We start from the raw sequence: 124,534 nt of genomic DNA, 5'->3' as shown, positions 1-124,534 counted from the left end.
ATAGTCAGAGTGGTGCACAAAACAAAAAACATCCTATGTGCAGAGGGGCCTTGCAGGCTGAAACACCTTGTTGATTAGAGAGATCAGAGGAGAATGACCAGACTGGTTTGAACTAACAGGAAGTCTATAGCAACTCATATAAGCACTCTTTACAACCATGGTGAGAAGAAAAGCATCTCAGCATGCACAACATATCAAACCTGGAGGTGGATGAGCTACAACAGCAGAAAACCACATCAGGTTCCACTCCTGTCAGCCAAGAACACGAATCTGAGGTTACCATGGGCAGACTCACTCAAACTGCAGTTGAAAACTGGAAAAAGACCAGATGATTTATTTTACCTTGTGCTATTTTTGCTGTTCTGTGCCTTATGCACACACTTTGGGGCAGCTGTGGCTCAGGTGGTAGAGTGGGTTGTCCACTAATCGTAGGGTTGGTGGTTCGATTCCTGGCCCACATGACTCCAAATACCGAAGTGTCCTTGGGCAAGACGCTGAACCCCATGTTTCTCCCGATGGCAAGATAACGCCTTGCATGGCAGCTCTGGTACCATTGGTGTGAGAGTGTGAGTGTGTGTGTGAATGGGTGAATGAGCACCAGTGTAAAGCACTTTGGAACCACTAAGGTTAAAAAAGTGCTATATAAGTGCAGATCAGACCATTACTTATGCATCTGACACCATGGTTTGCTTTAATGAGACAGTTTAAGTGATGGAAATACAAATTACCTTTAGGCTTACAGTACACCTGAAAGTCAGTGAACAGGAAACAGCCAAAAAAAAAAATTAACAGGATTCTAGAAATAACTGTACTTTTGAAATAATGAAAGTGGTAAAACAGTTCATCAATGCTAATCTTTAACACACATAAATAGAAAGTAAATGTGTACATATGAGCATCTATGTATATCCACATGCATATTTAAAGGCAAATTCCTACACAGTTACAGTGATGCTTAAAAGAATTTTCTATATTTCTGCATAAATATGACCTAAAACATCATCAGATTTTCACACAAGTCCTACAAGTAGATATAGAGAACATAATTAACCCTCCTATTATGTTATGGGTCAATCTTACCCATTTCCACATTTGACCCATAACATAATGGATGTAACTTTTTCCCCCAACATAATAGGAGGATTAAACAAATGAGACAAAAAATATTATACTTGGTCATTTGTTTATTGAGGAAAATGACCCAATATTACATACCATTGAGTTGCAAAAGTACAGTGCCCTCCACTAATATTGGCACCCTTGGTAAATATGAGCAAATAAAGCTGTGAAAATGTGTCTTGATCTTTTGTTCAAAACATTTACAGAAATACTCTGCTCTCATGGATATCAAACAACTGCAAACACATCCAAAAATATCTTTGTTAAACATGTGTGCAACAATTACTGGCACCCCTATGAATTCATATGAGAAAAATATATTTGAAGTATATTCTCCACCAATCCACAGTCAGACAGATTGTGTACATATGGAGGAAATTCAAGAGATTACACTAAGAGCAAGACATGTAATAGTCTGCAAGGTCAAAGGAGCCAGGGTAACTTCTAAGCAACTAAAGGCCTCTCACACACTGGCTTATGTTAATGTTCATGAGTCTACAATCAGGAGAACACTGAACAACAATGGTGTGCATGGCAGAATTGCCATGGTTTGGGCCTGTTTTGCTGAATCTGTGCCAGGACAGCTCACCATATTTGATGGAACAATGAATTCTGAATTATACCAGTGAATTCTAAAGGAAAATGTCAGGACATCTGTCCGTGAACTGAATCCCAAGAAAAAATGAATCATGCAGCAAGACAACGACCTTAAGCGCACAAGTCAAAGAATGGTTAAAGAAGAATCAAGTTAATGTTTTGGAATGGCCAAGTCAAAGTCCTGACCTTAAGCCAATAGAAATGTTATGGAAGGACCTGAAGCAAATAGTTCATATGAGAAACCCACCAAGATCCCAGAGTTGAAGCTGTTCTGTATGGAAGAATGGGCTAAAACTCCTCCAAGCCAACGTGTAGGACTGATCAACAATTACCAGAAACATTTAGTTGAAGTTATTGCTGCACAAGTGTCACTCCAGATACTGAAAGCCTTCTTTTGCCACTCACAGATACGGAATATTGGATCATTTTTCTCAAAAAATAAATGACCAATTATAATATTTGTCCCATTTGTTTAATTGGGTTCTCTTTACCTACTTTGCAGAAAATCTGATGTTATTTTAGGTCATATTTATGCATAAATATAGAAAATTCTAAAGGTTTCACAAACTTTCAAGCACCACTGTATGTAACTGATGCATAACTGCATGACTGTAGCACAGGAAAAACCTTGAGAACTGACCCAGCCTTGACAAACAGAAAGGATGGAATCCACATCACTCACTTTCACAGTGAGCGATTAAAAATGCTCATCCTGCATAAAAGAAATAAGACAAAGAAACATTTAACTTCATTTTTATTACACATATGAAAAGTTCTTTATATAAAAAAAGGCAGTTAACAACAATGACCAATATAAAGTTAACCCAAACAGCAAAAAACCAGGCAATCTTTACTATCGTGCAAGCTTGCCCTGTTAAAAGCTTTAGCACAAAATTTCTTTTAACATTAAACATAATGAAAATTATTGCTAAAAATACCATTATAAAGCAACATATTAAAGGCTTATTACATATTTTGTTTTTATTCAGGCATTGTAACAAAACAAAACAAAACCAAAAAAAAACATTAAAGTGAAATACAAAGCATGTGTTTGTCCACACTTGCATAGAAGATAGGGACAGTCTTAACAGGCTGTTTTTTTTTTGTTTGTTTGTTTTGTTTTGTTTTTTAGCGTGAAGGGCAGGTGAACAGCACATCCACGATCATGCATGCATTTAAGGCACTTAACTACAGTATGTACAGACACTTAGCCCTTGGAGTACACGGTCGCATGTGGTGAGCATAGGTCAGCTCTCTCTCACTATTCTTTGGCGCGATTCTTCTTTTTTAGGACTTCAAGAAGGGACTCTGGCATTAGGTAAGGCCTCTCTGCACTGCCGTCATTCCTCTCCAGGTCTTCCACTGGTTGAGATACAAAACACAAGCAAGGATATGAGACGGCGAGCGAAAAAAAAGCACAGTCTCTCTCTAGCCTTTCATTAAAAATAAATCGTACAAGGAAATCAACAGCATGTTTAAACACTTACATCTAATTACTAGATTTAATTCATAAGCAAATATAAAAACGCTTCATCCTAATAAATGCTTAAGAACCATTTTCTTTTGAAAGAAAAAAAAATCAGGTTAAAAAGACAACAAGAAAACAATTAACACATACATTTTAATGGACAGATTACAAGGTACCACTCTCAACTGACATTTAAGAAAGGAAAGAAGAACAAAGTTGAACAAGAAATCCTTCTTGAGAAACAGGGCATATTCTTTATGGTTACAGTTCAAGGCAAAGTGGTGCTTTCTTTGGCGAGATAAGACTTAGTGTCTGGAAAAAGTGCAGCTATTGCAATTCTACACAGGGTACATCAAACTAAAATCAGCCCAAAAGTACTAGCATTTAGTCAAAATCAATAGAAAATAACAGTGAAAACACATCTAAATGCAAATGGCATTCAAAATCAAACATACGAACAGCTCTTAGTGTTAGCATTTGCATTAAAATACAGACATTACAAATTACAAATCCAGCAAAATCTAGCCTGAGTATCAACTTATTGGCATATTTCATTAATAGACAAATACTTACAGCTACAAAGTGAATGCATAGCAGAATATTAACAGTGTATTATTCATATCACAAGTGGCACCTCTTGAAGGTTGAAAGACACACTTTCCTTAAATATGGAAACAACCTGCCGCTACATGTTTAAGTTTCATCTCCGTGCAACTTTTCTACAAGATAGAAAGTAAACCTGGATACACTACGGGAATACTGAGCTTCTGTAGTTAAAGAGAAAGGTTCAGTGCCCCCCCCCCCCCAAGGTGTCATGTCTATGGATCTATTTTATATTAGATAATAGGAAAATTTTCAGATTTAAAAAAAAAATTATATATATATATATATATATATATATATATATATATATATATATATATATATATATATATATATATATATATATATATATATATTTATTATATTATATAATATATATTATATAAACATATAAATAAATAAAAACCATTGAATGGGTCTGATAGCTGCAGAAAATAGAGCAAGTGAGACAGAAAAAGTCCAGAAAAGATCCACGGCTAGTTCTCCAAGATGCTTGACATAACCTACAAACTATCCATCCATTTTCTCTACTGCTTATCCTACACATGGTCACATGTAGCCTGTTGACTATCCCAGTGCACTCTGGGCAAAAGGCAGGGGACACCCTGGACAGGGTGCCAACCCATTGTAGGGCACTCTCACACACACCCATTCACACACTACAGACAATTTGGAAATGCTAAGTAGCCTATAACACGTCTTTAGGCTGGGAGAAGAAACCGGAGCACCCGGAGGAAACCCTGAAGCACAGGGAGAATGTGTGTAAAATCATACAGGTACAGGTCAAGAGCATCAGTTAATGTTCACATCAAACATAGAATTGGAATTTTTTTTTTTTACCATCTCTGTGATTTTGAGTTTGATGTTGGTGCCAGAGATGATCTGCATTGCACTGCTGCCACATGATTGTCTAAATAATTCCATGAATGAACAGGGGTATATCTGTTCCTATTAAAGTGGCTGGAGAGTGTATATAGTTTGTAAAGATACTACATTTAGCTGCATATAAACACAGTTTCCAAAGAAACGGTACGCTCTTCAGTTGTGTAAAGTTCTTCTGAGAAACACAAAGTGTTTCTATGGAATTTTTGTATAACATGCTGCAACTTATACTACCTCTCTCTCTCTCTCTCTCTCTCTCTCTATCCATCTATCCATCTATCTATTATTATATATATATATATATATATATATATATATATATATTATACTGAAGTACACTACAGTTACTCCCTGGATTCTTTATATACAGGTCAGGCTACAAATTAAAGGAAAAACCAACAAAGTGTCTTAGCACTGTGTCACGAGCCACCAGAACAGCTTCAATGTACAATGGGCTGCACTCAAACAGATGCACCAAAATGATCCAGTGAATGATGTAGGTATAAACTAAGGGTGTCTAATAAACTGGCAATATCAATGCCAATTCAATATCAGCTATAGTTTAAGCTATATATTACATACATACAACATGCATTCTCCTCAGCCTATAATAGGGTTGTTGGGTCTTTTTTTTTTTTGAGAATGGGGGAATCTCAGAAATGTACATTGGTACGTACGACTTGCCATTCCCTGCTCAAGATGCATACCACCACTGTGGGGTCCATGTGAGGCTCTTACCCCTTGACTGCTCAGTTGTATTCTGTCTCACTTGCAACCATTTAAAAAAAAAAAAAAAAAAAAAAAAAAAAAATTTTCAATCAACACCCCAATTTCCAGATTTTAAGTTCACTATGCAACCACTATGCCAATGAATTAATCACACAATCATAATAACAGTAACAGACCGACAGGTACTAATAATCCAGATCATGATTGTGAGCGCTCTTTTTGCAAAATGTGAGGAGATCTAAACATCTGTTCACTCAAAAAAAGAAATGGACAGAATGACTAATCTTTGGAGCCTAGTCTCATTCCATGGCGGCCTTTTGTGTTCTCAGCGGGACCTCTTCCTCCTGAGGTGAAGATGGAGAATTGACAGCGGGCTCCTCGGTGTTCTTCGACAGGATCTCGTGCAGCGTAGACGACATGTAATATGGTCGAGCCGCAGAACCGTCGTTGCGCTCCAGGTCCTCGCCTTTTGCGCGTGTGTGAATATGAAGGTAGGACAGAGCATGTGTGCATGGGCGGAATTTTCATGTACGTATGTTGGGGTGTGTACAATGAGGAGTTAAAAAAAGAAAAGGAGAGTAGTAAGGTCATGTTAGACGTGTGGCCAGAGAAAACAGGAAGGGGATGGCACGTGAAGGGAAGAGACAGGCAGACAAACAAGAAAGAGAAAAATAAGGAAAACAGGAAAAAGTCAGAATCATGCTAAAAGACAGCAGAGTAGCATGTTAGATGGCACAGCTCAATAGTGTAGACAGTTAGTGAAAAGGGTTAAGAAACTACTTTGTAGAATTCATGCATACACTGGTATGACAGGATAATAGTAACGCACCAACATGTTTAACAATTACAGTATACGATAAATGCATACTGAAGCATTTCATACAGTAGATAAGGTTTTACATAATGCCATAATACACATAAAACTAGATCAGTGTATGCCTAGTAATGTAGTACAGTATTGTTTGAAATGCAGTACTAAACTGTATCCAGTACTCACAGAAGCAAAGGAAGAGTGTGTCGACACACATGGCGTACACACTGAAGAAGCCATGGGCAATAAGGTAGGAGCCCACCACGATCGTCTGTGTAACGACACACACAAAATCCTGAACACTGCCGTTGTTTGTGTTTTTGTTTCTAAAAATAGCATTTTCAACTTTCGGATCCTGGGAAATGCTCAAGAAAGCCTTAAAGCTGTTCTCATGTAGATTCACCATTGGACCAATATATTCATAAATAAACCAGGTCCATGTAGGCAATGCCATTTATACTCTAAAAAAACTATTTTCACTACACTGTTAACATAATTAGGAATTGTTCCCTCTGAAAGTAATCATCTCTTAAAACTTAATCTGCAAATTCCTTTTGACTAAGGAATTCATAAGCACATTATAAACTTTTTATCTAAACATTTACTGTGAGCTAAAAAACAGATTTTCTACTAATTACTGATGGAGATTTTGTTTCTTTATTGTATTACAATGGCTAAAGAGAACTGACTCCGCATATTACAAGTGCTATTCCCTCACCAGAATGGGCACCCAGTAATAGTGCAAATTGGGTACAACATCCACTCCTTTAGCTCTCCCAGAGAAGAAGAAGAAGGAGATGATACCTTAATGAAACAGAGAAAAAACAATATAAGGATATTTGAAACAATCAAAAGAACATTTCTGTAGCTAGCTGGTAGCATGGGTCAAAGTGACCGATGATCCTAAGATTCCATACTGATAGGAAGACACGTCAATAATAATAATAATAAATTATTATTAAAAAAGGAAACACCATCCACTTACCTACAATGCCCACAATAAGGAGCTTTCCCAAAAACAACAAGAAGTCTGTGACCTTGTCCAAGATAGCCACCCTGAAAGAGTAAAACAGTAAGAATAGAGGTTAAAATGAAGAAAATAGCCATGAAGTTCTCTTTTGTTTGTTTATTTTGCTGGCATTACCCACCTGATCACATTTCTCATCAATAGGAAGAAGGCATCTCGGGCTGAAGTGCAGAAATTTTTCCCATAAATGGCCACCTGAGGGAGCAGAGAACACTGTTCATATGTTGTTCTGGGATAATACATCCATCCATTTTCTATTCCGCTTATCCTTTTCAGGGTCACAGGGAAACCTGGAGCCTATCCCAGGGAGCATGGGGCACAATGCGGGGTACACCCTGGACAGGGTGACAATCCATCGCAGGGCATAATCACATACACATTCACACACCCATTCGTACACTACGGACAATTTGGACATGTCAATCAGCCTACCATGCATGTCTTTGGACTAGGGGAGGAAACCGGAGCACCCGGAGGAAACCCCCGCAGCACGGGTAGAACATACAAACTCCGCACACACAGAGCAGCGGCGGGAATCGCACCCCCAACCCTGGAGGTGTGAGGCGAACGTGCTAACAGGGATAATACAGATCGCACTAATCTAAATCTAGTCATCTGAATTTGTCTTTTAGATAAACACATTAATCAGTGGTTTAAACCAAATAATCTATGGAGAATAATTAATTGTCCAAAAAGATCTCTAATGTTTAACTATTAAAACTAAGAATAGACTAAGAATCGCTCATCTTTACACCTTACCCCAAAACTGTGATTATACAATTGGTAAATTCTCAGATGTCTGACCTTTCATATAACCCAATATCACCAACATTATCAAAGTAATCTAGTGGGCTAGTTTTTCACAGGCAGACTATTTGAATTTCAGTTTGTATTTCCATATTCTCACTGATCTATTAATCTGTAGCCAAATGTGTCAAAATATACCACAGACAACACGAGTTTTTTGGTATAGGTTCCATGTTTTTATCACAACTTTAGGTAAAAGCTTGCAGCTTATGCATTTCTATTAGTTTGCATCTGTAAATTTACTCAATCAAAGAGTCAAATGTAAAAGATGAAACTAGAGGCAGCTAGGGGAAGTTATGTTGCTTAGTCTAGATGTAATTCAGTTGAGATACAATAAAACACTGGCATGGAAAACGAAAAGGGTCAGGAACACGCACCATGATGTAAGCATTCCTGTTGATGAACTTGATGAATTTCTCCAGGCACCAGAAGCAGCATTTGAGGCAGCAGAGTAGGAACTTGGCAAATTTATTCTGTGCCACTGTCAAGACAAACCAGAAACTCTCAACAAACACACACAACTCATTAAATGGTATAAGACACTCTACCTTGTTTGCCTGTTAAATGAAAATGAATTAAACTGTTGGAAACTGGTCATACGTCAAATGTGTTTTGTTTTTTTTTTTTTAAATAAAAATAAATGGCTAACACAATGAATTTGCTGATGACGAGGAGATCATTACTGATTTGAAGGTTATGTAGGTGCTTTCGGTTTACCTTGTAGTTTGTGGTCCAGGTACTCCAGCAGAACCCTGATGACCTGGACGATTGACAAGATGAGAGAACCGAATGCAAGAGAGCCTGTGTGATACCTATAAACAACGGCACACACACAAAATATAAATACATACAAAGACAGGACTATAGCTGGTTTGACGTCCTGACCTATTAAACAACATTGCTTCCTGGTTACCCATGATCTACTAGCCCTGCCCACTCCCAAAAACTGCTATGGGTTCTAATGTCGTATTGGATTTAGTTGGGGCAAAAGGGCAATATAATTAGTCCCTGTCTCAGATTCTACAAGCATCAGGAACTGGGTAAATGGTATCTCCTCAAAAGCTGTTTATTGGTTGTGGTAGACAGTGATGCTTAACACGTCAGTCCAAAATCTCCCATAGGTGTTTAACTGGGTTGAGGTCTGATGACGGTGAAGACAATAACAATTTAAAATCATTTTCATACCATTATCAAATGACTCAGTCAGACCTCTTGCCCTATTGATGAAAATATTTTTATCCCATTAAGATAGAAATACTTCCTCAAAGGATGAAGGTGATCAGTCAGAATAACTTTGTATTGATTTCTAGTGAAGCTTCACTCTAAAGGGACAAGCGGACCAATAACATGCCAGGAAAATACCTCCCATAGCATATTAGAGCCAATGATATTACATTTAATTTGCCTGTTATCTGTATAAACCAGGGTAAGCATGTGCAAGAACAACAAAATAAACTACAGTCTTAAGACCAGCTGGGCTACAAGATAAACCAAACATCCTATAATTGTTTCATTTTATTTCTTTTCATAGACATAGGGAAGGACATTCTCACGCTCTGTCACATACCTGAGAGCTCTACCCAGTGAGGCAAACACTGGGCAGGCAGGCATATCGCGAGACTTGTTGAACACCCAGTAGTAGGAGGCAAAGGCACCCGCCAGAGTCATCTGACCCAAGGCTGTCACGAAGTTGGCACACCAGAAAAAGAGGAAGACGTTGTAGAACTGCAGGAAGATGAGGTACTTGTGGTAGGCAGATTCGCCGCCGTAGAATGCAAAAAGGCACTGAGACTCTGGGCACTGTTTCTTCATTTCAGAGCTGGTGTAGTTCTGAAACCATCAAAACACAAAACACTCAACTGGTTTTATTTCCCTATGTTTGTATTACATTGGTCCTCAACCAAATTCAACAGTACCTTCCTGTCAGAGGTATAAAATCAAGAAAAACAAAAACACTAGTAATTTGTTTGTGCTGTGTTTGTGCTGATTTGTGCTTTAACAGTTTGAGCAGGTATAATTTTTGATATGACAATACATCAATGCAAGTCTATGGCTGAGAGTGAGGCCATGTTGCATTAAACTGCTGCTGAATAAAAAAAATAAATGAATAATAAAAAAAAAAAAAAAAAATCAACTGTAAATAGAACCTTTTTTTTGGACATACAATCCAGTGTGTGGCGACAGATATATCCATATATAACTATACAAACAAATGACCTGTTTTATTCAATTTCTTTTTATACAGAAAACCAACTCAATGGAAGTCGATTTCTACCTTTATTTTCACCATATTTTCCACTAACATTAGAAAACAGAAGATATTCTGAGGACAGAAAACAGTAAATGCAACAACTATTGATTTCTGTTTCCTTAGAAACAGTTATTCTAACAAAAGAATTGTCCATCCAACTCCGTCTGTGTACTGAAACACTCACCTCAGGGCTGCAGGTGTTGCTTGCATAAATGCACTCAGTCTGATTAAACACTTTGTACACTGCCTCATTGGATGTGGAGAGGAAGCTGAGCAAAGTGGTCAAGGTCTTTTTTGTAGCAATTGGAGAGTTACAATGACCGTTAAAGCCTGTCACTAAAAACAAAATTCTGTTTTTCTTAAGAACCTTTGCAATGTTAAATTAGGTGTCAAAATTGGATTCAAGTAAAGAATAAAACACAACTGGGCATGCTCAACATTATCATTACATTATAGCGGTCATATGTTATAGAAACTATAAATGACCGTTTCCTCACCAGGCGCTCATTTCAGCTATTAAGGTTAAAAAAAAAAAAAAATTAAAAATCATCATGGTATCGAGAAGCCACAAAGGCTCCCATGCTGAACACTTTCCCAAGGTGAAAAAACACTATATCTGCTATATAACAAGCATTGATCAACACCTGAAACATGTTTCACAAGCAATCACACGTACATCATGTGTCACGATCGTCACCATTTTGAGCCGATAGGTCATTTCTAGTATTCTAAGCATGCAAAACATTCTTTTTGCTTTTTCTTGTGCCTGTGAGTAAACAGCATTAGATTTAAACCCAACACCATATAAACCCATCTGCTATTGCCCCATTAATGACAAAATTGCACTGACCAAAAAACAGTCCTCACTTATTGTCAACCTGCTCAGGGCTCATGAGACAAAACCCAAATGGGGACTGGAATAACAAGACCCAGAAGGCATAGAATAATGTATGCAATTAAAGCAGAGCTGAAGGATACATAGCTGTGATAGCCCAGTATGCAATGACTATGGCTACTAGAAAGAAGGTTAACAGAGGGTAAAACAGAGATGACATCACGTGACCGATGGCCCTGTAAAATATAAGTGCTAAAATTTTAGTTGTACAGCCTCAATATTATTCTACACACTAATTAAGATTTAATTTGAACACAGTTTCAATATCTAAATACTGTTCGTCATTGCTTTCTGGTTCACAAAAGATAATGGCTGAAAGACAACTCTATCCAAAAACAGAGGTATATCTCTAGAAAAAGAAGGGTTAATGGAAAGTGAACGGTCATATTTGCAAGAGGAATACTGCATTAATAATCAGAACACCACCAGTTCAATATTCCACAGCTGTTTTTCCCCGCTCTTACAAAATACAGACAACAAAGAAAAATAGTACAACGGGGGTAGCAAAATAGTAGTTATGGAAATAGTAGCTATAAAACAGGAATAATAGAAGAACAGTAATTTATAGTAGAAAATAGTTAAGGAGTCTTCTTTGCTTTATGATGCTAATCATTTTCATTTGAGATCAGGCTTTAACATTGAATGTTACGATAGAACCCATGCACTTTACACACCTGCTGGCCTCTTTGATGAGAGCAATGGCGATTAATATTCTCTTTCTGAGGAAGATGAGGAGCAGGATGATGATGAGCTCCACTATTGCCAGAATGATTGCTGCAGAGATGAACAGAGCAGAATACTGAGTGTATGCCATATGCATGCAACACATCCTATAATTTTATTTTCACTCTGTTCTAGCACATCACATATGAGGTAGTTAATCCTCGTTCTAAAACCCTCTGGCCTCTCAATGCTGATCCAACTGAAGTTGTGCTCAATTATTATCAACCAGCGTTCATGATTGGGGGGGGGGGGGGGGCTTTGGTGACTTTGGGTGACTCACTAAAGGCTAGCCAGGTCTGTCTGATATGCAGGTACACATTCAAGTCCATCTGAAAGCCCAGCTCCTTCAGGGTGATGTTGGCCCCAGGGGTATTCTTTAGATGAACATACTCCATACTGCAGTGGACGATACCTACACAGAACAGAAAGAAAGAAAACAAGTGAGCAAAGACTAATGCCTGCACACACTGCACTTGATCAAACCAGCAGCTAGACACAAAATATAATCTATATTTTCATACATATTTAAATTAGAAAGATAGATTAGAAATTAGAAAAACACCTACATAGTCATTGATGTACAGGAGCTGTCCAGCCACATTTTATATACTGTGCACTCACCAGCCACTTTCATAAGAACACCTGTGCACTTGCCCATTCACACAATAATTCCAATCAGCCAATCAAGCTGACTGAGCAGTAGCACAATGCAAAAAATTATGCAGATACAGGTCAAAGTTAATGTACAGGCTCACTGGTACTGGACAGCTGAAAATTGGGGGAAAACAATGGGACCAGGCAACATCTTCCCAAACTTCAACTGTTCAGGTTCATGCCCAACGAGTCTGTGCCCACTGTAGCCTCAGATTCTTATTCTTGGCCGACAAGAGGGGAACACTGATGTGGCCTTCAGCTGTTTTGGCTCTGTGCCTCAAGGTTCGATGTGTTTTGTGTTCTGAGATGCTTTTCTGCTCAAAAGAGTGGTTATTTGTGTTACCATAGTAATGCTGTTAAGTCATACCCATCTCTAAACTCTCTCTCATCAACAAGGCATTTTTCACCTGCAGAACTGCTGCTCACTTTTTGTACCATTCTGGGTAAAATCTAGAGACTGTCGTGTGTGAAAATCCCAGGAGATTAGTTTCTGAGAATCAACGCATCTGGCACCAACACTATGCCACAGTCAAAATCACAGAGATCCTATTTTTCTCAATTCAGATGTTTAATATGAACATTAACTAATACATGTGAAACTGTATGATTTTATGTATTGTACTGTTGCCACATGACTGGCTGATTGGATGATTGCATGCATGTGCAGGGAGGGGTACAGGTGTTCCTATTAAAGTAACCGGTGAGTGTATACTCTATATAATATGGCTAGAATTCTCAACTGCATTCACTATTCACATCTGAACATTAAACTGGTGAATAGTGACAGATTTTACACACAAGTATCTTAGCCCCCAAAATGTATCCTTAGTTGTTCTGACAGAGACACTACCGTATCCAATGACAAGGATGACCATGACGATCATAACCCAGACCATGATGCCAGCCAAGAACCTCAGTAGTATGATGAAGATCAGACTCAAAATTGTTGCGATCACCAGACCACTAATGAAACACAACCGAGACACAGAATATAAGCTTCACATAACATCAGCGATCAATGTAGAGGAACAACTGTATAATATTAGCCATCAAATTTAAGTACATGCATAATCAAATTCCAGATAAGACTGGGTTTCAGATAATTAACAAAATTAACTTAAGAATGAGGTGTATATTCTTCTAAGACAGATTATTATTTACTTACAGGATTATCCAATACCATGACACTGTGAAATCCTCAAAGATCTTCATTACCACCATTCGAGTTTCAGCAACTATTGTGGCATTCCTGCAAGCAGCAAAAACAATAAAATTAAATATAAGAAAAGGATGAATTGTCTTTAAGTGGAATGGCAATTAATGGAAAATCACACCACATTTAGATCAGTCATAAGTATCAAGCTCTTGTAGGACAGTAGTTCTCAAAATGAGGCCAGCTAAAAGGTCACCAGATGGTCTATAATTTAAAAAAAAAAAAAATGAATTTTTACTACAGTTATTCTGTGTATTACCAAGTTCTTATTGCAGTTAGCCTATTTGACAGGTCACTTGAACTAAATGGGTTTAATGCAAATGCTATGCATGTATGCATGCATGTACGTATGTACAGTGCCCTCCAATATTATTGGCACCCTTGATAAATATGAGCAAACAAGGCTGTGAAAAATTGTCTTTATTGTTTAACATTTTGATCTTTTGTTAAAAAAAAAAAATCAGAAAAATACAAGTGGAGGGCACTGTATGCATACACCAATCAGCCATAACATTAAAGCCAGTAACAGGTGAAGTGAAAAAGATTGATTATCGTGTTTCAATGGCACCAGTCAAGGGGCAGGATATATTAGGTAGCAAGTGAACAGTCAGTTCTCAAAGTTGGTGTGCTGCAAGCAGGAAAAATGGGCAAGCGTAAGGATCCACTGACAAGGGCCAAATTGTGTACAGACAACTGGGTCAGAGAATCACCAAAATGGCAGGTCTTGTGGGATGTTCCTGGTATGCAGGGGTTAGTACCTACCAAAAGTGGTCCAAGGAAGGACAACCTGTAACCTGCCGACAGGGTCATGGGCGCCCTAGACTCACCGATGCACATGGGGAGTGAAGGCTAGTCCATTTAGTCTGATCCCACAGAAGAGCTACTGTAGCACAAACTGCTGAAAAAGTTAATGATGGGTATGACAGAAAGAGGTCAGAACACACTGTGCATCGCAGCTTGCTGCGTAACCACAGACCAGTCAGAGTGCCCTTGCTGACCCCTGTCCACCACCAAAAGCACCTACTATGGGCACATGAGCATCAGAACTGGACCATGGAGCAATTGAAGGTGGTCTGGTCTGATGGATCACGTTTGCTTTTACATCATGTGGAAGGCTGGGTGCGTCACTTACCTGGGGAAGAGATGACACCAAGATGTACTATGGGGAAAAAGGCAAACCAGCAGAAGCAGTATGATGCTCTGGGCAATGTACTGCTGGAAAACCTTCATATGGATGTTACGTTGACACGTACCACCTACCTAAACATTGTTGCAGACCAAGACACCCCTTCATGGCAAGAGTATTCTCTAACGACAGTGGCCTCTTTCAGCAGGATAATGCACCTTGCCACACAGCAGAGATTGTTCAGGAGTGTTGAGGAACAAATTTTTTGATGACAAAGAGTTCGATGTGTTGACTTGTCCTTCAAATTCCCCATATGTTAAACTGATCAAGCATCTGTGGGATGTGCTGGACAAACAAGTCTAATCCATGGAAGTGGATTAGAAAAAATCCCCACAACAGTTTCCATGGGGTGTACCTATTTTTTCCACATGACTACGCATGTATGAATGCATGCATGCATAGTCATGTGAAAAAATATGTACATGCTGCCATATTCTTTGCTGAGAGAAGGGGTTTTGTCCTAGCCACCCTTCCTCAATCTATTTCTGACTGTGCTGTCACGAACATAAACATTTAGGTTACATGATGTAGCTCTTGCAGTTTTCTTTATACCTCTGAGCATTAAATGGTCCGACCTTGGACTGAATATGCTGGCAAGATTGGAAACTGTCTTGAAGGCTCTCCATTTGTAAACAATTCTTCTCACTGTAGAATGGTGAATTTCAAATGGTTGGAGATGGCCTTATAACTACAGATGCACCTATACTAAATTTCCCAGCCAATACAGATAACCAATTATTCTGTGATATCAGCAGATACCTATAGTTTGGTGGTTCTGCCTTTTATACCTTCTCTTAAAATAATAATAATAATAATAATAATAATAATAATAATAATAATAATTTCACAGAAACTGGTCTCAAACTGAAAACACATTACTCTAACATTAACACTAAATAAATTCTGAAGATTAAAGTAAGATTTCAAAACTTATTGAAATGTTATTAATTCATATTAACAGAATTAATTCTAAAAAAAACTCCTGTTAGTCTCACATTCACTCACCACAAACAAAAGCATTTCTACTTCATCATTGAACATCAAACTGGTAATATATATAAAAAAAGTTTACATATTAACATTAACTGGATATGAAATGTACTACTCTACAAATATTTTTCTGTGCTTTTTATATTATATATATATATATATATACACACACACACACACACACACACACACACACACATATATATATATATACACACACACACACAGAGTCAACTCATCTTCATTTAAATTTTTCAACAGTGTACTTTATTTCAGAACGAGCAGTGCGGCAAAAAAAAAATTCGACTCGACACGAAACTCGCACTTCACTGCTGCAGCGTCCGGTGTAAAATTTTAGCGGTTTAGAGATTACAAACTGCAGTTATGTTGTCATTCCACACAAGAGACATCTTTACACACAGCACAAATTTTCCCGCCCTCTTTTGATTGACAGGATATAATCAGCCCTGAGCATCGGATGTTTTTAAACTAGCGTCAGAAGGCGTAAAAAATTGCCTTTATCTGCAGATACATCGGTGAATCTCTACTTATAACCCTTCCCAGATTGAAGAGTAGCAAAAAAGTTGTTTCTTTGAGGTCATGGCTGATGTTCTTGGCATTATATAGACACACCCGGGTGTCCAAACACCAAACTGCCAAAAGGTTCTGCTAGCACATGGCTGCTAATTATTCTTTTAATGATTGTGGAAGTAGAAAGGGTGTACTTATTTCTTCACCACCTAGTATCTGAATGTTGGTTTACTTTTTGGGAAAAATGACTACATATTGAAATCTGCAGTGTTCTTTTTGGCCCAGAAAGACCTGTTCTTTAGGCCCTGATAAATAGAAACATAGAATTGAAGGATGGTGTACTTGTATTTTCCAATGAACATATCTTAATAACAATAATCGATATAACTTCATAATAATGTTTACAAAAGGTTGAAGAACATAGATGTGAACTGTTATTCAATAGCAAAACACAAGTTTGGAATATGTTGCTTTAACACACATTAAACATGTTGTGCATGTAACATATTCCAAATTCCATGCAAAATATTCCAAACTTCTGTTAGATGTGACTGAATGTATTCACACCTGTATTTGTGTGTGTATACTCACTTTACAGCAGGCAGTAGGTCACTGGCTTTTACAATCTTGCCCTGTCCATCCGGAAAACTGGTACTGTTTCCTACAGTAATCTCATTCTCCTTTATGCCAAGAGCGGGGAAACACCTCCGTGTGACTGAGCAAGGAAAAATGAAATGGCAAAAAAAAGAAGCAGCAAAACCCTTGTCCATTTAAAACTGATGTTCTCATGATAACATGTACTCACTGCTCATAAACACATCTTGTAATTAAAAAAATATATATATATACAATTTTTGTTTAAAATAAAACTGATATATAAGAAAATGAGGCCTTACATGGTTTGCTAGGGATGAGCACTGCAGGACAAAACTTTTGTTTCAAGATGTCAGGAGGGGCCTGAAGCAAAAGACATTAAAATCCTTAAATCAACTGTGGCAAAATGGCGGCAGACAAAGAGACAGGCAGGCAGGCATATAAGTAGGCAGAAAAAGGTAAATAAAAATTTAGCTTTGATACTTTTTTTTTAACCTTCATGTTCCACTTACCATGTTGCCTGGGTCTCCTATACAGAAGGTTTTGTAGTAAGCCCAATCTTTGGAATTAACATTGGCATTTAACAGAGTAAGGGATCGATCAGGACATTTCTCCACACAAATCTAGAAATGAAGAGATAAATGCACAGTTAGGCCTGGTTTTCTGGTTACTGACTGCGCTTACTCCAAGCTAGGGTTGTCACACCACCCTAACATGATACCAACTGCATTTTCAAAGTACCAAAATGATACTATGGCAAAAATTAAACACACTAATAATCTGACATTCATCACACTGTGATGAATAAAAGAGTTGCAACAATCATTGCTTATTCTATTTTGCATATGTTTAAAGAAGCATAAACTCACACTTGGCACTAAAAGTAAAACAAGATTAAAAATAGATGACATAATTCAATAGCTTATTTGCTAAATAGTCATTACAAAGAGGCATATACGAATTTCTTGTATTGCTTTTTCCATCCAAGTCATAACCTGCACAAGGCGACTCTTCTATAGGTATAATAGATCAATAAAAGGTTAGAAGATCCAAAGATTTAAAAAGTATTAGAATTGAATTGTTTGCTTCACCAGATTTTTTTTTTTTTTTTTTTTTTACAAATCTACCCCTTACAATGAAGCTTCAGCAGCAATAGTTTACTTGTACTTAACATTTTCAATTTTTATGCATTGACTCATTTACCAATACATTATTTAATCAAGCATATTTATATCAAGCAATCAGTCAGTAAGAGCAAAGGTGGACAGAATGAACAAGGACATGTACCTGAGTGGTGGGACACTGGAACTCTAGAAGGACTACAGGACTGGCACACTTCAGGATGTTAAAGTAGAACAGGTAGGGCTTTTTCCTGTTTCACAAACACCACAAAATACAATGCATAAATTATTCATATACACATACAATGGGCTGCCAGAAACAAGTGCCATGCAGATGAATAAATAAAAAGCTTTTTGCGTATCTATAATCGTTTACATCATATTCACTCTCCATGCGTTTAAAAATTTAAAGATTAGCATTAAACACGAAGACATTCTGATATCTTGCAATTCAACTCACTCCAAATCAGTTCCAGCTTGACCACAGAATTCCCCTCTGCTGTTTGTGGGGTAGATCACCTTCCTAGGGTCACCCTGGGACCATGCTGGAGAGGAGAAGAGGAAACGATGAGTACTGACTGCACAAACACAACATGATGTTCTTATACAATCCAGGTCATAAGAGTGTTGTAAGAAAATGAACCATGAACGGGGATAAATATGAGGTGCCTAAAGTATTCAAGCTTGGAGCAAGACATGACATGGTCTGTACAGGTTTGAATATACAATACTACAGACAGTTTCCTGTGGCAGGCTTGTTGTGGCTGGCACAGGAATCTCTTACTGTATTCTTGTATCTGTAGACTGGAGAACGGAAGCGAATGAGACTTAACTTGCACTACAGTGACTAATTTAGTTTGCACTAAGGCCATCAAGCCTCCGTCCACCCAAACCTATACACAGGATTGTTTCCACAACAAGCAGACTGAGCCTTGCAGCACCCTTAACATGAAATAATGGAAGCCCAGGAACTGATCTGCCTTCATTAACATTTTCACTGAACCTAAAAAATTGCCAGTGACAACTGGCAAGATTAAGTTCTTTAAACAGAAGTGTGAATCATATGAAAATTAAATTCAGTGACTGTAATTGTGCCTAGTAAACGAATTACTCCTCAATAGCCATGAGTACTTCTATTAATCCTTCCAATTCTGCTAACCTTACACTAGCTAACAAGGCAACATAGGCCACAAATGATTAATTAATAGTGATATCTGCTCTTTATTATTTTCCTGATACAATTACAACTGGCTTAAAAAAAAAATTGGTAGCCATGATCACTTAAAGATAGTGATGCACTGAAAAGAAAATTCTGGGCCGAAACCGAAAATGATTTTTTAAAAACACATTTTAATGTAGTTTGTATAATTGTGTTGATATTAGACTTTTTAATTAATTTCATGAATTTAATGAATCTGAATTGAAAAACCATAAACCAATAAAACGATCACACTTTTATTGAAATTAACACACCAAAACAAAAAAACAATATTAAATATATTATTCTTCATTCAGTTCTGTAACGATCAATTTTTTTTTAAATCCAATTATCCAAATAACAACGTTCTAGAAAATTATTGATATGCAAAACAGCAGTCAACTAATGAACTAGGACTCTATTCTGTTTGTGTAAATGTACTTCCACATTAATTAAAGACTATTGTGCAAAAGAACAGTGCGAAACAGCAACAACAGAACTAAAACCAACCTCAAACTGTAAACAACAGATCAAATCAAGAGCAAAGTTTTGCAGGGCTACGGGAATTTTAACGTAATTGCTATATACATAGCAAATTGGACTGTTTTCTATTTAAGCAAAAGTGGCAGGTTTCTCTTCAAGGACAAAAATTGCTCAGCTTTCTGACAGGAGATACGGTTCTCTCCTCTCTTCTCAAGAACATGAGGTATTGCACTGAATACTCTCATGCTCTGCGCTGATGCTTGGAGAAGATAAATACCTGCGTGCAATCCGTGCAAGCAATGGAACACGTAGCTTTATTTAGTTTAATGAAGGATCTCATTAAGCACGTCAGAAACTAAAGGAGTTTAGTTTGCGCCTCACCGCTAGTACGTACCCATTTCTCTGGCACACTCTGCTCTGTGTAGCGCATCGATCCTTCAGCTGATGCACTCATTCCCTCCAGCGCCACCTGTATCATTTCCCGTGCACATATTTTCAGCTCATAACGACGGCTTTTTCCCCCCTCTTTTGGCCAAAAAACGAAAATGCCATTTTCGGTGGCCAAAATTTCGGTGCATCCCTACTTGAAGATGGCCCACAAAGAGGTCTGCAGCTTTCTAATTACAGTGGTTTTCCTTGTGCATGAAGGCATGTGATTTCAGTTTACACAGTTTTCCCCTAGTAGCTAATTATATAGGTCTATATTCACTTAGATAATGGGCCCATGTTTGCACAATGAACTGTTTAAAACCATAATTACATAAACCTACTTACACTTTGTCTCCCCCTCCCTTTATCTACACACAGGTAAAGACACGAATATGAAAGACCATGAATACAGACGTTTTTCTTGCCTTTAAAAACAAGATGCTTTAAACAAGGCAATGACTCACCTAGTATTCCCACAGCGACATATCCAATTATGGCCAGGATGAAAATAATACAGCAAAAAATGTCTGTGCAGCCTCTGTAAAGGAGAGCACACAATTCTATACAGTTCAGTTCAAAGTGGAAAGGGAACAAAACAACATGTGCCTTAGACAAGCATTATATTTGGCACAGAACTATGCTTATGTGTATGCACTAGGGATACACATATGAATACATTATTCGCTTGTTAAATTTTTTTTAAAGCTTGCCAGAAAGGATCACAGGACATCTGGGTGAGATTAGAGATGTGTATCAGAACAGTATCTAAACACTACATGAGCAGGGAGTTTCTCCCTTTCACGTGGTCATAAGCAACCATTTGGATATTTGTTCAACATGAATTACTTGCCCTTAGAAACTTCCTGGTCTGGGTCATTTTGGTATCAATTATGCTGCTACTTTGTTGACATTGGGAAATGGAACCAACAAAATTTGTTAGCACGATTAAAACCACTGCTGGTATTTCTACTTTCCGGGTTAAGCCACGCCCTCTTTAGGTTTCAATACACAATCTGGAACACTATACAAATACAGATAAAGGCATTGTGTTACACTCCTAGTAAACATTTCAGATGCTACACAAGCAGCATTGTTCACATAATTCAAAGCTATATCCACTAGCATGCAAGTAACCCAGGGAAGGTTACCATGCCTGTAAAATGTTAGCAATTTCACACCCCTAATCTGGGATGTCGGAGATGTTGTACAAATATGGACAAACTGTTGAAAAGTTTCAATACAACTGACAACAGCACGGACACGATTAGCACTGCCTGTTAATAACACAGCTTTTAAACCAAGCTTGTTTCTTACCTGTTTTGGATTGGTCCTTTGAAGGTGGGGTCATATTTTCTGGGTTCACCTGTGAAAACAAAACAAAACAGATGATTCAATCGATTACATTATTGAACAATTCTGTAACCAGGAATGGCAGGGCATTTTGCTTATAATGGAAAACATGTTAACATATGAGATATTACAGAAATAAAGCAACAAAAAAAATCTAATTAACAGATTTTAGAGACATGACCTTAGAAAAGTCTGTCAATCACAATTTGCTTCTCCGATTGTTACTGATGATCTAACTCATTTGCTCTACACAGCTTGTGAACACATCGGTTATAGCCTCAGGCCTGCTAGCTGTATAATTTAGTTTCTGGAGACATCACAGCACAAAATCATCTAAAGTGGTGAAGTGGTCCACAGCCACTAGGCAGCAAAATAGAAAAAATTCAATACTAAAAATAGATTGCAACAAATTTCATTAATAATTAGTCTGTCCAAGTTATAAAGTATGTAGTGGCACACACTACATCACTTCCCCCCTCTCATCAACTGACTTCATTGGTCTACTGGTCACACTGAGATTACACTTATTAGTTTGGGTGTCTGATTTAAAAAATAATAATAATAATAAACAAATAAATAAATAAAAGTGGTTGACAAACACTTAATATCCTTATGCCATACTACATTGTTAAAATTCTTAAAAGTACAATCCAAAAAAAAAAAAAGTCAATTTTTTTCTCCACATTTTGCCCAGTGTTGTCCTTCAATCATTAAGCAAATTGAAGGCTATGAAAAAGGTATTAAATGTATCTATGTTGATTACGCTATACACAGTGCAAAGGTTTTTTGGGGGTTTTTTAAACAAAAAAAAAAACCAACAACTGATTGTCCACAAGCTTTAAAGCAGAAGTTAAATCACTATATTAAAAATGCTTAAAAAAAAAAAAAAAAAAAAAAAGAAAATCTCAAACTAAGTGTTAACTGGTAAGAGTTTGAATGTTCTGCAGAAACACACATTCATTCATCTGAACACAGTCACATTGTACTGAACACAGTTACTTTATTCTGTAAATGTAAACACTTCTTACATTTATATACAATTATATGTTCTAACCCTGTTACAGTTACTCCAATCTTAAAAAACACAATTACTTTTGTTTCTAAATAGAGCATCAAACAACATTTATTCAAAATTAATATTTTGGTCACAGTTATTGCGTGCAGTTTGACATACATCCATGGACTAAGGATGGGTATCGTTAAGGTTTTAACGGTATTACCACTCTTACCGATTCTGCTTATCGATCCGGTACTTTAACGGTATTCTTAGCGGTACTTTGTGTTGGTTTGTTTATGAAAAACCGAAGCAAATTGAGAACAGAATTAATTTTGCTTTATTTTTTGAAGTGTAAAATAAGTTTAAAAACCAATTTGAAAATATGTTGAAAGCATAATGTTTCACTGAAATGAAATCAACGTCATTTCAACGTAAGGGAAACAAACCAATTAGTTGTTATTTTGGTTACATGTCGGGTGAGCTCAGCTGGACGAGACCGGAACGTTGTGTGTGACATAACGTGAGATGGTAAGTTTGAATTCCTAGATTTGAAATCTATGCAGTATTTAATTGTCCATGATTGATGTATCATGTGTAGTGTACATTTTCAGGTGTTCCGGTCTTTTTTGATGCCAAGTTACATGCTAACTAAGCAGGTAATGGTATAAAATATACACCTTTTTTCATGCATGCTTGTGTTATTTTTTACAAAGAGACAGACAAACAAAGCACAACAGACAAACCTTTATTATCCAAATAATACTTATACTACCTATACCTATACTTTCACTCAAGTTAAAAAAGGTAAAACAACCTTCATCAGCCTTTAAGAAGCACATATCGGTCTACAGTCAGTCCCAACGCAACTGACAGCAGACATTCCAGCTCGATGACTAGACAGGCGGCTGCTAAAATGCCATCTGTAAAGGGATTATATTGCAGCTTTGAGTCATATCCCACCCACAGCCATCTACATGTTTATACCATAGTCTCAACACCCACCAGTCTTGAACACAATGCATCAGATGTGATAAAGGTCAAGCAAAAGCCTTAACATTTCCAGAGTTTCGAGCCATTTAACAAGCAATGTGCACTATTAGGGTGGGAAACGTTTCAAAAACCAATGTCAATTCATATAGACATTGTCACAATACATGATATGCCTCATGATAGAGGTTTGCCAGCAAATGCAGTAGTGCTCCATTTTAAAGTCCTATTAACCAAAGTTTCAAATATATAAAGTTGTTGTTATTATAATAATTACAGAAACCTGCACAAAGCTTGTCCAGCTATGTAACCATTCAGAAACATTAAACAGGGCTGTCACAAGTGGTGGGCTAGGCCTGGAGTGATATTTTTGTTGCAGCCAGGCTGAGAGAATGTTGTTTGTGTGTGGTGTGTGCATCTGTAAAACTCCTGCAGAGAACCACAAAGTAAGGCGAGGGCGTCCCGATTTAGCCTTTTGACCGGTAAAAATTCTAAATGTCCGATAAAATCAAAACTTTTCAGACACGTCTTCCGGTAAAGGTATTAACATGAAACAGACATTAGACAAAGCACGTTCACAACTGCACATATAAATAAGGTCTGTCGGAACAAAATTTGATTTCTACCGTTATTGTGAACCTTCCCATATTCCTGGTCTATAATTTTTTTTTAATTTGTTTCGAAAATCAATTAGTGAGAGTTCTCAGTGGCTATTAAACATTTGATGCTGATTGTGTCATTTTATCTTAAAACCCATTTTACGACAGATTACTGTGCAATTATATCCCAATATCCGTTTTGCAAGGAATCTCTGTAGATATCATTTGAGATTATGCATTTAATTACTGGATTTTAGTTAGTTAATGTGAGGAATCAAGCAACTGTTTATTTTATTTTTTAAATTAATTAATTGTTTTATGGTAAATGGTCATTTTAAAAAACCATTTATGTGGTCTAATCTTATCTTCTACCCATGGCACTGCCATTCTTGCTTAGCGGTTTTTAACGTCACCAAATGACACTTAAGTGTACGCCACCTATACCCTGCGGAAAAATAACTATAGAAACCATCTAATTCTAATGGTTTCCACTACAAATACCACTACAAACCATCTGCTAACCATTACCATTATTTGTATCCACTAGACATAACATGCCACCAATAGAAGGCAACAAATTACCAGTATGACCAAGGACCCATAGGGACCATTACAGTTTCCACTCAAACCAATACAACTCCCGTTATAACTACTAAAAACTAGAGATGCACAGATACTAAATTTCACACCCAATACCGATAACCGATTATTCAGAGTGATATCGGCCGATACCGATAACCGATAGTTCTGCCTTTTATGCTTTCCTTTAAATGAATAATAATTAATTCCACAATTCTGAAAAAAAAATGCAAATAAAAACTTTATTCTCTCCATTTCAACAAGTTGTTTCACAGTAACCGGTCTCAAACAGAAAACACATTACACTAACATTATCTAAATTCTGAGGATTAAATTAAGATTTCTTAACTTAATGAATGGTATTAATTCATATTAACAGAATTAATCGACTGAATCCTTTTTAAAAAAAAAAAAAAAAAAAAAAAAACCCTGTTAGTCTCACATTCACTCACAACAAACAAAAGCATTTCTACTTTATCACTGAACATCAAACTGGTAATATAATATATAAAAAAGTTATTATATTAACATTAACTGGATATGAAATACTACTCTACAAATACATTTTTCTGTGCAATATATACTTTGTCAACTCATCTTCATTTAAATCTTTCAACAGTGTACTGGCGTTTTAATTCAGCGCGAGCAGCTCGGCAAAAAAACTATAGACTCTAAGATGAAACTCCCGCTTCACTGCTGCAGCGTTCTGTGTAAAATTTCAGCGGTGCAGAGATTACAAAGTTTACAAACTGCAGTTTTGTTGTCATTCCACATGAGACATATTTACACACAGCACGAATTTTCCCGCCCTCTTTTGATTGACAGGATATAATTGACCCTGATCATCAGATGTTTTTAAACTGTCCGCAGACAGCGGGAAAAATTGCCTTTATCGGCCAATACATCGGTGCAGCTCTACTAAAAAACAGTTACAAAGTCTATGAGGGTTAGTATCATATTTTTCAGCAGGTTAGAATATTCTAGCATATGGTCCTCCATGCTACTTATATATGCATTCCTATGTGCACTGTCAGAACACGTCAAGTAATTTAGATATTAACATGTCCGTACTTTTTTTTTAACTCAGGACATATCTAAACAAGAAGCATGAGCTCTTTGAACTTTTTAATGGCGTCTTATGAGTAACTCCTTCCCAAGACTAGCTTTGTGTACTGTGAGTAAGCATGCAGGGAAATGAAAGGGTGGAGCCTTGATGTACACCAGGGAAGAAACTGCATTAGCAAGCACAACAACTCCTACGGTTTGCATAAAGGTCATAAACACACGTTACCAGCACACTGGTTCAAATAGTACTAACTCGAGCACTTAACATTTCTCTTATAGCATTTCGACTTGATAATTATCTAGGGTAATGCCATCTTCTGCCAAAACAAGACGCAGCCATGTAGTGCAGAACAGACCCAAACACTAACTCCTGTAAAAACAGCACTATAAAACTATAGATATCGTCAATAACCCACAAAAGCTAACTAAACTATACTCTAGCCAAAATCATTAAGGAGGAGAAATGAAACTTGAACAAAAATAGATTCAGCTATAATAACAGCATTGTTTTGTTTACAGTAAAGTAGAGAAAAGCGCCACAACAACAACAGTACTACTCTGACTTTTGCTTTAAAAAAACAAAAATGAAAACAGACACCAAACCAACACTACATCTGCTGAAGTAAAGTCAGGACAGGGTTTTCTGACTGGACATTACCATGCTTTCCGTAATGATCCTCCTCCGGCATTTTGTGGCTTTTGTTTTTCCAGAGTCGACTCCAACTCTCGGCGCTCCGTTCAGGATTTTGGCTTCTCGTTTCAACTTGTTGGAGCTATGAGCGCCTCTGACGTCCGAAACGGCTTGCTACTGTATTAAACAGTGTGATAAAGTCAGAAAACTACTGTGGACAAATCTGCAAGAAGCTCACTCCCTCTTCAGTGGTGTAATGCGCGATATTGAACCCAGCCTCTCCCCTCAATGTGGGGAACCGGTTTAACCGGAAATAAGCGCGCTCACAGCCAAATTCCGTTTGTTAGTTTCTCTTGGGTTGCACTTTTAAAAAAAATAAAAGAAATAAACCCAGAGTTTAACATAGGTTTTCCGTCTCCCTAATGAAAGCGAGAGTGTGTAAGGGTGCAAATATTATTAGAAACTGGCCGACCCCCAACGTATAGGTACCCAGAGAGAAAACGTTTTAAAATAGTTTCGTAGTGTCCCAGAGTTTTACCCAACAGTTAGTTCCACTAATTAAATCCATGAGTTTGATTGGTCGAGCGGAGTTCCAAGCACGCCTATATTCCTGGGCGTTTCACTACATGTATCACTCCGCTCGTCCGTGTTTTCCAAGTAAAATTCCATTTGCTAGTTCGACATAGTGATGGCAAGTCCGGATCATTTTACTGATTCGGCTCTTTGAATCTAGTTCAGAAAAATGAACGAATCTTTTTCGAGTCATTTTGTTCATTTCAGCAGAATATAATTAAAATGTTACATGTAAAATTCACGAACACATCTAGGACTCACGCTAATGTTGATCGCATTTGGAAGAAAAAATAAACTATAGGCTAGTGCAACCAAGGCCGAATTGTGAGAAACAAATGATTAAATAAAAGCTTAGCATTAGGTCTTCAGGCGGTGCGGTTTGTTATTTGCAGTTTGTTGTTCAGTGGTTTTCAAAGTGGGGGCCGCCAGGGGGCGCCCGGGGGCCTCAACAATTTGGTGCGAAAAATAAATTCTCACGCTCAGACAAACACACACACAATCAATTCCTAATGTAATGTAAAGATGTAAGATGTAATTATTAATAATAAAAAAAGGATATATTCAGAAGTATATTTTTAATGGGTTTTAAAGACATCTTGCAAAAGGGGGGCCTTGGTCAAATGTTAATGCCATTTGGGGGGCCTTGCCCTGGAAAAGTTTGGGAACCCGTGTTAGTTCACGTCACCTGCCGATCCAAGTCGTTATTTTGTCACATCACATTTGTCACATCTGTTCCCCGGAAACAGAACTGATTAGTTCACCTCTCGAGTCTTCAGGTTCGAGTCATTCATTCAACCCGTGACTGCCTCATAGGCTGAATGCAGTGGATCGAAAATGAACAAACTGTTCATGAACGACACATCACTAGTTTGAAACTGTTCCTACAGTAGTGTTCAGATAAATAAGAGATGCTATTCAGGAATATAATGTTTGGCTTAAAATATGATGTCAAAAAGTAGTGCCAATTTCACAAGAAACACCTTTAACAGTAATGTACAAAAATGAGCTAGCTAGCCGACAGGCTATAAAGTGATTGTAGCTTCTTCGGGATCTATTTCTGCTGGCAGAGCGAAAATAAACCGAGCATTTAGCCATATTATGTCTGAAATGTTAGTTACTCAATATTCATTTCTTGTTTATAGAACTGTTGCATAAAAGCAATGTCGCACTTACAATCGTGTGGTTATACCGAACCTGGTGCCACTATGAAGTTGATCATTTTCCAGCACATCCTGAAGTGTTTATTATCCTTATACCACAGCAATTTCTCAACACTTACACTTTTTAAATAATTAACGAATGGCAAGTCAATTAGTTTCTATCACTTACGTTATAACAGCTATAAACAGTAATTCCCTTATCATTCTCTTTGTTTCTCTCTTGAAAACAAAAAAAAAAATGAGCTTGATGTGTTACAGATAAACTGCAGAATGCAAACAGCCCTCACCACAAAGTGGTGACAGTGCGGATCTGGATATCCGACTAAATGCGTTCCTTTTATTGGCTCGCCATCACAACACCTGCATAAGGGTGTTTCATGTAAATTAGAGATGTGCGGTATACATCACAAGTGGACAGCACTACATGCAGGTATGAAGGGCGTCAAATGCATCCTGAGATCTGATCACTCGGATTCGAATCACTCAGATGCGACGGACATGTTACATTTGTCCTGCGAGCTGCAAGGTGTCCTGATGCACCCCAGACAACCTCTAGGATTCTTTTGTCACCATGTGTTGCCAGGTTTACAGTTTTCCCATGAAATCAAGCTACTTTTGAACTGTCCAGCCACACTGTTGCTACACATCTGTCTGTGGTTTGAGAGTTTTTAATACATTATTTTTAATTAAACTATGCATACTGGCCACATGTTCTCTCTACTCATATACACACTTCTCACTTCTTCACTATTTCTGTCAGTGACTTGGTCTAAATATCCTCACAGCTATAATTTCACAATGACGATATATGTAATAATCTGAGAAGTTTAACACCTTGGTGAAATAATTATTTAATGAAATGACAAGGGGTGGCACAGTGAGTCATGGTGCTGCCTCACAGCTCCAGGGTCCCTGGTTTGATTCTGAGCTCGGGTTACTGTCTGAGTGAATGGTTTCTCTGTATCCTCTTGTGGTTCATCTGGGTAATCTGGCTAATAAGGTTTCCTCCCACAAGTAGATTGCAGATGGGCTATGCTAAATTTCCCCTAAGTGTGAATGAGTATGTGAATGTGTGTGTGTGTGTCCTATCGGGGCGAATTCTCCTACCTTGTACCAACTGAAGATGAATAAATGAATCAAAGAATATATGGCATGACTAAATATTACTAACAAATTTTGAAATGATGGTTTGGTTGTTGGTCTTTAAAATAACAGATAGGCTTGGAAGGGCATTAAACATTATCTCGTTGGCCAGAATAGCATGTTGAAACCACAAGAAACGTAATTAGATGAACACATCCTGCACAAAAAAGCAACAAAAACATTCTGAGTGCCTGACCATTTAATCAGGATATTCCATCTGACAGCTAAATATAGACAATTGTTTTTTGTTTGGTATTAATTTATGTTTAATTAATGTTTGGGGATTTTGTTTTAAAGTGACCGAGTTGCTTTTGTGAGATTTTGTCCACCTTCCTATTGATGAAATGTGATCACAAGCAGTAAGTTGAGATGCATTCGAGACCCACGAAGAAAGAGAGGAGGGGGAAGAAAAAAAAAACAACAGGTATGAACAGGGCCCCAAGTTAATCAGGAGTTAAATGGGATTTAGGAGACTGGGGAGGCCTAATACTTTCATCTGTGCCACAATGTGTCCTGTATTGTTTAATTTTCATTATGTTGCATTTCTACACTGATGATATGGAAACATGATCGAAGCAAGATCAGCAATTACTTACACATGCAAGGCTTGCTTCCTCCTTAGCTAGAATGTGGTTTTTGAACTGTTTGCATATAGAGTACTTTTGTTCTCATTTACTTTTAATGACTAGTTCAGGTTAATATTACATGGCACGCACAGCGAGTTACAAAACCAAGAGATGTTTTTCTTGAAAAAGTTTTTCTTGAAAACTTCTTCTTACTTTTGATATACCGCCTTTATTTTCCCCCATGCTTCACTTTCTGTGCTAATTATTCTCTTATTTAGGGCCTCCTTTTGTTACCTCCTTGCTATTTGTGCCATAGTATTGTTCACTTTGTTTTGGGCAGCAGGGAAGGAGGAGTGCGGTATAACCAGAGAAAAAGACCAGTTATGTCATGTCTTCAGCTCAAGCCAACAGAAAGAAAAAAAAAGAAAAAACTAACTGTGGCCTGAGCAATTGTACAGAAAACAGGAAACAGGTTTCCAGCTGTCACCTCAAAGTCAAACCCAAAAATACTAGCCAATGGCAAACTTAAACTCAGTGTTTATATTTAACCATAGGTTGCATTTCCTAATTCTTTAAAAGAAAGAATCTCCTTTTTTCCCCCTCTTGTATAAATCTTGTATACATACTGCCAAGCAAATTACACCACCTAGATGTCGATATAGCATAACATTAACAGTACGATCATTTTAGATTTCTATTACTAATAAAATCACCACAACAACATATCACCACACTCCAAAAAGCATAATAAAATGTATAAAAATATAATAATTAAGGGTATAAAATATCAATACATTCTGAACGTTGAATTCCATCAGGGCCAAAGAAAAGCCACAATCTAGACCAAAGACACAGCCGTACCAGAGTTCAAGGTTTCATATGGTTCTACATTCATTCCAAATAAATGAAAATCAAATGATTTGCTTTTTCCACTGCTGCTCAGATGTCTGATTTAGATACATCTTGTGGCCAAATAAACTGTGTACATGAATTATACTAATTATTACTCTCAAAATGATTTTTTTAAATGCTCTAAAATACATTGCCTGGCCATAAACAAAGTTGCACAGTCGAATATTTCATTGCACCACCTTTAGCTATGATTACAGCGCACATTCTTCATGGCATTGTTTCAACAACCTTATGCAACATTGTTTCCATCCAGAGTTACATTTATTTTTGGCCTGAGATTTCGTATTGAGGACAGGAGAGTCGAATCACTCCATAAAGTCTTCTCCAGTACATCCCAAAGACTTTCAATAGAGTTAAGGTCAGGACCCTGTGGTGGCCAATTCTGGTGTGAAAATGATTTCTCGTGCTCCCTGAACCACTCTTTCACAATTTGAGCCTGATGAATCTTGGTATTGTTATCCTGGAATATGCCTGTGCTGTCAAGGAAGAAAAAATCCATTGATTGGATAAACTGCTCATTCAGTAGATTCAGGTACTCGGCTGACTTCGTTTTAATGCCGCATAATGTTGCTGAGCCTAGACCTAACCAACTGAAGAAACCTCAGAGGCTTTTACAGTGGGCACTATGCATGATGGGTGCATCGCTTCATGCACTTCCCTTCTTACCCTGACACGCCCATCACTTTGGAATAGAGTAAATCTGGACTCATCAGACCACATGAGCTTTATCCATTGCTCCACAGTCCAATCTTTATGCTCCTTAGCAAATTGATGTCCTTTTTTTTCCCCGATTAGCCTCACTAACGAGTGGCTTAATTGTGGCCACACAGCTGTTTAGTCCCAGTCCTGTAATTTCACGTCACATTGTGCATGGAAATGTTCTTACATTCACTATTAAACATAGCAGTGAGTTCTACTGTTGATTTTTTTATGATGTGACTTCACCAACATTCAAGATTTTTTTTTTGCGACCACAATTTGGTTGGAAAAAAAAACTTTGACAGTTCCAGGTTTTAATAATGCTTTAAACCAACTAAAGTGATTTCAACAATTTCCTTAATTGTTTTCCCTGCATGATGCAGGCCAATAATTTGCTCCTTCTGAAACACAGTACATCTTCCGACATGGTTGTTTAAAAAATGAGAAAATACACACTGCATCAGTCAGGGTTCAAAGAATTGTTGTCAACTGAAACATTAATCACTGCAATAATGATCCAGTCATTGGCTCTGAAGTATTTGCTTATTTGAATCCAAACAGCGACCTTTTTTTTTTTTACCCAGGCAGTGTATATCCACTAGGGTTATTCTAAAACACCGACAGCTCCATGTCAGAAAATAGAACCAAACTACAGTTTTTAAAAAAAGATCCTGGATCAGATTACCACAAAAAAATTTTTTTTTAAAGACTCAGTGCTACCCTTTAATTACAGACAGCAATTCAGATCCCTAGGATTTTGATGGTTGTATATAGACCAGACCCTCCACTGACATTCAATGTCCAATGTCGTGTGCAACTTTAGAGACGGTCCCTTTAATTTGCGAATATCGAACCTCAAACATCAAGCCGACTTTATACCAGACCTTTACTCACTGCGAGGGCGTGGGGAGTAAATACAACTGCTCAACTCAACCAAGTTCACTAAAATAGCTAACGTTACTGGTTCAAGCCTTACTGGTTCAAGTCAGAATCAAATTAAAAGCGATTCACAAAACTTAAATAACAGGCTTCTTAAATAACACTTCAGCGGATGACGAGGCATTATTAACTGGTGTAATCTGAAACTGAAACCAGTACTTATCCTGTCTGATTTACAGTACACGCCGTTATTTTATTATTTAAATTTTAACTCACCGTATTTCCGCTCTTCGCCCTCTATATCCATCTTTTAAAAATGTGGAAATCCCCTGCCGTGAATATACAGCAGAGTGAAACAGCAGGATGCCTTAACGACATAAACACTTATTCAACATATTATAAAGGGAAGTCTGTGTGTCCAATAGAAGAAGAAGCGTTTTTATTGACAGCCACATCAGCCAATCGCTGGCACTCTCTCATTCCGCTATTTACAGCAACACAGAGGTAAACACAGAGATTACACTTGGAATATATATATATATGTATGCTGGTATTTATTTATATTAAATTTTATTTTTTGAAGAGAAAAAAAAATTAATACAGAAGAAAAAGTATCATTAGTATTACACGTGTTTTAATCTAAGCACACTGGCAGACTGACCACACCCTATAGTGGGGCTTGAAAGTTTGTGAACCCTGTAGAATTTTCTATATATATCTGAAGAAATATGACCTAAAACATGATCAGATTTTTCATACAAGTCCTAAAAGTAGATAAGGAGAACCCAATTAAACAAATGAGACGAAAAAATTATACTTGGTCATTTATTTATTGAGGAAAATGATCCAATATCCAATTAGAGTCAGGTGTTTTCAATCAATGGGATGATGATCAGGTGTGAGTGAGTGTCTTGTTTTATTTAAACAACAGGGATCTAGCAAAGGGAGTTTGCATGTTCTCCCCGTGCTGCAGGGGTTTCCTCCGGGTACTCTGGTTTCCTCCCCCAGTCCAAAAACATGCAAGGTAGGCTGATTGGCGTGTCTGAAAGTGTCTGTAGTGTGTGAATGTGTGTGAATGTGTGCCCTGCGTGCCCTGCGATGGACTGGCACCCTGTCCAGGGTGTATCCCGCCTTGTGCCCGATGCTCCCTAGGATAGGCTCCAGGTTCCCCCGTGACGCTGAAAAGGGGCAAGCGGTTGAAGATGGATGGATGGATCTAGCAAAGTCTGATCTGCACAACACATGTTTGTGGAAGTGTATCGTGGTACAAGCAAATGAGATTTCTGAGAACTTCAGAAAAAGAGAGAAAAATGGACTATCTTGCGTCACAAACACTATATTGTGCATTCTGATTGTATTCATTCACTTTTTATTATGTCATCTTAAGGTAAAATTTATTTTTCATTCCACAATGTACACTCAGACCACTATGACAACACATTTTTTTGCACACTTATTAAAAATAAAAACTGACATACCACATCGATGTAAGTATTTAAGGCAGGCCCTTTGCGGTGACACTTTAACTCAAGAACATCCCATTTGTCCTTCAGATGTTCAAAACTATTATCACTTCATCATGAACAGGGCACTGAGCATAGATTGGTGAGGGTAAACCAGAAAAGCTTTATTGATGTGGTGACGACTGATTCCCTGGATACTGATTTCGATGCACTATCATGGGAAAGACACTACACGTAGTGTAGCCGTCCCAATGACAGGATCAATATATAGTGGTATATTCGACCTCATAGAAAAGCAGATCAAGTTATGAACTCAAGGCTACACTGTTACAGCTAGCAAAATCATGCCTCGTGCATTCACACCAATCCAGTCTAATTATATAAACAGCCAATAACCTTAAATAATGCCTAAATATCTACGCTGACTAAACCCAGCTAAGAGGAGACGTGTTAACGGACTAAATGATGGCCTACTCGGACAACACATTTATTTCATACACTTGGCAGAGAATACTCATAAGAAGTGTATGTCACCCACTAACTATATATTTAAGTTAAAATGTTGTAATTGTCCGGGATTTGCTGCCTGACTGTTATCCACCTTTCTTCACTCCACAACAGCCATGAGTCGCAGTGGAGTGACGTCAACTCCCCTCTTCAATTGATTGGCTAAAGGAGGAGCTGTAGTGGACCAATGGTGACGCTTAAGCCCGCCCTCATTTACATGAAACTCGAACTGCAGATTTTGGCTAAGCAAGCGGAGAATGTGGAAACAAACATGAGTTTTGTGTGCGATTCGGAAAACTTGAATTCAATGTTTCAGTTTTGTGCAAAATAATTTTGCATGTGTTTTTTAAATGTTGGATTCACGCTAATTATTTTTCGATCCGTGACCGCAATACTTCTGACTGAAAACGGAAAATTAATCCCATAGTATGGAGGCCTACCTCAGAGATCTGTATGTCTGTTGGTTCCAGTGTTGGTGCTTTTTGGTCAGCAGTAAAAATGAATGCGTTTCCTTTGGAACTAGTGATGGGTTAACTTGGGTTTTTGAGAGATTGGATTAAATGAACCGATTAATTGAGTCACATGTTCGAATCATCGCTCCACAGAGACATCTGGTGGCCAATGTACAGACTACAGAAAGAATCATGTTTTCATGGTATTGTTAGGAAACATTCCCACATCAGACATTCAGGCTGCTTGTCAGATAATCGGAAAAAAGCACTGATTTTCCTGTTTAACAAAATATATCCATAACACACGGGCACCATTGTGCAGACAGCAGGATAATGGGTTTGTATTTTTAAATAAACAATTTTGTTTGTTACAAATGACATGTCCTTTATCAGTTTGTCAGTCTGTTAATGTTTGTGCTTTTTATTTACTATACAATTATAAGTTCTGCAAAAATTGCTTGTGCAACTGGGCTCGGGTATTAATATATATTTTTATTAAACAGTACAATTAATCAGTTTTTTTCTTAAGAAACATGATCTGTTTCACTGTACATGGTTGAGACGTTTTCTTGCTCAAAATTGCTTCTGCTTTGGAGAATACTTTTTCACAAGGCTCTTTCACACTGTTTAATTCAGATGTATTTTTGCTTGCCCCCACTCATTCACACACTATGGACGATTTAGAGATGCCAGTCAGCCTAAAATGCATGACTTTGGACTGGAGGAGGAAACCCCCAAAACATGGGGATTAGTGATGTCGTTCATGAACGATATATGAATCTCATATGAATCTTTAATATGACTCAGGAACAACGAGTTGTCTCAGAGAGTGATACGTTAATTTTTGAAAGCGCATGCGCTGCAACATCCCCATAGCTTCTGTACGGGAAACAAAAATGATAAGTTCACCCCTGGAGTCTTTGGGTTTGATTTGTTTGTTCATCATGTCACAGCCCCACTGCATTCAGCCTATGGGGCAGTCACGTGATGAACAAATGATTCAAACCCGAAGACTCGAGACAATAATCAGTGCGTTTACATGGAAGACAATCCACTATTAACCCGATTAGGACAATACTCTGATTAAGAAATTGCCATGTAAACAGCAATTTTTAATTACCTTAATCTGATTAAAGTCATACTCGAAGTAAACACAAATCGAATTAAGACATGTGGAGTACTCCTGTTTTAGTTGTATTATCGACGTGCATTATAGACATGTACATACCTTAATCACATCGTTAACGTTGTGTGAGTTTTCACCGCATTTTGTGACAGGATACGTACACACATGGCAGTGCTCAACCATTTTACGGCAAACAAGAGAGCACGGCTGCGTTCCAAACTACGTACTTGCTTACTGTAGGACTGTAGTAGGAGAAATACAGTACATGTATCTCGGCTGCTATATAGAAGGTAAGTACACGGTTTGAGACGCAGCCCACGGCTTCAAGCAGTTGTCTATTAGCACGTATAGCATGACAAATAATTAACCACACTTGAAACGTTCGTAAAAAAATTAAATAAAAACACCCAAAATTGTATACGGTACCATAACGAAGACGAACTGTATGTTGATACGTGAAATTCTGGAGAGATGTTGGACGGCGTGGCGTGGTGACGTAATGAGGCAGGCTGTTAATCTAATTATGTTCTATAACATGTAAAACGGGTACATGAGAGGAATATTCTAAAAGCGATTCATGTAAACACCTTAATCACAATATTGTCGTCCATGTAAACACACTGAATAATTTCTGTTTCCGGGGAACAGACGTGACAAATGTGACGTGACAAAAGAACGACTTGGATCGGGAGGTGAGGTGAACTAACACAGTGATTCCCAAACTTTTCCAGGGCAAGGCCCCCCAAATGGCATTAACGTTTGACCGAGGGCCCCCCTTTTGCAAGATGTCTTTAAAACACATTAAAAATACAGACTTCTGAATATATCCCCCCCCTTTTTTTATTAATAATTACATCTTACATCTTTACATTACATTAGATTAGGAATTGATTGTGTGTGTGGTTGTCTGAGAGTGAGAAAGAGAAAATCATGTATTTATTTATTTTTCACACCAAATTTTTGAGGCCCCGGGCACCCCCACTTTGAAAACCACTGAACTAACAGACTGCATAGCTTAAAGACCTAATGCTAAACTATTAATTAATCATTTTTGTTTCTCTTTATTTGGAATTGGCTGCATTAGCCTATAGTTTATTTTATAGTTTATTAAGTACTAGATGTGTTGGGGAATTTAACATGTAACATTTTAATTATATTCTGATGAAATTAACGAAATGACTCGAAAAATGATTCGTTCAGTCAGTACGCCATTACTCACAGCGTTTACTTGATTGGCTGTCTGGTCACACACCCACCTCTACACAGCCAATAGGAACTATAAAGAAATAAAAATAAACCTAACCAGTGAAATGAGGACTATACTATACTAAATACTAAATACTATAGCAGTATTTCCAACCGAAAGTGTGAAATGATACAATTTTGTTTCTGTTTGGTCAAACTCACGATCTAAACCCCCACCAAATAACGCAATCAGCTTGTCGAGTGCTAGTGCTGGGTTTCAACTTAACGTTCTGACACTTTGACCCTTTCAAGATGGCGGACTCACCGAGCCGCCTGTCCCAATTTGACCCAACTGACGCAAATAACCCCGGCTGACGTCTGGACGTCGAACTATTCCTGGGTGAAGGTGTCAGCGCTGTGCTTTTCTTTCCGCTTGCTTAAGGTTCGTTTCCTTATTTAACATTATGACTGGATTGTATTGTTTTTGTAAATCGCGGGCCTGACGTCGTGTGTTCAATTTAATATACGCTACATCTAGCTCGGCTTTACGTCATGAACTAGCTGTTCTGCTAAAGGCGCTTGTCCTAGACACTATGAGCAGAATGCGCACTTCACACTAGTTTACGTTTAACATTATTATTATTATTATTATTATAAGTAGTAGTAGTAGTTGTTGTATTTTCGGACAAATTATGTTTTTAAATAATATGTACACTGTTTGTGCTAGTATTTATATAATTAGTATAATTAGCCTAACCTGGATGTAGCTGTCTAGCTGGCTTGATAGTGCATCTTAACCAGAATATTTCAAACCCAGTGTAATATTAACTCAACTGTAATGTTAACTAAACTAATGTTACCTCAGTATGAAGAGAAAGCGTAATTATCCCGAGTGAGTGCACACAGCAGTGTTATAGCTCTTAATAAGGTCTCTAATCAGTCCTTATTCAGTCTGAGCGCTGTTGTGTCCTCACTGTAGTCTAGTAAGAATGATTTGCTCATATGACCTACCACTATGTTATTCTATACTCCTATGATTTTAAACTGTAACCACACATACATGTTTGTTTGGGGTTGTTGTTGTTTTCCAGAGAGCTGTCCACTATGGCATTAAGAAGAGTGTGTTGCCTACTTGGCAGGCCACAGAGATGTGTGTTCACTTCAGGGTTAAGAGCTCAGGGCACTGTAGCACAGGCTCAGAGAGGTGAGAGCTTATATAAGAGTGAGCACACTTATGCAACCAAGTTATTCTGACTATTGTATTTTTCCCTAAAATATTTGTGATTGGTTTTGTGAAAAGTTCTGAAGTGATTTGACTTGGTTTCATTTTGTTACATCACAAAAACCCACCGTTTTAACAGGGGTGTGTAGACTTTTTACATGCACTGTACAGTATAAAAGCTCATGAGTTGCGTTGTAGGATTTTCAAATGGGCCTTTGGTTGTAATGTTTATTATAGTGAGTCAACATTGGGTGCTACACGAATAATGCTTTTCATGAATACATATTATCGGAATAGTGTCCAGACTTCCTTGTATTTAATAAGGAATGCTTTTCAGATGCAGAGAAGCATGGCGAGAAGAAGCAAGTCAAAGCACGTAAGTTGGTTTCTATTATTTATCGTTTATGCAGAGTTAATAGGATGATTACTGAATGATTAGTTTCATTTGTTTTAATGTATGGGTTTGTGTTAGCTTGCTTTTCTTTGTTTTTTTTATATTCTTTAATTAATGTCGGTAATGTAAAATGACTCTAGTGTTTACAAAATGTTCTTGATGGTTCCTGACCTAGTGAACTAGCATGAGGATGTGTTTTTGGTAGAGACTTCAAATACTTTGGCGAGTTGTTCGGGAAGCGGCCGTCTGATAAATGCTGTAAATGTAATTTAAAAAAATAAGCGATTTAAACTCAACAGATATAAAAGTGCAGTAATGCATGCAAATATATATTTGAAGTCGATCAAGTCAAGGTTTACATTAGTTAGTCTTCTTATGCATTTATATACCGTACACTCAGGAGCATGATTAAAATACGAACGAAAATAAGATTTTTTTTTTTTTATCGTATTTACGGGATTTTCATGAATACCAAATTTTTTGCACATAAATCTGTTTGCATACAGCTTGATTGAGGCTCTTTGTATGCAAATTGTTAAATAAGTAACAGAGCTGAGTGGTTTTTTTAGCTTAGAATTAAGAAATACACAAAATGTTGTTACCTAGCAACTACCAAGATGATGCCTTGAGGACATCAATCATCTAATGATTTACTTCAAATGATTTTTTTTTTTGTTCGTTAATAATTTACTTTCAAAGTTCAGTTTGCGTAACAGTGTTATAATTTCAAAATGAAAGAAAATAAAGGGGGGGGGGAGCGAATGAGAGAACAAACTTTTCTTCTTCAGTCAGTTGAATTGATTAGTTTATGAGATCCTATTAGCTCTTCGCTTGTGGTCCTGACATTCCGATGCTCCTCTCTTTCCTCCCTCAGCAAAAGTACAGTTTAACTGGCGTGATTCCCTCGACCTGGAGAGTCTGCTGACGGAGGAGGAGATCATGATCCGGGACACCTTCCACACCTACTGTCAAGAGAAACTCATGCCACGCATCCTGTTGGCCAACAGAAATGAAGGTGCCCACAGCAGCCTGCATTTTCAGCTCATTCTCTCATGTAGCTGTGTTTGGCCTGTTTTGTGTTCATCATAATAAATGTCATTTTTAATCTAGTTTTCCATCGGGAGATTTTGAATGAGATGGGTGAGCTTGGAGTTCTAGGCCCAACCATTAAAGGTAGGGAAAATTCTGTTATAATAAAAACACACATAATACTCATATAAAATCATGACTCAGCAGGTCGATAGAGATAAACTTTGTCCTCTTCACCTCTCGACTCAACATCTGCCTGAAGTCTGTGTACTTCACATAAAATGTTAAATTGCAGATTGGGTTTGCATTGTGTGCACTTTGCTTCACTTTATCTCTCTTTTTCTCTGCCTCTTTCTGCTCCAGGCTACGGCTGTGCTGGAACGAGTTACGTGGCATATGGACTAATTGCACGCGAGGTGGAGAGAGTGGACAGCGGGTACCGCTCAGTGATGAGTGTGCAGTCCTCTCTGGTCATGCACCCAATCAACGCTTATGGCACAGAGGAGCAGAAGGAGAAATATCTCCCCAGACTGGGTAACACTGCAACTCCAAACACTGACTAGATGTACAGAGTACAGATGCCCCAATCAAATACTGAGTGTGGATACTGACTTAAAGCTTTGGACTGGTATCGAATAGGATTTGACAGCACAGATCTCGCACTGAACGCAGGATGCTAATTATCACAAAGCAGGCTGCCTCTGATATTCCGCGTCACTTGACAACAGAAGCTTGCAAAAAGTCGCTGCGCTTACTAAGCAGATGTCAGGTGTGTATTGGACGTTACAGAAAGCCCTGGATCTTATCGATAATGATAAAAGTGAGATCAGTGCATTTATCGAGGGAGATTTGTGTTAAAAGTGATAAACAAAATCCACAAGCAGTATTAACCCATATTGCCCAGACTTTTAAAAAATATTTTTCATCTTCATTTTATTGTGATTTGTTGGGCAAAATCACTTACACCTTGTGTCACTCACTTTTTTTTGGTCCAAGTTTTTCTTAATCCTAATGTTTCATACCAGTAATATTAATCAAACTTGTGATTTTGGTAAAATAAGAAAAAGCTGCACAAATAACCTGAGTAATTCACATACATCCTGAATTATAAAGGACCATCAAATCTTAATGTAAAACAAATCAATTTATTACATAATGCAATAAATTTTATATATATATATATATATATATATATATATATATATATATATATATATATATATATATATATATATGATGACTTATTATCTGTTTTATTTCCTTGCTAGTTTTATTTCATAATAAGGCTTTCTGTCAATCTGACTCAGTTGGCAGGATCAGATATTGTTATATTACAGAGTGGTGAGTTGAACCAGACAAGCAGATTTATATTTTGATCCTAAATATTTTTCATACTGATCTTGTAATTTTGTCAATAACATTAATAACAAAATGTAACCTCTTTTTGCGAAACGTTTTCAACCTATAATCCATTTGGAATCGTCCAAAAATGAGCGACAGAGAGAGAATTGTATTGTTTTTGCTGTGGCAGTACAATAAACAACAAATTACAATGAGACAGTTCGGAGCAAACACAGATTAGGGAACCCATACAGCAGCAAACTATGTAAATAATAATTCAAATAAAATAAAAATAAAATGCTAGTTAGCAAAATTAACATACATGCTAAATATCACTGAAATCTGCATCCCTTAATTATCCCTGTACTGTGTTTTTGGAAGCATGTGTTTGTGTGTTGCTATATGCCCCTGTATTCAGTGTATAAGGGTGTATATGATTCATTTGTACACGGTCAGATTAGTGAATGAAGTGTTTCAGATATAGGAATTTCTAACAGACTGTGTGCTGATAGTGTTTAAAAAAGTGTTCAGCCTACAAATTTGTGCTGTGTATTGCTCTGGTCCTGTGGTGTTTATGACATGGCAGCACGGGGAGAGATTCTGGGCTGCTTTGGCCTGACTGAGCCCAACCATGGCAGCGATCCCAGTAGCATGGAGACCAGAGCCAAGTACAACCCATCCAGCCGCACCTTCACCCTCACGGGGTCCAAAACATGGTGAGTAGAAAGTTTAACAGCACCACTTGTACCATATTTATATGCACTTGCATTGTTTGGTTCTATAAAGACGCGCGTCTGTAGCGAGCAAAGGTCATTGTATTAGGCTCAGTTAAAATGGTAGACAATGATTTAACACTACTGCAGTAAACATCATTATTCCATGCCTTTTTGTCAGGCTACATATAAATAGCCAGAGGATCATATTACAGACACTTTAGAGAGAAGCATTTCTCGTGTAACTCAAGTTTTTCTAGTTGGCTTTGCAGAATAATGTAAATGATTTTTATTTAATGGAAATCATTAATTGATAATTAAATTCAAGTAAAATACAATTTGATACACAGACCTGTTTACCAGTGTTGGCAGAGATTCACCATGCATACAGTAAGTCGTTGAACTCAGATTCAGGTAAACATGATGTTTGTCCACTCGAGGGCAGTATTTTCAAACTTTCTTGGGACTGAACTCCCTTGTTCTGGGTTATATGAGAATAGCACAACTGTACTGACCTTTATTAATATGCTGAGGATTCAGTAGAACATCCTTACGTGGTATATTTTTATGAAATCCTTAAATAATGTGAGCAATAAACTCTCTCTCTCGTACTCTCTGTTAGGATCACAAACTCTCCTGTGGCTGATATTTGTGTGGTGTGGGCCAAGTGTGACGATAATAAAATACGTGGTTTTATCCTGGAGCGAGGCATGAAAGGTCTCAGCACCCCCAAAATCGAGGGCAAGTTCTCGCTGCGCGCCTCTTCCACCGGCATGATCATCATGGACGACGTGGAGGTGCCAGAGGAAAACCTGCTACCCAACGTGTCTGGACTCGGGGTGAGCATCGCACACTGTAGAATAGAGCTCTCTAGATTGGCTGTTATGATAAGCAGATAAATTATGATTTGCTGTGTAAATAATATAAATAAAGTGGAATCATTTTTGAGACCATAAAAATGGTTGAAATCTAGGCCAGAAATACTCCAGCATCTATCCAACACATCTGTAGTCTACGAGTACAGGAATGGACAGGAATTTTGACACATTTCTGTGCAGTGAAAGAAAAAAAAAACCCTGTTAATACCTATGCTTAATAATCACCTGATATTGAAGTCTAATTGCAGTTGTTGAATTCTGTCAAGAACGTTGAAAATATGTGACTTTAATAACACAACTGTTACACCTTTAAGGTCTTAGAATTAGACATACATGAAGGAAAGTCTTGCCCAGACTGTTATTATATAGGTTCTTTCTACTCTGCTATGAATACCTTGCTATAGGGTCCATTTGGCTGCTTAAACAACGCTCGCTACGGGATCGCCTGGGGAGCGTTAGGAGCAGCAGAGTTCTGCTTCCATGCAGCACGTCAGTACACACTGGACAGGTAAGAATGTGGCTGCAGTCTAGTGAATAATGCTGGGATAAAAACTTATCAGTCCTCTCAGATTAAAATTCTTTGGTTTGCAAAAATATAGCAGAACAGAATTTAGTCCAGGATAAGACCGCCCTCTGTCTGGAGACAAGGATGTAACTGTTCAGCCACAAAGACCATCATCATCAGGTTTGTTTTGTATAAACATCTTAAATCTCATGTGTTCATGTTCACAAGGATCCAGTTTGGGGTGCCATTGGCCAGAAACCAGCTGATGCAGAAGAAGATGGCAGACATGCTAACGGAGATTACAATCGCCCTGCAGTCCTGTCTGCAGCTGGGCAGGCTCATCGATCAGAAGAAGTATGTCTGCCTTTCTGATCATTTGAAGCAGTTTGAAATGTTCTTTGAGGATTTTTAAAGGAAAAGTACACCCTGAAACCCTCCTGTTTCCTCCCCCAGTCCAAAAACATGCATTGTAGGCTAGTTGGCCTCTCGAAATTGTCCGTAGTGTGTGTGAATGGGTGTGAGAGTGTGAGTGTGATTGTGCCCTGCGACGGGTTCATTCCCCATCCCGTCTTGTCCCCCAAGTCCCCTGGGATAGGCTCCATGCTCCCCATGACCCTGCGTAGGATAAGGGGAACAGAAAATGGATGGACGTACACACTGAAACGCATTAAATATACCTGATATTTGAAATGTGCTTAGCAATTCTGGTACTTATGTTGGTTGCTGCACTGTTTATTATTCCCATGAGAAGATAGTGGTTGTATGTCGCACTGACATGTATGTAGCACAGTTACTTGGCACTTACAAGCAAAAGAGCAAGTGCTTCTTTTCTCGCTCACCATTTTCAAGCAATGTTCAGTGTCATAGAAATGAGAACTCCAATGTAGAAGATGTGGAGACAGCAAATGGTGGTGGTCTTAGAGGTGCAGAATGCAGTGCGGCTATACGAAGGCATTCCCCCGAGAGTTACAGCAAAGGCTCACTCAGCTAGTTAGTGATCTACGGGATTACAAGCACAATGGCATGGACAGTGGCGTTGGAATGAAAGCTGGAAGCTGATCTGTTAAAGCTGTTCGAGCGTACAGATGAGGAGATGAGAGAACTGGATAGACCAAAGGAGTAAAACGCTGCTGGTCTCTTTAGATCGAGATGAAGCAAGGGTCAAATCCCAGAAGTACCACCATCAGCATTAGTGAAAATAGATCAACATGTCAATGAAGGAAGCTGAAAGTCAATTCAGAGTTTTATTACAAAATAAATCTTGGATGCCATGGAAGATAACTTATTGTAAAGATTAATATGCAGGTCATTCAGGGGTATTTTTCTTTTGCATGTATGATCGATAGTCAATAATTTTAGCTTATGTAACAGGTTGTATGTGAAACCGGCTCGTTTGACTGTATCCTGTTTGACCCTCTGCAGAGCAAGTCCAGAGATGATCTCCATGCTTAAGAGGAATAGCTGTGGGAAGGCGTTGGACATTGCCAGACAGGCACGAGACATGCTGGGTGGCAACGGCATCGCTGATGAATACCACATCATTCGCCATGTCATGAACTTAGAGGCCGTCAACACATATGAAGGTCAGTGGATAGTTTTTGACTTCTTGATCATCTGTAAAGCTCATGGCTTAAGTTTGACACTTGGAAAAACAATTCTTTATTTGAAAGCATGGCTCTTGAAATCAGATTCCACCATCACAGTACGCCAGCTTATACTTAAAGCATGGCTATGCCTAAAGATGCAGTGACTAACCTTTCATATAGCTGGAGGATTAAAAGCGATGTTTATTAGAGGACAGGTCAGAGCTAAGATATCAATTTCATACCAACTATTCTGGGACTTTTTTGTGACTGTGTCACCCATATACAAATCCTTATATCTTTTTAAGGCTAGAATTATACAAATGCAGGTACTTTCTAACCTCCTTGCACAATCTCTCATCCACGTAGCCATCCATTGTTGTTCTATTGCACTCATGCCGTTTCTTCCATTTTTTCTTCGACTGCCTTGAGAATTAACGGCCCTGGGTCACTGTTGCCACCTCGTGGAAGAACTAAATAGTGCAAAAGAATTAAATGTGCATGTGGGAACTGCGCATACATTCTACGTGCGGTTACAAAAATCTGCCGGTGTGCATACAGTATGCGTGTACTTTGTTATTGACTAAATTTGCGTCACGTGTACTATACACTGTTCCTAGCGTACGCGTAAAGTGAAGCATACTTTGGGCTTGAGTGGGTGTCTATACAGGGTTTTATAGTAACCACCAGGTGCTTGGAGTGGGGGAAGTCCTCCACTCATCTGTTTATTACACACTAGAAAATTACTGTGCTACTTACTGTACATAACATCTTGTTCCTAGAATAAGAAGAAAGACATTATACATGGAAACTTTTCTAGTGCCTACATCTTAACTAAAACGGACAGCAGCAGTAACCCCAAGTGGTTACTATAAAACCTTATACGTCTGCACTAAAGGACTATATCAGCAGGTCCCATTATTCTTTACATATAAACAGCCATATGCCCTCTTCCCCGATCCATCCTTCATTCTCTGTACATACTCACAAACACCATGCCCCTTTTTTCTATATTATATGAAATATACCACTTTGGTTTTAATATTGATAACTGATTTTTGTCTCTGATTTTTCTAGGTACTCATGATATCCATGCTCTGATCCTGGGCAGAGCCATTACAGGCCTGCAGGCGTTTACTGTGGAGAAGTAAATCACTAATCCGCTGCCCAAAACAGTACAGCCCTTGTACTATATAGAATGCTACTTGCTTTTGTAATGAACATACTGTGTGGAACTGATGTTTAAAGTGAGAGTACATTTCTGACCATTTTAAGCTGTCTATTTAAGTCATTGACTTTGTCAAAATGTCATTATTTTAAGTTTATCTTTATCTTCAGAAGACATTTCAAAATATTTTTGTACTCTGAAATCAATTACCCCTTAATTTTGTATATAAATTATAATGTTAATTTAAAAGCAGTGAGGGAGAGGACAAACATTCTGAATGCATAGTAAATAAATGTCAAAATCTGAAAGAATAGAAAAAACTGAATCTAGTGAACTTAAGCTAATGTGTGCAGTTGTTTTTGACACTGATTTTGTTCCTGTTTTAAGATACAGATTGTATTCGGACAATGGTTTAAAAAATTATTTCTTCTGTAAGAAGTCAAAATGAAAGGTGATGCTATATCCCAGTTGTTTGGATTTTAAAGAGAAATTAAACTTTCATTGAAACAAGTATAAAAATATTAAATCTACCTACAGCTCCAATTAAATAAGTGTGGTCTCTTTTAATCTGGCCTGGAAAGTGGTATTCGCTTGCTATGGCATTAAACTTTTATCACTGACTCACTCAACTGGGTAAGATTTTTTTTTAAAATAATAATTAAAACACTTTTTAACTAGTCCATATTTTAATGGATTTTAAGACTGAGTTGAATGTTAATATACACAAACAGATGAGTGACTAATTAAATACCTAACCTTTCATCGTTTACACACTCAACAAAACATTCAGGGAGCCCTCATCGTCCTGGATTAAGCAACTTCCATCCATCCATTTTCTGTACCGCTTATCCTACACAGGGTCGTGGGGGAGCCTGGAGCCATCACCAGGGGCTCAGGGCATGAGGTGGGAGACAGGGTGCCAACCCATCGCAGGGCGCTATGGACAATTTGGAAATGGCAGTCGGCCTACAACATGCCTTTGGACTGAAGAGGAAACCGGATTACCCAGAGGAACCACCCAAAGCATGGGGAGAATATGCAAACTCCACACACAGGGCAGAGGTGGGAATCGAATACCCAACCCTGGAGGCAAACGTGCTAACCACTAAGCCACCATGCCCTAGACAACTTCCAGAATAAGTATATATTGAATTGGAGGGACCCTTCTCTCTAAGGGGACAAGTGAACCCAAACCAGGCCAGCTAAATGCCTCCAAGAGCATACCAGAGATCTTAAACCCCGTTCCCACAGGGGTGATGTATTCCGGTCTGTACCAGTGTCTTGGTGTATGCCACATATGCACTTACCCATTTATCAAGAATGTGGTAAAGGATGACTCTTATCGGTTTTTCATTAGTTCTTCTAACACTGAGGTCTTCTGTCCCATTTAGTAGTTTTCTACATGCCACAGAGCATGGCAGTACACTATATGGCCAAAGATTTGTGGACACCTGACCGTCATACACACATGGCGCTTTCCAAAACTGTGGTTATTAAAGCAGCGAAGGGGGACTAAATCTGGAACAGGATGTTCCTATATGTTCATATATGTTCTATACACTCACTGTCCACTTTGTTAGGAACACCTGCTCATTTATGCAATCATGCAATTAGCTAATCATTTGGTGGCAGCATAATGCATAAAATCATGCAGATACAGGTCAAGAGCTTCAGTTCACATCAAACCCTAGAATGGGGGAAAATGTCATTTCAGTGATTTTGACTGTGGCATGGTTGGTGCTAGATGAGCTGGTTCAAATACTGCTGAACTCCTCAGATTTTCACACAACAGTGTCTAGAGCCGAACTGTACCAAAAACAATCAAACAAAATCATCCAGTGAGCAACATCCAAGATCACGTTTTCCCCCATTCTGATGTTTGATGTGAACATTAACTAAAGTGCTTGACCTGTATCTGTATGATTTTATGTGCTGTTGCTACATGATTGGACAGCCAATTGGATAATTGCGTGAACATGCAGGTGTACAGGTATTCCCAATAAACTGAATGGGTAGCAAATAGCTCCTCAATTCATACACATTCTGTATACAATTGGATGGTTTTCAGGTCACGTACACAGCATAGGGAGTTTACTTTCCTCTCCATGTGTATTTGCACTACACTGCATGACTGATGGCTTTAAAAAAATGCAGTATCTGCTTGAATATGACGTTTATGAAAACACAGATTTGGCAGCTTATGCATAATTTTGTATAAAAATACTTTGAACAGATGAAATCAAATGTGTATGGATGAGCCCATAGGGTTGAGGACCAAGAGAATAAAGTAAGATACATGTAAGTGTAGAGTTGTTCAGAAACAAATGGTGAAGCTGTTTATATGTGTATCTAATTTACTTTGACTGTTTGAACTCTGATGTGCTCTGTGAATTTGCTCTGCTAAATCTTAATTTAGCAGAGTAAAACAATATAGTGTCGAGAAATCTTTATTCCCTTTAGATATGGATTCACTATTTTTCTAATTACTCTAGCTGATGACTGTGGGTATACTGACATGAAAAATCTCATTTCCTGATGGTGCAGTGCTCTGGGATTTTCAGGATTTGCATATTATCATCATATTCACTTTATGAAGCTTTGATTGTTTATATTGCTATGACAAAAAAATGAAAAGGAAAGAAATAGTTTACAGTCTAAATAGATACTTTAGTAAACAGATAACTTTAATAAAACAAAAAACCAAAGTTCAAAACACAAGTTGGAATAATACATGTTGAGCCTTATAGTACTGTCTGAAGAAAATGTTTGTTTTCAATTTAATCTTTCTGTTGCTCCATTAATGGAGTCTCTCTCTCTTCAGTTTTAGCAGTTCAGCATTCCTGCTATTCTACTTCCCTCTACCTACTACACTCTTTGTAAGCTGGATGTTGGGAAAGTACTCTGGTCTTGCTACGGCTAAGTGCAAATCATACAGGTATGAAATGAGTACGAAACCTGTCACCCTACTTTTGTAATAAGGTATTTCTATTATATCAACAAACTAAACTACTTTGTTTTTGCTGTCACATGTCTGGTGCTATGGAAGTATTTTAGGCACGGTGTTATCTGTGTGATTTGTCTCTACTGGCCTGGGGTTTGCTGCAGACCCTTGTTAATGGCTGCCAGTGTCTGGCTGGCTCCCTGGAGCTCCATGCTGAGCTGACTGCTGCGCTCCAACACTTCTGAGAGCTCAGTGAGCTTTGTCTCCATTTCTCGGCTGTGTTTCTCATAATACTCAAACATCTGCTCCTTCATCTGTTGGCACATCTCACTCACCTACACCATAACACACAGACACACACTAGAAGTGTCAGAGAAAGATACAGAAATTAGTCCTATTTCTGTAGACATATACAGTAGACTATGCCCTCAACTAAATGACATGAAGAGTATGGAACTGTCAAAAGTGTCTAGAACTTGGCTGGAGTTCTGGGTAGCATTTACTTGTGCATTGGATCTAGATATTTACTTTAAATATACTTTCAGGGCAGCATGGTGATGCAGTGCATAGTATTTGCTGCCTCACAGGAGCAATCCTAAGCCTGGGTTTCTGTTTGTGCAGGGTTTCACATGTTCTCCACGTGTTTGTGTGGGTTTCCTCCAAGTTCTCCCGCCCCCCCGCCCCCCCGCCCCCCCTTTACAAAACATGCTGGTCGGTACAATGGGGACTCTAAATTGTTCCTCTGTGTGAATGTGTGTGCATTGTTCCCTGCTATGGACTGGCATTCAAGGTGTGTTCCTGTATCATACCGTGTGTATCCATGACTGGCTCTGGATCTATCACAACCTTCACCGGATAAAATGGTTACAGAAGATGAATGAATAAATTTATGTTGTTTTTGTTGTGCTTCAACTCAAGATATTCTCTTTCCAATCCTAATTTCTGGCACTTCTTTCTCTTGTTCCAGATTATGTCTTTGTCCTTCTCTAGAATATTTGCCGAAGTATGACAAAAGATGATTCAGTCACATGACACAGCCGTTGCCTTGTACTGTGTTTTATAGCAACTGATTTGCTACTACTGTCTTCAAATCATCTGCTTTCACTAATTTCACTAAATCTTTAAGGGCCAACTTGTCCTTCTAAAAATATTCACTGACGCTTTCCCAAAAGGTGACTGCAAAGTAACACAGAAGTCTCTTGAACACTTCCGCCCTTCGCTATGCCTGCTGACCTAGAAGGACATGTATCTGAAGCTAATACATTTTCCCAATACACCTTGGGTAAAAACAATTTAAATTCTAATGTAGATGTTATTTCAGGGTGTTCTTTCACAGAGTTGGACTCTACATAACAGCCAGTACCTTCTTCATTAGTTTCTCCTCAAAGCTGTTCATAAGTTTCTGGTCCATTGCTCGGTTCTGGTTGATCCTCTCTATAAGGTCTTGTGCTTTCTTCCCAATTTCATCTATTCTTGTGTTAATAGGGGTGGAGACAACACTCTCATCCACCTCGTTCATTGGTAAACTTCTGTGCGAGACATTAATGCCTGAATCCACGCTTTAAAAATGTTAAAAAGAGAGAGACAGAGAGAAAGAAGGGACATTTAACATTGCCAATGTCTGGACCACTAATAATAACTTCATTCATATAGGACGTGTATATTAAAGTGTTCTAAGGTATTCAAAAGCCTATTAAGATAAAATAAAACAAAAATAAATTAATTAAAGGCATGAACTGAATTAATCTATGGGGAAAAAATAAGCTAGAAAGTTAAAAATATAATGTAAGGAATGATACACGTCAGTCGTTACAGGAAAATAATATATCCATTTATTTATTAAAGAACACCATATCAGATTTTTTATATATTTATAGTTGTGGAACAATCCCGAAGCAAGTTAGTTCCTGTTATCACTGATTAGCACATGATTAGCACATTTGCCTCGTACCTCCAGGGTTGAGTGTTTGAATCCCGCCTGTGTGCACGGAGTATGCATTAGAGCTGCAACAACTAACCAATTATAAAATTGTTGTTGACTCATCTGCACATGGCACGGGGCATGTTTACTCATTGCGTTACTTCTGTTCTGATCTGAAATATGGCAGAGCGTTGTGTCCCAAATGACGTACTATACACTTACACTATATTCTCTACTGTCTAGTGTATGAATTTTAGAAAGGTAGTATCGCCTCAAATGAAACACTAGCATTTTTTTATTAACCGGAAGTATAAATCGTTTCCCCAGCCGAAGGCACAACGTCAAACGCACGTAATGCGACGCCACTAGCTTTAACAGAATACAGTGGAAAATTAATTTATCCATTTTACTGTTTATGTCAGCATTACCTTTTATACCCAACATGACTTCAGTCCCCATCAGACGGAGGCGCAATCGTCAAGTGACAGCGGGGGAAAAAGTGTGCAACCTCCAAGTCCTCTAAGACATGGGAGCATTGATGAAAACTGTAACCTGCAAACTCTACAAAGTGGAGTCTGTGTAGCACGGAAGCATGACAGTGATGCACGAGCACAAACTTATGTTTATATCCAAAATGCTCCACCGTGTTCAAGGGGCTCAGGAAACTGGTGAGAATTGTTTAAAAGGTTTAGTTTCAATCAAGTTTATTGTCATTATATGCTGTATTTGCACGCTTGCAGTGCAAATTCTGTCGTATATTATAACGGGAAAATTTGGTTTGTAAATGAATCAGATTAATCGCTTAATCAAAAAAATTATCAGCCGATAAACCTAATATGAAAATAATCGTTAGTTGCAGCCCTAGTTTGCATGTTCTTCCTGTGCTTCTGGGGTTTCCTTTAGGTACTGGTTACCTCCCCCCTGTCCAAAGACATGCGTTGTAGGCTGATTGGCATGTCTAAATTGTCTGTAATGTGTGAATGGGTGCTCGAGTGTGTGTGCCACTGTGCCCTGTGGTGGGTTGGCACCCCGTCCAGGGTGTCTCCCACCTTGTCCCCTTGGATAGGCTCAAGGCTTCCTGCGATCCTGTGTAGGATAAGCGTTACACAAAATGGATGGATGGACGTCTCCTTACAGAAAACGTCACAGATGAATTCATCTTTTATCCGTGTTTTATTAGCCTTACAGGGCTCCACAGTGCGACCATTTCACTCGCATTTGCGAATGAAAAGTTCTTTGTGCGACTGTGGAAAAAATATTTAGGAGCACCGGTGCGAGTGACCTGTTCGGAGTTTTATAATACAATCAGAATAAAACTAAAACTCCAAAATGCATCTACACAGCACAACAGTTACTTTCACACTGCTTTTCATCATCTCAGTCAACCGAACAAGTGTGTAAATACTGCAAAGAAGCCATTATGAATACGAGAGTAACTCTGTACATCATCTGCTTCTCTCAACTTGCCGATCTCACAACCGCCATCTTTTATTGATCCCGCAAAATGACCTGCACCTGCGACCTGCTCGTGTAGAGACAGCGGTAAATTAATAATAATGTTAACGTTACAAGGTGGGTTTTAATTCAAACTTCTTTATTAAATAACTCCTCACCAATCATAATCAAAAGTAGCAACTGTTCAGTATGTAAACATACAGTACACTGCCTCTCTCCTTCACTCTTTTCACTAACTCGTCCCGGCTAACACGCGCAGCACATTCACTTCATTTAAGCTCACAGTTGCCAGATATCACTAGAAAAGTCAACTCCAGTTTCCATGTTTTGATTTAATCTCCCAAAAAACACAATATTATCAGCAGACATGGCAACACTGTACTGGGAAACCGATCTAAAAGAAACAACTGATAAACAAACAAACAGAAAACTAATAAAATGTAAAGACAGAAACTGTGCTTAGTTATAAATAAATCATTTAATATAAAAAAATAGATATTATAACTTCATAAAATATAAATAAAATGAGAAATTAAATGATGTTTAATTACTATAGGTTGCACTTCATATCAATTTGACATTAAGCTTAGTTCACTATCTCCTTAGAAGGCTATTAGCCTTTTTCCAAATATGGATCATTTTTGTGTTAGTCTACTTTTAATTAGGAATCTTTATTGTTTAAAATATTTTAAAATAAATATTTAATACTTGCTAATTTATCAATTAACCAACAGTATTTATCATTGCTATTATTTTTAATTCAATTAATAGTGACCATGAGCAGAGAGCTTACATTTAACTGTTTATGACAGGCCTCCTGATTAAAGCTTAAACAAAAAAGATTGGTATCTGGATCGGTTTCAGTCGTAAAAATCCTGATTGGTGCATCACTAATGAACACCATTAAACTAAAGCACTTTGCATCTGGCGGATAAATGAACTCACCCAATCACGTCCTATATGACATTATTCAGATATATACGCAATATACGCAGAGCGGTTCGAGAACTGACTCAAGACCAGAACCAATGAACTGACTCAAGACCAGAACCGTGACAGTGGAAAATGTGGAAAATAGTGTAGCTTTAAATATATTTAAGAGGAGCAGTCTTTGAGGTTTATTGTATTTGTTTACAAGGTGGAACAGGTTAACGGTTGTTGGTTTTTTTTCTGTCATTCTGTCATAATTGACAAGCTCAAGTTTTCTCATGCCTACTTGTGTGTTATATTGTGGCACATTAACGTTACCATCTCTAAAAAACAAAAAAACAAACTAAACTTCAACCGTGCTCCTAAATTTTTGACTGTGCTAATAAATTTTTCTAATTATGAGCACTTGTGCTCCTAAATTGTTACCGTAGAGCCCTGCCATAGATGTTGTTTCTGTCATACAGGTCCCTGTGCATTAGCTGTTACTATAGAAACAATATCACATTAGTGGCACTTTTTCAGCATCATTACACTCACCTTTGCTGCTCATGGCTTTCATCCAGGGTTACAAATGACAGTATTTCACCAGTTGAGTCTTGGTCTAAACCATGCCCATGACCCTCTTCTGACACCTAGGAGACAGTAAATGAGAATAATGGAGCTTGTTCATGTGGCTTTTATTTATAACAGTATTTATTATTACATAAATTATTTCATTTACATAACATTTATAGTAACACATCTAATTCATGTTCAATCTCTACCTTTGCTGACACTTGGTGATGAGTGGCTTTGGGTGTCGACTGAAATATAGCAGAACCAGGATGTCCAAAGTGCTGAGCCATGGCCTGTTAGATCCAGAGGAATGAAAAAGAAAGAAAGAAAGAAAGAAAGAATCAGGTGTTAGTTAATACAATACACAGCTCAGTTAACCCAATAACACGCTCACGTTGACTAACCTAGCTATATAATGTAAATTACTATACCACCAAACACTAACTTAAGTTTCCACCATTCGAATTATATAATTTTTATTTGTAATAATAATAATAATAATAATAATAATAATAATAATAATAATAATAATGTTTAATTTATATAGCACCTTTCCAAAGCTATTACGAGCTATTTGGAATTTTCTGAACGAGTTAACTGCAACTAACCAAACTTCAGGCTAAGGACCTGCACATACATGCTAACAGTTAGCTATGGTTAACGAGCTGGATAAAAAAAAAAGAAGAAAGAAAGAAAGAAACGTCATTATTCATCTCATGGTAAAAAAAAATCTGGCTAATTAGAAATCTTAATTCAGCATCATGATAATATCTTTTCAACGAGTGATGTACCAAAATGATTAAACCTCCACGATATATTTGCTTATAACTGTAGTTTAACTGCGTTGTTTACAAACCGTTGCCGTTACACAGACGCTTTCCCCACGCGCGCGCAGAATTACGCTAAAGCATCGACTCTTTATTAATGTGCCGTCCGCGACGAACCGACTCTTTCTGCTAGTGGTTTTTATTATTACTGTAGCCTACTGGATTTGCTCCTGACACCGTCCTGTATAGCGAAAACTTTCCTACACAGCTCCCTTAGGTGAGTCGAATATGGCGCATATTAAGCTAGTCTAAATTTAATTGAAACCATGCTTTAAAAAAAAAAAAAAGAAACAGTAATGAAGGGCGTTTAGTACAGTAAGTCTGTTTCAAAATGACATGATGTACTGTACCATATGTGTATAATGAAGAAATAGCACATTAAACTTATAAAAAATAATTTTTTTAACGTGTTTAATTGGTGTATGCAGAACAACACAAACGTGTACCCTCTTAAAAAGAGCACCTTAAAGGTTTAATGGATAGCTTTCTAAAGAGGTTCTCCTTGGATTCATCCATAAAAGGGTGCCTCAGAGGGATAAACTCAAGAAATGTTTTTTATTATACTATATATAACTATAACATTGAAACCACCTGCCTAATATTGTAGGTCCGCTTTGTGCCACCAAAACGGTTCTGACCCGTCGAGGCATGGACACACCTCTGAAGGTGTGCTGTGGTATCTGGCACCAAGTTAGCAGCAGGTCTTTTAAATCCTGTAAATTGCGAGGTGGGGCCTCTGTGGATCAGATTTGTTTGTCCAGCACATCCTACAGATTCTCAATCGGATTGAGATCTGGGGAATTTGGAGGCCAAGTCAACACCCTGAACTCTTTGTTGTGTTCCTCAAAGCATTCCTGAACAATTTTTTCAGTGTGTCAGGGCACATTGCAGAATACTGCTGCCATGAAAGGGTGTACTTGGTCTGCAGTAATGGTTAGGTAGGTGGTACGTTTCAAAGTAACATCTACATGAATGCCAGGGCCCAAGGTTTCCCAGCAGAACATTGCCCAGAGCGTCACACTGCCTCTGCCTTCTTCCCATAGTGCATCCTGGTGTCATCTCTTCCCCAGGTAAGCGACGCACATGTACCCAGCCGTCCAAATAATGTAAAAGAAAACATGATTCATCAGATCAGGCCACCTTCTTCCTTTGCTCCAGTTCTGGTGCTCATGTACCCATTGTAGGTGCTTTCAGCGGTGGACAGGGATCAACATGGGCACTCTGACCAGTCTGCAACTATGTAGCCCCATATGCAGCATGCTGTGATGCACTGTGTGTTCTGACACCTTTCTATCACAGCCAGCATTGACTTTTTCAGCAATTTGTGCTACAGTAGCTCTTCTGTGGAATCAGACCGAACGGGCTAGCCTTCACTCCCTATGCGCATCAGTAAACCTTGTGCGCCCATGACCCTATCGCCTGTTCTCCGGTTGTCCTTCCTTGGATCACTGTTGGTTCACCGGGAACACCCCACAAGATCTGCTGTGTTGGAGATCTGACCCAGTCATCTAGCCCTTACAATTTGGCCCTTGTCAAAGTCGCTTAGATCCTTACGCCCACCCATTTATCCTGCTTTCAACAAATCAACTTTGAGAACTGACTGATCACTTGCTGCCTAATATATCCTACCCATTGACAGGTGCCATTGTGAATGGATAATCAATATTATTCACGTCACCTGTCTGTGGTTTTAAAGTTACAGCTGATGCACTTGTTTGCACATCTGTTTTGCACATACCTGTTGGATGTATGTACAACCCCAATTCAGAAAAAGTTGGGACAGTATGGAAACTGCAAAAAAGAAAAAGTCATTTGAAAATTCTATTCACCCTGCACTATATTGACAGCACATTATTAACACATTATTTGATGTTTGACTTTAAAAAAAATTTTTTTTGGAAAATATACACTTATTTCAAAGGGGCCGCTGTATCATGCCTGACCCTGCGTTCTGACCCCAGCTTCCTGACATGCTGGGGTTTGTGAAGAAAAGAATTTCACTGTGCTGTAATGTATATGTGATCAATAAAGACTCATTATCATTAAGTTTAGCAAGCAAAATTTTCCCCCATTCATCCATTATGCATTTCTTTAGCTGCGCCATACATTCTCATTCAGAGACAGGTCAGGCCATGCTAGTACCCGCATTCTGCTTGCTCAACCATGTGGTTGTAATCCGAGCAGAATGTGGTTTGGTGTTGTCCTGCTCTGGATGCAGCATATGTTGCTCCAAAATGTGTATATATCTTTCTGCATTAATGATGCCCTCACAGATGTGCAAGTTACCCATGCCATGAGCATTGACACACCCCCTACCATGACAGACGCTAGCTTTTGGACCTGATGCTGATAACAGCTTGGATGGACCTTTTCCTCTTTGGCCCGGAGAACATGACGGCTGTTTTGTCCAAAAACCATTTGAAATGTTGACTCATCCGGCCACAAAACACGATTCCACTGTGCTACTGTCCATCTCAGATGAGACCGAGCCCAGAGAGGTCGGTGGCGCTTACGGACAGTGTTGATGTATGGCTTCTGCTTTGCATCTGTGGATGCAGCGGCGAATGGTGTTGGTTTACCAAAGTAATCCCGAACTCATGTCAGGATATCCATTACAGACTCATGACTGTTTTTAATACAGTGACGTCTGAGGGATCGGAGATCACACGCATTCAGAAGTGGTTTTTGGCCTTGTTCTTTACGCAGCGAGATTTAACCGGATTCCTTGAATCTTTTAATTATATTGTGCACTGAAGAAGGTGAAATGCCCAAAAATCCTACCGACTTGTCTTTGGGGAATGTTGTTCTCAAGGTGTTGGATTATTCGCTGACGCAGCTGTTGGCAGATTGGCGAGCCTCGACCCATCCTTGCTCTTGAAGGACTAGGCCTTTTTTGGAGGCTCCTTATATACTGTGATTAGACTTAATTAGATTGCCTCACCTGTTTCACATCACTATTAGTCCTAAATTGCCCCTGTCCCAACTTTTTTGGAAAGTGTTGCATGCATCAATTTCAAAATAAACATTTATCTTCAAAAATTATGCAGTTGATTAAGTAAAACATCAAATACATTGTCTTTATACATTTTTTGTTTAAAGACCAGTCAAAGTACATTTACAAATCACTCCTCTTTTTTATTATCATTTTCCCTACTGTCCCAACTTTTTGGAATTGGGGCTGTATGATAGAAAGTGAATACAGAAACACAAACTGTCTTACAAGCTCATAAAAATAATAAATCATGCTAGAGTTTTTTTTTTTTATTAATAAGATTAAAGTCAAGGGGGACACAGTGGGTTAGTGGTTAGTATGTTTGCCTCCCGCCTCCGGGGTCAGGGGTTCCTGAGTCTGGTCCTGTCTCTGCCCAGTGTGTGCAGAGTTTGCATGTTCACCCTGTACTTTGGGAGTTTCCTCCCCAGTCCAACGACATACGCGGTAGGCTGATTGGCATGTCTAAATTCTCCATGATGTGTGCGATTGTAACCTGTGATAGACTGGCACCCCATCACCCTTAATGACATAATAAAATTTGTTGACAAAAAATACATAAAGCAAGTCACAGATTATTTTATCAGTTTACAACCACACCTATTTGTGCATGTGCACTGTCTTCCAAGCAAGTTTAAGCTTCACAGAAACTATCAATAACAACTAATGCAGCATTGGATTTACCATATACCAATACCAATATACAAAAAAAAAGCACATTCCAACGATCTCCTTCAAGTTTACAACCACATGAGACCATTAGGTTTGTTTTTAAAACCTAAGATATAACTGCTTAGCCAAGCTAAGCAAATGCCAACTTTTACTTAGTTTTGTGAAGAAGAAAAAAAACAGTTCTTCACAAATCAAAACTATATATCATAACTTTTCAGAACAATGTAAGGTGGGCTGGTCTGATGAATCATGTTTTCTTTGACATCATGTGGACGGCCGGGTGCGTCACTTACCTGGGGAAAAGATGGCACCAGGATGGACTATGGGAAGGCGGCCAGTCGGGTGAGGCAGTGTGATGCACTGGGCTCTATGTTCTGCTGGGAAAACTTGGGTCCTGGCATTCATGTGGATGTTATTTTGACACATAGCACCTAACTAAACATTGTTGCAGATCCAGTACACCCCTTCATGGCACCACTACTACCTAATGGCAGTGGCCTCTTTCAGCAGGATAATGCACCCTGCTACACTGCAGACATTGCTCAGGAATGGTTTGAGGAACATGACAAAGTGTTAAAGGTGTTGACTTGGCCTCCAGACCTCAATCCGATGGAGCATCTGTGGGAAGTGCTGGACAAACAAATTTGATCCATGGAGGCCCCACCTCACAACATAAAGGATCTGCTGCTAAGGTCTTGAGCTGTTTTGGTGGCACAAGGTGGACCTACACAATATTAAGCATGTGGTTTTAATGTTATGGTTGATAGATGTACAATTAGTAGTAACTGATTAAATATAACTATCAAACAGCAGATTCTAGCATTAACACTGACAACTGTGGGGTTGATCCTTGCTGATTAGTCCGAAGTGACTTTTACTCCATTTATTCAAGCAAGGATGCATCAATTTTATTGTAATGTTAATGAGTCCCCCTTCCAGATTTTCACCTACCATCCTCAACAAGTGCTTTCCGTATCACCAGCATAAATACCTTCCATTTTCTCCCAGTGCTTGATTAAGGAAATGCAAAGTGGTTCCTCCTACCAGGCTAGGAATAATACACGCACCTTACTAAGCACCCATGCCTTGTGAATTGTCCCAGCTTGGCATTCTTTAGCTTGGCACATGTTGCCCTATTAAGTACTAATATAAAATTCCCCGCTGGGCATTTTCTCTATCTCTCAGCAGATTGTTTCTTCATTATTCCATTACATTAATTACATTTTGATTCCAATATCAATTTTGTAAACATTTGGTCACAAACCCCCCAAACTTTCTACAGGACTAAGCAGGATTGGACAGAAATCCTTCAGGAGCAGGCACAAATGGGATTTAAATAAATGTGCACACACCTGTTAGCTGATGTAATTTATCAATTACTATTAATTGTACACCAAACAGCCATAACATTAAAACCACCTGCATAATATTGTTCCTCTTTTTGAATCTCTTTTCTTCTTGGTTTCTTTCTAAAAGGTTTCTAAAGTATTTTTCATACCATAGTTATGTTCACCTTTCCCAATAAGGTATCAGCTGTAGTCAAAAGCACTACAAAGAAAATTAAAGCGATAATAGTTAGGACAGGTAAAGAGTATTATATTAAGGACACAAAAGCCAGACAGTCCAGTGACATCACTTCTTTCCTTACAAAATGAGAACTTACAACATACGGTGACACATTGTTCCTAAAAATAGAATTTTCCCAAAACACACTAACTGCTATTGCAAGCTGAATTTACACTTCACATTTCAGAACTTTATCCAAAGTAACTGTAATAAAAGATATTATAATAACAGACATCTTAAGGAGGGGGGCTAAAAATGAAAACTTTTAAATAAAACTTTATTTTTTAAAAAAATGGGAAAAAAATAAAATAAAAAATAAAATAAAATAAAACAAAAACACTGAGTGTGCTAACTTTCAATGATGAAGTAACCAGCTGAGAAATGTAATGAAAAAATGGAAATGCTGAGTCAAATTCAAAATCAAGTCATAAACATGCATGTGACTGTGGTGGCTCTCTCCCATCAGGAAGTAGTCTGAGAATGGGAAAGAAAGCAAAAACAAAAGCACATACTGAACACAACATGGAACACACCACCACAAAACTTGAAAAAACACAAGTACTTCTTTTCCTAAGCTCAGAGAACTACTAAGGTTTTGGTGTGAACAGTTGAGCAAGTACAAATTTGTTGCTGCTACTTCGGAAAAAGTGTACAAGCAAAAACGCCGACGGTGACAAGGAGCATGTGAGGGTCAGGTTCAGTCTATCTGTACTGGTAGTTCATGCTGCCGTCACCACGGCCATAGCCCGCTCCGGGATTATGGTATTGTCCAGGGTTGGTGCCATAACTCTGATTGGCTCCTTGTGCACCGTAGTTTGACGGGTTGCTATAACCTGAAAAAAACAGACATGCTAATTAGCTCTTGGGAAAGCGACAATTAATTTTTAAAAGCATCATCTTAATTATTAGCATATTTATGGGATAATTATGGAACTAGGCACAAACTTGTGCTTGGGGATCCTGAAGGTAACTATGTATGCAGGGGTGTAATGTGAGTCTTTCATAAGACTGCTGTTGGTGAATAACACTCGTTTTACCATAGAGAATAAAGAACTAAATGCAGACAACTTCTTTTAATATGAGTCTACTAGCAATTTGACATGAACAAGCAAAAAGAACATACCCTCGTAGCCATAGTCCTGAGACCCTGGACCTCCTGTCACCTGGGATGGGTAAGCTGTGCTATAGTTGCTGTAACCGCCACCTGTGCCTCCACCTTGAGTTTGGCCAAAGTTCTTCTTGCCCTGGCCGTATCCCTGCCCATACTGGCCATAGGAACTTTGGCCCGGGCCTGAGGGACTCTGGTAGGTTCCAGGAGCTGCTCCTGTGCCTGGAGGTTTAGTTCCCTGGTGCATTGGCACCTTCTTCCCAGGGGCTTTGCCCACTGCACCTGGGGTGGAGTAACCTCCGTCATTCTGGTAATACGAGGCAAAGCCACCTGTTCCCGGAGGACCTCCTGCTGAGGCACTGGCTGCTGGACCTGCTCCAGGATTCATTCCTGTAGATCCTCCATTAGCTCCACCATTATTGAAGTAATCTGAACAGGAATGAGCAGTGGAAGTTAAAACAGTGGAATCATGCTAGTGTGATTCAACTACGTCAAATACTTACTATTATTCAGCAGCAATTGCCTTGATTCTAATTGTGACATTCAGATTTACTTTCAAAAAGGAGCTAGTAGGAGGTAGTTCCGGAAATTTCCCAAAGGTTTGATCAAATTAAACAATAAAATTATGCAGCTCAGGATTAGTATGCTATGATCACTCTGTTTTGTTTTAAACAGACCAACACTAAAAATGTGACACAATAGCCTTGATTTTGTGAATACAAATAAGTGAACTAGATTAAAACCATGGCAGTTAGCAATGCTCATTGTTAGAGAACACCAAAAACAATTTTTATGTTTAAATAAAATGTAAACCATATACAGTTCAATTAAAAAAAATTCAGATTCACATTCAGTACAACCAAATGATCCAAAAATGTTGCAAAATCCCAATTATTAAATATATAAGCATAGCTTAAGTGTATTTTTTTTTTATTGAAAAAATTATTAGGAAAAAACATACAACACATTTAACAGGTCACCTAATATCATTTCACAGCATGACACATTAAGTCTTCATAATACATCATAACACTGAAATAAAAATTCACATTTGGAACTGACAGTTATTATGACTGTTACAAAATCAGTGATTTCAGTGCTACACCAATCTTAACCAAGAGAGAAGTTTGTCCATATCATCCAGTTTCTCACTGATGACTCGAAATTGTAATATCCAAGTGCCATCTTTCTCCTGTGTTTCTGCAGGAAGCAGTAGCAGCAGCTCAGTCCCAGAGGAATCCAGAGTTGGTTACAGATATTTAGGGTGTATAAGAACCAAGTTCATGCCATGAAGTGACATTTATGTTGCCTTGCACCAAGATTATCTTCACCCCCCCGGCTTACCTCGAACAAACACCGCCCCCCAGCCCGCTTTTTTGTGGATTCTGGTTATGATAAAGACAATATGGTAGACATAGCAGTCTGATGTGTGAGACAGAGCAGAGAAGCACAGATGCTTCTTGTGCTAGCATAAAAATGGCAACATCAATGGTTTTAATATTTCAGATTTCGCTGCTTGTCACCACAGGTCTTTTGTTAAAAAATTGCCTCTGATGTTCCATAGAGGAAGAAAATATTACAAAAAAAAGAAAGAAAAGAATTTGCAGTCACAAAGCAGAGAAATGTAATAACATTCAACCTTAAAGTGAATACACACTTTACATTCGCGCTTTCAGTCCACATACATTTGACAATCTCAATGCGCAGTAACCTAAACTATAGAACACTGTTACAAACATACCGCTGGAATAAGATGCTTAAATACCACGAATGTAAAAATAATAATAATTAAAAGAAAATATCAAAAAGCATAATGTATAGAAAACAAAAAATGACAAATTCTTCAATTCTGCAATGTGGGTCATATGGTTCTCAAAAACATTAATTAGAAATAACAAAGGGGAGAAAAAAAGATCAAAAAATCCAGGGGGAAACGGAGTAGTACTCACTGTAGACAGAGTTAGCATTGTTCCCATATCCATAACTTCCATAGGCACCTGAAAAAGGTGAATTTAAAACACATCATTCAAATAATATCACTCAAGCGACCTCTTGAGTACAATTTTACGTAACTTGTGTAAGAAACACATTTTATACAATTACATAATCAGGACATTACAAAAATATGGTCTAATACCAAACCCATGTAAATGACCATGGAAAGGTCAACATTTCTTCAATTGGAAATAAACTTCCAAGTTAGTGTTCATCCATATTCATAAACCTTAAACCCTAGAAATGATAACCAAATCCTGTTCAAGCCATGAGTAACACATCTAATAATGTGACGTTTTGTACCTTGATTATATCCTCCGCCATTATTAAAGCCTCTCCCCCGGCCTCTACCCCGCCCTCGTCCTCTGCCTCTGGGATTGGCTGCTGGATCAGCAGGTGGTCCACTCATCATTTCAAACCCAGGAGTGTGCTAAAAGAAGCGAGGGGGGGGATAAATAAAAAATAATTTTAAAAAAAACAAGAAACCCTTGAGGATTACAGCAAAAAGAGCACCACCACTACCAGATAAGCTGCTCAGGAGAGTCAGACAAACACTAAAACAAGTCCACCAACAGATATTTCCCAAAGAAGCTTTAAGAGGATAGAGAAACTGGCTAAAACTTGCTTGCTTGGAAAGGAAGCACTTCTGCATCTGACACATTAAGACTACATCAGTGAAGCCCACTGCACATTTTTATACAGCCCACATTCTGTCTAAACTGTACCCAATTAGTGCCAATAATGGTTTCTTCAACCAGTTATGATGAAACAAGAGTACATTTCCCTTTATTCCCTTCCCATTTTATTTGCAACGTAACTTAAAACTGTCAAAAACCCCAAGCCAAATCAACACGATCGAGTTTCATTTGCACTACCAGACGCCAGCCAAACCAGGTGTGGAGAGGCGCCTCTCTTCCCGTATTACAACCCTGTGACAGTTCAGTTGTTACAACAGGAACAGAGAGGAAAAGAGATGAGGTTTCATTACCACTGCTTTCTTCTTCTTGGCCGCCTCAGAGTTGGAGCCATCTGGGAATAGTTTCTCCAGAGCATGCAGAGCTGCATATGCCTTTGCCACCTTCTTGTTGGAGCCTGTACCCTGGAACTTCTGTCCATCTATCTCTACCTGTGGAATAAACAAGAGAGGACTTTAAACACATACCATACTATGCCAAAATAATTAAATCAGGTATAATCTCAGAACTTGCAACCTACCAAAAACAACCATTCAAGTGCAATAAATCAAAAAATACCTGAAGAAAGAACAATATGTGAGCTTTAACAATAAGAGCAGAAGAAAGCTTATTCAGACGACTGGAACTAGACCCAGTAAACACTTCTCTTCACATTACCCATACGTGTCCTGTGTAAAAAAAAATAAATAAATAAATTTGCTCATGTTCAAATGGAATATAACCTTACCTCCATGACAAAGCGTTTGTCATGGCTGCCGCCCGTCTCAGAGATGAGTTCATATTTGAGGCCTCTACGTTTCTCATTGAGCTCCATAACTGGGTTCTTGCCATGTTTCGTCAAAATAGGGCCCTGGTGCCGTGCGCTCTGAAAGACGAAGAAATACATGTAGTCTTTTAATTAATAATAAACAACAGATTTGAAAAACAAGAAGCCAAGTGTGTGTGGAAGGGATAGACCGCTGTGTCACAAATGCACACCAGTTTAACTAATTACAGTTTTATTATAACTTTGATGAACTTCAAAAATGATTAAGCATTTTTATTTAGCTCAGTATTTCCTTACATTATAGAGCCTAGCCATTGTACTTTCCCAGTGATCATTACCTCAGTGCTCTCAGTAACCTCAGAGTTCGTGGTAACATCAAGTGAAGCCTCTGGTTCAACTGGCGGGACTGCAGTCTTCACCTCTGTCTCTACAGTGGGCGGCACCACCTCTACTTTTGCTGGTTCAGCAACCTTTTGCTCCACCCCTGTTGGAAGGCCCATGTCTTGCAAAACCTACCACAAACATATCTATGGGTTAATAATGTTTGTGTGGAGCCACAGCCCATAACTTCTACAAAATGTCAGTTTGAAACAAGTTGACATTTCACAGTATTCCACTGTAAGTCCCGAACCTCAAATTCATCTTAATTTATACCTGCTCTTAATTAATCATATGCAAGACGACGAACACGCATATCCTGCGATCATTTGACCAGTCACTTGTGCACTCAGAAGTTAACGTGTGGTGCACTACCAACGTAAACAGTGGAGGAAGTGTAGCACCATGCAACACTGTCCCCAACTGCATAAACAAACTAACATAGTGACTCAAATCACATACTTATGTACTATTCTAAACAACTGAGTATTAATGGTTTTTCTATTACAGTGAGTGTTTGAATTTTAAACACCTCTTTAAACCCACCGAAAAGCTCAGAGTACCCGTCTTCTGGATATTCCAGATTAATAAATATTTGTTAAAGTACGGTGAGAGTTTTTAAATTTGAGATGCAGATCATGACAATCATGCTGACCACAGAAAGTTTTAAAGAGAAACAGAGATTGTAAATCTGTTAAACGTTGCCGTGCATTACGGATTGACTTGGAAACCAGAAGGACAGCGATGTTTTGGCTCTGATGTGCCATCTAATGGACATCACTTTTAATCCTACAGATGGGTACGAGATAAACAAGCGAGTATGGGAACAATGCCACCTGTTGTGTATGTTGTAAAACTTAAATATATTTCACCTTTATACTACAGTGCTGTTGAATTCTCGATTCTGTATGGTCAGAAGGTGTTGATTAATTTACAGCACAACTCTGACAGTAGGCAAGGCAAAGCACAGATTTATATAAATGAACTCGTTCCAATACATTATTGTTTCCTGCATAAGCAGATAAAAAATGTGTGTAATGGTTGATATGGTCGGTTTTCTGTGAGATCTCCGTTACTCTCCAGTGTCAGCCCTTAAGAGTCAGCGTTAAAGCTGTTCCTTTAAGTTTTGAAAGTCTTCAGAACAGAAGGGAATTGCTGCATTGTGTGTTATCAGCTTCAAAAGAGAGAGAAAAAATTATCCAGAAAAATCTGAGACTCATTTTGTGAATGTTATACAACACCAAACATAACTGCAAAAAGTATCATGTGTTCTTTAATAAGTAAAAAATAAATAAAAGTTTTGTGTTGGCAAATTGCTGTGGCCTAAGACGAATAAAAACTTCAGGACAGGCTGCTGGAAAATAACACATTTTGGGGTTGGGTCAGGCTGCATCATGTTTCTTACATAAAGGACGACTGATTTGATTTTTAACTTATCTGATGCTCAGCCACAACAAGAGATGGAAAACTCACCTTAACTGCTACATGTAGTTTGGCAGTACGTTTAGAGGGACCAGATGCTTCAAAGGTCTTGCCGTCGACCTCCACGGCCATGGTGAAGACCGGCACGTGAACAGGTCCAGTCTGAGAAATGAGCTTATATTGGAGCCCGGGCTTTAGCTGGTTCAGCCGCATCAGAGCATTCATGGCCTGAGGAGGCTCTGACTTTTCATCTGGAGCTATAAAATAGTGGCAAACATCAGTTTCAAAACTATGTAAGTCAAACCAACAGCTGCAGCTTTACTTTAAACGCAAGAGTTACTACTGTAGCACAATTACAATAAAATTACATTTCTTTTGAAGTTTCTTCTTCTTCTTGTTAGGGCTCTTGTCATCAGCACCCTCCTCCTCTTCAATAGGCCGTTTCATGGGGGGAGCATAGGTTGTGCTTGGAGGAATCTGAACTATAAGGACAAGAAAATGTCAATATGTAAATCTGTACTACTGAAACAATAGATTTTCATATTGAATTATTGATTTCTGAGGGGCACTAAACAAACCTGTGTAGTCGATGGGGGTTTCACTCTTAGGTTTCCTGGGCATTTTAGAAGGAAGAGGGTCCATTCCAAGTACTTTGTGAAGTTGCCCAAAAGCAGAAAGCCTCAGCGCATGCTAAATCCAAAACATGGGGAAGACAAAATCCCTTAACTCATATAAAATGCTCAAACATACTGTCCAATCATAACACATTTTGGTAAATTACCTGAGCACTCTGGGTGATGTCCTCTCGTTGTTGGATGTCCATGTGACCAATGGCATCAGTCGGCTCTTTCTCACAGGGATCAGAGATGCCGGAACCATCTGTTAACCAACATACCGTTACAAATGTGTAAGAAATGTGATCCGTTATTTTGTAGGAGAAGGACGTGGTCCGTTACGTACCTGCCATCAGGATTCCAGAAGCCAAACACTCCAGAACTCTTCGAAGAGCTTCCCCTGCTCCCATAGGCCGGTTCCCTGTGCCAATTGATTTCTCGCACAAAAGCTCAAGAGGCTTTAAGAGAAGAGAATGTTGAAAGACAGGATTTAGTGTGGTATTTCAAAACATTGCCACAAACGCCTTATAACCAGAGCTATTTTGAGATTCAGAACATGCCACTCTGAAATATGCATCATCAACTTTGTTCGTAGGATTAAATAAAAATCAAGGTTTCCGTTCCTTTTAAAGAAACGGATATCCAAGCATTTTTACACAACAGCATTGCTCACACATTGCTTCATTAGAATGGCTCACATCTACCACCAACCTCAGCACTTAATTGAATGAGAGCTATACAATGTAGATAGTGACCCGTAGCTATGTTTCATACGACGTAGGCAAGGTCAGCTGAGGAGGAAAAAGTGCTCAAAAAAAGAAAAGAAATAGATAATAATTCAAGTCTCATATGCCAACAATATCCCAACTTTACACTTGAAAAAAAATTATACAAATTTTTTCATGAAAGTGAAAAAACCACACAATTATTATCCATTATCCATCCAGCAGTTATTTCTAGTTCATACACAGTAGAGCAGGCTGACAAACACTCACCCATCCTTTAAGCGGGGCCCAAGTGGGAACACGGGAGCAGAGATCCCTCAGGATCCGGATGACAATCACACACGAACGCAACCCATTGGCCCTGGCCTAGACACACAAGCAGGGGGATGGAGATTACACACACACTCATTATCCACAACTAGATCACAACACACAAGACGTCAAAGAGACACGGTATAGCTGGCATTATTGTGTGGTGAAGCAATATTTGTTAAGTACAAAATTATTAGGCGTCTAAACAAACAAGCCACATTTATGGAAAATTATATTTAAAATAGCAGATTATGACACTGAGCTCAAACAGCAGGAGACAAACACGCCTGCCATTTTGAAAATTAGTGTGGGAATTAGAATTAATTTTCAACATGTACAACATTAAAAACACTTCACATTATTTCAGTATTCCGACACAAATGTTTTAAGAGCGTTAGCTACACCAAATTTAGGCTAAGGTGCAATATTTCCTTTTTGGGTACAGGAATGGATACAGCATGAGCTAGGGGTGGGGATATTTGAGTTACTGTATGTACTGAAAAACAAAGAGGTTACAAATGTGCAGGATGACAGAGCTAAAGACACCACACTGTACCCAACATCTAAGACAGCCATTTATGCTAGCATTAAAGTGACAATCAGAATTGGCACTCTACAACTATCTTGTGTCCTACAGATCATTTGTATTAAAAGAAATAGAAGCTGGGCGATAAAGTTAGGTGAACAGAAATATTGCACCTGCTAAACTGTAAATCTAATACTGGCTACAAAGATGAGACTGTATACTGTATAAAGAAAAAAAAACCCCAAAAAAACAATACAAACCATTTGATGTAAAACTAAATAAGCTGCAATTCGGAGAATGCTCAAACATGAGAAAGTTAGGATGTGGCATCGTACACCAATTATCTGGACACTGACACATCAAGATCAGTTCAACTGATTAGGCGTTGACATGAAAGCATCAAAGATTTTTTTTTTAATCCATCTAGCAAAATGTATTAAATAGCAAAGACTGTGAGGGAAAAAAAAGCCTGATAAATAACCACATCAAAACAATGTGTTCACAGCATGAAAGAACAAACAAAAATAACTTGACTAATAGATGGAATACAAATAAAGACAAGATGCAAACCTGGAACCACTTGGCGTGGCGAAGAGACGCCAAGGCAGCCAGGCATTTCTGCCTGTCCAGTACATCCGGGGGATCGTTGACTGATAGCGTTTCTATTGGCGGGTGGGATAAGAAGACAAGGTACAGTTTGACCAAGGGGTTTTATTTCTGTCTCACGGCCAGGGGGAGTAGGCAGCGAGGGGAGATAGGGGAGGGGAACCTCCTCCACTGGAAACAACTAAAACAAAAGCCCTCCCTATGTCGGTGAACAAAAGAAAAGAAAACAGGAGCCTACTACATGGAGATTATGGGCTTGTTGTATTTCCCCAATCTAGGTGGCTACTTCCACCCCATGACTCCCAGTGAGTAATAGAGGAATGCATGGGTGTACATGGGAGTAAGTATGTGGTTAGAGGGTCTTGTGGTGTTTGTTTGAAAACATAATGTAATGCCTCAGTGGAGTTAGAGATGGCCAAGTGCATTTGTGTACCATGGGGGGCAGAACCCCTCCCCCTCCAACCCCTTTTATTATTTTTTTTTCTGAGGTTGCTGCCTTGCCCCTTCCGAGACAGAGAGCGTCCAGTTGGTCAAAGGTCCAGCGTCCCTAAAATTGACAAACTAGAAGGCTTGACAGAGAGAATCAGATTTTGAACCACAGTGAGAAGTAGTGAGATGCACAAAAACGAGTCCACACTGCAGCAAAACTGATGGCTTCTCAGGCCTTAAGGCAGGCTTGGCTAAAAGTGGGATCATAGATAGGGCTAGGCTTTAAGTTGAAGTTAGACTACTCGTTTCTTACTACCAAAGGGATTTTAATCCCAGTTCTCACATCTCAACGTGTGAACTACCACAGTTCTTTGCAACGCGATGTCCTCTCCACCTTTCCTCCGACGGATCAGATCCAGCAAGTTACTTTTATTACTGACGTCCAAGGTACATTCTGAAATTTCTTCTGCTAATCTAACGTCTATGGTGTGGAGACAGACGGCCCTAGCGTTATCTATAACCCCTTTCCCTTTCTTTACTGAAAGAATGGCACCGTCAACAGATCACTACTGGCTCTAGCAACCAGAGTTTTCGGTAATCCTCGCTGCTCATTTTTGCTGCAATGCAAACTGTTCCATTTCTTTCTCAGTATATATACACATGCAAACAACTAGGTTTGTGATTTCTTTCTTAATTCTCAGTAAGCCTTCATTGAACCATTGTTTCACTTGAAAGGGAGTGGAGCATGTTTTATTTTTTTCTCCTTCTATCCTTTCTTTACTGTTTGTTCTACTTTAATTTACTGTATATTGGGCCATCAAAAAAAATGTACATTACATGGAACTACGAGGCTCTAAGTAGATATAAACAAGCCTTCACAACATGTCTGTGCCACACAACATCCCCTAGCTCCATTGAAGGCCCAATAAACAATATCTAATTACCCTATCTCGCTCTATCTTAGACCAGTCTATTTGTATTTCCTGGCTTGGAGGGGACTGTATTTCTTTGCGATTTCTTGCTTTTCTTGTCTTGAAAAGGGTGAAAGTACCTCCGGTGGCTTGCTTCTCAGCCTCCTCTCGGACAACAGGTGACGTCAGGTGAATGGTGAGATTAAGAGAGGGCTGCTTGGTGTTTTTGATCATGATGCAGGCGTCACGGATAAACTGCATCACCTCATACTTATCCTCAGTGATGAGCTGCAAGGAGATAAGCAGAAATATTTGCACCATGGAGAACACATTGCCACACAATGACAATTTTTTTAAGATTATGTAAGAATTATTTATGATGTGTCATACCTTGAGCTGCAAATTGAGATTCTCGGCTACTTTTTTTAGCAGTGTGGCTGTGGGTTTGTCCTTACAAAGCAGCACTAGCTCCAGATCCAAATCCCCCTTCAGCAGCAGGCCTTTGGCCACCAGGCCCACCCTCATCACCCCACGCAGGGAGCGTGTCGTCTGCTCTATTGATTTGGGCTCACTGCAATGCAAAGCAGCAGAACTTAATGAGTAAATTTTTTTTAAACAGATAGTATGCAAGATTTTACATAATATCACAATAACGCTAATAAGGCATCACTATATAGTAGGGAGGTAATGGAACACAAATTATTCAGAAAGAACAGAATGTGTTATAAGCATACAAATACAGCAGGCGCACTGGAGAAATACTTTAGAAAGCTTATTTAAAGCATTACACTCCTGACATGTAAAGAAATCTATTAATGTATACAAAAACTGACAAGCATGCTAGTGACTGTTGATGGTCACACTTATGTGTTAATAATAATAAGAAGAAGAAAACTGTTCAACTGTTAAATCCAACAATTCATCTGGAATTATTTTCTGTTTGCTTGTAGTTTCATTTGATTAAAAAATTAAATCAGGATAAGGAATGTGCTCTTAAGAAATTAAGAAATATCTCCCTTACTCACCCCTCTTTATCGCCATCTCCTTCAGACTCAACAGGATTCGCTTTCACAGATACCCTCTCCTGCTCATCCAGCCAATCAGACACAGCCTTGAGGGCACGCTCAGTGTGGGAGACCATATTCTGCACAGCCTCCAGCTCCTCTTGCGTGGGGTAGATAGCGGAGTGCTTGGTCATAACATGGCGGTCATCATTCACAAAGATACGCAAGGAGCGATGACGGAGCGGAGGAACCTGGAAAGGGGGAGAAACATGAACAGAACTTATATTTGGTGCCAGCAACTTAACAAAAGAAGGAGGGGAAAAAACAGATTGCAACATGAGGACTTTGGTACTAGTAAAGGGTAGACAATTACAATTCATCAGCCAGCTATTTTATTTATTTATAAAAAAAATTTTAAAAAAATGGTATCTACAAAAGCAGAATGGACTTTTACCATAGCTGAAACTGAGGTCCTTCAGTCTGGAAATGACACAGTTGAACTCAGTGCAGGCAGCTGGAAGTGATGCTCTCGTCTGCAATAAAAGGCAAAAGATGAATGCATTAAAAATTTTGTAACCAAACTAACACTATATCCAACTAATGCTGTGTACTCCTGTTCAATAATAAGAGCTAAACCAAATACTGAGAAGCTGAAACCGTAAACAAAGAGAAACCTATGTTTAGCTAGAGAATCAAACAAAATGTAGTGAAAAATAATCTGTCTTTCAACTATCCTACTCTTTCTCGCAGTCCACAGACGTCCATTAGAACGTAATCGGCCCACATATACTTCAGCACCTCCTCACAGACACAAGCAGCTTCAGTGCAGTTTTAGGAAAGCAGGATGAGCGCAGGCTCAGGAGAGCTACTGGATCACTGAATGACGCAGCCTGCATGGCACTCTGCAGCACATCTCTCCAGCAACGCCAGTGCTTTCGTCATCTCTTACACAGAGACAGCCCAGCAGTATGGGGTAAAAATAGCTAGCAATCCTGTTAATGGCTTGGTGAGGAATGTGGCTTTATCGCAGTTTAACGCTTTATTAAGAACATTGCATGGCGAAATCGCGGGGGGGGAGGATATGACTGTCATTTTGTCAAGCAAATGACAATGTTTTATGGATAACAAATTGTCCAAATTGAGTTTCTGGAACAAACATGTCCTGTTTTTAGAGAAGAAGGATGTTGATTGAATCGATGCCATAAAGACATGAACATTTGCTTACAAGAGATATTATTTGTATTAATAATGGTCTCTTGATGCTAAATACAATTAAATAGGTTGCCTGCTTTGAACCAAAGAATTACATAATGCGTTGGAGTGTTAATTCATAGATGTTCAGTGTTCTGCAATGGTTGGCTGTAAAACTGAAATATATCGTGAAAATTTGCCAGGGGAAAAATAGAGAGGAAGCACATAACACGTGCAGTACGACACACAGACACTCATGACTCGCTTCAAATGCAGCTGGAGTAGACTTAAACATTTGTTTTAATAAATGGAAGTGTGGTGCACCTACATATAATATGCCTGGTGCCTGGAATCTCATTATCGAACAATTGGTCTGCGCACGGCACGGGGCAGGGAAAAAAAAAAAAAAAAAAAAAAAAAAAAAAGAGTGTGCAACCCAAGTCCTCTAAAGCATGAGAGCATTTTATATTTAATGCCACGAAGAAGAATCAGGACGTGTACACGGACAACAATATTCCGATATTAACTCGATTAAGAAACTATCATGTAAACAGCGATTATTGACTACCTTAATCTGACTAAAGTCATACACGAAGTAAACACAAATCGAATTAAAACATGTGGAGTATTCCTGTTTTAGTCACATTATCGAAGTGCATTATAGACATTTACACACCTTAATCACACCATTAACGCCGTGTGGGAGTTTACACTGCATTTTGTGACAGGACACACACACGGCAGTGTTCAACCGTTTGACGGCAAACTAGAGAGCAGGCTGCGTTCTCTCATCCAGTACCTCCGAGTTGGTCGCGGTGGCTTGAATGAAATGTTGCCGAATGAAAGTACAGAGGAGGTCTGTTGCTGGAGAATTTGTATTTGCCGTCGTCTATCTGCACGTATAGCATGACAAATAATTAACTGCACTTGAATCTTTTGTAAAAATTAAACACCCAAAACTGTATACGGTACCATAACGAAGACGAACCATATGTTGATACGTGAAATTCTGGAAGGAACGTCGGATGGCGTGGGGACGAAATGATGTGTGTCCTTAATCGATCTATGTTCTATAACATGTAAAACAGGAACATGAAAGGAGTATTCTAAAGGCGACTCATGTTATGTCACACCTTAATCACAATATTGTCTTATTCAGAATAAGGTCAATAATTAGATCATTTCTGTCCATGTAAACGTAGTCATCGACTACGGCACAAGTCATTAAGTCCCCACGCCGTCCCCTCCAGAATCTCATGTATCAACATACAGTTCATATTCGTTATGGTACCGTATACAGTTTTGGGAGTTTCATTTTTAATTTTACGAAAGATTCAAGCGCTGTTAATTATTTGTCATGCTATACGTGCAAATAGACGACTGCTTGAAGCCGTGGGTTGCGTCCAAAACCACATACTTACATGTATCTCGTATATAATAGGTAAATACGCGGTTTCGGACGCAGCCGTGGTCTCTTGTTTGCTGTGAAACGGTTGAGCACTGCTGTGCGTGTCCTGTTGCAATATGCGGTGGAAACTTCCACACGACATTAATAGTGTATCTAAGGTGTTTACATGTCAATATGCGACTAAAAATAGGAATACTCCACATGTCTTAATTTGATTTGTGTTTACTTCGAGTATGACTTTAGTCGGATTAAGGTAATCAATACACTGACTACGTTTACATGGACAGCAGTAATCTAATTATTGACCTTAATCTGAGTAAAATAATAACGTGATTAAGGTGTTTACATGAGTCGCTTTTAGAATCCTCCTGTCATGTTCCTGTTTTACATGTTTTATAACATAATTAGATTAACAGCCCGCGTCATTACGTCACCGCGCCACGCCGTCCGACGTCCCTCCAGAAATTCACGTATCAACATACAGTTCATCTTCGTTATGGTACCGTATACAGTTTTGGGTGTTTTTATTTATTTTTTTTACGAATGCTTTAAGTGCAGTTAATTATTTGTCATGCTATACGTGCTAATAGACAACTGCTTGAAGCAGTGGGTGTGTCGCAAATCGCGTAGTTCCCGTCTATATAGTAGCCGAGATACGTGTATTTTTCCCCACTACAGGCCTATAGTAGGAAAGTATGCGATTTGGGACACAGCCGAACTCTCTTGTTCGCCGTAAAACGGCCGTGTGTGATCGTGTCCTGTCACAAAATGCGGTGAAAACTCCCACACGACGTTCATAATGTGATTAAGGTGTTTACACGTCACTATTACACGTCCATAATGCGACTAAAACAGGAGTACTCCACCTGTCTTAATTAGATTATTGCTTACTTCGATTATGACCTTAATTAGATTAAGGTAAGTAAAAATTGCTGTTTACATGGTAGTTTCTTAATTAGAGTATGGTCTTAATCGGATTAAGAGTGGATTATTGTTGTCCATGTAAACGCTGCTACTGTTTACATGGTAGTTTACCAATAAGAGAATTGTTTTAAATCTGGTTAATATCGGATTATAGTTGTCCATGTAAACGCACTGATTGTAACCTGCAAAGTTTGCAAAGTGGGGCTTGAGTAGCACGGAAGCTTATGCTTATATCCAAAATGCTCCACTGTGTGCAAGGGGTTAGGGAAATTGGTTTAGAAAGGTTTAGTTCATTGTCATTATATGCTGTATTTGTGCCCTTGCAATGTACATTCTGTCATTTTATTATAACAAGAGTGATTTATTAGTAACAGTGTAGAGCAAGTAAGCTATGTAATGTCTGATTAAAACAGTAGAAGAAAACAAAAAAAAGTAAAACAAAATGCCTAAAGGCAGCAGGTAACAGACACCGTAAGTTTTAGTCAGAAGTTGATTTGTCAATTTGTGGATTTTATTTTTAATTAACCAGAAAATTGTATAAATATATATATGAATAGTCAATTAATTGAAAAAAGAAAATCAGCTGCCAATTAAGCGATTATGAAACTAATTATTGGTTGAAGCCCTACAATTTACATCAACTGGACTCCTCCATGATGCACCTGTGGTTTGAGCGATTTTGGCCTATCAAAAAAAAACAACAACAACATGCCATTAACGATAACTTCATAACGGGAGCATTTGATGTGAGGAATCAGACTAAAGTTAAAATCACCAGATATCATTCTGATTTATCCCCTTAAACGTGGCCCGTGTTAAATGGATAGAGGGAAGATTTCTGATTTGGAAAAAGAAAAAAGGGGAATTGGTTTGCAACGTAAACGCAGCCATGAGCTCAGGCCACCGCAGACCTGAACCGGCTTTGGAGAAGTGTGGAACAAGGCATGGAAAATAACCTGAATCTGGTACATGTTAATTGCTTTATCACCCTGAACAATATCACCGCCTCCAGCGAAGCTACTCATCCTCCTTCCTAACTGATCATGGCACACAAGCCGCCATTTTCACACAAATAATCTGAACAGCGGGGCAAAGCTGAACACCATAACACCACACTGCTCCTAACAAACTCATTATTCCTGTACAATCCCGAGTGCTGATCAGGAATCTCATGCGCATCAACTGCTTACACTAATATATATATACATTTTTCTTTTTTTTGCTCAACTGAAGGTGTTGCTAAATAAACGTTTCGACCAGAGCTGCTACATCGCTGAAAACAGTTTTCCCAAACACAACACTAAGCAAACTGCTTTCGAGTAAAATATATACATATATATTTTAATACTTTGCTAAAACGCCAAAATAAACCAAGCCTGTCAGCGAATATCTATATTTTTGAGTGTACATACAGCCTGAATACTCAGAAGGTGCTAAACGACGCAGGTAGCTAGGCTACATGGCTAACCACACACGAGCTTAACAAAGGCAGGCCGGAGCTAGCTGTGCAGCGCGTGCTAATTAGCTAGCATTAACACTAGCAGAAAAAAAGATTAATGCAAATATAAAGCCGAATTAATAAGTTTTTTCTATTGCGTTGTGTATATTTATTAATAAAGAAAGAAGATAAAACCGTCTCCAACTCACCGGTAACAGCGGGGTATGTTTCTATCTGTTCAGCTAACCGCAAACTGTACTGCAGCTATCCCAGGGACAAGCCGCTCCACACCAGAGCACGCGATTGGCCGAGACACGCTCACGTGACCACGGCTTAGCCAATTATTATCGCTTCTCTGCCCGGCAGCAGATGAAGCCCTGCAGAAGAGTCTGGTGCCCTGATGCCCTTGTGACGAAAATAGTCGCCGCTGTGAAAAGTTGACGAAGTACGCTTAAACTCGCATGCGCTAAATCGTGTAATCCCGTGTAAAAAAAAAAGTTGTCCCTCTCGCGATGTTTTAAATTTATTGATCTGTGCCTCGAGACATATAATACGGCTTCAGAGGTTTTGATCCGGTCCACCAAATGAATTTAGAATCCGTGTCAATAAGGACAATGAATCAGTATTTACTTCAGTAATAATATATGACCTGACAATGTGAACTAATAGTTGAACATGTATTCACATTAAGAATGTGTAGTAAATGTGAACATTTTGTATTGTTTGATTCAAGAACCATGAGTGCTGTTCTGTTCCTGTTTCCTACTTATAAGTTATAACACTGTTTAGACACTGTGACCCAGACTTATTGTCTTGTTTAGTCAAGTAAGCAATCTTTTTAGATCCTGTTTTTCCATACATGAGATCCTGTAAAAGCATGTGATTATGATACTCTTTCATGTCTAATGAACCCTATAAATACTCACTGTAATGGAGCAGAAGTGGTAACGTGGTAAAACCAACCCAATTTAACAATTGAACAATTTAACACTATTTAAATTATTTAAAAAGCCATCTTTTTACTACCTTTCCAAAAACACCTTCAACTTGTATCTGCTTTATAAAACACGGTAAATCATTCCATGCTATAGAGCTAGTATATTAAAAGGAATTGTTCCCTATTAAACTCAAATCTACAAAGAACAAATTTATATCAGTATTACTCCCCCTAGTAGAATGACTATGCACATCCCTTACAAAAACATAATACTTTGACAGGTACTTTGGGACACCAATTAAAAATAATTTTTTTTTACTCTTTTGTAAACTTTAAAAAAAAAAAAAAAAGTTCCCTAAAATGTTCATTAAGATGCAACACTGGATGAACTTTCAATATAACTCTGCTCAATTTATTTTGAGCAGTCTGCAATTTTCTTGTGGTACATTTAGATATATTGCTATACCAGAATGATGCAGCATAATCATAATGTGGCTGCACTAATGCTCCAGCTAACATTTTTAAAGTTTGAAAATCTAAAAAAGACACTTGTCTTGCTAAAAATTTTACCCTGCTAAATCTTTGAGTGGACTAAAGTGGTCATGTTCTCTCCTGTCAATTTATATCTAACACACATCCCAGGTACTTCACTTCTTGTTTAGAGACAATAATCATGTCCCCAGCCTTCATTTCTAACCTAGAACTTTTTTTTTTTACTTTAGCACTCAAACCAAATAATATATTCTCATTTTTCTCCAGATGCAAAGAGAGCCTATTATCTATAAACCATTTAGAAACCCCTTCAATCTCTCTGCTTAGCTCGGCTTCAACAATTTATTTCTCATCATGAAAAACAATTATTGCTACATCGTCTGCATATAATAAAAGTTCACTGGAACAGGCCATTTTAAGTCAGTAATGTACAATTTTAAAAAAGCAATGGTCCCAAAATACTTCCCTGCAGATCTCTGCATGAAATGTTTATAAATTTGACAATCCTTTTCATACACATCCGTATTTAAATCCCTGAGAATAATAATGTCTTGACCTATATTGTACTTTGATCCAATTAACGACTCTTCCACTCTCTCATAAAAATCATTCTGATCTGGAGGATGCTAACAAACTCCCACTAAAATTGATTTACTCTTGGGTATAAATATTTCCAACCAGACGGCAGCATTGTCCAAGTCGTTTCTCACCTTCAACATCAGACCTGATCTAATATAAGCACATATACCTGGAGAGAGTCATCCAGCCAACTTTCACTGCAGCTAAAAAAAAAATGTCACATTAGGGCTCAGTTGTTCAGAGAGTTTAATATGGATCAGAATGATCCGGATTTGAAAATCCCATGTTTTGCTCTCCAGGATCAAGTAATCCATCTTACTTTTGTGTCGGTTTTTCAAAGCAACATTGGATTAGATCACCCTGATTCAGACACAAACTTTTCAAGATTACCAAATCTGGATTACTTGTGCTCTAAATTAGACTACATATCACAATGTAGGCTACTAGCTATGTAAAGAACAACAGGGAGATTAACCAGCATGGGGGTCACTTTAAGTGTTTTTATTTGAAGAGACAGAAAACAGCACAAATAAACAATACAAACATCCCTTTCCTACAAACAAACAAATATACATAACTCACAAATACATTGGGGATATTTTGAACACATGTTTTAAATCATTAAAAGTCTAAATGTCCAATAGTTAATGAAATAAGAACGTTCAGAGTTTTTCATATGTGGAGAGCAATAAGGAGGACAATTGTTAGAAACTACTTTTGACTGGTTCATCTCTGATGATTGTGCCATTGTAATTAATGAAGTGACAAATGGCAGTTCAAATTAAATATATTATTTTTGTTGAATATTGACAGCTGTTTGGGGGATTATTTATAGGGACAAAATCTTTTTTCTTTTTCACTTTACTGTACTGAAAGCCTTAATTGGTAGCCTAATGTATACTTTATCTACATTATCACTGTAAGGGTTACACAAATTAAGTGCAAAATATAAATGTATATACTACATCATACAAATGTTGTATTATTTGAGCAGTTTTGAAGTGTTATTACATTTTGTTCCTGAAATCCTCCCTGAATCCACCCTTCTGCTGGGATCAGGATAATCCAGATTTTTTTTAATTATATATATATATATCAGGTATCCCAATCCTACTAAAAAGTTTTGAACAACACATACTGAAGATTTGATCCAAATTTTTTAGATTACATGATCTAATCTGATTTCGGAATCCCTTTTTTTTTTTTTGAGCAACCCATTTTCAAGATTAGATCGAATCCGATGGCCGAAATCCGATCAGATTACTTCTAAACAACTGGGCCCAGGTGTTTATGAAATACTCAAACCGGCCCATCTAGTATTAACAACCAAGCCACGGTTAAACATGGTGCAGTTGTGAACATGGTGCAGTTGTGAACATGGTGCAGTTGTTCTTAATAAAGTGTGTACTTGTGTATGTATGCTTGTGTACAATTCGAACAAGTCAAAACAGTAACCTTTACTAAATTTCATTTTTATAATCAGAAGTACCAAAACTGGAGTTAGAAGAAGGAAACATAGCTTATCTATTGCCACACAACCATATATGAGGAATTCAAAATGTCAGAGACTTCTTTTGAAATAAATAACTTTTTAAAAACACAGAGCAGGAAACGAAGACACGTTTTGAGAAGTGCGCGCTGTTGACGTCATATCCGGTTTCTCCGTCTCTAGACAAGCAGCAGAGACTTTAAGCATGGCGGACACCGGTGTGTTAGAATCGCTCTTGCGGCTAGTGGAAAAGGTTGACGGTGGTATTGACAGCCAGGATGTGGCGGGCAGTCTCTCAGTCGACCACCAGGTCGTTGTTGGGGCCGTAAAGAGTCTCCAGGCTCTCGGAGAGGTGAGTTTTTAAAGCAGCTCTCAGGTGGAAGCTAAGCTAACGTAGCATGCTCTCATTCACTCTGCTTGGACTGATGCAATAGCTGCGCAAATGTCTCGATTAGTAAATCGCGTTTTCTTTAAAGAATTGCACTCACTTCCGGGAAAACATAAACAGTATCCATAACTGTAAACTTACACGTGTATAATAACACCGTATCTAACACAACCAACAGTGAATGGCTCGGTGTAGTGTAAATGCACTGTATCTGTTGTAATGTTATCCAATATGGAGCTGTGCAGTCAATGATGAGTTTGTGTTCTGGTCAGGTTTTTATACTGTCCCTCAGGCAGTGTTGTATTTTCCTTCTCCAGCTTGATTTATTACATCATTTGATGTTCATCTAATATGCCAGGAAGCGTGCTGTAGTGTGTAATGTGTTACTGCTGTCATACTGCACAGGCCTGTTTATGTTTTGTGTGAATGTATCTACAGGTGATTGATGCAGAGCAGCGCTCCTCCAAGCACTGGGAGCTGACTGGAGAGGGATGCGAGATAGCCGAGCAGGGAAGCCATGAAGCCCGGGTGTTTAACGCCATACCCGAAGAGGGATTGCCTCAGAGCCAGCTGATGGTGAGCAAAGTAGGCATAGACTGAATGAACCACCACTCCTAGATAGATATATGTATACATACATGCACACATACATACTTTATTGATCATATAGTCGCTAAATACAATGACCATGCACTATATAAAAGAAGAAACATTGCACAAGTCAGACACTGTGATGTACATTATATATTTCAAAAAATGTTTGTGGACACCTGGCTATCACACCCACATGTGCTTCTTGAGCATCCAATTCCAGATTTAGTCCTCCTGTTCTGTTATAATAACCTCCACTCTTCTGGAAAGGCTTTCCACTAGACTTTGGATGTAGCTGTAGGGATTTGCCCATTAGCAAAGGCACTAATTTTGGATGAAGAGGTCTGGGGCATAGTTCTTCCACACCAACCTTAGCAAACCATGTCTTTATGAAGCTCGCTTTGTGCACAGGGGCATTGTCATTCTGGAATGGGTTTGGTCTTCTTGGCTCTAGTGAAGGGAAATTGTAATGCTACAGCATACAAAGACATTGTATACAACTGTGCGCTTCCAGCTTTGTGACAGATTGGGGAAGAACCCCACATATGGGTGTGACGGTCAGGTGTCCACATACTTTTGACCATACTGTGTATGTTGAATACAAAAATAAACTTCACAATATGTAAATAAGTGGTGTAAATCACGTCATGTCAAAACATAAAGTGGAATAAATACTGTATACTTATACCACAGTGCTGGTACAAATTCGAGGTCAAACAATAGTGAAACATAACAGTCAAAGTTAAATATTCCTGAACTTTATTACAAAAATAAACAGTACTGACTGTACCATGAAAATGCACTGTACTTTTTTAATTAATTATTTATGTATAAATATTTAAATATATTAACTTTTAATAAATATGAAAGTAAATAAAAATATATACTATATACTTCCAAACTGAACCAAAAAGTAGCATTCCAAATAACAAATTTAAATAGAAACCTCCAAAATGAATTTAAAAAACACTTCAAATAACACAACAAAATTTGTCAATGATAAGAGAGCTGATATAAGAGCAGTTCTGACATTAATGTCCACTATAATTCAAATCACGGGTTTATATTAATGTGGTCAGTCTAATATGTTATTGTATCTGTAGTAAAAACTCATTCACAGGGACTTGGATCATGCACATTTAATATATAGTGAAAATCTTAATAACAAAAAAAATTATATATTTAACAAAGAAAATGGCATAAAACATTTTGCAAGGAGACATTTAGGGAAGGAGTCCTGGGTGCTTTGTAGCTATTAGTAAGTTCTCCAATGCAGGAATGTCTTCCAGACTGAGAACTTTGTAGGTTTTTTGGGTTTTCGTTAGCGGCATTAATTTTGGGAGAGAAAATGAGAGCCGGTTGAGGGACTGATTGTTTATAGCTGCTATAACAGTGATGACATGCACCAACTTCTCCTGGTTTCACAACATCAAATGTAACTCTAAACGGCGAAAAGGGTGACGTGTCATGCATTAATAAATGACAAATTGTAATAATTGTCCTGTGGTATAGGAGGAATAAAACACTTTGCGATGTGCTGTAATAGGAAAATAATCCATTGGGCCACATCACAGCACCCCATTGTGGTTTATTGCTTGTATGTTCCATTACTCAAGTGTATTCCCTTTTCCACAGAAACTGGCCAGTGGGAAAGTGGGCTTCAGCAAGGCCATGTCCAACAAATGGATCCGTGTGGATAAAGGTCACAAGGGCGGCCCCAGAGTGTTCAGAATGGTGGGTTTGTTTTAGCACTAATACAAACACCTCTTTACCTGACAGCAATTACTTCCAATTCTGGGTGAGAAGATCATGGGAGGATATTCTAGGCCATGTTGTATTGGTGCTTTGTGCATGTTGCAGGTGGAGAGCATTGACGACACGGTCAGAGAGAAACTGCAGCTAGTGAAGAAGGGCCAGTCATCGCAACTGGAGGAGAAAGAGAAGAACGAACTGAAGAAACGGAAACTGCTCACAGAGGTGTAAGTGCAGCTGATACGATAGCTTTTAGAACATCTGTCTCAAGAGACACTTGTGTAATGTTTAAATGAAAATATGTCCCTGGAAACCTTTTGACGAAAATTAAAATATGTAAAGCAAGGTCAGATCAGTCCATTCCAACGGGCATTCAATTTTAGTAAATCAGTCACTAGGCTTGTGCATTGTAAAAGGTTGCATTTTTAGATTTGATTGTAAATTATGGCAATATTGTTTTATTTTTAACTTCTTTTTTTTCCCATTTTATCAAGTGCAGTCATACAATACAATTAGTAGTTCAGTGATATAGCACAGGTCTTCATGTCATACAGGGCAGTCCATTGTTTCCAATATCCTCTCAGTGTCCCCACACATTTCCCCCTCATGGGACAAAATGGTAAGTAAGGGGTTACAACCACCAATAAATTAAATCAAAAAATACAAAAATAGAGGCACAGTAATAATAAATAAATAATAGTAATGCATGAAAAACACTAAGATGGCATTCAGATTTAGATAACAAAGAAGATCTACTCCGACTCCTACAACAAATCACATGAGAAAATATGAGATGATCGGGGACCATTTAATTGAAAATATTTCTGTTTTTAGTTGTAATTTTGCAGTTAAATATTCCATGTAATAAACATCCTTCACCCTTTCCCTCCACTGTGATATCGTGGGGGGCTGTGGCTTCAGCCAGGAGACCGTAATCATCATCTTAGCTATTAAGAGCAAGACTCTCAACAAGAATGTCATATTATTGTTCTCCACATCCTCTGGAAGTAATCCCAATAAAAAATAAGATGGTTCTAAATGCAGTTCTATATGTATACATTTTTTTATTTAATTTTGTCTGCTTTATTTGTATGCTGTATGCAATATTCTGTTAATTTTGGACAGTCCCAGAATATGTGTGTATGGTCTCCCACCAGGCTGCAGCCCCTCCAACATTGATCTGATTTGTCTCCAAATTTTGAGGGCTGTTTATTTTGTGTCCCTCTCTGCAAGATCTCTGCCCATTTTTTATCTGGAATGATGGTATTCATCTCCAGTTCCCATTTTTCCTTAATGTCCAAACTGTCATCCTTTAGTTCTTCTTGTAAGATCTTATATATTTGTGATATGATCTTCTTTTTAATGGTTCTTTTGATTATTAACATAAAAAAAAAATCCTATATTGGATGGCGAAGTACGTAGTTTATTCCATTCTTTGTGTGTCTGTAAGTAATGCCTTAGCTGCAGGTATCTAAAAAAATCATGGGCTGGCAAATTATATTTATATTATATTTATTATCTACATAATTAGACCATTTTCTTCCCATTTTTTGAACCCTGTGTCTAATTTGGATGGGAGAAAGTCAGTATTGTGTATCTTCATTGTTCTAGAAATGAATGTGGGGAGTCAGCGTCTTTCTCACACTTGCCCATATCTTTAAAGTGGTTTTAACCCATTGATTGCTTATTTTTTTTACTCTTCAAATATCTTGGTGCATAAATTGGACCGTGTCTAAAGGGACATTAGAGCATTCACTCTATTCCATCCCGACCCAAATGGCATCTTTATCTTGAGAAATCCAGGAGACCATTGATCTAAGCTGGGCTGCCCAGTAGTAGTTTTTCATGTTAGGCACGTCTAGGCCTCTGTTTACTTTGGAATATAACATTCTTTTAAATTTTATTCTATTTTGCCACATAAATTTGGATAGTCATTTATTAATTATTTTAAATGTAGTAATGGGAACCTCTACAGGCAGGGATTGGAACAGAAAGAGCAGCCTTGGCAATACGTTCATTCGTACTGTTTCCACTCGTCCCATTAGAGATAAAGGGAGTAATTCCCATCTTTTCTAGTCAGTTTTTATTTCACCCAGTAATTTCCCGTAGTTAGCCTTAAATAGCTGTGATGTATCCGGGGTTATGAAGATTCCTAGGTATTTAAAACCTTGATTAGACCAACGGAAGTTAAATCTTCCTGTTAGTTGTGCTGGCCAGTGCCCCACCAGCATCATTGCTTCAGATTTCGATTGGTTGATTTCGTATCCTGAGAGTTCTCCGTATTCCTTTAGGTTTCTTATTAGCGAATGGATAGAGGAGGCTGAATCACTAATATATGTCAGTATGTCGTCCGCGTAGAGTGAAATCTTGTGTTCTGTTTGACTTTCATGTTTTATACCCTTGATAGTCTCATTTTGACTTATTAGTGCTGCTAAGGGTTCAATATTTATGGCAAACAGCAAAGGGCTGAGGCAATCGCCCTGGCGGACCCCCCTCACAAGGTGGAAAAAGTTAGAGCAACATCCATTCACCCTTACTCGTGACTTGGGGGTTTGTGTATATAACTTTTACCCAATCCACAAATATTGGGTGGAACCCCATTGCAGCCAATGTTTTATACAGGAATTGATTATGGCAATATTGGAAGCGTCATCTTTCGTTTTATTATTTATATGGTTTTGAGCCAGCAGATGGCGCTAATCATCTGAAGCAGCAAGCCAGCTGAAACAGTAGGCGATGGCTGCATCCGATTATTCCTACTATCCTACTACGCAGTAGGTGAAAAGCAGTATGCAAAAGGAGTAGTATGCCAGAATTCAGTGTTTCTAAAACAGTAGGTGAGAAATACCCGGATGATTTTCTGCTTCCGCCGAGATTCTGCAGTACAGAAGCAGTGCACACTGCACTATCCCATAAGGCAATGGGACTGGCACAGAAGAGCTGTCGGAATCAAAAATGGCGGAAGGCAGCACATTGGCTGCTTTTAAGTTGTAGGTCACATGACAGTGCCAACATGGCGGATGTAGTATGTCTGGTTTTTATTCATACTACACACATATACTGATCAGTGCGTACTGTATCAATGACTGAGCAATGGTTACTGAATCGAATGCAGTAGGTACTGTCACAGTACATGATTTCGGACGCAGCCGACGTCTTCAATTAGATGTACTGTTGGGAAAACTTCCCAGAATCCAAACCTTGTATTAAGCTTCAAAATTAGAACTACCAGTGGCATATGTAGCGGTATTGAAGTAAGTAATATATGTTTTGAGGAAGCAGTTTTCATTAACTTGTTTCATCAAGATCCTAAAATGGTCCGTAGTATTACAAATATTGCCATAAATAATAGATACCTATGACAATGAATAATCTACTTCCTTGCTGCACAAGCTCATTGATAAAGTGGAATGAATACACTATATTTGTTATATATGTATTTACCATAGTTACAGTGCTTTATTTCTTCTGATTGTAAACATTTCACTTCTTACTTTGTTACATGTTTATCACAACCTACAGTGGGGGAAATAAGTATTGAACGCATCAACATTTTTTTCAGTAAATATTTTTCCAATGAGCCTTTGTTTGTAATGACAGCTTCAAGATGCTTCAGTTGCAGTATTCAGGTGTCATTTTGGCCCATTCTTCTAAACATGTCTTTAAATCTTGTTTAATTGGATTCAAGTCAGCTTTTTTTCAAAAAGCTCCTAGCAACGACTCTAACGATTTTTTGGACATACCTTAGCAACTTTCCAAATTTCGCCAGTACTGTCCTGCAAGCGCTGCACTCTCACCTCTCTCTACATCTGCTCTGTTCAGTGAGTGGCTGAGAGCCGGAGATTTATCCATGTCATGGCTAAAGAGACATGCCCTTTGTCCCAGTTTACATAATTCGCATGTGAATGTTTTTAGAACGTATGTTTTACATGCAAAATAGTCCACATTATTACAACCTAGTTCTCTTGTTCAAAGTAGTCATAGTGTTTTTGATCATTTGATTTGATTTTTGATAATTCATGTTCCATATCTGTCCATTATATAGTTTTATAAAAATCATTTTAAAAATCAAAAGTTATGAAAAATAATTAAGAAAAAGTACAAAAGCAAAAAAAAAAATCTATCAAAAACAGATTATGGATTAGGTGTGTATAGGTATCTATTATATAGAATAGATAATCATTATACCTGGTCTCTGCCTATATTTGGGGGGAGGATGCCACATGATAGGAGAGGTTTGGGGGGGCTTTAGTTACAAAAGGTTGAGAGGCTCTGATTTAGAGGGACAACATGTAAGGGTACAGTAAAAATGATTCTGTTCTATTAGGGAAGGAAAGGCCATTGTGTGTGTCCGTGTCCTAACTGGCTTTGGTCCAGCTGCACAGCTTTGCCTGGCTCTAGTGAATTTAATATCACAAATGGATGGACCACAGGGTACAGATTGCTCTTTTGATCCAGTTTGTCTATGGCATTACTGCTCACTGTGTCTTGTTCAGTCTTTTAGCTAAAGTCCTCTCATAGTAATGAAGACTGAGCTTTGTGTACATGCTTTCATGTGCTGTAATTGGATTAAGAGATTTAGGACATTTTTTGATGTAGACATTTTCCACTGAAGCAAATATTCCCCTTGCTCTTTTGTGTACCTGGTCAGTAGGCACTGTATTTCAGAATGAACTTGCTAGTGCCATGTACTGAATTGATAATATAGAAGATATCCTGAACATGGTCTTGCCCCTGACCAGAATGAACGTCTGTGTCGAGAATGAATGCTCTAAACACAGTAATTAAACCTCAAATTAGAAACCTCGATCTGTATTGGCCTGGTTTGTATGCTTATGTTTTTGAATTTTGGCTCTTTTCAGGACAGTTAAATCCTACTGGATCACCAAAGGCAGCAACTTCAGCACCACCATCACCAAACAGGAGACTGAACTCACACCAGAAATGATTGCTAGGTGAGTTGCTCACCATCAGATTCCTGTTTCCAATGTTTATTACACTTGCATTCTTTCTACTGATTACAATTTTAAAATGATATCAAAATCATTATCCAATATATATGTAGCCTAGATTTTCCCACATGTTTCAAATCATTTCAGATCCAGAACTAAGCTGTTCTAGATAATTTTAGAGAGTTGGAGTTCATGATGCTCAATATGCATCATGGTATATAGGTTTGCTCACAAATGGCTAGTAATACATTAGTGATGCATTTATGAAAAACTGTTAGAAATGCTAAGAAAATTAGTTTAACAGGAATAAACATTTATAATACATGTATTTTTTTTAAACATAAACATTTTTATGTGTAAAATTTTTTATATAAATAAGTTATAGTCTTATTTAGTATAGAAAATAGTTTTACAGATTTTTTTTGACAATCTGTAAAAAAAAAAAAAAAAAAAGATTAAGTGCAATATCTTTACATCACACAGACTTCTTCCAGTCAGTTTGTAATTATGAAAACATTAAACATAATATTCATGCTCTCTCTGAAAAAATGTCATGATATTTATATTATATCGTTATAACGTCCAGTGCTAGTTGGAATCAAAGCATTAGCAGTAAGATATTAACTGTATTTTTGTGTTATGAATTATGGTAAACTTTAATTAAATGGTGAAAAAAATGTTTTAAAAACATTTTAAAAAAGAGAACTTGTGCATACCATAGCACGCCCAATTTATTGTTTCCACACTCCATATAATCCATCACTAATAATTCACGTCTTTCTAACTAACGATGTATACTGTCCCCTCTGAAAGTATTTGAACAGCAAGGCCAATTCTTACACTGAAGACATTTAGATTTGGGATCAAAAGATGAATATGAGCTGATGGATCAGATTTTCAGCTTTCCTTTCCTCATATTTACATCTAGATGCGTTAAACAACTTAACATGACACCATTTGTTTTGGACCCATCCATTTTCCAAGTGAGCATATATTGGGACATGTGGCTGACGGGTTTTTCTAGTAGTCTGTCCTGTTAAATTGATTGTTTAAACATTTAATAGCTCTGAATGTCTGCTCTTGGTTTGAACCCTGGGTTTCACCTGTCAAGACTGCATTTGTTATACTTTTTGCTCATCTAAACATTGTGTGGTCTGCCCCCAAGGGTGCCATGTTCTAAGTTTTTTAACACATCTACATGCAAATATTTATTTATTTTCCTTTATTTAACCTGTATTTAACCAAGGGAGACCAGGGAGCTTTAAATTTAAAAGTCAAAACCACAAAGACGAACATAAAAATACAGAGAAAAAATTATAATGCGTTATACAAAATCCAGCTATGAATAGCAATTGCACTCTTCAGTTACACAATTCTTTTTTTCTTTTTCTTTTTTTAAATCAGTGCTTTAAACTCACCTATTGTAACAAAGCGATTAAGCTGAAATGTGTTCTGAAGATTATTCCATGATGAGGGTGCAAAATAAGAAAAAGCCTTTTTTCCTAGTTCTAAACAAATCCTGGGTACCCTATAGAGCAAATATCGAGAAGAGCGAAAATCATAACTGCTGCTCATGGGTAATAGAAGATTACACAAATAAGAGAGCCATATATGTTGCTGTCTCCTTGAACTTAATGAAGGCCAAGAGATCAAATCATAAAGAACACAATTATGTGTGTTGGACAACAAATTGGTTATAAAATGTAAAATATGAGGAAATGAATGCTGAAATTGTGATCTATCATCTCATCTTCATTTTTTGATGTCAAACCCAAATGTTTTCAGTGTATAGCAAAAATAATGGCATTAGCCGTGCTGTTCCAATACTTTCGGAGGGGTCTTTTTATTTTTTAAAGTGTGTTTCAAGTCTTCTTGTTTCATTACTCCTTCTGCCCCTTTGTCATATTTGATTTTGTTATGAATGTGGCATAAAAGACCAACATTCTCTCAAAAAAGTGTTGAGATTTTAGTTGTTTATTGTTCTTGTAAATTCTTGTTGTGTAAGTTCTTGGTCCCCCCCCCCGAGCTTAGCTAACCATTAGCATGTCCAGGTCAGCCTATCTCAGCACACGATGGTTGGACTGACTTATTAATGTGTCAAAAGAAAGAAGGAAAAAAAAAAGGAGCTTTGGCAGTTTTTGGTTCCAGTTGTCACTTACACCTGATCTGAGGTTATGGGTATAAACTGTCATTCAGGTCTGTTATTAAAATGCATATATTTCTTTCTTGTTTTAGTGGAAGTTGGAAGGAGAAGAAATTCAAGCCCTATAACTTTGAGGCAATGGGTGTTGCTCCAGACTGTGGCCATTTGCACCCTCTGATGAAGGTGCGGACGCAGTTCAGACAGATCTTCCTGGAGATGGGGTCAGTTCCACCCAAGATTTAATCCTAACATTTACAATTTCTGATATTGTTAATTCCTGATATACTTTCACTCTTTTCATCTAAAAAAATTATTAGTATTTTTTTAATGCAAGTATTTTACATGCTGTTGTTCGCTGTCTGTAGGTTCACGGAGATGCCCACCAATAACTTTATTGAGAGCTCTTTCTGGAACTTTGACTCTCTGTTCCAGCCCCAGCAGCACCCAGCCAGAGATCAGCATGACACCTTCTTCCTGTCTGGTATGATTCCTATTCATACTTCTTTCAGTGTAGGTCATGATGACTATTAATAAATAACTTTTTGTGTGTTTTCAGATCCAGCAGTAGCTCATAAATTTCCCCAAGACTACCTAGAGAGGGTGAAAAAGGTCCATTCTGAGGGAGGATATGGATCACAGGGGTGAGATATGTGTTCTTTACAGATCAACACATTAACCTGACCTGTACACAGAAACAAAACAGAAACGGTTTAAAATTGTGTTCATATTGCATTCAGTTCTGGTTTTGGTTTACGCAGTGATCTGTGATCGATTCATTGGAATGATGTTCAATTCCCTCCTATTTTATTGTATACAGTTCTCAGTGGATTTTGATGTCACTTCATTGTTCTCTTTATATTACCTGTGCCAGGTACAAGTATGACTGGAAGATTGAGGAAGCTCAGAAGAACATCCTCCGTACACACACGACAGCTGTCAGCGCACGCATGCTCTACAAACTGGCACAGCAGGTAAACACTTAGTTTCATACACAAACCACTCATTTAGATTTACATCGGGTCATCAAAACACTCACATGATTAATGTAAAGGTTGATGCACAGTAGGCTGTGTGAACTACAGTCATGTGAAAAAAATAAGTACACTCTCCAACCTGACATGTAAATATTATAAATTAAGTGGTAACAGGTACTAACTTTTCTCATGGATGCTACACAACATTAAATCTAGCAGTTTAAAATAATGATGTCTTATTCCTGTGGTATAAAAAGGATAAATACTTCAGCACATGCTGTTATTGGAAAAGGATCAATATTATGTCACAGATCATGTTTAATTCCTTACATAGCACAGTTTTCTTTTTATTATTGTATCTGCTTGCAACTTTGTATTTTCGAATATGAAAATAAATAAAAATTATTGGGTTTGGAAAACTACTGGAATTTTATTTGTTTTTTACTTAAGTTCACATGAGGTTGAGGGATTTGCCATGTGTGTGTGGTGTTAAAGGATTAAACATTTTATACCATCATCTATTCTGGTATAAAATCACATAAATATATCAGTTTCAATACAATGTTGCACCTCTCATTCAGATATTGTGTATCTCCCTGTCATTCAGGAGAAGTTCACACCAGTGAAGTACTTCTCTATAGACCGCGTCTTTCGCAACGAGACTCTAGACGCCACTCACCTGGCAGAGTTCCATCAGATCGAGGGTGTGGTGGCTGATTATGGCCTGACACTGGGCGACTTGATGGGGGTTCTGCATCAATTCTTCACCAAACTAGGTTCGTTCTACTGTCCATCGCTCTCCAACAAGCTGAATGGCCACCATTTAAAAAATCAGGAGAAATTCCTAGAAATTATTTGCGGAGTTGCATTCTTTTTCAAGCATACTATTTAACATGCCATGTTATTCTCCCCCCTTTTAAAATAGGAATCACTAAATTGCGTTTCAAGCCAGCTTACAACCCTTACACTGAGCCCAGCATGGAGGTGTTCAGCTATCATGAAGGTAAGATAGGAAGCCTCTTTTTCTCTGCTTTCACACATGCAGTGTTTAGTCTGTTTGTAAAATACTGGTGCTGACCAAAGCAACTGATCTGAGGGTGCAGAGGTTATCTCAGTCGGTTTCCAAGTGTATCACATTTATACTCTCACATTTCAATTACAGTGAGAATGCAATTCAACCCAATTGCAGGAAGTGAACCAAATGTGCCTTGTATTTTGGGTTGTGGGCAACATTTTATATTTTTTTTTTAGATACGAAATATTAAACTGATGTATAAGATGCAAACTGAGACAAAAGACAGAGCTGAAGTGCTGCAGGAAATACAATGTTCCGGGTCTGGTCTAAAGAATCATAAAAAATAAAGAAAATAAATACAATATGTGAAAAAACAACATAATATATGTTCTGCACAAAAAGTCACTTTTATAATGATTTAATTTTCTTAGAGCTTGTGTTTTTATATTTGTTTAATTTCTGTGATTTTTATGAACACATTATGCAGTGCTGTGCAAAAATATTTCTTCTGTTTTTGTGTATATCTCATACTAAATAGTTTTTGATCTTCAAACAAAATACAACATAAAACAAAGGCAAGCTGAGTAAACACACAATATAGTTAAAAAAAACAACAATTTTTTTCATTGAAGCAAAAAAAAAGTTATCTAACACCTATCACCAATGTGAAAAAGTAATTGCCCTCTTAAACTTAAAATCTGATTGTGCCACCTTTAGGAGCAATAAATGCAACCAAACATGTCCGAAAACTGGAGATCAGTCTTCACTTACTCCTGTGCTTTGGATTATTGCCTTACTGCATAAGTAACAGTAAGCAGTAATCCAGTTGTGCTTGAGTTTCAACTTATTGACTGAAGAGCAGATATTCTCCTTTGACATTTTCTGGTAGAGATTTCATGTTTCCCTCAATTATTGCAAGTTGCCCAGGCCCTGAAGCAGCAAAGAATCCCCACAGCATCACACTCCCACCACTATGCGTAACCGTAGGTATGATGTTCTTTTTGTGGAATTCTGTGTTTGGTTTACGCCAGATATAGCGGGAACACTGTCTTCCAAACAGTTCCACTTTCGACTCCTCAATCCATAGAACATTCTCCCAAAAAGTTTGAGGATCTTCAAGGTGTGTTTTGGCAAAATTCAGATGAGCCTTAATGTTCTTCTGGGTTAGCAGTGGTTTTCATCTCGCCATTCTTCCATGGATGCCATTTTTGTCCAGTGTCTTTCTGATAGTGGAGTCATGAACAGTGACCTTTATTGATGCAGGAGAGGCCTGTAGTTCCTTTGATGTCCTTGATGCTTGTGACTTGCTGGATGAGTCGTTGCTGTGCTCTTGAAGGAATTTTGGAAGGTCGGCCACTTCTGGGAAGGTTCATTATTGTGAGTTTTTCCATTTGGAGATGATGGCTCTCACTGTGGTTCTTTGGAGTCCCAGACACTTTGAAATAGCTTTGTAACCCTTCCCAGACTGGTGTATTTCAATCACCTTCTTCCAGTAATGTATTGCAGTAATCAGGCCTGGTTGCGTCTAGTCTAGCTGAACTCGAGTATGAATTCCTTTTCATAAATTTGGGGAATTAATAACTACTAGCAAATCACACAAGCCAAGTTGGTATTGGATAACTTTTTTGCTTCAGTGAATAACATTATCATTTAAAAACTGTATTTTGTGTTTACTCGAGTTGCCTTTGTTTTATCTTAGATTTTGTTTTAATTTCTGAAACAATTTAGTATGAGAGGTACACAAAAACCGAAGAAATCAAATACTTTTTCACAGCACTGTATGGGTTTGTTTACCTTTGTCACCATTTTTCTGAACAATGAATGAAAGAGTTTTACAAGTACAATTTCAGACCCTCTTTCTACCCATATGCCCCTTAGCCTACAGGTTTTTAATTTTTATTTATTTATTTATTTTTGTGGTCCCAACCTATTTATAGAATGTCCACTCTTAAATGATATTAGACAATGTTTATACTCAGAAAATATATTAATGGACTTTTTTTTAAAAAGGCTTCTCCTGGAATCATTTTAGAATTTGCATCATATATTAAATTGAAAGATTCTATATAATTATTACTACCATTGTTTTTATTGCTGCATGTATGTTTTTTTGTATATTGATTAACAACTTTGTCTTACAAAGAAAGTATTGTAAACAATATTTAAATTGAAACACTGTTGACTTTGCCATGAATACAGCCGCTGCTGCTGATATGGTGTAAAATTATAAATAAATAAGTACGCCTGGCACCAGTCACATGTGTGATGTGCTTGCCATGTTTCCTGTTAAAGTCCATCGCAACCTTGTGACAGCTTCTCGACCCGGCCATGAGAAGGATTTCAATACGTTCTTCTTTTGTCAAAAGCATTCTTAAAGGCTATCTGAAGAAAATTAATCAAAAAAAAAAAAAATATATATATATATATTTATAAAACTAAGTAGGAAACAATTTTGAAGACGTTTTGCTAAAAAGTGTTAATTTCCCCTATGTATGGAGACTTTTGGGACACCTTGTACAATTCCTCAATGAGTTTCTGAGTTGCGTTTCCTTTAGACTGCAGGGACCAGTGAAGCAAACTGAAATGGTTCTGATATTTCATATCAGAGAGTGTGTAGCAAAAACAACACAGCATATTGGAACAAGTTGAGATTGACCTTTTTATTGCTTTTGCTTTGTTGCACAAAAATAATGTTAACATTTAAATCAGGCGCAGAAACGCGAGCAATTTCACGCTTAAAGCCTTCATTGATTGCTGTCGTGTGTGCCATTAAAAAGCATATTAAAAAATTGCACTCCCTTGACAATCTTGTAAAAATAATGACCCAATTTGAACGTTAGGCAGCAATGCTGATATAAAACATGCTTTTGTAATTGCTTGTAGTTAGACATGGGTTTTTTAATGATAGGGAGGAAGGTCATTTTGTGAAGCTTCTATCTCAGCAATCAGTACAAGCTCCACCTCAATAGGTCCTGCAGAAAACTAATGCTCTCTCTCACACACAGGGCTGAAGAAATGGGTAGAGGTTGGGAACTCTGGGGTCTTCAGACCTGAGATGCTGCTGCCTATGGGTTTACCAGAGGACGTGTCTGTCATCGCCTGGGGACTGTCTTTGGAGCGGTAAGTCTCCCACGCACTAATCAGATTACCATCACTGTTGTAGTGACTTGGTTAATGAGAATACCCTATCAACATCCCGTAGTCACTTCCAGTGAATTAAAATTACACAAATACACACGTAATAAGTTTTAACTACAGATGGCACAGATACCCAGTACCTGTCTCTGGATGATACCAACAAAACAAGGAGGATCAGATATTGGCTCCTCTAGCAAATGCCAAAGATTGGAAGGTGTGAACCAGGGTTATCATAGTTTTTTTGTTGTTGTTTTTTGTTTTTTAATCGCTAGTTTTTATTTTTATTTCCTTTTTTGTATTTTGGTTTTCGGTTTCGTTTAGTTTGAATGGTGTATAGTTTCGATTTCATTTTTATATTTCGAAAATCATTACTTATAGTTTGTATTTAGTTTTAGTTTTTTTTATATCACGGTAAAAGCCTTGATATTTGTAAATGTGTATTTGAGAAAAGTGGAATAAATGCTCAAAAGACAAGATTATCTCTAAAAAGCTACAAAAATCACTGCATGTTGGATTTTGCTGTTTTTCGGTCGTTTATGATACGGCAACATTGATGGATCCACTCTGTTCAACTGCTCTCTTACGTCAGCCCACCAAACATTTAAAATGCTCTGAATTTTCTGAAATTTTATTAACTTTTGGTTCGTATTGCAGGTGGAGGTTACAGTTATTTGGAAGCTCACATTTTCATTTCAGTTAACGAGAATGGTTTTAGTTTTCGTTAATGATGGGACCAAAGAGACTTGACTCTTTTTGTTTTTGTTAGGATTAATTTTATTATATACTTTATTATATTTATTATATTTACAACATAATGTGTTTTTAGTGTGAAGAAGTATAAATGTGAAGTGCTTCATTTAAAAAAAATATTTTAAAGCTTAGTAGTAGTTTAAAGAAAGAAAACAATAATTGATGGGTATGTGTATTAGTTGATACTCAAGGTGTTAGTATTGGAATATAAAGTGGTATCATGCCATCTCTAGGTTATACATAATTTTGGATTGGAGCCTTCAATTATGTGTTGGATAAGCTTCGATAAACATCAGTTTGAGTCTGGAAGTGTGTATAACTATTACAGAGGTGGGCACCCGGGAAAAGCAGAATATGGGTCTGAGCTATTTGTTTGTAGAGTTAATTCAGTCTAACAGTTAAATCATATTGAGGAGGTCACACTAATATAATATGAACACGAATATAATATCAGAATGAACAGGTACAAACTTTTTATTTAATTTATTTATTTTTAAATGCCTCTGCCTCCCTCCAGAAACTCCAGTAATGTTTTTACATGTGATGACAGAATGTGATGAGAAACTATACCTTCATAAAGAAGCCTCCTCCCAGGGATTCAAGTACTCGCTTATTTTTCAGAGTTTGTATTAATGCACATACTTTTCAGTTAAATTATGTTAGTTGCGATAGTCTTTCGCTTAGTTAATTGTGCCTATGGGCAAGTATAACGTAGGACAAGGCAAGCACAGTGAAGCGTTTACTTGCCCAGTGAGCTAACTAATAAATTTATTATTTGTCCCCTGTTGTGTTATGGGGAAGGAATACCATAGACACCCTAAACCTTGTATCACCTTCTATTCAGGTTACCCTTCAAACCCTGACCTGGTATCGAGGTGTGAATTTACTTCTGCTTGTGTCTGGCAGCTTGGCCTGGTCCAGCCCCACACACACATCTGTTTGCCCTACTTTTAAAACTTTTTAGGCTGGGATTACTTACCTACAGTTACCTTAAAAATATCTATATCTATACAGATTTTGACTGTGTGCTTAAGTTTACATACTGCTTTGTTTTCTCCACAGGCCCACCATGATCAAGTATGGCATCAACAACATCCGTGAGCTTGTGGGGCACAAAGTAAACCTGCAGATGGTGTACGACAGCCCAGTGTGTCGCCTGGACTCTTAAACTGCACTCAGGAACAATCAAATGACAGAAAAGCCTGTCTCTTTAAAAGCCTCTCATATACAAATCTCATGGATAATTCAAGCATCCTGGATCAGTCCACATTGCCCTATGTAAATCACACCGGTGACCCTCTGACATACACTCTGCTGGGGTCCATGGTCAGTATCTCAATGATTAAGAGACTAAGTTGGGCTGACACCTTTGACGGAGTGGAAAAAAAAGAATTATGACATATTTTAGGTGAAGCTGCCAGTTATAAAGTATGTTTATATTATCCCCATACAGATTCACTACTCCAATCAAATCTGCATGCACTTAGTACTGTCTATGAGCTTTCTGACTCATCCCTACTATTTCTGACTGTCAGCAGTTGATCTGTATGTCTTTTATTACTGACTTAGTGCTTATATTTAATGAAGTACCATTTCTTCTGGCCCATGTCTTGCAAAAATAATGTTCATACCTTCAGAACTCACAATGCAAATACACCAGATTAAAGGGAAACATTCATATTGTATAAGTAATACATTAAACATGTTTAAAAATTGAATCTAGGTTGTGTGTGTGTGTGTGTGTGTGTGTGTGTGTGTGTGTGTGTGTGTGTGAGAGAGAGAGAGATTCTACTTAAAGGTTAGTTGTGTAATTAAAGAGCTTTAATATCCACCTCTTAATCTGTCAGTCAATGTCTTAACGTCACACTAAGCTTAATGTGCGTGTTTACGTCTGCTTGAGGCATGTGAGCGGTCACCTGTCTTAATGTGCAACCTTTAACTTAAATATCTACATCCATCTGCAGTTTTAAGACAAAAAACAGTTCTCATAGACACTGACATACAAAACAGGTAAAGCGGAGATAAAAGGAACAAAAATGTTTGTTAGCTATTGAAATACATTAGTCACTAGCATTTTTTCAATACGTGACTACATTCTATTGGCCTTTGTGTCTTAATATTTAAGGTTGACAAAATCCTGTTCTGTGTGGACAGTTGGCTCGTCAGTGCGTGACGTTATGTTCATTAGCAAGTGAATACTTGGCTGCAAATCTACCTCTGAAAGTAACTTGTTTAAACCACCATTCTTTTGTGTCTGCTTTCTTATGATTACAAAACCATTTCGAAGGCTCATGAGTGGTGATCTGTTGATCTGAGATCACAAGTTTGAATGATGGCACAGCCATCCGTGGCCAGGAGCCAAGGAAGCAAAATTGTGCTCTCTGGAGATAGCATACTCTCTCGTCAATCACAGTGACACGTGCCAGTTGCCAGCATCTGAGAACTTATGTATGTGGAAGAGGGTAGAAAGCCCTTTCCTTTGAGTGTGATCGGAAGCATGAGCAGCAGTTCAAAAATATGATTGGCTGGCTTCATGTGTCTTGGAGGAAGAACATTTTGGCCTTTACTCTTATGGAATTAACTTTGTGCCAAAAGTAATGAACGTAACTTTTCAAGAAATGTACAAAAATATATACTGACAGAACAAAAACCACATCGAAAACTATGAACTCGATTGCAAGAATAATATGGTCTTCAAATAAACAGCATTATTTAAGTTTTCTAAGCTTCTTTTTCACTAATCGTGGTTTATCAATATGCTGCCAGGTTTCATTTAAGCTCCGCAAGTTTACGTTTGCCATTCTGCCACAAATCCCATGTGTGGGCAGGGCTTAACAGCGATTTACTCTCATTGGCTAGTGAGATTTATATTGACAACTTGAGTGTCCAGCTGAGGAGGTGGAAGAAGATGATGACAATGACGACGCTCCGTGCTGTTCCTGAGAGCTCATTTCGAACAAATAGTTGTACGAGACTACCCAAACCTCAAATGTTAATTATGAACTAATATATCGACTAAGTAAGTAATTTCCACTACAAAGTACAAACACTATAACTATACAGGGAATCGCATTCAGAACCCTCTCCAAACTTCATGCAATGAAGTCTCTTCTTCCTGGTCAAACTTGGGGTGATGTCTTGCACATCGACTAGAGCACGAGAAAGAAGTCACTGGGAGGACAAGCCTTGAATTGAATCAGTTTGTTACTCCTTACTTATTTGGGAAATTTTTGGATGTGTATCTTCCACAAATCACCTTATGAAATAGCCAAAAAGCACAACTGAATTGATAGTAGCATGTCCCTTAGCTGTCCAGTGAGAACATATGAAATTCTGACAAACAAATTTATGACAAATCAATTTATTTTGATTTGGTTAAGGTGATTATTAAAACTGGTATTTTGCTGCTATTTCTATTGATACAATCCATTTTAGGCAACTTGATTACAATTTAGCCATCGACTTCCAATCCAGCATGTGCATTACTCAAATTATACAGCCATATGCTTCCCTAAAGCACACTAGTTGTGGAAGATGTTGATATCAATTCCCTGGCCTTTTATAGGTCTTGTGGACTAGAGTGGGTAAACCTGGGGCTGTAGGGCTGCTCATGACTGTTGGTGATGCTGACAGAGGAGGGGATCTGTGAGTGTCCTATATGAGGGAAGAAGGATGGGATGTAGGGGATACCAGCCAGCACTAAGGGACTTGTCTGAGGGCTGTCCTCTGGAGGTAGCGAGATCACTACGTTATCCTGGTCCCACAGGTGGAAGGCATTGTTTTGGGAGAGAGACAGTGCAGCAGGGTTAGAGCTGGTGCTTCTTATGTCATTCTCTTTCTCCAGGTCATCCTCATTTGGGCCAAGTGCACAGTCTAGAGGGAAAAAATAGATATGTGTGGTTGCTAAGATGCTTTGAAAGTTAATTAGTACTCAAGACTATTAATACACACCGCTCAAGTCTCTGAGTTTTGATTAGGTTCAATTAATACCCAGTCTTTTTACATTTTACAAAATGAGGTAAAGTCAGCCATGTTTAACAAATTAAAGTGATTTCATTTGCAGTCACTTGAACTCAATCATATTTATAATATACCCATATCAATACATTTATTGTAAGATGGTAGAATGTTTATTTTTAACAATTATTCTTTATGAATGACAACCTCTTATTAAATTAGGCCACTCCCTTTTAGAAAAGTCAAACACATGCTTTTCACATACTTCCTTGTGTTTCACATGAGGTTTTTTTTTTTACACAATTCATTAATTTCTTTTTACATGTGGTTTATAAAAATTAATTTTTCATGTTTTTTTTACATCATTAATTTATTTTCATCTGATTTTTTTTTTACACCTAATTAATTTTTCATGTTTTTTACATGATTCATTTATTTTCATCTGATTTCTACACATGATTAATTTATTTTTACATGATTTTTACATGATTCAATATTTTCCTTTTTTTCTACACAATTTTCAAATGCGATTTCACATGTACTTGAGACATCAAGTGAATAATAGGAAAAAATATTTTGTGTGTAAGACATGGTTTCATTTAAAATGTGAAAATGAACACATTTAAACACACAACTCAGGGCATAACATGCTGAAATGCACTTTCTATAATTTAAATAATAATAATAATAATAATAATTTTATATATATATATATATATATATATATATATATATATATATATATATATATATATATATATATATATATTTTAAACCCTAATACATTTAACATGATTGTGTGAGTAATATGTGATCACATGTATAAAACGTGATCACATATTACTCACACAATCATGTTAAATGTATTAGGGTTCAAAAAAAAATTATTATTATATTTTTTTTATTATAGCGGATTATTCCATAGGTATTTTGACCAGATTCCTTGAGTATTATGAACTATAGAGGAACTGTGACACCAAACATAATGTCATTATGTTGCCAAACAAACAAGATATTCTACAAATGTAACCTTGTTATGTACCGAATTAGATTTGATCTCCTCTGTGCTCGAGCTCTCCCTTTGCCACCCCACGTCTAAAAACCCGGACACGGTGACAACACTGCATATTTTCTAATAGTTTTCTTACCTACTACATCGCTGGCCAGGTCTTTGATCAGATGTCCCACTATGGCATAAGCCACTGCGACCACCACCAGAGCAGCCATTAACAAATAGAGCACAGCTTTAGGGAGAGGAATCAAGTCCCGGGTTGTTGCCTTGTACTCCTCATATAAAGCATCCTCGGCAGGAAAGGAGTACTGATAGGCATGTCCACTCTCATCTGTGAGGTTGAAACTGGTCATGTTCAGGGACATCAGTCTTTCTGTTTTTTCCCAGGAAAGCTGTTTAATTATTTCCAAGGGCTTCTTTTCCTCCTTCTCTAATTCACTCCTTGCAGTGGGAGTCCAGTATTCTAGATATTTACAGATATTCTGTCAGAACATTTTGACAAAGTTTCTACTACAATATAGAATAAAAATTTCTTTCAGTGAACCTGCTGAACTTATAGAATGTCCTAATTTGATCAATAATCAAACATACCTGTGATGTAATAGTCATACTGTCCATCCTTTTTTTTCCTTTTTAATTTTTTAATTTTAATTTTTACAAAGAACTATAATAGAGTTTAAAGACTGAAGCGTGTGAAGATAAATAAAGTAATCAGGAGTGTGAGTCGCTGCCTTTGGCCGTTGTTTGTCCACTGGTGCGACTTCTGCGTGCGGCTCTTGCGCGCGCCCTGAGCGCCTCCCTAATGCGCATGTGCAGTGGACACTAGGGAAGCACACTCGTCCCTCAGTAATGCGCTAACGCTAATTAAACGGTGGATTCCACCAGAGGCGTGTCTCTGAGCTGGCGCTTCTTTTTCACCCACGCATCTGTTTACTCAGCTAATCCGTCTTAAAGCGGTAGTTGGTAAAGCTAATCCTCAGTCTAATTGAAGTGTATATAGCCTACCTTTCAAGCAGGCTGCACTATCACTCCCTTTATATATATATAGGCTATAAAAAAGAAAGAAACGATAGGCTACTATTTGTCATATTCATAATTTAGGACTTTAATTTGCTTGTGTTTTTGCCAATATTTATCATACTGTCTAAAATTTTAAAGCTGCAATATCGAACATTTTTTGGTTAAAGATGAACAAAAATCAATTATTGAGCAAGTACGGAAAAAAAATCAGTGTTCAAAATGGTCTCCTTACCTTACCCTGTTTCGCAAAGATACGCTTATAATAACGATTTATAATGTGAGACTGTCGGGTCGGATTTCATGGGAAACGCCGGTTTGACATCAATATCACTTTTGCGTGGTTATGTCACGTCCGTAAACAGAAAGAAGAAGAGCCGTCTACTATATTGCATGTGTGTAGGTGCTGAGGATGGTGGTGTGTTTGTAGCTTGTTCTTACTACAGTTGCTTAGAATTTAAACTTGTACTCTAGACGGCTGCTTATGATCTGGATCGTTCTAAATGCAACCGTCGCTGACGTCTGAGGTATACGCTGTTGTCTAAACCAAGAAACCTCGAACTGCGGAGAGCCTGCAGTCAAAAAGGAAAAGCGACAGAGCCGGTGCTAAAACGAGAATAAATATCGGCATGGCTTTTGAGAGGTGGTGACAACTCCAAGATCTGAAGGGTTTTAAGACTGATGCAGAGATGGCTTTTTTCCCCTGGCGAACAGGTAAGACATTTCAGTGGCTCAATAGGTAGCTAGCTAACATTAATGCACTTGTTCACTTGATTCAGCTGGGTATCAGGTTTAATATGTTGTAGTTTTGTTGTTTGTTTGTTTTACTATGGTCAGTGTGGTAAATATTCTTCTAACTATGAGAGAGATAACTCACCTCTACTCCAAGAAAACTGTATCTGCTGCCACCTCCAAGTATTGTCAAGTATTGAAGCTAATATACAACCCATACGTATACCTCAAACCAGGGGTTCCCAAACCTTTCCAGGGCAAGGCCCCCCAAATGGCATTAACATTTGACCGAGGCCCCCCTTTTGCAAGATATCTTTAAAACACATTAAAAATACAGACTTCTGAATATATCCCCCCCCCTTTTTAATTAATAATTACATCTTACATCTTTACATTACATTACATTAGGAATTGATTGTGTGTGTGTGTGTGTGTGTGTGTGTGTGGTTGTCTGAGAGTGAGAAAGAGAAAATCATGTATTTATTTATTTTTCACACCAAATTGTTGAGGCCCCCCGGGCACCCCCTGGTGGCCCCCAAGGAGGCTGCGGCCCCCACTTTGAAAACCACTGCCTCAAACCATCAGACTCAGGAGTAGTGCTGAGGTACAACCCATGTGAAAAAAATTATTGCAAGTAGCAATTTTTTGCAATGTTATGATTCAAACAGAGATGGGGATAGAGAGGCAAAAGTTCATTATTGCATCTTTAAGTGGCACCTGAACTTTCAGTATGTCTCTTATATAAAAGAACACTCTTGGTTGGTCGAAAACAGCAAAGGATTGAGTGAAAATAGTGTACAGTGTGACTGATCTACTCACAAAACAAAAGATCTCTTCCAGATCACATTACGGGACCGATGGATTTCTCCTGTATAGTTAGCTGTAGATCGGGCCACTCCAGAATCCCCTGGAGAAGATCTTACTGGAGTTATAGGCCAAGCAGGCAGGAATACAGATACAGGACCCTGCTGAATTTATTTGTGGGAATTCATTGTTGGTGGTTAATTTTTTAATAATAAGTTCTTCATTTTAGGATTAATTAGGAGAATGGATTTTAATTGTTGACACAACACAACAAAATCCCTCAATAATGCAAATATCTATTTTTCAGCCAGCACAAAGCTCCCTCTCTCGCAATAGAATACAGATGTTCTATCGTAGGCTTGTGGTTTAAGGGAACATTGAAGGAAAGGGTTGTGCTTGGGTGATTTTTGAGAATCAAAACAAATAGCATTGCTCACAATTGCACCATGAATTACAAGGGGCTAATTAATTTAAGAAAATAGAGCAGGGAAAGTTGCTAATCTCGGCTGGACTCTGACCCTACAAGATTGGAGTTGGTCACCCCTGTTCTAAATGTAATAATTCTGGTTGTCCATTACCTAGACATTGCTCATGTTACATTAATGCTTGGAAATTAGATGCTATATTCTTGCACTTGATTGAGTGTTTGGGGACATGATCCTCCACTGTTTCTTTACTGGAAGGGGTAAGCACTGCTGACTCACAGCTCCAGTGTCTTCGGTTTTAGCCTCAGCTTGTCTGTGCAGATGTTCCACGTATGGGTTTCCTTCTTCGGTTTTTATCCCACTTTCCAAAAATATGAAGGTCATGAATAGTTATGAATGAGTGTGTGAATGTGTCCTGCAATGGACTGTGTGTCCAATGGTTATACCCTGGGTGTATTTCTGCTTCATGCATTACTGGGATAGGCTTCAGATTCATTGACCAGAATAATGCAGATACTATAGATGAATGAATGAACAAATGAACAGTCCAATAATAAACAATATGTTTGCCTCCCTAGTGCAGAAACACTGGTTGCAATACCTGAATACACACTTGATGGGACCAGTCAGTTACACGGCAATACATAGACACCAATCCACCAATCCATATGGTTTTAGGAGGTGAAGAAAACCAGAGAACCCTGAGGCCTAAGGAAACCTCAAGTACATGGGGCTCAGAACTGAACCCCTGACCCCTGGATCTGTGAAGCACCAACACTACTTGTAATACTGTACCTCTGTCACAGATCTGCACTGTCATGAATCATTGCTCTTTCTACCCTGAGTTTTAACACCTGGAACTTGTTAACCATGAACTAGTTAAACACCTATCACATTCAGTGCTCATTCCTGTGAGCATGTCTTTTGCCCTCCTAGACACCTTCCTCTATGTGTTTATTCGAGATTTCTTTTTGCTACTGTTGCTTCGTTTCCTTGCTTCATTATGCTGGTCTATTGTTTATTCCTGTGTGTTATATTAAACCTTTTGCATTAATGTTCAATCTAGTGCTTGCGGCAGCTGTTATTATGGCAAAAATAATTATTCTTTATTCCTGGAGCCATGTAGTAAATTAACTTCATTTTGGAGCAACATTAGGAACCCACCAAGAGAAATATCAACACAACATTGAACATGAGAATAAACAACTATAACATGCTTTGTTTTGAAATGGTATAGTAGTATGTAGGGCTTTGTACACATAGAGTGCACACTTTAAATAAAAGGCATTTTAATGGATCTGATGTGTGTCAGCAGTAAGGTTTAAATTGATCTGTGAATCACTGGTTTTGTCTATTCAGACATCCATTCTGTGTCATCCTATCCCTACTGTGTCCTGCCCTCTTCTATTCCTGTACATCTTGTTGCTTTCTATTTTAGTTTTTGCATTTCAGTGAAATTTGGTCTCTAGCTTGACTTTGTCTGTCACTCATATTTTTAACATTCAGTCTTTTCACCTGTCTATTGCAAGCAGTCTCAATCATGTTATAACAAAAAACATCATTAATTAGGTTTATGATTGGAAAACTTTAGCATGTGGCTGCTTTTGCACTGGCCTGATTAACCACCATTACAATGTGAATTTTATTTTGAATAACCAGATGTTTGCCTGTGTGGCTGGAGTAATCATCTTCATTAGACAGCTATGAGACTACAGGGGATAGAACCTTAAAATTGCCCTTTTACCTCAAAATACCATTTTCCTCACATGTCCCTTCCCCATTATGATTCTGTAGTTTGCTTGAACAGCAGGGAGGATTATCCGTGTTTTGCACAATCACTTTTTCATTGTTATTAGTGATGTGTATTAACAGGAACACAGCGGTATAGGGCTTTGTCCATTTAGGGATTATTCCTCACTGTATTCCACAAATGCACATAAGAGCAAGCATTGCATTCAATAAGGGGGTTGGCTTTTCCTCTGGAAATGTCCACTCTCTCGTGGATGGTAAAAACAGATTTGGAGTTTAAGTATTTCAAAATCCCAGTTAAATATCTTAATGCAATTATATAACACCACCATACTTTGGAGCATCACTGCTCAAAAATCCCATTTGAAGGCAGCTAGCTAGTTAGCTATACAACTCACTCAAGTCAGATCTGTCACTTGAATAAAAAGAAAGAAGGATGACAGTAGACACCTCATTACTTACAGTAGTGATGTGCTAAATCTTTTACTCACAGACGTGTTGCTTCGTTGGGAGGCTGTAATCTTGCATAGAGTTTTAATGTTAGAAACACAGTTTCAGTTTAGATGTCCAGTACAAAAAGTTTGTATGGTTGAACATTTATTACCATTTGTAACATTTCTTGTAAAATACCACAGCCTGTGTAGTGATAGACTGCATTTGCCAGCTGTTAGGTTCCATCCTTATTACTTGGCTATACTGATCAATAAATGTTTGAGGTTTTCTAATTGCCTTACAGTTGTGTTATTTTCTTTCAAAATCATTATGGCGAAGCATTAATACCAGCACTTACCAGCTGGCAAAGATGTCAACAACTTGTTTGTATTGTCACTATATGTGGTGATATAAAACAAGGATAATCTGAATGTTTTGTGAATTGGTCTTTACAGTTCCCTTTCTGTCATTACATGTAAATGAGCAGTCACATGCCTGCACTCATATCAGAAAAATCAGAAATGAGAAACATCTTTATTGGCCAAGGATGATTGCATACATGAAGAATTTGTTTCCGACTTACAGGTGCTTCCTATACTTAAATGAGCACAACGCACAGAGTACAAAGTAGAAAAAAATAGAACAATATAAAAATATATACAATAACCGATATAATATTTATATAAATATAAATTTATATAAATACTTTCACTTGTATTTGAAAAAAAAATGTACATAGACAAGATATTTGAAGTTTTACCTAATCAACTGCATAGTTTTTTTTTTTTTTTGAAAATAAACGTTTATTTTTAAATTGATGCATGCAACATGTTCCAAAAAAGTTGGGACAAGTTGAAATAAGAAGGTGATGTGAAACAGGTGAGGCAATCTAATTAAGTCTAATAACAGTATATAAGGAGCCTCCAAAAAAGGCCTAGTCCTTCAAGAGTAAGGATGGGTCGAGGCTCACCAATCTGCCAACAGATGCGTCAGCGAATAATCCAACACCTTGAGAACAACATTCCCCAAAGACAAATCGGTAGGATTTTGGGTATTTCACCTTCTACAGTGCACAATATAAAAATATTTCCGGTTAAATCTTGGCGCGTAAAGGGCAAGGCCTAAAACCTCTTCTGAATGCATGGGATCTAGAATCCATCAGACGTCACTGTCTTAAAACCATCATGAGTCTGTAATGGATATCCTGACATGGGTTCGGGAATACTTTGGTAAACCTTTGATAGTCAACACCATTCGCCGCTGCATCCACTGATGCAAGTGAAGGCTTAACTATGCAAAACAGAAGCCATACATTAACACTGTCCAGAAGCGCTGCCAACTTCTCTGGGCTCGGTCTCATCTGAGATGGACAGTAGCACAGTGGAATCGTGTTTTGTGGTCCAAAGAGACAACATTTCAAATAGTTTTTGGACAAAACAGCCGTCATTTTCTCTCTGCCAAAGAGGAAAAGGACCTTCCAAGCTGTTATCAGCGTCAGGTCCAAAAGCCAGCATCTGTCATGGAATGGGGGTGTGTCAGTGCTCATGACATGGGTAACTTGCACATCTGTGAGGGCATCATTAATGCAGAAAGATATGTACACATTTTGGAGCAACATATGCTGCCACCCAGAGCAGGACAGCACCAAACCACATTCTGTCTGGATTACAAGTGCATGGTTGCATAAGCAGAGAATGTGGGTGCTAGCATGGCCTGCCTGCAGTCCTGACCTGTCTCCGATTGAGAATGTGTGGTGCATTATAAAGTGCAAAATAAGGCAATGAAGGCCCTATATAGTTGTGTAGCTTAAGAAATGCAGAATGGATGAATGGGGGGAAAATTCCACTTGCTAAACTTAACCAACTGGTATCTTCAGCGCCCAAACTCTTAAGTGTTATTAAAAGAAAAGTGACGCTACACAGTGATAAACAGTCCCAACTTTTTTGGAGTGTATTGCAGTCATCAGATTTGAAATTAGTGTATATTTTCAAAAATGAATTAAATTCACAAAGCAAAACATCAAATAATTTGCTAATGTGTTTTCAATATAGTGCAGTACAGAAGTGAATTTTCAAATGATTCTTTTTCAGAGGTTTTTGTGCATTTTCCATGCTGTTTTCGGAGTTGTTGTATTTCTCTGATCTTGTGAAGATGAAATCTGTAGGATCTTATGGCTGATCAAATCTGATTTGGAGAAGTTATCTAAAATTAAAACCATTCTTAGCCTTGTGTTTTAGGTTTCTAATGAGAGATAATATAAAACATTCTAATTTACTTTAGTGTTTTAGTTTATCCCACTGTGTTATTGACCTACAATATGTGTTCGAGAGCAGTAGGGGGCAGTGCAGCATAATGAAGCATCTCCATGAACTCCTCACAAACAGAGACTTTTTTCCACTTAAAAAAAAAAAAAAAAAAAGATTCAAAAAAGGCATTTTTACACACATGTGGAACAAATACAGCTAGTATATTGTTAAAATGCTTAAGCCAGTGTCAAGGTTTGTAAACATGGTTAGCTTGATTCAATTTAATATGTTTCACATTGTTTGGTCACAATGGGTCACAATGGGCTCAAAGGGCAGACCATCATCATGGTAAATGGTGCATTTATATAGCGCTTTTATCCAAAGCGCTTTACACTGTGTCTCATTCACACACACACTCACACACCAATGGTAGCAGAGCTGCCATGCAAGGCGCTAACTTGCCATCAGGAGTAACTTGGGGTTCAGTGTCTTGCTCAAGGACACTTCGGCATGTGGTCATGCAGGCCGGGAATAGAACCGCCAACTAGTGGATTAGTGGATTAGGGGACAACCCACTCTACCAACTGAGCCACAGCCGCCATCATCTTCCATAACTGCTTTATTCTGGTCAGGGTTGAAGTGGATCCAGAGCCAATACAACACTGGGTACAAGGCGGAAGAGTTTACCCTGGATGGGATTACAGTTTATTACATGGCACCGTGCACACACATTCACACCTATGGGCAATTTAGAGTACCTAATCCTACTACCTGCATATTTTATTTATTTATTTATTTCCCCCAGGAGAAACCAGAGGAAACTGACCTGGACAGACCATGTGAAACTGCAAGCAGACAGTAACCTGAGCTGTTAGCGATGAAAGCATGTTTCAGGAGATCTAAGATGAGCCAAAACCAGACTATGAATTATGTCTACTTTCAAAAAGCCATACTTGGAATTCTTCTAATGGGGCCTTTATATTCTGGAGGTAAGGAATTAATTTAGGAAATGTAAGTAAATTGTAACATTTACACACTGTTTCAGATTTGACATTTGCTTGAAATGTATTACATACTTATTCATGCGATTGTACAAGGGGTTTAAAAGTCAGAACAGACCACAGTAAATAACTACAGAAATATGTCACTATCATCAAAGTATTTTCCATTCATTTTACTGCCCGGAAGGATTACCTTATGCTTGTGCATGTGTAATTAGTACATTTGACGATGATACATAAAACAAAAAGAGGAAAGTGACACAATTTATTATATTCGTAGATTTTATGCAATTTAGATTACTTTTCAGGTCACATAATTAGGGAAACAAAACAGGCAATAAATACAGATATAATAACATCTCACTATGAATACAATTAAAGTAAAAGCTCTGCCTTTACTTTGAGTCACTAATAAAATATTTACAATATTTAGATCTTGAAAGACACAAGCAACTTCTAGCGTAGCGTGACCATTCTCTTAAGCTTCCCGATATCCATGTAAATGGAAGTATGTGGTAAAAATGCAAATATCTGTAGGTTTTTATGAAAAAAAGTTGTTTGGATTGTTTTATCCTTTTTAAGCCCCAGATCCAGTCATGTCATTCATTCCATCATGAATTTATTAAGCATGTATGATATCAACTTTATATTAAGTATCTTTAAGGCAGGTATTCTGCAAACCTCCGCAGTTATGCTGTTAGTAGCTAATAAGTGTCCCATACATTAGCCAATAATGTGGGGACATATAGGGAAACATATGAATCCCGGTCTATAAAATAAAATTATTCACATTTATTGAGACCAACATTGGCCTCTATGGTGAAGGCATTGAAAAGTCATTATGGCAAAGAACCAATATGAGACTAAACTGCTGGCACAAATTGGATTACTATTTACATTTCTCCAAAGTGATTTAACAAAGCAGTTGCAAATTAAGTGTCTCTCTCAGTGGCAGTTATGTGATTTGAACTTAGCATCATCCAGTCCTTAGAACAAAACTATTCAGCGACCACTGCCCTCAGCTCCTGTATATTCTTCCTTCATCTGCCTTGGCTAATAGCACACAGCACATACACTGCAAGGCACTACAGAGCACAGGAAAATTATCCAGATGCTGTCCACTGTATCCACCCTCTTCTGTTCATCCTCTCTGTTAGATCCGTTTGATGGTGTTTTTCTCAGAGCTCTGTAAGGAGCTGATCTCCCAGCGGCGGAAAGTGCTGCCTCTCATATCAGTGCGGCCAGTGGTGAGCTGATAGATCTTTCTGAGGACCGCTCGCCGCAGCAAGATGTAAACCCATGGGTCCAGGATCTGGTTACACGAGGCCAGGCGTACCCCCATCACCATCAGTTTCTTATAGTACATGTCTTCCTCTTGGGAGCCATTGTGGTGATTTGTGACTGACATCAAGCCGAAGATCTGCAACATACAGAACACAAGCCATGGATACTCATATGTAGTTTGTTTGGCTTAGATAAAGTTTAATGATGGAGCCCATGTTTGGTTTATTATCTGACAGCAGAATAGCAATGGATGTACTATTGACTCAATCTCTTTTTCTCACAATTGTAAAAATTATTTAAGTATACCCTATACTACTTTATACTACTAAATTATTAGCAATTATAACAGGTTTAGTATAGAAACTAATAGAGACACAAATCACCCACTCATACATAGGGATCCTGATGGGGGATATCTACTTAATTACAGGTTTGATAATGACTAAGAGAAGAAGCAGCTACAATACCGATTTTGTTGCATATTTACAGAGACCTTTTTAAATTCTTCAATTTCAAAACTGTCTGAACATAAATGTTGTAAAGAGTGCCAGTTAATGTTCACATCAAGCAGAATGAAGAAACAAATGTAAGCTCAGTGACCGTTTCATGGTTGCCTGTGCCAGACAGGCTATTTTGAATATTTCAGAAATTGCTGATCTCCTGGGATTTTCATACCTAGCAATCTCTAGAGTTTACACAGAATGGTGTGAAAACAAAAAACATCCAGAGTGGCAATGCCTTGTTGAGGAGAATAGTCATACTGGTTTGAGCTGACAAGAAGGTTACAGTAACTCAAATAACCACTTTTTACAGCCATGGTGAGCATTAAATCTGAGGCTACAGTGGGCAACTGAATGTTCGAAGACTGGTAAATAGCACCTGGTGGTTTTTCCAATCTTCAACTGTCTAGTCTCAGTGAGCCTGTGCCCACTGTAGCCCTAGATTCCTGTTCCTTTCTGACAGGAGTGGAACCTAATGTGGTCTTCTGTTGATATAGCCCATTCTCCTCAAGATCAAGGTTAAATGTGTTCTGCATTCTGAGATGCATTTCTGCTCACTACAGTGTTTTCCCTGCGTGACTGGCTCATTGGATAATTGCATGAATGTTCAGGTGTTCCTAATAGAGTGGATGGTGAGTGTATATAGCATTAAGTTGAAAAAATGTAATATTTTGTTCCAATTGTGATTAAAAAACAAAAGCAAGTAAGTACACTATATGGCAGATCTGACAATCACACCCATATGTGTTTGTTGAACATCCCATTCCAGATTTATTTCCTTCTATGGTGTTATAATAACATCCGCTCTTCTGAGAAGGCTTTCCACTAAATTTTGGTGTGTGCCTGTCGGGATGTTTCCATTGAGCCACAAGAGCATTAGTAAGGTTGGGTGAGAAGGCCTGGGGTGCAGTCTGCATTCTAGTTCATCCCAAAGGTTTTCAGTGGGGTTGAGGTCAGGGGTCTGTGCAAGCCATTCGAGTTCTTCCATTCCAATCTTAACATACCATGTCTTCATGGAGCTCACATGGTATAACAGGTTTGGGGTTCCAGTGAAGGAAAATTGTCATGCTACAGCATACAAAAACATTGTATACAATTCTTTGCTTCCAACTTTATGGCAACAGTTTGGGGAAGAACCACATATGGGTGTGATGGTCAGCTGTCCACATACCTTTGGTCATGGAGAGTAATCAGGTCATGTTGGCATTTAATAAAACAGAAGGATTAATTTCAGCCTAAAACAGTAAAAAACAAAAGAAAAAAAAACAAGTATACAATATGATGTAATATGCATTTACTATAAACTATAATAATTATACTAAAGGGCTACGAAGGTCTTAAAGACAAACACATTTGGAAAAGGAAAAAAAAAACCTTATGAGTCAGTATTTCCTGAACCTGGTCCTAAAATACCTCTTCAGTGCACATTCTACTGTTTTCACTGCTCTAACACAGACATTTTAAATAAATGAATGTCTTGTTAGTTAGAGGAGATCAAGGAGGTGTGTTGGGAGCAGAAAAGAAAATACCAAAATGTGCAGTGTAGTGGTACTGGAGCAACAGGATAAGTAAACACTATCCCAATGGAACTTGCCACTTTAAAATCTAAATAGACTTGGCAACAACAGCCTACAAATAACTGTCATAGTTACAAATGTAGCCTCTGATTTGTAAGCATTCAATTCAACAGCACATCTATTGCAATCCACTATCATAACAAACATATAAAAATCCAGCCAGGTGTCTTGTTAGTGGTCTGGCAAATCCTAAAAATCATATGCGCACACTCTGTGATGAGTCACATGCATTCCACCAGTGTGTTGTAATCAGTAACGGGAACTGGATATTCATTCATTCATCTTTAATAATTGCTTTATCCTAGTCAGGGTCAGGGAGGATCAGGAGCCTCTCTCGTTAATACTGGGCACAAGGCAGGAGAACTCTCAGGATAGGACACCAGTCCATCGCAAGGCACAACACACACGCACCTAGGGGCAATTTAGCATAGCCAATCCACCCATCAGCATTGACACAGTGCCGCCTGGAGCTAGATATTTATTATCACATTGATACCTGTTTTTAACTGTTTATTTCATTTGCCAGTTTTACACTCCAGGCCCGGTTTAAATTGGATGACCACATTTCCAGATCAAGGTTCATATAAATCAAGAGGACTGTTTATATTTAACACAAGTTTCAGGTTACTTGGTTTAAGAATGCCATGTAAACCTCCTCTTATTTCACACCATCTGTTTCCTAGAACCTATTTTTATGGTGTGGAGCACTGAGTGATAGTCAAGACATTACATTCTGATATAATCCTTGATTTAAGGCTGCATTTACATTGCAAACAAATTTTAAAAAAATTCCAATGATGTCTGACAAATATCAGATATTGTTATGTACGTGTAAACAGTCAGTGGAGTCCAGATGAAATAAACTGTTTTATATACAGCCATTCAAAAAAAAAAAAAAAAAAATCAGGTATATACAGAAAACAGCAACGGTACAGCAAAAATACAGTTTGTCCTGGCTCTACTACCATCATAAAATTAAAGTCAAAATACAAAGAGGCTAAATTGCACTGCAAACAACAGAATCACATGTCCTTTCTACAAAGATGTGATGATGGGCAATTGTGTAAACAAGGGAATCTGATATATGTCAGGTCTTAATTATATGTAAACAGGCAGGACAAAAAAAAAATCAGATCTGGGCCAAAATATCAGAATTGTGCAAATGTAAATGCAGTCTATGTGCTCACCTGTATTTTCTATGGTACAATTTTATATAGTAATAGTATATAGTTGTCCTGCATAGACACAATCTTCTTGAATGAAACTCGTTTTTTGGTTTTAAGTGCCAGCACAATTATGTAAATGCAAATACTGAACAATATACACTGTAGGCTGCTGTGAATATAGATTATACACATCCAGATCTACTCATACTTACCAGCAGGGGGCTCCAGCAAATACAGGAAGTGATCATGATCCCCAGGAGCTGTGCCACCATCTCTATGTCATGCGACTGTGCTGTCCTACGGTGGCATTTCCTCCTGCGCAGGCGTGCCCGCACCAGGGTGATGCCACTAACCGTGTTGCACACCAAGGACATGGCCAATGAGCCCAATCCAAATGCCGAGAATAACAGCAGGAAAGCCACATCTGTGTCCGTAATTTCCCCTAATACCTTTATAAAACACCAAGTCCATGGGTGCTGATAGGTGTATTCTCCCAGCCTCACAACAGGCAGCAAGGCTATAGCAAGTGCTGCCAGCCAGATTAGCACCAAGGCCATTTTGGTGCGAGTCCCCGAGACAAGACGAGAATGGAGGAGTGGCTGTGTGACACCCAGGCACCGCTCAGCTGCCATGGCGCTGCCAAGGAAAAGTGGACACAGGCCGAAGAAGACCATACTGCCACCTAGGAACTGGCAGGTGGCATCAGCATGGAGGGGAGCATTCGTCCCAACGCCATTTGAGTAGAGGTGTAGCACCACAGCACCAGGGATGATATGACCAGCCAAGTCTGTGGCCACTAGCGAGCTGGCGAAGAGAAGGAAGGTGGCCTTTGAGCGTTTGCGCAGTCGGGCATATGCCTTGGCCAAGATGAAAAGTGCTATGATGTTGGACAGGACACCCAGGGTCATGGAAAGGCCAGCGACCACAGGGTTTGTGTTTGTCAGGTTTTCCGTATGACCCACGGCTGCCATGTTCCCCACAGCCTGGGTCTGATTGGAGAGGGGTGATATGGCACTGGGTGCCGAGAAGTTGCAATGATACATGGATAACATCTCCACAATGAGAGCGCACAGATGAATCTCAATAAATAACACAGCTAGGGGGCAAAAAGAAAAGGCAGAAGATCAAAACACTATCCCAGCAGCATTGTTTGATATTAAGTGATTCAGTAAGATTAGGTAATTAGATTATATTGTTTTTTAATAAAAGCACATATAATCATACATTCATTCTGTGGTGAAAATTATAGTTACTGTGCATGGTTATATAAAATTAACCAAAAAAGTATTTTAATTAGCAACTTATATATTCCATGTGCAGAGAGTATTCCTAAGTAGGAAACAACTGCAGCCTCACAGAATCATTTAAATGCTGCATTACATTTTTCATGTTCATGAATTATCACTTATGTCTAAAAGCCAAGATATTTCCTTAAGTATTATATACATCAAATAAGCTGAATAAAATGTACTTACAATTATTAATAAAGCATTAAATTTAAATGTTATCTTAGGAGTGTTTTGCTGTTATTTTCACACATCACTAATATAAAGGGCTACAGTTTGAAGTGCAAGTGAGCATATTCAGATGGGCTAATAAGCTTCTGTCCAAAACAAACATAGCCATTTAAGGTGACTTTAGGGCTCCCTAGATCAATTTCCTAAAAGAAAGTTTCATATGTTTTATGCACCTACCCAAATAGCGGTTGGGTCGCAGTAAAGGGTCAGACACAAATAGCTTATACTGTGTGTGCTTGGGGGGAATATTAAAGCTTGTGGTCTATTTAGGAAAATATTCCATAAACCTAGACCATTTTTGCATAAAGTTTTTGCTTAACATCAATGGCCCTTAAAAGATTTCAAGTTACATTTTTGTCTCTTTTAACTTACGATGCTATAAGAACGATTACATTCATTTGTATAAACACTTGATTTATTTTAATGCAATTTTCTTTTAAATGAATTTTCAGCTTTGGTCCATAAAAAATCCAGACTCTCTTGTGACTTCTTCATGCATACTATTGGGCCATCAGTCAAAAATGCTGAGCAAGTTTCAACACATCAGTGTCTTGCAGCGGAGTAAACCCTGGACTCTCTGAAATTACATTTACAAAAACAGATCTGAATGCTCGCTGTGTTTTTACAAACAGATGTTTGCACTGTTAAAACTCTGTTATTACCAGCAGCTATAAGAGCACACTTAGGCAGTTAACCAACATGAGTGCATGTAGGCTGATATGCTTAATAGTCTAATAAATTATTTTAATTAGAGGAACCATGTTTGTTTCCCCTTTCACCTAGACATTGTTCGAGAAGTACTAAATTGTGTAATTAGGTTTGTCAAAGTTGTGGCTTTTTTTGTGTGTGTATTTGTAAGTAAGACATACCCCATATGTGTGAAGTGTAGCCTTTTCTCATTTAACATCAGTGGATGAAAACAAGTGTTATCCTATGATCAGACAGATGTAATGGATTAAGTTAATCTTACTAAACCTACCATTAGGTCATATGCGGCTTCATCCCACCTGAAAAGTCTTGGAAAATCAACAATCCCCAAAACGACATAAGTATCTTCCTTCTGAAGAAAAAAAATCAATGTCCAATTGTCTTTAGTCCATTATATAAAGTCCAGCTTCTAGAAAAAATTGCATTCAGGAACAAACGAAGAGTTCTCCTCTGTAAAACGAACCTCATTTTCGAGGAAGAGCCTCTTCTTAAACAGCACGAGCGAAACGAACCTATATAAGAACAGACCAGTGGGTTCTCCGTAGTGCTCGTGCTCCAGCCGCGCGCTGTCCAATGAGCTGCAGCTTCAGGAGCTCCAGCGCTTTTATACTGAGCAGACCACAAACACATTGCTGAATAGTGCCGTTTTATACACACTAACGGTACTTTGTTTCGGCTATAGCGTACACCGTCAAAATACTGAGCAAAATAGTTATTACGTAGACAAACACTAATGTTATGTGCCTTATTTCTCCTCCATAGTTTTGTTTCTTAGAACCCGATAACTGTGGAAATTGATCAACGTCCTCAAACCGGAAACAGTTTTGGTAGTAAATACCACGAGGATCTTCTGATATATACACGTGTAGCCTATGTACGCAAATTAATTATATGAGTACAGTAGAGTCGGCGATATAAATATATATTTTTTGTTTCGTTTGGAAAAATTACAACCCAATATTTTCAGAGTTATTAAGTTTTTATAGTTATTAACTGGTCACTTGAATCAAATGGGTTAAATGGGTTTAAACACCTCAGTGTCAACTAGGACCTCATGTGTTCTGTTGGTTGAAAGTTTAGTAACAAAAAGCTCTACTGATGCAATAAATAGTTAAAATACATTTACCAGCCACTTTATTAGGAACACATGAATACATTTGCATATTCATGCAATTATCCAGTCAGCAAGTGGCAACAGCGCAGTACATAAAATTATGCAGATACAGATCAAGAGCTCCATTTAATATTCACATCAAACATAAGAATAGGGGAAGATGTGATCTTCAGTGACTTTGACCATGACATACAAGTCGGGGTGGTTTGAGTATTTCAGAAACTGCTGATCTCCTGGGATTTTGACATGCAACAGTCTCTAGAGTTGGTACAAAATCAACAAACATCCGGTTCTGTGAGTGGAAATGACTCATTGATGAGAGAGATTAGAAGAGAATGACCAGACTGGTTTGCGCTGACAGGAAGTCTATCATAACTGAAATACTGAACTGAACTCTTCTTTACAACCGTGGTGAGCAGAAAAGCATCTCCAGAACACATAACATGCCAGAAGAGCTGAAGACAACATCAGGTTCCATTCCTGTCAGCCACAGGAATAGGAATCTGAGGCTACAGCAGACGCAGGCTCACCAAAACTGGACAGTTTTGTGACCTGTATCTGCATGATTTAATTCATTGCACTGCTATGACTTGATTGGATAACTGCATGAATAAGCAAGGGTACTGGTGTTCCTATTAAAGTGGCCAGTAGTACACATGAAACCATTTAAACAATTAACCTAATATTTGAATGGTTGGACTATGCTTATAAAATAAATCTGTTTTGTGAGGGTCCATGGAGTTTATTTTACAGTTAAAGGAACCACTGGTTTACTACATACTAGTAGTAGTTAAATACTGTAGTATAAGTGAATTGAACAATTTTGCACTTAAATTACTTCTTTAAAAAGGAAACAGAAAAAATAGGTTCTTGCTCTGTTACAGCACAGAAGCCTGTGTGGTAGCGGTGCAGATGGGTACCAGCAGCTGTGAAGGTTTTTCCCACTAGGCCCAAGGTAAATCGACAATAAGTCTAAACTGGAAGCAAATGTGTTATGAAAGGGAAGGATAATTCTTTCCATGTAATTCCGCCCCAATTTTCAACATGATGGATCAGTCACATGGGGATTAATGCAAGCCAGATCTGCCTGCTTGGTGTATGTATATGTTTTTGTCTTTTTAAGGATGGGGGTTATAAAATCATAAATCACTATTTTTACTATGCTTGCATTGCTTTGGCACGGATATATTTAGGTGTCTATTGGTCAACTGCAATTTGGAGCCGAAAGTCCACTGATCATTAATCACACCCACTCAATAGATGGCAGAATTAACTAGATTATATAAAGCTAATTAATTGTATTATAACCTTTTCTGAAATGCTGTGTTTATTCTCACACTGTATTAACGTTTGCTATCCCACCAAAATAGCTAGCTATTTTACTTAGCAGCAAGTTAATTAACTTTATAGATTGCAAAACACCATTATAGATTACACATTTTGTTTCCCTAAAATGTCACAGAATTTTCCTGAATTTACACAGCTAGACTTTCCATTAGTCTTACTTTTTACTACTTTAGTGTCAGGCTGACCAAATGTATTTGCCCCCTTAAACGCAAAAAATGTCTCTGTGATAATTAAAAGTGATCCTTGGAGGAACAGTACCTCCATTGTAAGACTAAAAAGATAACTTGAAAATACTTAATAACCAAATGAGGTCTGCTAAAAAATCTTACTTTTCAAGTTTAATTCACAGCCACAAAGACAACTACAGATTTCCATTCTGCACCACAAACTGCTAAACCCCTCACCTCAAATATCATCAGACCTTTTCACAACTGAAAAGTGCAATGAGTTTGCAGCTTTCTTCAGTGATAAAATTACTATCATAAGGCAAAACATAGCCAGCACTTGTCCTGCTGGTATGTTTTTCTAACTCTCCACCTACTGCTGTTAAATGTAATCTATTGTCTTTCGCAGTGGTCAGCCCTAACACGCTTGCCCTGGTTATCACTTATGAATTCTTCTAGCTGCTCTCTCAAAGTTTTTTTTTTTTTTTTTTTTTTTTAACCAGACATCCTGAGCATTGTTTATCTGTCCCTCCAGCAAGGAATTTTCCCCACACACCTTTAAGACAGCTATTGTTAGGACTTTGCTGCAGAGAAACAGTCTTAATTCTTCTGTGATCAGTAACTACAGACCTACCTTTTGGTAAAATAAATGAAAAAGTTGTGTCCATACAACTCAATAATTATCTCAACATCAATAATCTCGATGAGACATTTCAGTCTGGCTTTCAGTCCAACCATAGCACAGAAACTGCTCTTCTAAAAGTTTTAAATGATCTGCAACAAAATAAGGATTCAGGTAATCTGTCAATTCTACAACCCCAATTCCAAAAAAAGTTGGGACAGTAGGGAAAATGCTAATAAAAACAAAGAGGAGTGATTTGTAAATGTGCTTTGACTTGTGTTTAAACAAAAATGTATACAAAAAAGTTGGGACGGGGCAATTTAGGACTAATAACGATGTGACAAGTTGAAATTAGAAGGTGATGTGAAACAGGTGAGGTAATGGCTAATCACAGTACATAAGGAGCCTCCAAAAAAAAAAAAAAAAGGCCTAGTCCTTCAAGAGCGAGGATTGGTCGAGGCTCTGCCAACAGCTGTGTCAGAGAATAATCCAACACTTGGAGAACAACATTCCCCAAAGACAAATCGGTAGGACTTTGGGCATTTCACCTCCTACAGTGAATATAATTAAAAGGTTCAAGGAATCCTAATGAAAACCGTTATGAGTCTGTAATTTTATTTGAGTGTGTTGCAGTCATCAGATTTCTGATAAATTCCTGGGGAATTGTTGTCAATTTGAACAAATGTAAGCACTGTTTTTTAAAAAAAAAAAAAAAAAAAAAAAAAAGTTAACCTACCATTATATCTAAGTAATGTGTTTCATGATGCTACATTAAAAATAAATAACTGAAATTAACCTTTTGTAAAAAGTAGTTTTGGAACTGTGTGGAAATGTGTAAAAAAAATAAATAATAATAATAATAATAATAATAATAATAATAATAATAATAATAATCCATTATGATGAACTGTTTTGGTCACTTGAGGTGATTGTTAAGTCTTGAGTATGCATCAACCACAAACACTTTCATGTGCTTGATTGATATGGACAATTAAATGGACATTAAATTAAAATGTTGCATTAGAAATGCCACTAAATGTTAGCCAACACAAGACACAGCTAACTTCGCCAAACATTTGCCTGCACAACATGCAAATCTCTGAGTTTTTCAGTGAGAATTGTTTATATTTACTCACAGTTCATCCTCAGCTGGGTCAGGTCATAGCTCAAAATGACAGTGTTCCTCATCAGGTTCAATCTCTGGATCTGAGGAGCGGTCATCAACACTCAGAATGCCCTCCAAGATGAGATCACGTGCTTCCAGTGGTCCAAAGCGTCTTCTGATTTTGTTGCTGATCCTGTCATGTTCCAAAATGCAAAGCTTGTCTCCAAATGAATTATGCTTGAACCTGCATGGCATTTTATGTTGTTTAACATGGGCGTTCCCCAGCATGACTTATCTCCTCCCACTGAAACCAAAACTAATGAGGGTCGTTTACATATGAATACAGTTGCAAATAGAGGGGGGGGGGGGTTGGGTTTGTGCTGTCCTAACGGACCTTTGTCTGTGGAATGTGGATAGCTGTATATTTCACTTATATATATTTTTTAAACTTATTTATCAGAGTTGCTAAATAGAGGTCTCTGTCAGATCCTGTTCACCTTTTTCTAAGAATGGCTTACTGAAGCAATCATCTCTGGTATGTGTTGGTTCTTAGTGCCTCTGTCCCAGTAACTGAATTGACGACTTAGACTTGATGACTGCAGTACAAGATGAAATGTTCTGACATGTAGACTGATGCTCTTGATGTTTTACAATAAAGAATCCTGCTGAGTTTCCAACAGTTTACACACCTCCAGACCTTATGCGATATCTTGTGGTGTTCTCCAAGGCTCAATTTCAGATTGTTTGTTATGTAACTTGTATATGCTGCCATTAGCTGGTGTAATTAATCGATATAACATCTCCTTCCATCAGTATGCAGATGACAACCAACTCTATCTCTCATTTGCACTAGATGCCCACAAGTCGATTAGCACCCTTGTAAACTGCATAGAGAGCATAAACTTGTAGATGTCACAACTTTCTGCAGCGAAATAAGGATAAGACAGAGGTTCTTATTATTGCAAATGATGGACAGAGAAGGTTATTTAAACCATATCTAGACTCCTTGTCTCTCAAGACAAATGACTGCATTAAGAATTTAGGGATCGTGTTTTACAGTGATCGTAGTTTTAAAAAGCACATTAGGTATGTTTGTAAAACAGCATATTATCACCTTTATAACATCTCTAATATATGTGATATTCTCTCCCCCACAGATGGTGAGAAACTCATACATGCATTTGTTACATCTGGACTTGACTACTGTAACAGTGTTTTGGTTGGCTTCCCAAAGAGCTCCATTAAACACTTACAAAGAGTTCAGTATGCAGCTGCAAGAATTCTGACATGTACTAGACTGAAGAATCGTATCACTCCGGCACTTAAATCACTTCACTGGCTACCTGTGTCTTACAGAATTTATTTTAAAATCCTGGTAGTAATTTTCAAATGTCTTCATGGTGGTGCTCCTACATACCTTTGTCCTATGATCACTAAATATACTCTTGCTAGATCACTTAGGTCATCCAACTGCAACCTGCTGGTTGTACCCAAAACACAGCTGAAAAGCAGGGAATCGGCCTTTAGTCACTATGGGCCTAAACTGTGGGGCTCTCTTCCTGACAACCTATGTGCAGTTGATTCAGTTAGCACTGTTAAAAAGTATCTCATCAAGCGCATTTGTTCACTGGGGCCTTTCCTCAAACCAGTTAATTTCCGTACTTGTTTTTATTTGTATTCTTTTATTTGCTTAACCTTTTATTTATTTTTTCTACTGATTATTTTCCTGTATGTCTTCTGTAAAGCACTTTGTAAACATTGTTTTAAAAAGTGCTATATAAATAAAGCTTTACTTACTTACTAAATGACCATAAAGTTAAAAAAAATTATACTGAGATGAATTCAGACACAATGCAATACAATATCTAAGAGCCACAGAAAAAAAAAAAAAACCCATCAGACTCCAGATCAGATTTCTTCCAAACATGCTGAAAATGCTTCATAAGAAATAATCAACCCTTGGATATCACCTTAACGGTACCAGAAAAAACATTTGTTTTAATCAAAGGCCAAAGTGTGCAGTTGGAGACTGAAAAAAGATCAGGTTACATTTCTCCAATTTTCAACTGTTCAATTTTGGTGAGCCTGTTCCAGCCCATCTACCTTATGGTTTGATGTTTTTCTTCTCACCAAGGTTGTTCATAGCATATTAGCAGCATACCCCAAACAGTATGAGGAAATACTCTGACCAAAACATTTAAGATATCAGTATTTTCTAAACTTGAAGTGCATTATGAGAATGTGTGTACAACCATGTCTATAGCTTTAATAGCTAGTAATACAACTGTATCCCTCCCATTTTAAACACATCTTTCATGCAGACTTTTCCAAATACAACATCTCTTGGGTGGCATAGTGGTGCAGCAGGTAGCAGGCAGCCCCACAGCTCCTGGGACCCCAGTTCAATCCTGAGCTCAGATTACTGTCTGTTCTGCTTGTATTTTCTCATTTGTAAGTTGATTCGAATAAAAGCGTCTGCTAAATGAATAAATGTTTGTGTGGACTTGGCATGTGGTTTGTGTTCGCATGGATTTCCTTTGGTTTTGTCCGGTTTCCTGGCACTATCATAAAATATACCAGTAGGTGGACTGACTAGGTGCAAATTAGTGAGTGTATGTATGCATGCATGAAGCCCTGCAATGGACTGGCATCCCATCCAGCGTATATTCTTTCCTCAGACAGTGCTCCTGGGATAGCCTCTCTTCTAATTCACTTCGACAGATTTGCAGGTGTGTCAGCACAGGAAAATGAGTCCATAACAGCAGCAGCTTTACAGTAAAAGAACCAAAAATAATAAAGCTGACTGGGTATAATTTCTACTTGAATGAGGGCAAGGGAAAAATGCAGGCAACTTCATGTGAGCAGACAAACAGGAAATTTGGTGGGCAGCACTGGAGAGAAGTATCCATGTACATGTATAGGCCAGTCATTTCCTGAACCCTACCGGAAGACTAGAGTAATGAGTGAAACCTGGAGGTGAGCTAAAATCAACATGTTCCAAGTGAGTTGTGGTAACAGATGGGGGAAAAGGAACATGAAAGAATGGGGGCTTTTGTGGGATGTAGTCGTGACTTCTGAAACATGATTGCACAAAAAAACTCCTGACATCATGTCTGCTCAGCAAGCATGAAGATTTCTGTTTGCACACCTAGAGAATATATGGTTCATACAGAACCATATGCATAAAAAAGTAATACCTCATCTCCTTAGTTTTAAATGCTCTAACCTAAATAAATCCACCAGTCTTATAACTTCTTGAATCATCACCCAAAACCCCATGGAAACCTCTATTTATGCAAATACATGAATGCTTCCAGGTTATACTTATTTTGCAAAATGCCCTTAAGGCCAAATCGTATAGGTAAGAAACCATCGCTACCAGATATCACTGTTTTGTCTCTGACAGCATGCATGCCAACAAACCTTAAATAACATACAAACAGCACTGTGTATTATTCATATGTGTTCTGGACAGAAAGAGAGAGAGAAAGTCAGCTTTTTAAACTTCTGCTTTATTCAGACAATAACTTCTGCAGCCTCTTGTTTATAGATACTCTGCCCAACAAGAACATGGAAAATGAAAATGGCAGCCTTCCTCCTAAAATATTTAATTCTAGTACTTCTGAGGTCATTGGATGTCAATCCAGTTCTTATATAATATAATATTCCTATTGGAGAATAACCTCAGCCATCTGGCACCCTACACCCAGAGCTGCTCCAACCCCATGTCTTTGTCTAGAACTGTGTCCTCAACTTTTGTTTTCTGAACCAAATTCTTCTGCTGTGTAATTGCTTCCCTGAGACACATTCTGCTGTTCACACCCCTGAGTAGCTCTCTGAGTCTGACCAAATTCTCTTTTGACAATGCAAGGAACACAAGGAACGTATTCATGAAGCTGGCCTCTCTAGTCCATTCTGTTTGAACAGCTGAAATCAGCTTGTTAAAAAAATCCAAAGCATATTCTTTTAAGGATTAAAAAAATATGTATTGAACAGACAAGAGTTGTGCATGTGACTGTATTGAGTTGGGATTTTTTTAGACTTAAAAAGTATGCACAGAACCATTTACTGCTTAGGGGCTGTATTTGGAAACAATTTGTGTGCTAAAGACCCATTTGCATTATATTTAAAATATGTTATTTTATTATGGCTAAATAAGTTTTCCATTATTATTTAATTATTTTATTTACTATTTTCAAAAGATTTCATCTTTTGTAAATACATTAAAGGACCTGCAGTGTCATATTTGTTAATGACACTCAAAATGACTTAGCATACTCTCATATTACTCCAACCTAATAACTACCAATATATACATGGGTGGTCATATTTATTGGCACAAATGCCCTGTGCACACCATGAAAATGTGAGAATCTTTCCCTCTCAGCAGGAAACCCAAAGGGCTCTGAAAACCAAACCACAATTAGTACATTTACACTTCAACATACTTTTATAGATTTTTAAAGCTCTTGTATTGGTATAAAGACTCAGAGTTCTAACAGGACCAAGGTACAAAGTCTGAGGTACAGT

At 38.0% G+C, this 124,534-nt stretch overlaps 6 protein-coding genes across 9 annotated transcripts; 2 read left to right on the top strand and 4 right to left on the bottom strand.

Moving 5' to 3' along the window:
- Nucleotides 1-2,453: 2,453 nt before the first annotated feature.
- LOC128599218 (choline transporter-like protein 2) lies at nt 2,454-32,862 on the bottom strand. Of its 3 annotated transcripts, none has more exons than XM_053610728.1 (22): nt 26,547-27,012; nt 21,626-21,674; nt 20,776-20,849; nt 18,662-18,746; nt 18,368-18,452; nt 17,593-17,703; nt 17,383-17,443; nt 17,078-17,201; nt 13,732-13,815; nt 13,417-13,529; nt 12,193-12,324; nt 11,864-11,963; nt 11,273-11,365; nt 10,479-10,563; nt 9,611-9,873; nt 8,761-8,855; nt 8,421-8,524; nt 7,358-7,431; nt 7,195-7,265; nt 6,928-7,013; nt 6,396-6,480; nt 2,454-3,078 (listed from the first exon to the last, which is right to left on the bottom strand). In XM_053610728.1, exons 1-22 carry the CDS (start codon nt 26,575-26,577, stop codon nt 2,978-2,980), a joined length of 2,106 nt encoding a protein of 701 aa, XP_053466703.1. In that variant the 5' UTR covers nt 26,578-27,012; the 3' UTR covers nt 2,454-2,977. The 3 variants fall into 3 exon arrangements, with proteins under 3 accessions (XP_053466703.1, XP_053466695.1, XP_053466686.1); XM_053610720.1 differs by lacking the exons at nt 2,454-3,078; nt 26,547-27,012 and adding exons at nt 4,998-5,864; nt 32,728-32,862; XM_053610711.1 differs by lacking the exon at nt 2,454-3,078 and adding an exon at nt 4,998-5,864 and having other exon boundaries at nt 26,547-27,017.
- A 4,632-nt stretch (nt 32,863-37,494) lies between these two features.
- gcdhb (glutaryl-CoA dehydrogenase b) lies at nt 37,495-46,637 on the top strand. The gene is made up of 12 exons (XM_053610697.1): nt 37,495-37,626; nt 38,276-38,388; nt 38,744-38,782; nt 39,675-39,815; nt 39,911-39,973; nt 40,193-40,363; nt 41,757-41,886; nt 42,506-42,722; nt 43,166-43,269; nt 43,495-43,620; nt 44,689-44,849; nt 45,927-46,637. Exons 2-12 carry the CDS (start codon nt 38,289-38,291, stop codon nt 45,998-46,000), a joined length of 1,326 nt encoding a protein of 441 aa, XP_053466672.1. The 5' UTR covers nt 37,495-37,626; nt 38,276-38,288; the 3' UTR covers nt 46,001-46,637.
- Nucleotides 46,638-47,750: 1,113 nt separating this feature from the next.
- On the bottom strand, nt 47,751-57,621 carry syce2 (synaptonemal complex central element protein 2). 2 transcript variants are annotated; one of them, XM_053610686.1, is made up of 5 exons: nt 54,611-57,621; nt 54,029-54,112; nt 53,802-53,896; nt 50,322-50,517; nt 47,751-49,293 (listed from the first exon to the last, which is right to left on the bottom strand). In XM_053610686.1, exons 2-5 carry the CDS (start codon nt 54,107-54,109, stop codon nt 49,099-49,101), a joined length of 567 nt encoding a protein of 188 aa, XP_053466661.1. In that variant the 5' UTR covers nt 54,110-54,112; nt 54,611-57,621; the 3' UTR covers nt 47,751-49,098. The 2 variants fall into 2 exon arrangements, with proteins under 2 accessions (XP_053466661.1, XP_053466655.1); XM_053610680.1 differs by having other exon boundaries at nt 54,676-57,621.
- Nucleotides 57,622-58,557: 936 nt separating this feature from the next.
- Nucleotides 58,558-76,684, bottom strand: ilf3b (interleukin enhancer binding factor 3b). The gene is made up of 19 exons (XM_053610667.1): nt 76,535-76,684; nt 71,819-71,897; nt 71,386-71,615; nt 70,751-70,931; nt 70,501-70,648; nt 68,985-69,076; nt 67,847-67,942; nt 67,198-67,309; nt 67,019-67,116; nt 66,816-66,927; nt 66,606-66,719; nt 66,289-66,494; nt 64,776-64,949; nt 64,399-64,536; nt 63,965-64,102; nt 63,280-63,406; nt 62,931-62,978; nt 60,997-61,410; nt 58,558-60,706 (listed from the first exon to the last, which is right to left on the bottom strand). Exons 2-19 carry the CDS (start codon nt 71,819-71,821, stop codon nt 60,576-60,578), a joined length of 2,562 nt encoding a protein of 853 aa, XP_053466642.1. The 5' UTR covers nt 71,822-71,897; nt 76,535-76,684; the 3' UTR covers nt 58,558-60,575.
- A 3,303-nt stretch (nt 76,685-79,987) lies between these two features.
- On the top strand, nt 79,988-97,356 carry farsa (phenylalanyl-tRNA synthetase subunit alpha). Its single transcript, XM_053610654.1, has 13 exons — nt 79,988-80,174; nt 80,649-80,786; nt 82,437-82,535; nt 82,662-82,780; nt 87,416-87,508; nt 89,741-89,869; nt 90,014-90,129; nt 90,205-90,289; nt 90,520-90,619; nt 91,230-91,398; nt 91,548-91,625; nt 94,643-94,757; nt 96,588-97,356. Exons 1-13 carry the CDS (start codon nt 80,028-80,030, stop codon nt 96,691-96,693), a joined length of 1,494 nt encoding a protein of 497 aa, XP_053466629.1. The 5' UTR covers nt 79,988-80,027; the 3' UTR covers nt 96,694-97,356.
- An 11,796-nt stretch (nt 97,357-109,152) lies between these two features.
- Nucleotides 109,153-116,544, bottom strand: ptger1b (prostaglandin E receptor 1b (subtype EP1)). The gene is made up of 3 exons (XM_053610641.1): nt 115,924-116,544; nt 113,640-114,523; nt 109,153-110,320 (listed from the first exon to the last, which is right to left on the bottom strand). The coding sequence occupies exons 2-3, from the start codon at nt 114,477-114,479 to the stop codon at nt 110,054-110,056; spliced, it is 1,107 nt and encodes a 368-aa protein (XP_053466616.1). The 5' UTR covers nt 114,480-114,523; nt 115,924-116,544; the 3' UTR covers nt 109,153-110,053.
- Nucleotides 116,545-124,534: the final 7,990 nt, after the last annotated feature.

Source organism: Ictalurus furcatus, chromosome 2, assembly GCF_023375685.1.
Source record: "Ictalurus furcatus strain D&B chromosome 2, Billie_1.0, whole genome shotgun sequence".
Taxonomy (NCBI): Eukaryota; Metazoa; Chordata; class Actinopteri; order Siluriformes; family Ictaluridae; genus Ictalurus; species Ictalurus furcatus.
Note: the sequence above shows the minus strand (reverse complement) of the source record. Positions and strands in the feature narration are given on the sequence as shown.

Excerpts from the sequence above, each read along its gene's own strand:
- LOC128599218 (XM_053610720.1), bottom strand. The coding sequence starts at position 32,758 with ATGGATATAGAGGGCGAAGAGCGGAAATACG. Across the intron at positions 21,675-32,727 it reads GGGCGAAGAGCGGAAATACG|GTGAACCCAGAAAATATGAC; the intron begins GTGAGTTAAAAT and ends TTGTTTTCACAG. Across the intron at positions 9,874-10,478 it reads GCAACACCTGCAGCCCTGAG|AACTACACCAGCTCTGAAAT; the intron begins GTGAGTGTTTCA and ends TGATGGTTTCAG.
- ptger1b (XM_053610641.1), bottom strand. The coding sequence starts at position 114,479 with ATGTTATCCATGTATCATTGCAACTTCTCGGCACCCAGTGCCATATCA. Across the intron at positions 110,321-113,639 it reads TTTGCTGGAGCCCCCTGCTG|ATCTTCGGCTTGATGTCAGT; the intron begins GTAAGTATGAGT and ends TGTATGTTGCAG.
- syce2 (XM_053610686.1), bottom strand. The coding sequence starts at position 54,109 with ATGGCTCAGCACTTTGGACATCCTGGTTCTGCTATATTTCAGTCGACA. Across the intron at positions 53,897-54,028 it reads ATCACCAAGTGTCAGCAAAG|GTGTCAGAAGAGGGTCATGG; the intron begins GTAGAGATTGAA and ends ACTGTCTCCTAG. Across the intron at positions 50,518-53,801 it reads GAAAGCCATGAGCAGCAAAG|CGTGGATTCAGGCATTAATG; the intron begins GTGAGTGTAATG and ends ACATTTTTAAAG.
- ilf3b (XM_053610667.1), bottom strand. Across the intron at positions 66,720-66,815 it reads AACCCCCATCGACTACACAG|TTCAGATTCCTCCAAGCACA; the intron begins GTTTGTTTAGTG and ends TTGTCCTTATAG. Across the intron at positions 61,411-62,930 it reads CAATGCTAACTCTGTCTACA|ATTACTTCAATAATGGTGGA; the intron begins GTGAGTACTACT and ends ATTCCTGTTCAG.
- gcdhb (XM_053610697.1), top strand. The coding sequence starts at position 38,289 with ATGGCATTAAGAAGAGTGTGTTGCCTACTTGGCAGGCCACAGAGATGT. Across the intron at positions 38,783-39,674 it reads GAAGAAGCAAGTCAAAGCAC|CAAAAGTACAGTTTAACTGG; the intron begins GTAAGTTGGTTT and ends TTCCTCCCTCAG. Across the intron at positions 44,850-45,926 it reads GGCCGTCAACACATATGAAG|GTACTCATGATATCCATGCT; the intron begins GTCAGTGGATAG and ends TGATTTTTCTAG.
- farsa (XM_053610654.1), top strand. The coding sequence starts at position 80,028 with ATGGCGGACACCGGTGTGTTAGAATCGCTCTTGCGGCTAGTGGAAAAG. Across the intron at positions 82,781-87,415 it reads CGGAAACTGCTCACAGAGGT|GACAGTTAAATCCTACTGGA; the intron begins GTAAGTGCAGCT and ends GGCTCTTTTCAG. Across the intron at positions 89,870-90,013 it reads CAGATCTTCCTGGAGATGGG|GTTCACGGAGATGCCCACCA; the intron begins GTCAGTTCCACC and ends CGCTGTCTGTAG.